Source organism: Neolamprologus multifasciatus, chromosome 9, assembly GCF_963576455.1.
Source record: "Neolamprologus multifasciatus chromosome 9, fNeoMul1.2, whole genome shotgun sequence".
Classification (NCBI taxonomy): domain Eukaryota; kingdom Metazoa; phylum Chordata; class Actinopteri; order Cichliformes; family Cichlidae; genus Neolamprologus; species Neolamprologus multifasciatus.
In genome coordinates, this window is record NC_140447.1 from 32,121,001 (window position 1) to 32,248,500 (window position 127,500).

Below are 127,500 nucleotides of genomic sequence, written 5' to 3' on the forward strand. Positions count from 1 at the left end.
AGGAAAGGAGAGCAGAGGTCGTTTCACATCGTCTTCAACGTGAACCTCGCAGACAGAGAAGAGGATGTGGGCGGGGCTACCTGGAGGCCTTCGATGGCCAGTTTGAGGATGTTGGGCGTGAGCTTGGAGGCCTGTTTGAAGGAGAAGTTGCTCCAGTCGATGATGAGGATGAAGCCGTTGATCTGGAGCTCCGGGTTTTCTATCAGGACCTCCAGAGAGAGCAGGATGGCCCGCAGGATGTCAGTGAAGGAGTTCCTGTCAGAGGGAGGTGTGGGCGTTAATCAGCAGCTGATCGATGGCTGCGGCGAGCGTGACGGCCTTTAACCACAGCTCCTGTTTTAGTCGGAGCAGTGACTCATGATTCGCCTCTTTGTGTTTTGGATCAATGCGGTGACGGCTGAGTGTGTGTGGGCGCGCACGTCCATCACGGCGAGTCTGGGCCTCGCTTTGAAGCCAAGATTTACAGTCACTGCTTTTATTTTGAAAACCAAAACAGTCTACCTGGAGAGAGAGGCTGCAAACATGAGCTTTTTTCATTGTGTTTGCACCTTCGAAACAAAACTTTGATCAGCTTCTGTCAGGTTTGACGGTCAGTGTGAAGCTGTGCAGACGAAGGATTTTCATTTAGATTCAGTTTCGGCGCCGGCGTGCTGAGCACGGTCAGATCTTTACCTCATCCTGCAGAGCCCTTCACGATGCACCGAAGGTCCAACATTCAACATCAGGTGATTTATACAAATCGATGTAATGAATATTTAATGCAGTGCTGCAACTCAACGGCGCTGTCCGTCACTTTGTACCTGACGGCTACTCGCTACCAAGTCACATGTCAACAGCACGGTGCTCTCTCATTGGTGGTTGCTTCAATTGCTCTCAAAAGCTTTTCTACAGGTCGCTGTTTTTCCAAATGTGTTTGAAATGCAAAACCCTGCAGGTTTAACCTCCTAAGACCTGAACTCTTCCACAGCAGCATTTTTAATTTCTCTTTGATATTTGGGCTGATTGGGGCCTGATGAATGTAAAAACAAACAATTACCAGATTTATTTATTTATTTACCTTATTTTTGTCTTTAACAAAAATCAGAGCCACGTGAGGATATTTGTTTAAAATTGAACAGTAGCAGTATAACGTCCTCGTAAGTGGATATCAGGCCCTTGTAGAGCAAAATTGAGTATTTTGGTCTAAATAACCCAAAATGTGACGTCCACATATGTGGACGAGGTCCTAGAAGGTTAATAAAAACAGATGACTAAAAAGTTTAACAGTAATTTGACAGAATCTAAAAACAGTGTATTTGCTTTATCGCGTGCTACCATAGTTTGTCTTCAATCCAACGAGCTTCTCCTTGATAGCTGCAGCGTCATTATCACGGTGCACAGACGGGATAGACGCTTGTTTTTGGCTTTCAGTGAAGAGTTTAAATCAGGGTGTTGAACTCCAGGCCTCGAGGGCCGGTGTCCTGCAGGTTTTAGATCTCACCGTGGGTCAACACACCTGAATCAAAGGATTAGTTCATTACCAGGTTTCTGGAGAACTTCAGGACATGTTGAGGAGTCATTTAGCCTTTAAATCAGCTGTGTTGGACACGTCTAAGACCTGCAGGGACACCGACCCTCGAGGCCTGGAGTTCGACACCTGTGGTTTAAATGAAGGTGTTCCAGCAACGTGGAGGCAGGTGGTTTCTCCTGTTAACCTGCAAGTAGGAGGATGTAACTTCCTGCTGAATTTAAGGAATTGTTGGACCAATAAACTGGGAGAAAACCAGCACAGGTTTCAGGAATGTTTTAAAAGGTGTTGATCTTTTTGAAAATGAACGAGACAAAATCCTCGAGTTTCACAGGAAACAAAAACCAGCCCAGGTCAGAGGGAAGCACTCAGGAATTAAACATCACATCCTGTGAAATGAATCACGACACTGTGACGATCAGGAATCACGTTAAACTCGTTATTGACACAGTTACTGTTTCAAATCAGCTCTGCTGTGACACACTGTTGTTCCAGCAATATGTGTGTGTGTGTGTGTGTGTGTGTGTGTGTGTGTGTGTGTGTGTGTGTGTTTCACCTGCTCTGGTCCCAGTTGGAAGCAAACAGGATGAGGATTTTCCGACCGTGCTGATCCGGAGTCTCCAGCACACCCGGGAATCCGTCCATCAGCGCTCGCTTAATGCCCGGGTCATCCACCTGACAACAAACAAGCGCACGTGTTAGAGCAGCCAAGCGTCGGTGTTTCACTTCAGCAACATTCCCATCACATCACAGACCAAAGCAGCCCCCACATGCTGGGAATCGGCTCCCTTATTCTTTGTTAAAGTTACGGAGTGAGGAGCAGCTGCTGCAGACTTGCAGGAATAAGACCAAGAACGCGTCTCTCTGCTCATCAGCGAGTGAATATTTCTGTGGACATGAGGAGTGACCGTCAGAGATGTGGGAAGGATGCAACACGGAATATGAACAGCACCAACGCATCCAAACCAAAGGACACAGATTCCCCAGGTCAGGGACACACAGCAGACACTCCTGAAACACACAGCTGATGGCTCGTTGTTGAAAACACAGAATCGGACCTTGAAGCTCTGGAACATGTCGAGGTTCTGCTGTCTGAACTGGAAGTACTGGGCCAGCAGCCTGAAGGTTTCCATCTGGTCGAACTTTCTGGCTCGGAGGAAGCGAAGGATGAAGTCGTCGTCCGTCCGCAGGAACCCGATGTCCGGCCTCGTCACGATCATGTCCCGAACCTTTAACGGACAGACAGGAAGTCAGACTGGTTTAATAAAACTCGTTACTCGTCAATAACAGGCAGCAGAGACACTGATCACATGACTTAAAGGACGTTTGTTTATGTCAGTGAATTATATTAATTTCATTCATTCTTTGACTTATTTTTGGTCACAAAGTTTCAAACTTCAGTCATAAATTTGACGTCCTCATAAAACGTCTTGACCTTAGAAACATTTACATTTCCTCTAATCTGATTCATCAGGTAAAATCAGGACAAAATTAGATGTTGAACTGTTTGAATCGTGGTGGGATAAAGTGAATCTCATCATGCGTTCAAGTTCACCATGTGCTGCAGCTTGTACAGTTTAAAGTAATGAACACAGTCCATTTCTCCCGTTTATCTAACATTTTCTTCCATTATAGACCAATGAACCGATGTCACACCTCCTCTTGCAACCTCAGCCGTGTGTTTTTCTTCTGTCCAAGTTTGAACACATTTTGATTTCTTTTCCGTACTTTCAGGGTTTTTGGAATTCAGATCCAAGAAGACCCTCCATATTTGGAGTTCCAAAGACCCTCTGATTGCCATATTTGGAGTTCCAAAGACCCTCTGATTGCCATATTTGGAGTTCCAAAGACCCTCTGATTGCCATATTTGGAGTTCCAAAGACCCTCTGATTGCCATATTTGGAGTTCCAAAGACTCTCTGATTGCCATATTTGGAGTTCCAAAGACCCTCTGATTGCCATATTTGGAGTTCCAAAGACCCTCTGATTGCCATATTTGGAGTTCCAAAGACCCTCTGATTGCCATATTTGGAGTTCCAAAGACCCTCTTAAATGACTCCCAGCAAACTGAGATCTTGTCTTTTTGTTCCCTTCTTGCTAAACGCTGTATTTGACTTCTTTGGAAATCTCCTCCATCTGCATCAAAATGCCTAAATGCTGTCCAGACGTTCTCAAGGGTGCAGAAGATCTCACTCACAGTGAAGGGTAGTTCTGCAAAATGTATCCACAAGTGGACACTCTCTGTGGAATATCTCAGATCTTTTCTCTAGTATTTAGAACGAGGGTGTCGAACTCCAGGCCTCGAGGGCCGGTGTCCTGCAGGTTTTAGATCTCACCCTGGGTCAACACACCTGAATCAAATGATTAGCTCATTACCAGGTTTCTGGAGAACTTCAGGACATGTTGAGGAGGTCTTTTGTCCATTTAAATCAGCTGTGTTGGATCAAGGACACACCTAAAACCTGCAGGACACCGGCCCTCGAGGCCTGGAGTTTGACACCTGTGATTTAGAACAATGCAGTTTACCTTTACCTTACCCTGCGACTAGATTGAAAAGAATGTGAAATTTACTCTTTTTTAGTAAAGAGTAAATTTAGTTTAGTGCAGCGAGAACAGAGAAACCTCGTGCATCTACTTGGAGCTGGTTGGGGAAAACTCTTCCCTAGCAACCAGTGGTTGCTGGGGGTCACCAGCTGGTCTCTACGCCTGTGTGACTGATGGAGGAGTGTGCTGGAAGTTTGCAGATACAGCATCGCCTGAGGTTCGTCTGACTCTGCAGACCTCAGCTGTGTGGTGCAGCCGTGTACCTGCTGGATGTCCTGGTGCAGAGTGTCCGGGTTCTCGTTCAGCTCCAGTCGAGCTTTCTCCGTCGTCTCCGAGCTCAGGCCGGCGTGCAGGTGAGACATCATGGCGTCTCCCTCTGGATCTACTCCCGATGCCCTAAATGGTTTGCCCACCCTCTGACAAGGTGCAGAGCACTTCCTTCAGTCCAGTTTTAAAGAGTAACACCTGCAGGATGTTCGTGTGCCCTTTGTATCAGTAACACAATCGTGTTTGCTGTGCGTTTGTGACGCGTGATGTCAGATTTCAGCTAAAGGACGAGGAACTCTTTGATCCTTTCCTGTGAGACAATCGTGTGTATGTTGCACAATCTGCAGCTTATAGAGGGACAATCATCACCGCTGTCTTCTTTTACATCGTCGGCTGAAAGCTGAAAGTCCTCAAAGTCCAGAAAGTCCTCTAACCTTTGGGCAGAAGAAGAAAACACCAGCTTTTGGATTTTGCTGCTGTTTCCGTCCTAATTCTCCTTCCTGTCGACATCCCGCCTCCTCCTGCTCTCCATCGTGGTTCTTTCAGGTTTCATCCGGTCATGTCGCTGAATCTCTGCTCTGTCATGGCGAAGCCACTTGCGACGAAAGGTCCTGCTGTTCTGCACTCGGTAAAGATGGACAGGTCAGTCGGGCCTCCTCAGCCTGGGAGAGGGGACAGATGGAGAGGACATGAAAGTCACTGAAGATCAGAGTTCTGCACACAACCGAGGGCTTGTTCCTCCACCACCTCCTACACACAGGCGGTGGAGGCTTCACTACGTCTAAACTAGAGCTCAAACGTAGTGAAAATGGTACCAAACACATGGACGCACAGAGCTACAAAGTCAGGCTGCATTTCTTCTGGTGGCCAGCAGATGGCGACTGCTGGGTGCAGAGAGACTTGCGGTGCTACAGAAGTCAATAAGAAAACACCCTTCACTGCCTCACTCTGTGAGATCACGGCTCAAGTTTCAGGTCTTACCGGATAAATGTGGGTTTACTGTGGGCTGCAGTGAGCTTACCCACAGATAAGTGTTTGACCAGCCCACACACCCCCACAGTTCGCTGCCGTAGGAGAGCTCCTTTTTTAAATTACACATCAAACATGAACTTCCTGTTTGTTCACTGCAGACGAGCCTTTAAAAAACTGAAATAATCAAGAGTTTTATATCAGAGAAATTCCAATGTCACCATTTTATTGGAAATATTTCAGCTTTCATTCATTATTTTATGGGCTCATTTGTCTGTACTGCAGAATTTATTATTATTATTATTATTATTATTATTATTATTATTATTGTTATTATCTGATAATTCTTTGTCTTGATGATTTTTTAATATTTTTACAAAATATGTTTCTGATTAATTTTTTACATTTTCTTGATTCTTTTGGCATATTTAGCTTCTATTTTGAATTTCATGCTTTATTATTATTATTATTACCTCAGACTCAGTTCCTTAAAGTGCAGTTTTTATTTATTTATTACAAGTTTTTATTTTTTTATTTTATTTTTTTCATTCTTATTTTTATTGTAGCGTCTTTATCTCGACATATTTTTAGATTTTTATTTTATTTCATGCAGTTTCTTTGTCTCCACATTTTTGTAAAAATTATTTTTATTATTATTTTTATTACAGTTTGGTTTTCTGTATTTTTTTTATCGTCTTAATTTTCTTCTTTTTCTCAATGTTTCCTATTTTGCGCCCTGTTTCCTTCTTTTCTTTATTTCTAATTTCACGGGGGGGTTGCTGCCTGCAGATGACCCGTAGACCCTCCACCCCCTCTCCACCCAGCTGTCTCCATCTGCCGCGGCATTAATCGCGTCAGGCGCGCAGTCTGTGGTCCTAACGTGAAGCCAGGAGCTGCCAGAGGCTACTGGAACATCTGGCACATCTGCAGCAGTTTCCTGATGTTTGAGGCTCGTGCTCAGGCTCAAAGTGACCCTCCGCGTGCTCGGGCTGCAGGTGGAAACCTGAAACATCCCAGAGGACGCGCTCACCCGCATTTTAAAGGGAATTACTCACAGAGCTTCCGGCAGAGCTGCTGCTGGTTCAATCCCGGCCGTCCTGACTGGCCCGACGGCCCTCCGGCGGTGGTGCTGATGCTGAGGACGGAGGAGGAGGAGGAGGCCATCGGACAAAAGAGATCTCCGTTAGAGCCCAACCGGAAACAAACCGACATGAAATCAAACGGCTCTGAGAGGATGGAGCGCGTGCTCGTGCATCATGAGGAGGAAGAGGAGGAGGAGGAGGAGGTGCGTTTCCACTTTGTGCTCCGACAGAAGACGTCAGGATGCTCCCACACTGTCATTCCTCACTCATGAACAGCACCGCTTCCGGTCAGCACTTTCAAAATAAAACTCACTGACCGTGAAGTGACGCGTTTCAAACCTGCGCTGATGACCTTCATCTGTGAACCCTCTAATCTGGCCCCGCCCCCTCACTCTCAACGTCAGAGTATTAGGTTAGGCCAGACTGGTCATTGTGTGCATCATGTGGACTGACTGAGTCCTCAGTGTCACATTTTAACACGCCAGTCTTTGGTGTTTGGCTCATCGCTGCAGCCTCTGGTGGACATCACAGGAACTGCAGTTTCTGCTATTTTCGGGTCCAGAGGAATTAGCTGAAGAGGACCCGTGCTTTGGGCAGTCAGCTTAGCTTAGCATGTTGTTTCTGATGACACCAGCTTCACGGCTTGAACCTTCTTTTCTCTGATTGTGGAGGAAAGGTGCTTCATTGAGCCGTTTGTTTTGTTTGCCAATTAGCTCAGCTGGTTAGCGCATCATGGGTTTAAGCCCCATACTGGCTTCAAATTCTTCAAAGGTGGAATTACTTACATGAGGGCTTCAGTGCTGCTCTAAACAACTATATTACAGCATCTGATATATCAAAATGAGTATTATTATTTGCAGGCAACACAAATATTTTTTGTTCTGGGGGAAACTAAAGCAGCTGCTGGATACAGTTACTTCAGAAATGTACAAAATTTTAATAAATGGTTTAACAGAGACAAAATATCGCTAAATCTAAGTAAAACTAAAATAGTCTTATTTGGGAATTCCCTTAGAAATGTACAAGTGCAGATTCATATAGATGGTGTGGAAATTGAAAGAGTTCTTAAGATTCTTGGTGTGATTGTAGATGATAAATTAAACTGGAAGTCTCATATAAATCATATACATAACAGAATTTCAAGAAGTGTCTCAATCTTGAGTAAAACACATTCTGGACCACAAATCACTCCACGTTATTGTCCCCTGATTGCACCGTATTTGCATTACTGTGCAGAGGTTTACTTGTTCGCTATCATCAATTTTTCTATTACAAAAAAGGGCCATAAGGATAATCCATAAAACTGGTCACAGAGATCATACAAATCCACTATTCTTAAAATCAACAACTCTAACATTCACAGATCTGGTTCATTTTCTCACTGCACACATTATATATAAAGCAATAAATGACCTGCTTCCTGACAATATTCTAAAACTGTTTTCTAAAAATTCTAAAATGTTGTTGTACTTTTTCAACATGTTCAAAATAAAGATTCAATCAATCAATCAAACAATTATCTTTCCTGCAACAAATAAAAACGATTATTTTATCCAATTTTCTGATTTATTTTCTTTTTATGCTTTTATTTTTAAGTCCCACTTGGACGGCTTCCGGTTTTGTTAATGTAAACACCGCGTGACTTTACACACCTGTGACAGCGAAGCGCGTTCGCGAGTCAACCTGGACAGATTGTAGGTCGTGCGCGCAGCCGCACAGGCTGAACGCGCATGCGGAACGCGCAGAGATGATGAAGCTTTCAAATACGTCATTTTTTATTTGATTTCACATCGAAAATTTCACCTTTCACACCACACACGTGCTAATATATAATGTTCAATATAAATATTAATAATCATTGTAACTGATTTAGCTGCTTGATTGTTAACATTTTTTTTTTATTATATTCTAAAAAGTTTCACCTTTAATCGTCTTTTTACTGATTTCTTTTTAATACGCGGTTCATTCAGGGGGGCACTGATGCGTTTCCAGCCCAGCTGAGAGAGGGAATCTGTCCAGGGTGTCCCGGGTCTGCTCCGGGCACACGTCTACCAGTTTACCCAGTTTGCCTGGGACAGGATTACTGGGTTGGATGTGATATCTGCAAGGTGATGGTAAACGGTGGTTAAATTTCTGGCGAGGCTAAATCATTTATTTGTCTTTTATTTTATTATCATATAATAAATGAAAGAATGAAAAAGAAAATAACATATTAAAAGTAGAATATATGGAGAAAATAATACATTAATGGAAAGAAGCTTGATTTGTGTTACTTTTTAAATAAATTGATGCTCATACGTATTTTTTCAGATTTTGTGACTTTTTGACCTCCAGGCGATTTTAAATCAATGGAATGGAAGAAACAACTAAATATTGACATTAAAGATGCAGAAATTTGGATTTCAGAAGATTTTAGTTCTGGAAACGTATTAATCTAAAAGTGGGAGGGCTTTTATTATGAAGGCGGGCAGTAGTCTTAGTTGAACAGTGACGTTCTTCCTGTCGTGCTAAGGGTCAACTGTTCTGTGAAGCTCCTCTGTGCGGTCTCTTCTGCCTTCTTACAGCCGTTGGTTTATTAAAAAAATCTTCTGTTTCCGGCTCGTAAATTATTTCTGTCGCGGTTCCGGAAGTGTCCAGCACAGTTTGGCTCAGGTGTCACAGCGCGTGAAGCTTTTTATTCACCTTACTTTCTGGAAGTTTCAAAGCTAACGTTAGCTCAGCAGCTAGCCATCATTCACCCTCCGCGGAGAGAATCGATCTATAATCATCATCGTCGTCATTATCATGGATCAATCAGGAGTCACAGCGCAGACACCGAAGGTAGGTCCCTCCTCTGCCCGGCTCTCCTGCCGCGGTTATCGGTTAGACTTCAGGGAGCGGCCGCGGCTGCTGTTAGCCGCTCCCAGTGCCACCATGGCGGCTGTTTCCTTTAAAGGCTCGGGTTGCAGATAACCCGGGCGGCACCGGGTGTTATTTTAGATAACAGCCTGTCAGCTGGTGGTTAAAGCAGGAGATGAGCTCACCGATGCTTCAGCTCAGACCACAGGCTGGCCGGTTTGACCCGGACTGGACCGGGCCGGGACAGCCTCTGTGATGACACACCTCCAGATTCCACCTGTTTATCCCGGAAACGTTTCATGAGCCAAAGGTTTAGCTTCACATTGAGTCCGGAGAGTTTCAGCTGTAACATCTCAGTTTTCCTTCGTCAGCTTCAACTATAACATAGTGACGTCACAAAGGGAGCTGTGGAGGCTGTCCTGTAATCAGAAACAAAGTGTTTGTTTTACTGTAAGTAAAACAGACTGAGAAACAGGAAGTGTAGTTATCTGTCTATAACATAATTACTGTGCTGTAGTCACTGCTCATGAGGGAGGGGAGGGGGGGTCTGAGTCAGTGAGGAAAACGGTGAAACTTCAGGAAATACAGTTAAAAGTCCAAAATTTCTGCCCTCCATATTTTCCAAAGTCCGGTGGACCAGAGTGGAGCCTCTGTCGGGCCATTTGTGGACTCCGGGCCTTATGTTTAACACTCCTGCCCCAGACTGTAAATAACAACCAGCTGTACTTCAGACATGTCTGAACATGTTCCTCTCTCGTTTCTGTGCCTGGTGACTCACCCACTGTCAGTGATGTCACGCCCCACCTGTAGCTCCTGACTCACCTGTTTACTGAGCAGCTTTATAATAACGCAGAGCAAACACGAGCGACTGAAGGCAGACTCACTGAAATAAGAAACATCTGTGAAAAATGAACATTTAAAAAACACTAAAATCTCGACTCAGTTTAGACTTCAGCTCATTGGGTAAAACAAGCTCTGACTAACTTCACCAGTTTTTGACTTTTATTAGCTGATAATCAAGAAAAAAGTTTTATGATGACAGATTTTTCTTATCTTCTGTTTTTCTTTCTGATAATTTGTCAGGAGAAAAATATATTTGCAGTTCTCAGAGACTCAGATCGTTTTTGTCATTAAGATATTTGGAGTTTGGGGGACGTCCGTAGAGTAAATCAGGACATTTTGGGGGATTTTTGGACTATTTTTTGACCAAATAATCAATAACAAAGATTCCAGAAAATAATATAGAAACTAAAATAATATATGTATATGATGCAAAAAAATCAAACCTCACATAAACATAAATAAAATAATAAAATGTATAAAACAAAGTTTGTAAAAACAATAAATATACATTTAAACATATGTGACATTAAATATAAACAGTGAATTAGTCTAAAACTGTTTGTTTGTTATTGTGAAAATCAAAGAATCATCGTAACCTCAGTAACATGATCCAAGTACTCTGATTACTCATGTGAGGAGGAGTAATCATGTGTCTACTTGTTGTCATTGTCAGAGCCCGTGGGGTTCGGCGGCCCCGGCGGCTCCAGCCTGCTCTCTCTCTGAGGTGATGAGTGAACAGCTGGCGAAGCAGCTGGACGAGGAGAACGCCGTCTTCCCGGCGCTCTCCGAGTAAGAGTTCCCGTTTAAGCTTCTAAAAGTTTCCGTCCTGTTAACGTCAAAAGTTCCTCTCGTCAGTAAATCCAAGAGCTTTAAAGGTTTCAGTAACGCGTCTGTCTGTCAGTCCTGCAGCCGAGCTGCTGCCCGACGACGCCAACGACACCGCCAGCGACCTGATGCTCGCCCAGATGCTGCAGATGCAGTTCGACCGCGAGTTCGACGACCAGCTGCGGCGCGAGGAGAAGAAGTTCAACGGGGACAGCAAAGGTGATTCGGAAAGCTTACGTGAAGTTCTGAAGGCGCCACGGTTGGCGTGTCTGTAAACGGCGGTTAATAAAGTTGAATTCAAAGTGTGACACGTTTCTGTTTTAGTGTCCATCTCCTTCGAGAACTACCGCATGGTCCATCCGTACGACGACAGCGACAGCTCCGAGGACGAGGTCGACTGGCAGGACACGAGACACGACCCCTACAGAGCCGGTAGGACGCCAGCAGGACGCCAGCAGGGGCGGGCAAAATAACAGAAACGGCGGCCTGACTCATCAGTCGCTGTGTGTGTGTGTGACGTTTCAGACAAACCTCAGACCACGCCGAGGAAAGGCTTCACGGGGAAGGGGAAGAACATCACCACCAAACATGACGAAGTCACCTGCGGCCGCAAGAACACGGCGCGCATGGACAACGTAAGATGGCCGAGCGCGCTTTGCTTAAGTATCTGATTTGTAGATTGTTTTCTATAAAACAAACACCTGAAAGAGAACAGACCGCCGTTTTCATTGCGTGCTCTTCTCCCTCGTCCAGTTCGCCCCGGAGGTCCACGTCGGTGACGGTCTGGGGATGGACCTGAAGCTGTCCAATCAGGTGTTCAACTCCCTGAAGCGGCACTGCTACAGCGAGCAGAGACGCAGCGCCAGGCTGCACGAGAAGAAGGAGCACTCCACCGCCGTACGTACGGAAACGCCCTCCGCCCGCTGCAGGATGCTGAAGGTGAAGCTCTCTGACTCCTCCTCCTCTCTCCTCAGGAGCAAGCCGTGGACCCTCGCACTCGCCTGCTGATGTACAAGATGGTGAACGCCGGCGTGCTGGAAAACATCAACGGCTGCATCAGCACCGGGAAGGAGTCTGTGGTCTTCCACGCCAACGGAGGGAGGTGAGCGCCAGGTCACAAATACTTTGAGACGGGAAACGCACACCTGCCCGTAGACGTGGTGATTTACTGTGTGTGTGTGTGTGTGCGTGTGTGTGTGTGTGTGTGTGTGTCTGTGTGTGTGTGTGTGTGTGTCTGTGTGCGTGTGTGTGTGTGTGTCTGTGTGTCTGTGTGCGTGTGTCTGTGTGTCTGTGTGCGTGTGTGTGTCTGTGTGTGCGTGTGCGTGTGTGTCTGTGTGTGCGTGTGTCTGTGTGTCTGTGTGCGTGTGCGTGTGTGTCTGTGTGTGCGTGTGCGTGTGCGTGTGTGTCTGTGTGTGTGTCTGTGTGTGCGTGTGCGTGTGTGTCTGTGTGTGCGTGTGCGTGTGTGTCTGTGTGTGTGTGTGCGTGTGTGTGTGTGCGTGTGTGTGTGTGTGTGTGTGTGCGTGTGTGTCTGTGTGTGTGTGTGTGTCTGTGTCTGTGTGTGTGTGTGTGTGTGTGTCTGTGTGTCTGTGTGTGTGTGTGTCTGTGTGTCTGTGTGTGTGTGTGCGTGTGTGTGTGTGTGTGTCTGTGTGTCTGTGTGTGTGTGTGTGTGTGTGTGTGTGTGTGTCTGTGTGTGTGTGTGCGTGTGTGTGTGTGTGTGTCTGTGTGTCTGTGTGTGTGTGTGTGTGTGTGTGTGTGTGTGTCTGTGTGTGTGTGTGTGTGTGTGTCTGTGTGTGTGTGTGTGTGTGTGTGTGTGTGTGTGTCTGTGTGTGTGTGTGTGTGTGTGTGTGTGTGTAGCCTGGAGGAGCAGCCCGTCCCTGACGAGGTGGTGCTGAAGGTGTTTAAAACGACGCTGAACGAGTTCAGGAACAGAGACCGCTACATCAAAGACGACTACCGCTTCAAGGACCGCTTCAGCAAACTGAACCCGCGCAAGATCATCCGTCTGTGGGCCGAGAAGGAGATGCACAACCTGGCCAGGTGGGTGGAGTCCACGGGGGGGCGGCGGGGGCCGCTCCGTGACCTAAACCCCGGCTGTGTGCTTTCAGGATGAAGAAGGCCGAGATCCCGTGTCCCGAGGTGGTCCTGCTGAAGAAACACATCCTGGTGATGTCGTTCATCGGCAAAGACCACGTCCCCGCCCCCAAACTGAAAGACGCCATGCTGAACTCAGAGGACCTGAAGAAGGCCTACTACCAAGTCCTCCACGTACGTACGCAAACAGGAAGTCGTCTCTGTCAGGATTCAATTCAGACGTCTGACAGCTTCTCGCCGTCTTCCCGTGCAGGTGATGCAGCAGCTGTATCAGGAGTGTAATCTGGTCCACGCCGACCTCAGCGAATACAACATGCTGTGGCACGAAGGGAAGGTACGGCGCCCCCACTCTCACCTGTGCTCCTCCCTCTTTGTCTCTCTGTGATGTCATCAGTCGCCCTCGCTCTCGTTGCAGGTGTGGCTGATCGACGTGAGTCAGTCCGTGGAGCCCACCCACCCCCACGGTCTGGAGTTCCTCTTCAGAGACTGCAGGAACGTTTCCACGGTAACCCGACTCCTCGCTGCTGGACGCAGGAAATTTAACCCGATTCACGATTTCACTCGTTTTTATCTGAGTTTGAACTCGTTTGTCGCTCCAGTTCTTCCAGAAGAGAGGCGTGAGCGAGGCCATGAGCACCTACGAGCTTTTCAACGCCGTGACCGGCCTGAACATCCCCGTGGGCGCCGAGGACGAGGCCGAGTTCATGGCAGAGGTAAGGGAGATGGTTTCAGGTTGACGACCTCCTGTTGTCAGGGTTGTATCACGCGGCGTCTCTCTCCACAGATCGTGGCGCTGGAGAAGAGGAACGAAGACCACATCCAGAAACGAGGCAAGAAAACCTTCCCGGTGACCTCGGAGGACGGCGACCCCCCTTTAGAGCCCGACGCCGATGACTAACGCCCGCACAGCTCGCAGATTCTTCATGATCCCGCCATGTTTTTAGACAAACAAATCCGAAAAAGAGATGAATGGAGGACGAGGACGACGCCTCGGCACCTCCAACCCACCACCCTACTCGCTGCTTCCTGTAAACGGGAAGAGTGAGGGGGCGGGGTTTAACGTTTAACCGCATTGGACGTTAAAGTCAGAGCGTCAGACGATCAGAGGCTCGGGTCTTCCCGCTAAGATTGTCCCACGCTGCTCGCGGTGTGTGTTTTTGTAAACGCTTCGTAGATTAAAACCCGACTTCAGGGGGAAACGCCGTCACTGAGGCGCTCGTATGATCACGCTGCAGGAAACAGGTTTACCCTCAAACTTTAGAAAAAAGTAGAAATCAGCTGAAATTTCACTCTTGTAAAATCAAATGAATAAATTTTTCTTCTAGTAAAAACATTAAAGCTCCCGTGTGTTCAGGAGTCATGGAGGGTCGAAGCAGGAAGTTAAAGCGTGAGAATGAAACGTTATGAACAGATGATTTCAGATCCATCATCATCCTGGTGAATGTTTAAAAAATAAAAGAAGTCAGATTTTAATGTTTACAGTAGAGGAGAGCAGGTGTGCTGCTGTCTAGCTTCAACAGTAATGTCGGGTTTTGAACAGGATGTTGGTCTCATGGTGCAACTTCAGAATAAAACACAAACATGGAAAATTCTTCTTGTTGGCTTTTATTTTGTAAGAACATAATCCTGATCTGTCACGCTGTCAGAGCTCAGGAGCTCCAGGGGAAGTAAACACTTACAGCACATGATCTGTCACATGACTTTGTGTGAGGGGGACTTCCTGCGTAAACTGATGGCCTTCAGAATAAAAGTTTTTTTTTTTGCCCTTTGACTTTGGAGGGATGCTAATAAATTAAGAACATCCACATTAACTGTGTCCTAAAGCAGGACTGGTCCTGTAGTGAACATTAAAAGTATGACGAAACATAAACGACCTGATCAGTTGATCACATCTCTCATAAACAGGAGTTCAATGGGAGCTTTCCTTTTTATCTGATTATGATTCCTGCTCAAACACAAGATCTTGTTTGGGAAATGGTCAAATATTCCTGCTGGTGTTCCATGTCAGCTGCATCCATCTTCACCCATCACTTCATTTACGGTAAAATGTGACAGTGGAGTTTATTTAAAACAAATATTTAATAATTGATTATTTTATTTAGAATGTTCACTGATGCAGAGAAAGAGGAGTGACACTGAGGCTGATGATTTGCTGTGGTCACTCTTACAGGGAGCAACTGAAAAAAGATGAAGGAGAATAAAAATATCTCCTAACATATAAAATGATACAGTAAAAATAATTAGCACCAGTATTGTTGACTGTGCAGTGACCTGCAAGAGGCAGTAGCTCAACTCCCGCACCAACGCCACTGCTGGAAGCCACCCCCGTTTTATATAGAGCCTCAGTTAATAGAGGATTCAGGGGGAAATGTAAAAGAAGAAGAAGAAAGAAAAAACATATAACAATAAAACTCCTGCTTTTATTGTGAAGGCCGAAGTGGAAGTCGTGTCTCTGGCCGGTTGCTTCGCTCTTCTTCCGCGATCAGAGCCCGGAGTCTGGAGGCAGAACCGAGCGGAAAACTGCGAAATAAAGCGGCGGCCCGGTGCGAAGGATGGCCGAGGAGCATTACCTGGAGCTGAGCGAGAACCCCGTGCAGTTCGAACATGCGTCGAGCGTCAACAACGTCTTCTTCGACGAGGCTAACAAGCAGGTGAGCTAACGGCTAACGGCTAGCAAAACTTCTGCCGCGAATTTAAATGAATAAGTTAAAAACTGGAACATTTACGGTAACATGTGACAGTGGAGTTTATTTAAAACAAATATTTAATAATTGATTATTTTATTTAGAATGTTAACTGGCTTAAATTAAACTATGAAAAATAAGAAGTAAACCAGAGGACACTCACTCACAGTCAGCTGTTGTTAAACTGGGATTAATCTGAACCACGATCAGCTGACGTGACATTCTCCGAAAACATGCTTTATTTTGTTTGGCTCGTCTTTACAGGTGTGGCCTCTTCTTCGGCATCTTTGAGGGATCTTATGTCAATAAAAGTTGCTCAGAGTCACACAGTGCTCTGACTTAAACCGCTCTGGTGTTTACGTGCGGAGTGATTTGGGTCTTAAACACACCTGTGTGCAGCTGTCCTACATCTCTGCTGTTTTCTTTCTCCAGGTGTTCGCAGTGCGTTCAGGTGGAGCCACCGGGGTGGTGGTTAAAGGTCCTGATGACAAGAGCAGCGTCGCCTTCAGGTTCGTGCGCTCAGCCAGGATTTAAAGATGAAGCACATCCGTGTTTTTATCTTTATTTGTACCTGTCGCCACATGAGGGTGAACCTTTACAGCTCTGGCTCTTGGTTATTCTTGGTGGTTGAAGCCGGGCCTGGAGATGCTGATGAAGGCGTAACACACCCGGGGCAGCTGGGTGTGCTTTGGGTGTTCTTCAACTCAAACCCACACAAACCCCCCGCCCCCTTTATGTGTGCAAGTTCCATTTAAAGTGGGTTCAGGTTCTCTCCCCAATGCCTGACGACACTCTGGATGTTGAATAATTTGTCCCAGATACTGAAACTCTCGGCTTCATGCTGCGGGTCTTTAAAGCCTTCAGGTCAGAGGTCAGAGTGACTCTGAGGGTTAACTGGAGAGGCCGAAACTGGAGCGATGCGTTCACTGGCAGTGTTTAGATCAGTAAAACGGGAATGCTTATGTAAACTGTGTGTTTGACTCGTCAGGATGGACGATAAAGGAGAAGTAAAATGCATCAAGTTTTCCATCGGTAACAAGATCCTGGCTGTGCAGAGAACCTCCAAGTCTGTGGTGAGTTCAGGGACACTCAGGTCTTATTAGGCACAGAGGAGCGGCGGGGCTGCTGTCTTATTTCGCCTCTAGTGGAGAATTTATGATACAAACCTTTTTATTTGTAAATGTTAAATTTACAGATTTTGTTCAGTTTTTATTGTAAATGTTTGTTATTTTTTCCTTCCGGACATGCAGGTCGTGCACGCTTGGTTAGGGATCGTTTCAAATGTGACGTTTCTGTTTTGAATGTTTCTGATCCGGACGCACGTTGTGTTTGTGTTCACAGGATTTCATCAACTTCATCCCCGACTACCCGCACACAGAGTTCAGTCAGGAGTGTAAGGTACGCTGCACTTCCTGCTGTTTGCACGCCGTCTGCTGACGGGTAAACTGGGCTCACGATGTTTGTGTCGCTCCGCAGACGAAGAACGCCAACATCTTAGGTTTCTGTTGGACCAACTGGAACGAGGTCGTCTTCATAACCGACCAGGGAATCGAGTTTTACCAGGTAACCCGAACAGCTCGCCCACAGAGTTTGGCTCTGCGTGGTCATGTGACACAAAACTTCATATAATGTCCTCTGATTGGAGCGTTCAAAGGAACAATTCAGTGAAACGTCTCATCTCCACATGTGTGCGTTCTACAAGGAGAAACAGGAAGTGACATCAGTTTGATGCCTGGCACTTTGGTTGTGTTTTTGTGTCTGCGCCTCAGGCTCACCTGAGTGTTACCTGTTTAGCTGTGATGTCATGACCTCCTGTGCTCAGGTGTTTCCAGACAAGCGCAGCCTGAAGCTGCTGAAGAGTCAGAGCATCAACGTGAACTGGTACCAGTACTGCCCCGAAACCGCCGTCATCCTGCTGTCCACCACCGTGCAGGGGAACGTCCTGCAGCCCTTCGCCTTCAGGGTGAGGCGGATACTCACGTCGCTATAGCAACACAAAGGTCGTCATTTTGATTTCAGTGTGTTGATTGGTCGGTTTAGAGCAGCAGCACATCCACGGCGGCTTCATTGAGCATCCTGAGTGGATCGTTTATAGAGTGGGCGTGGCTTCACCTGCAGTCGAGGTCAGCTGATGTGAATAAACGTTGTCTTGCTGTTCCAGAACGGCACCATGTCCAAGATGTCCAAGTTTGAGATCGAGCTGCCGGTTGTCCCCAAACCCGCCAAACTCAGCCTGTCGGAGAGAGACATCGCCATGGCAACCATGTAATTCCCAGGCTGGGTTTTCTTTTGTTTTTGCTCCACTTAAAAACAAACAATGACTTAACTGTGTGTGTGTTTGCAGCTACGGTCAGCTGTACGTGATGTACCTGAAGCATCACTCGAGGACGGCCAACAGTCCCAGTGCAGAGGTGGTGCTGTACCACCTGTCCAGGTAAACGCGCCGCGGCGTCCGCTGATTGGTGGACTTGAGCTTTAACGCGCGTCGATGATTTAAATTGAGGCGTTCCCTCTGTGTGGTTCAGGGAAGGTTCCTGTAAGAAGAGTCACGTGCTGAAGCTGAACACGACGGGCAAGTTCGCTCTGAACATCGTCGACAACCTGGTGGTGGTCCATCACCAGAGCTCGCAGGTTAGAGCGCCGTCCTTCCTCTGAGGCGTCGGTGGCGCCGACGATCTCAGGTGTTTTTATTAAACCGGCTTCATGCTCTGTGATTCAGACGTCGCTGATCTTCGACATCAAGCTGAAGGAGCCCGACTGCGCCCTGAACATCCACCAGCCCGTCCTGCCGGCCCGGTCCATCCACCCCTACAGGATCCCGCTGGCAGGTACGCACGAAACCTACCGACGAAGGCACGATGTGATCGAACGTTCAGCTTTAAACAGATGAAATGAATTAGTTGAACAGGAAATATGTGATTAACAGCAGAGGAGTTACAGGCACCTGTGAGAGGAACTCAGAATCGAACCTGCGTCTTTAAGTAGCTGAGAAACAGAACTGAAGCATCGAGAGCTTGGATCAGAAGCATGGAGCGTGAGGTTGGCTCTGACTCAGGACCTCTGCTGTTTATCGACGATGCTGTTAGTTAGTCATGAAGCTCTGCTGAGCTCTGCTGTGCTTCTTCTTCACGTCCTCTCGTCTTCCCTGCAGGGCCGGCGGCCGTTCCTTCGCAGCCTCCGGTGCCGTGTCAGCTCTGTATCCTTTCCTCACAGTAAACGTTTGATTCGCTGTCAGTCTCAGGCCTTTCTTTTCCTCAGCGTCACTCCAGACTCCTCCTCCTGGAGCGTCTTCCAGCCGGACATCATCATCAGCGCCAGCGAAGGTGAGCAAACGCAAGCGCACAATGGAGAAAGTACACTTAATAGCTACGTTCAGGGTGAATCCAGGGTTTAAGTTCACAGTGCAGGCGTCTCCTGCAGCAGAGCCGACCTGAAAACAGGTTTCATGATGGAAAATCCTGTTTCACAACATAAAACCTCTAAAATCCTGTTTTATCGGAGCCCAACATCAGAGACATTTCATCTTCTCGCAGTCAAACAATAATTCTGTGAAGTTAAACTGACTAAAAGCATCATCTCTGCTGTTCCAGGTTACCTGTGGTACCTGCAGGTGAAGCTGCCGCCCACGGTCAACCTGCTGCAGGACAAAGGCAAACTGATGGACTTCCTGTTACGGCGCAGAGAGTGCAAGATGGTCATCCTGTCGGTCTGCTCGCAGAGTGCGTATCTAACCGCCGCTCGTCTTTAGACTCTGATCAGAGATCAAAGCTGATGATAAGACGGCGCTCTGGTTAGGAGCTGCTCCTCTGGGTCGACGTTTCTGCTTTGATGCTCCGTTAAAAATGTCTTAAACATCAAATAAGCTGAGCCAGGACTGAGGGGATGTAAAACCAGTGAAACCAGTAACACCAGGCACAATCTGAGGCAACAGCTCGACCTGTAGTTCGCACATTCACGCTTTTATTTCCTCTGAACGGCGAGCTGTGCCACGAGTCCCACTCTTCTGTCTGTGTTGCAGTTCTGGAGGTCGGCGAGAAGGGAAGTCTTCCTGTTGTGGCGACCGTGTTCGACAAACTCAACCAGGTGTACAAAGATTACCTGGAGGCGGAGCAGAGCTACACTCAGGTGAGGCGCCCACGGAGCTTCCTGCTCCCTAAAGTCACCTGATCTGATTTCTAACAGGGTTTTTTTCCCCGTTTGCAGGCGATGGAGTCCGGACCGAGCCGAGGAAGCGCCGCCCAGAAGCGTCCGGTCAGAACTCAGGCCGTCATCGACCAGTCGGACATGTACACGCACGTCCTGTCCTCGTTTACGGAGAGGAAGGTACGCCGCACGGGCCCCTGTGAGTTTCCACCCAAACGTTTTCAAACCAGGCGATGTGATCAACTTCCTGCTCTGTGCGTCCCGCAGGGCGTGTCCCACAAGTTCGTCATCGCCGTGCTGATGGAGTACATCCGCTCTCTCAACCAGTTCCAGATCACCGTCCAGGTAACTGAGCAGCGCCGCGCGAGCAGGCGGGGTCGTGAGTCGTCCTGGTAACACCTGTGATGGTTTTTTCCAGCATTACCTGTACGAGCTGGTGATCAAGACGCTGGTGCAGCACAACCTGTTCTACATGCTGCACCAGTTCCTGCAGTACCACGTGCTCAGCGACTCCAAACCTCTGGTGAGTTCAAACCAGCAGCTCGTCCTGAAACGCGAGTCTGCACCTCGCTCGACGCCGCTCGCCGTGCTCGTTACGTCATCGTTTCAGTGTCTCACTGTCGAATTGTCCTCTCAGGCGTGTTTGCTGCTGTCTCTGGAGAGCACCTACCCGCCCGCACACCAGCTGTCCCTGGACATGCTGAAGGTACAAACAAAGAAGCTTCACGTGGTCATTTTATTGGTTCATCGCTGTAAACTTCCTGTTTGCGTTCACAGCGTCTGTCCACGGCCAATGACGAGATCATCGAGGTTCTGCTGTCGAAGCAGCAGGTTCTGGGCGCGCTCAGATTCATCCGCAGCGTTGGTGCGTTCATCATCACACACGCGAATGTGTTTAACGCAAACTCGCCCTGACGTGTTTCTCCCGGCGCAGGTGGCCACGACAACGCGTCTGCGCGGAAGTTCCTGGACGCGGCGCAGCAGACCGGAGACCAGATGCTGTTCTACACGGTGTTTAGGTCGTTCCAGCAGAGAAACCAGCGACTCAGGGGAAGCCCCGCCTTCAACCCAGGTGAGCACTGCGAGGAGCACGTGGCTCACTTCAAGCAGCTGTTTGGGGAGCAGGCGTTGATGAAGCCCTCCACCGTGTGAGCCCGGTCTCCTCAGCGAGGAGACGACCCGACGGGACGCAAATCATCGCAAATCATGCTAGCATCCTAGCATACCGCCCCAGGATTAAGAGAAGGTGGTGTTACTGCTGCTCCACCTTAAATGTGGATGTGTTAATTTATGATTGTTTTTGCTAAAATCATTGTGTCGTCTGAATGCTTCCTCCTCTGCGGCTCTAACACCTTCATGCGGTCGGGTTTACCTGCACAGGTGATCCTGACCTGTGAATGATTCCAGGTTAGTTTGTGTTCTCAGTGAAAGCAGCTCAGGTGAAACTCTATCACCTGTTGTGGGCGGGGCCAGAGCCTGCACCGCTGTGTGTTTGTGGGGTGAATGTGCGGTGTATATTCTGTAAGATAAAGATGAATTATTGTGTATGAACACGTTTTAATGTCATGAACTCCAACACGTCTGTGTGCAGCTAATAAAGCTTTAACTGAAAACCAGTCCTGTGTCAGTTAATGTTCTCATACACACCTCAGTTATCTAACGTTCAGCAGCTTTGGGTTCATGACTGCAGCCTGGAATCGAACCACCAACCCTCCAACCAGCAGAGCTGCTCTGCCTGAGCTACACCTGTCAGCACCAGGATCTCACAGCATCCCGGTTTCCATTTTGTTCTTGTACCAGAACATTTTTAACAAGTCTGATGGGCGATAATTTCAAATGTTTGGCTCGAACCATCGACGTGTATGAAGGAGAGTTTGGGTTTAGTCTGGACATCTCGTTAAAATTTGATGGCATTATGAACAAAGCACCATCGGACTGTAGCGTGCAGTAACCCAAACCTCAGCGTGACTGAAGCAGTGTGGCGTCATCGACAGACAGCTGAAAGCTAAAGAAAAGCTTTGAATGTCCTTTAAGGCTGGAGAGCTGCTCCTGAAAGAAAGCTGCCTCGGAGAGTTCAGACTGCTGACTTCTTGAGAAGTTTATTTACTCCGTGTTTGTCTCATGCTGTACCTTCATGTTTCAGGAAACGGCTCCTTCCATTTCCCAGGCAAAGAAATGTGGTCGAGACCTTCGCCTAAGGTGTGACTGCATGTGCAAGGAAGCTTTAAAGAAAAGTTTGTTTCATCAGGTTTGGTCGATGATTCTGTACATGCCAGATTCAGATGTTAAAGTTATTGATCTCTAATCATTCAGATTGACACTTCAGTGTAATCACCCAGATAAATCCATAGATTCATGGCAAAACGTGCTTCTACAGGGACTCTGAGAAGAGTACCAACTTTACCGTCCTCTGCTGTACTTTTACTCAACACAAGTATATTTTTGTCTATCAGACCAGCGGTCTCCAACCTTTTTTGCGCCACGGACCGGTTTATGCCCGACAATATTTTCACGGACCGGCCTTTAAGGTGTCGCGGATAAATACAACAAAATAAAACTAGTACCGGTACCGAAAAAAAGATTTATTCATAACACACGTGAAAAGACCCAGGAAAACCGAGTTAACGATGAAACCGATAAAAACCCTGAAAACTATACATTTTACACCTGAGCCTCAACTTTCGCGGCCCGGAACTGGTCCGAGGCCCGGAACCGAACCGGTCCGAGGCCCGGAACCGGTCCGAGGCCCGGGGGTTGGGGACCACTGTATCAGACGACAAATAAAACTTTAGGAGTCTGATAGAAACCCTCCTATCCCGCAAAAATACTTCTACAGCGTTAAAGAACACAATGTAATGTAAAAATGAACTGAATAAGATCAGATATTTTCTCCAATAACTTGACTGGAATTTCTTGTTTTTACATAACATTTGCCTCCCAAAACTGTCATTTAAACACACAAAAAAGAAAAAAAGACCACGCCGTGGACGGTCTTTGATTCACACACCTTTCCTTGATATATTCTTTATTGCTTTCTCTTATTGGGTTGAATACAGAACAGGTTTACATCTCTTGACTTTGTGAAACACTGTCATGTTTGAGAGGACAGACGAGGGAAACCACCACAGAGGAAAAGAAATCAACGTTTTTCAGACGATTGTGTCTTAATGCTTTCTGATTGAGGTCCAGCATTTGTGCGAGTGTGTTTAGAAATCTCCTCTCTGACGTTCCCTTTGACCTCTGACCGGGACGCAACGTTACACAGGAGGGCGAAACCGAACCAGAGGAGGACTTCAACCAAATATCTGTGTGTGGAAGGAGGGGAGGGGGTCTTTTAATCCAACCACACATTTGTTTTTGACGAGTTCACAGTCAAGTGCTAAATGTAGTGATTGACAGTTCTGAATCATTATTTAAAAAAAAAAAAAAAAAGAGAGACAACGTAATCAGGACAAGTTGCAACTCAGGAAATAAGAACATGAAGCATTTTGAATATGGATTCGTGAAAGACCCTGAGAGCGAGGTTATATATAATTTCATATATATATGTGTGTGTGTAGCACAAGAAGTGATGAGAAAAGAGAAATCATCCATAATTGAACAAATTAGATTAACATGCAAAAAAACCAAAATCCTAACCTAAAAGTCACCCTTTAACTGAACACAATGGATTTTCACAGTTTTATACGCATTTATATATCATAGAGAAAAAAATAACAAAAACTAACAACACAATAAAACCAATAGACCCAAACAATCTGTTCTCAACTCATATACAGGAGATCTACATAAAGCTTTTTGGATTCAGAGGGATTCTTATTGCTAGTCCGATTCGCACCCCGGCCCGCTGCACCTATGGTGAGCCGGTTAGTCCACGACACAAACCATCAGTTTCTCAAAACAGTTCTGCAGCATAAATGTGATATTCTTAATACATGGCTTCTTCTCAAGTCATTGTAGAAACTAAACACACACACACACACACAGACACACTCGCCTGGGCTCCAAATAAATACATTTAAAAACAGTCCACGTGCATTCGAATGGAAGTCCAGTATTCATATGGCCGTGCGCGCACACACACGTAATCCAGAGGGAGCACAGAGGGAGCTAACAAAACAGGAAACAGTTCAGAGAGAAAGGGAGGATTTCCTCCCGGCCACGAAACTTATTAACTCAACTGTGATTAGCATCATGGTTAACTTTACTCGCTTTGACTAGAGTGGGAAAGTTGCAAAAAAATAAATAAATAAAAAAGTAAATCTATGGAAATGCTGATACATTCTATTAAACTCTGAGGAAATGCTTCAATTATGGAAAATTTTAAGCCGATTTAAGCCGCTGACAAACCATTTAGACGACGCTATCTGGGTGTTAGCATTTTAGCTAACTTTTAGCTAGTTTCTTCCATAATCTGCTCCATAGTTTGTTTGTTTGTTTTTTACATTTATTAAACATGATTCAAATGCGTTAATCAATCGATGCTGACTAAGCTAAAAATAAATAAGCTAGTAAGCTAGCTAGCATGATGGATTATTGTTAGCCACTAGCTTACAAGCTTTAATAGGTTTTTTTCAATTTTGAGCAACAACATAACTGCTAAGGCACTAAAACAAGAGGAAAAGCCAAACATTTTCAAAAGCTTTTGATTATCTTCGTATTTTCCAAATCAAAATCATCTAAATGCAAATGTATAATTTTTAGTTTTCACAGCTTTAGATGAGATGTTAGCTGCTGAAAATAACGGAGGAATGAATGCTGTATTGGGACTCGCTCTGCTTTGAAATAAACTAATATTTAATTTTTATTCATTAACAGCTCAAAAAGGGAAATTTTACATTTTTATCGTACTTTAGCTTTCTACATTTCATTAAACGTTTGTGAGGCCCAAATGATTTGATGTATTGACAAAAATATAAACATTACAAAATGGAGGAAACTGACTCCCTTTCTCTCTTGATTGTGTTACGACAGTCCATGCTAATATTACTAATAGTATTAATAGTAGTAGTAGTTTTGGAAGTTGTTAGTGCCACTTAACGGCAGCTACAAGTCAGCTCAGTTGTGGTTGTTCAATATCTCGAGTAAATGGCTGACTGCTGCTGGCCTACAGTTCCGTTATGAGCCGCTGAGGTTTGATTTGCTTATGAGGTTGCTTGATATTAAAAAGAAAAAAAGAATATGTACAAGATTATTAAGTATTATCAATCTTTACATGAAAAAGAAAACATATACATGCTATCAGGATCAATAGCTGTCCTGTTATGGGTTCGTTTGGATAGGCTGGTCCAGGGGTGACGTTAGCCCTTTTATTTGTGTTTGTTTGTGCAGCGGGTAATACAGTTCAGGAACACAAAATAGTGTCGTGATTTCACCCCCACTCCAACCGACCCATCCGCCCATCCCTCTCACCCCTTCATTTAGCTCCTCTTTCAACGTACAGCTAAAGGGATCATTTTGAAAATGAACTGATTGTCTATAATGCCAAATTCTTAACCACAAATCCACCTTAGGGCTGGGCGATAAAACAGCAACAGTGGTTATCACAGTATAAACTCAATGAAAATTTAACAAAAGCTCAATAATGGTTTTGCGAATGCTGGAAGGGCAAAGATATCCTCAGTTAGAAAGGTAACTCTGCTTCAGTAGTTTGGAAATGACATTTGGCAATTTATAATCTGGAGAATGAACAGATCAGCTAACATCAGGCATTATTTTTTCTTCAAATAGCAGAAAGTAATTACAGTCCCAAACTAGTGTTGTTAGTAGACGCAGACCCTCACTTCCATACGACTTATCCAGCAGCAAACGTCAACATTTTCAAGCACCGGGCCTTTAAACTTCAAATAAATAATGCACTGATTTATATTATAGTAACTATGTATGGAAGCTTGTTTCCTTCAGGTAAAAATAATAATAGTAATACTAATAATGCAGAAGTAATCGCCAGGTAAAAGGTATGTCAAAATTTTAACAGTTCAGTTTAGATATTTCAAAAATTGAATAGTACTACTGAGTATCTTGATTTTTAAGGTTACTGCTCAGTAAAAGCAGAGAAATCAAGACATGAAATTTTGAGTTGGTAAGTTTAACTTTCAAGTTACTTTTCAGGATCTTGAAATTTCAAGATACATAACTTGAAACGTCGACCTACGGAAGACAAATACATTTTCCCCCCAAATTGCAGGAACAAGCTTTCACGATAACAACTATCACCTGATATTTATTTATTTGTTTTCTAAATTGTGCTCAGATTCTTAGCCTCATCGCCCAGCCCTAACCAACTCTCACTACATAGTTTCCAAAACACAAGCAAAGTACATGTCAAATAGAAACTGAACGTTTTTAGTTGTTCTCTTTGTATCAGCACAGATGAACACAAAAGAGGTACAAGTCCTCATGTACTTTCAGAAGAAAAGGTGGGGGTAAAATGGGACAGTGCTAAACAAGTCCAGGGCCAACTCAAGATACACGGATAATACTGTAAGAGGACTAGCTAGGCTGACACTTAGCTAGAAATCCTGCTAACTAGCTTAGTCATGTTTGGTTTTATCTAATCCGGTCAGTTAATATTAGTTAAGATATGTTTTTACCCAGTAGGTAGGTGATGTCCCAGGATCCAATTAGCAAAACCCAACCTTGTAATCAGAGCTAGCGAGAGCTAACTAACCAAACCAAAACGTTAACAGAGTAAACACAAGTCTGGTCAGGCTGGTTAATTCTAGCTAGCCTGTAGCATTAGCATCCGTTGCTAGCTTTGTTAGTCAGTTATTGCCATCTAATACTACCTTTTTACTATTTTTGATATCTTAGGGTTTTTATTATCTTGCCTGCTCTGGTCAGTTTTTCCAAACTAACGCTAACATTTTCTAATGTCTAATTGCTCCCGAAGAAAAGATGATGCCAATGTAGGTAAAATACAGCTAGCTAGCATCATACCGGTTTTTAACCGTGGTATTAACAAATTCCTTACCATTTCTATGTTCTACTAAATTAGCTTCTATTTGGGTTCTATTTGGGTTAGTGTGCATGCCGTGTTTGAAGCTACGCTAATGAGTTAGCCCTGGCTTGCTTTGATTTGGCCCACAGTAGAAACCTGGCCTGCAGAGCATTAGCCCAGCTTAGGAAGACATAGGATTTAAAGGGTTGCCTACAGAGCTGCTCGTCTGTTGCTTTAATGGTTGCAGTTAAAAAGCAGAAGTTGAGGTAAACTGAACCTAAGTCAGGTATTAGCGGCGTTACACATTAGCACGCTGGAGGCCCTGTAATAAACCCTATAAGAATACTAGGGGGTGACGATGAGAGACAGGTGGGAGTCGCGCACACTCACACTCACACCCACACACAAACACAAAACCTTTTGATTTGTTCAGTTACATATATAAAAAAAATCCACGAAAATGAATTCCCATCCCTACACCTAAATGTCACTGGTAATCGCACACATGCAGAAAAACAGAAAATACTCGAGCATCACGTGCCACATGTTTAACTCTCTGTACACACATGGAATCAACTGAGAATGATTATGAGTGAGAAATTATGAACACACACACAGGCCGACTCACAGGGTGGCTTCAGGGATCAATAGTGTGATGGGTTTAAAAAAACAAAACAGGAAGAAGAAACACGGAGAACACAAACACTATTTTCTGCCCTTTCAAGAGTTCCTCTTCACACAGAAATGCGACTTTGAGAAGTTCGTGAATGTTTTCTTGTGTTTTGCCGAGCCGGCCGAGAGTCGGAACAACGGCGAGGCGTTTTCCAGTTACAAAAACAAAACAGAAAAAAGCTACCTCGGTCACACGGTGGCAGGCGGCCGCCAGTTGACGGTGGTGGCCGCCGGTCATTGCTGGTGAATCTGGGCCGCTTCGGCAGCCGTGCAGCTGTCGCCTCGCTCTTCAGTTTTATCCAAAACATATCAAAAATATCGACTGGTCAAACCGGACAAGCGGTCGGTGAATTTCTAATTTAGGAAATCCAAAACGTTGTGAAAGCATATTGTTCAGACACGTGTGTCGCAACGTCCAGCTCTTAATTTAAATACCGAAGAAGAATGGCAGATGCCATGTCTCAGTCTCTGTCTGTCTCTTGGCGTCTCCAAAGTTGATCATTTCTCTAAGAAAAATCTAGAACAATAATAAATCGTAACTTTATTCTTTTTATTGCTGAAATATAGATTCCCCCGCACAAAAAAATCTTATGTAAATCATTGTCATCATAAAAAGCTATAAAAATTAGATCCATTCTCCGTAATAATGCAGATAAAGATATAGCAAAAACATCTTTTAGGACTAGTAGTAAGGCACTTCAAGAAAACGAGGATTTCGTCTCTCTATCAAAAAGGGTTTCAGGGCTGGTTTTTGCATCGTCATCAAAGGTGTAGCGTCTCTCCGACCGTATGGCACTGCGGTGTTGTGGTTAGGGGTTCGCCCTCACTCCACGCCCACCAGAGGAGGCTCTCCGTTGGGCAGGATGTGTTCCAGAGGGGGCTTGGCGTGGATCTCCAGCAGCCCCTGGATAAAGCCCTGGGTGGGGGTGGCTGCTGCCGCTTCCCCTGGCGGGCAGTTGGTGGAGGAGTGAGAGGGGTCTTTGGAGGCGTTTGGGTCAGATGTCAATTCGGCGCTAGTAGTTGTCTTTGTGTCAGTAGCTTGGTGGCTGGGAGTCGAGTCGACGGCGGTCGCGGGATCCGAGTCCCCGCCGGACTCTGTTGGTTTCGAAGGGCTCTGTTCCTCCCCCTCGTCTTTCACGTCCTCCTCCTCCAGCTCCTTCATCCCGGCTGCGGCGCTCCCGCACTCACTCTCGTTCTCTGAGGGCGGGCAGGTGGAGGTCGGGGTCGGGGTGCAGGAGTCACCGTCCTCGCTGCCGGCGTCGTCGTTGGCGCCAGAGGAGCCGTCAGCACCGCGGGGTTTCAGATGGATCCTTTGGTGCCGGACCAGGCTGTGCTTCAGGGTGAAGGTCCGCTCACAGGTCTGACACTGATAAGGACGCTCACCTGGAGGCAGGACGAGCGAGGAGTCAGAGCGAGGAAGACAACACAGGTAACAACAACAAAAACAGTCTGTATAACCACAAAAAGACCACAACATTCACAGCCACAGGTGACCTGTGTGACCTCAGGTGTGTGACCTCAGGTGTGTGACCTCAGGTGTGTCGTACCTGTGTGTGACCTCGGGTGTGTCGTACCTGTGTGTGACCTCGGGTGTGTGTGACCTCAGGTGTGTGACCTCAGTTGTGTGACCTCAGGTGTGTCGTACCTGTGTGTGACCTCAGGTGTGTGACCTCAGGTGCGTCGTACCTGTGTGTGACCTCAGGTGTGTGACCTCAGGTGTGTGACCTTAGGTGTGTGGTACCTGTGTGTGACCTCAGGTGTGTGGTACCTGTGTGTGACCTCAGGTGTGTGGTACCTGTGTGTGACCTCAGGTGTGTGACCTCAGGTGTGTCGTACCTGTGTGTGACCTCAGGTGTGTCGTACCTGTGTGTGACCTCAGGTGTGTCGTACCTGTGTGTGACCTCAGGTGTGTGGTACCTGTGTGTGACCTCATGTGTGTGACCTCAGGTGTGTGACCTCATGTGTGTGACCTCAGGTGTGTCGTACCTGTGTGTGACCTCAGGTGTGTCGTACCTGTGTGTGACCTCAGGTGTGTGACCTCAGGTGTATGACCTCAGGTGTGTCGCACCTGTGTGTGACCTCAGGTGTGTGACCTCAGGTGTGTGACCTCAGGTGTGTGACCTCATGTGTGTGACCTCAGGTGTGTCGTACCTGTGTGTGACCTCAGGTGTGTGACCTCAGGTGTGTGACCTCAGGTGTGTGACCTCAGGTGTGTGGTACCTGTGCGTGACCTCAGGTGTGTGGTACCTGTGCGTGACCTCAGGTGTGTCGTACCTGTGTGTGACCTCAGGTGTGTCGCACCTGTGTGTGACCTCAGGTGTGTGACCTCAGGTGTGTGACCTCAGGTGTGTGGTACCTGTGTGTGACCTCAGGTGTGTCGTACCTGTGTGTGACCTCAGGTGTGTCGTACCTGTGTGTGACCTCATGTGCCGGGTCAGGTCCTGCAGAGACCAGAACCTCTTGGAGCACACGTTGCAGATCTTCTTCCTCTTGTCCACGCGTCCTCCGGATGACTCGCCGCCCTCCACGCTCTTTGGTTCTGATGCCTCTTCGTCGCTCCTCTCCTCTTTCTCCTTCTCCTCTTCCTCCGACTCGCCACTGTCACCTCCTTCACTGTCGCCTCCCTTTGCTCCTTCCTCTGTCTCCATCTCTGCCTCCTTCTCCTCATCGCCAGGTTTGCTCTCCGGCGCCGCCTCTTCCTCCTCCTCCTTTGCCGGAGTGGCTTCCTCTGCTGTTGGCGGAGGTGGAGTCGGTGTGTCCTCCGAGAGGTGCGCCCTCTCGTGGCGAGCGAGCGTGGTGGCGTAGCGGAAACTCTTCTTACACACTCGGCAGACATGTTTGTAGTCCGGCTGCTGTTTTGCAGCGAGGCTGTAGGACGAGGAAGACGAGGAGGAAGCGGGCGTGTCTTTCTCCTCTTCTGGGCTCTCAGGCGCTGCTTGGGGAGTGGAGGTAGTGGGTCCACATGAAGATGAAGATGAAGAGGAGGAGGAGCAGGAGGGCTGAGAGGACTGCTCCTCCTGGGCGGAGCCTGAAGATGACGTGTTGAGTTTGAAGTCGATGAGCTTCTTGCCAAAGTTCAGGTCCAGACTCTTGTTGCTGTGGCAGTCGTCATCGTCGGTGCTCTCCACCTGGAGGAGGGTTTTAACATTATGACATCATCACATGACATGTTTGAGGCGTCTTTTTTTTTTATTGACCTTTTTTGAAAAGAACAGCTGCTGAAGGTGCTGCGGCGCCCCCTGGTGGATGGTTGAAGGTTTGAACGACCACAAAAACAAAATTAAATATTTAGCGTCAATCTTACATCCTGTGATCCGATTGTGTGTAATCTGCAGTTTACGTATATTTTACTCCATAATTTTGTTTTATAGAGAAATACTGTTTGTATCTCAGTGCTGGGCTTTTTAACCCTTTAAGACCTACCATAGAACCAAGTCCGCCAGAGCTTATATTATATGTTTACATGCTGTGGAGCCATTTTTGGGAGCATTTCAAGTTGATATACATCAATACAACCATTATAGCCCAGATTTTAATAATATGTCTGCATTAAGTTCATAGTAATTACATAAATTGCAAAAAAGTGCAATAAACTACAAAAAAGAGGCTTATCCCTCAAAACTGTAAATACAAAAAAGTTGCACAAAATAGTTTCCCACCACAGGAAATTTATTTTGAGTGTCTTCATAGTTTTATTTTTGAAATACACCAATTTTTATACACTGCAGGAAAAACGAAAATATTATAATGCAAATTTGCAAAAAAGCAGCATATGCATCAAAATAAACTATTTCCAGCAGTGCAATATGAGTCCTAAGCATCCCAGAAACCACACAGAAAGTCATAAAGTCAAAGATAACTTTTAAAAACACCAGTATAGGCTCATGAGGCCTTGATGGTAAAAAACTACATTTCCGCGAAATGATGTCACTTCCGGTTTCGGGCAGGTCATGGCGGACATGCGATAGTTCGCGCTGATGGACGTAGGAAGTGTTACAAACAGCTGATCGGATCGGCAAAGCGTGTTTCTGGAATATTATGTTTTTGTTCCTGCAAGTGCTTTTTATGCAGTTTTTGCAAAACTATATGTGGAAGGAAACTGTGACCGAGGACAAGCTGATGGCATAAGATGTAAGTACAACTCCTCCGGTTTCATATGCAAAAAAAATTCTTGCGCTAGCTCACGTGGTTGCAGAGCTACCGGGATTTAAAAGTAGTTGCGCAAAACAGAGCGTGCCCGCTCCGACCAGTTTTAAAGGGTTAAAGATCTGTTCCCACAGTTACCTTGCTGCTGTTTGGAGGCTGTTTGCCCTGTGCTGCTCGGCTCTCCGGCGCCCCCTGCTGGTCCGGCTGCTGTGTGGTTTCCGTCTCCTGCTGCTCGGCAGGTCCAGGAGTCGGGCTGAAACCTGCAGCACAAAAACAGCTTTAGGCGATGATTTAAAGCCCAACATCTTCGGGGCAGGGACACCTGCAGCGAGCCGACTCAGGTCAGCTCTGCAGTTTGACTCTACAGTGAAGCTCTGCTTTACTTCAGCTCCACTTCCTGCCACATGAAACCAAATCGTTCCTTCACGACTCGTTATTAAAATGTTACCTTGGCTTGGTTTGTGGGTGGGGCTTTCATGTGTGCCTTCACAGTGGGCGGTGCTATCGGCGGTGGGGGCGGGGCCTGAGTCTGTAGATGAAGCGGTATTGCTGAGGTTTTGTGCTTCTGGCGCCATCTGCTCCGTCTCTGATTGGCTCTCTGTGGGAGACAGTGAACAATCAGCGCTCTGAACTGAGACGCGTCTGCGGATGTAACGGCGATAAAAACTGGTCGTTCTCTGACCGGCGCTCTCGTGCGAGCCTTCGTCGCCGCCTTTCTTCACGAGGGCGCCGTTGCGTCGCAGCGTCCTGTGGGTCACGCCGTGCTTCCTCAGCAGGTGGCGCTCGCAGTTGGATTTGGTGGAGAAGAAGGCGTCGCAGCGCGGACACGGGAATGGCTTCTGACCTGGGTGAAGACCAAACGATAACCAGGTTTCCATGGAGACAGGCACTGCGGCGACTGTTACGGTGTGTGTGTCGTGGTCATTACCGGTGTGCGTCAGCATGTGTCTCTGCAGCGAGCTCGCCCACGGGAACACTCGGGGGCAGAAGGGGCAGGTCAGCTTCTGCACGGAGTTGGAGTAAGCGTTCTTCTTTCCTTTGGGCTGATTCGCCGGCTTCGCCTCCTCCTTAGCTCCGCCCTCCTTCTCCTCCCCTCCTGTTGCTTTGTCACCATCTGCTCACAGAAAGAGTTTGAGTTCAATAAAGGGAAAAGTTAACTGTAACTTCCAGAAGTTTCCTGGACAGCTTCCTGCCCCCACCTCTCTTTCCTGCCAGCTCAGCAGCTCCCGTCTGCAGGTAGTTGCTGAACTTGTTGGCGTCTGTGTTGGCGAGCATCTTCTCCACGCTGGCAAACTCGCCGCTCGACTCCAGGTCGATGCCGCTGACCGCCTTCTCCTTCAGGCCGAGGCCGGCCTTCTTCCTGGGCCTCCTCCTGTTGGAGAGAAGGTGGAGTCAGCGGGAGAACATAGCAGCAATGTGAATCAAGTTATTTGAAATGGCGCCCACAAACCTGGAGGGTCCGTCGGAGGCGTCGTCGCTCTGTCCCTCCAGGCCGGCCGAGGCCGCGGGGGCGTCTGTGGCGGGATCGGCCTGAGAGGAAGCGACGCCGGCAGCGTCGCGCTTCAGCAGGTCTGGGGCGGCGGACACAGAGCTGATGATCTGAGCGATGGAGGCCAGCGGCGGCAGCTCTTTGAGGGTGCCGGAGGGCGAGGAGGCGGCGGGTTTGGGGAGCAGTGGTTTGAGGCGCTGGGCTCGCGCCGTGTTGGGGAGGGAGGCGGGGGAGGAAGTGGAGCCCGGGGGCAGCTGATAGCAGCCGAGCTGTGGGTGGGGGTGAAGCGGGGCGGGGCCGCTCGCCATCTTCTCGTCCTTGGACAAAGCCTGCTGCTGCTGCTCGCCGATGCTGCTGCCGCTCTGCTCCGTCTTTATCTCCCTCAGCTCGCCGCTGCTCGCCGCCTCCCTTCGCTGTCTCTTGCTGGGGATGGACAGGTCGATGGGCTGGTCCAGGTCGGCGCAGTCGAAAGGGGGGGCGACGCTCTCCAGTTTGACCCCAGGTGACCCCGTCTGGCTGCCGGCGCCAGCGCCGCGGCCCTTGGCGGAGAAGTCGAGCGGCTGGTCCAGTTCTGCAGGATACGTGACGTTCGCCACTTCCTCCACCTTCACGACCGGGACGGGAGGCTGGCTGACGCCGTTCAGCGCCAACGGTGCGGCGCGGGCAGTGGCGAGGGCGGTGGCGGGCAGCAGGGTGGCGATGTGCTCCTCGATCTCGCGCTCTTGCACCTCAGGGTGCTGCTTCAGCAGGTGGTGGATGCAGTTGCGTTTGGCCAGGAAGGCGGCGCCGCAGCGCCGGCACTCGAACGGTTTCCTCTGGCAGCCGTTGTGCGTGCGCAGGTGGATCTGCAGCGCCCGGTACGTTTTCAGGTCCTCGCCGCAGAACCGGCACACGGTCTCGGCTCCGGCGCAGCCCGTCTCCGCGTCCTGGGTGGAGGTGGTGCCTGCGGTGGTGATGGCGGCCGTGATGTTCGCCGTGGTCGTCGAGGTGACGTACTTGATGTTTTTCTCGATGTCCTTCCTCGAGGTCTTGGCGTGCTTCTTCCTGAGGTGGCGCTCGCAGTTGGCCTTGACAGTGAACGGGTAATGGCAGACGCGGCAGACGTAGGGGCGCTCGCCGCTGTGCGTGCGCAGGTGACGGATGAGCGTGGCTTTATCCGGAGCTACATAGTCGCAGATGTTGCACTGATGGGGCAGGATGCCGAGGTGGAAGCGCATGTGCGCCTGCAGCACGCCGGAGAAAGCGAACACCTGGTCGCAGAAGCGGCACGGGAACGAGCCCGAGCTGTTGCCGCCTTTGCTTCCTGGCTTTCTCCCGCTAAGTCCCACCTCCTCGTGTACAGCTGTAGTAGCAGCAGGCGGCGAGTCAGACAGGGGGGCGTGGGCCTCGTTCATGCACTCCGCGTCCATCTGCCCGCCGTTCCCGGCTGAGGATGAGGACGAGGAGGGCGTTTTGAAGAGCGAAGGTGTGGGAGGAGGCAGGCTGGGGCTGATGCAGCCCAGTGAGGCCTGCTGGGAGCTTTGCAGCGGCGGAGGCGTCGTCGTTGTGAGGCTGGAGCGAGGGCTGATGGGAGGTTTGGGTTTCAGTGGCGGCATCGCCTTCTGACCCTGAACTTGACCTGCAGGAGGAGAAACAGTCGGTGAGCGTTGGCAGTTAGAAACCTGAGTAACAAAGCGGCTCCAGCAGCACCCACCGTTAGCGCCGCTGAATCCTGGAGCTTTGGCCAGAGGTGGGAGTCCGATCTGATTCGGTGTGGTAGTCGCCACTTTCAGGATCTGCTGGATATCTGCCAGCTCCATAATCCCAGTACCGCCTGCCTCTCCGGGTTTGACGCCCGACGAAGCGGCGCTGGCTGCAGTTGCGGTCCCGTCGGGTTGCAGGAGGAAGCCGGTGGGGAAGGGCTGCAGGGACAGCAGGCTGAAGGCGTCTCGCTGGGAGAGGCCCTGCAAGGCCGAGCCCGGGGCCTCCAGCAGGGGGATGCTGAGGGCCGTCAGACCGCTCACGCCGAGCCCCAGAGTCAATCCCAGACCTCCGGACAGGAAGCCTGACGCCGGCTCCTGGGGGAGGCTGGAGGACGGAGGCTCCACGTGTATCACCTTGATGCTGTCCAGGTGGGCCTGATGGATCTCGTCATCAGTGGGACCAGCGTTCACCTGAGGAAACATGAGGACATGTTGGGTTAACATTCGTGAAGTTTACGCTCAAGTTCAACCAGGAAGTCGTGGCTCTGCTGGGTGTTCGGCTGCTTTTCTGTTTACATGTCTACGCTGACATCATCACTCTCGTCCAATCCTCTTCGCCCATCAGCCTCTGCTTGGCGTGGTTTAAATCTCTGCTCTCTGTTATTCCACCGCCAGCATTTAGCCTCCTGTTCTAAACCCCATCACATCCTGATCTGTCTGCATTTTATTCTGAAAGTTCTTTATATGCATATTTCAGTTTGTGCTTTTAATTTGAAAGGTCGGCTTGTGTGCCATACTTCCAAACATACCTTAGAAACGTGCTGAAGACCGAGCCCTTCCAGGAAGTTGGCCTGCTCTGCAGGCAGGGCTTCTTTGTCTGCGTCCTGCTGGTCGTTCTCCACCTCGTTCTCTGCAGAACCTTCTCCTTCCTCCTTCGCCTTCTCTGCGGTATCCTCCGAGCTGGCGGCGGCGCGTTTGTCGGGGTGAGACTTGGTTTTATGGAGGTCCAGGGCTGAGCGAAGGGGGAACGCCTTGTCGCAGGACTCACAGACGAACCGGTGGAACTTACTGATGCATCGTCTGAGATTCGTCTCGCACCAGACCTGGACGGGAAGAAAAACGGCGTTAAAACTCGACATTTTCCTCCAGGAAGCGATCCACGGGAACACGGTGACGGGTGAACACCTGTGCAATGTGAGGAAACTTCTTGCAGGAGAAGTCAATGAAGGCCAAGTCATTGAAGCCGGTGGGGATAGAGGGGTTGCTCTGGATGAAAGGGCGGCCGCTGGGGTCCTGGGGGAGGAGCTTATGAACCCCCGCATTGTGACGCAGCAAACCGCGGTGGGTTCGGAAAGAAAGGCAGCAGAGATCACACCTGCAAACACAAACAGAAGGAAATGCTGCCTGAATGTGAGGCGATAATTCAAGACAGGCTTGAATCAGAAAAAGGACAAAAAGTCACTGAAAAACAAGAAAAGTTCACACATGTCAACAGGAGTCTGGTTTCTTCTCTGTGAACAATCAGATTATCTGACTGACGGGAAACATCCTGTTAGTCATTCGCTCTGAGGGTTTAAATTGTTTGTTTGTTTTTGTCCTTTTGGAAGATGGAGAGCAAAAGTCCTCGATGCCCAAAAAAAGGAAAAATGTTTTTATTGTCCTTCATTTTTGTATTTTGAAAAACCTCTGAACTCCCGCCACCAGGAGGCGACATTTCTCCTTTTTGTTTGTGGGGACCAGGGCTGACAAAGAGGAGGTGATGACATCATTTCGTCCCTTCCTGACTCCTGTTTTTCCAGTTTGGAGGTGCTCGCTCAAGTTTGTGTGAAACTCGCTCATGAACCTCGTGGTGAAGTTTGTGTGAAACTTTGAAACCAGCAGAGAGGGTTTGATCTTTGAGCCGATTCGTCCGGCAGCTTTTCACCGAGCTCCTCGAACCTCATGAGGACAGAAACAGCTCAATACGTGGAAACACACTGCTGGTTATTCACACACACGTGCAGAAAGACAAGTGTGTGTGTGTCTGTGTGTCTGTGTGCGTGTGATAACCCGGTGTTGGTCCGGCTCTCGTTAAGCGCTGAGAGGACAGCTGCCCAGTGTCTGCTGCAGTCACACACTCTTATCACATCCTCTGTGTGTGTGTGTGTGTGTGTGTGTGTAATCCCCTCAGTTACGCTGTCAGAGGATGGTGGGGGTCGGGGGTGGGGGTCTGCACCATATGTGGAGCAGCACTTGTTGAACTCCATCAGTCAGACCTGCACCTCCGCCCTCCTCCATCCTCTGCAACAATCGGCCCACTGATCAAATATTGATCGCTGTGCTGCTGATCGTCATCGTTTTTAGTTTTAAGCAAAACATTCGACTCCAGAGTTTCTGACCCTTCAAAGTAATCACGCAAAAAGTTTTTAGGTCTTTATTTATGTTTTTATTAGATGAAAACATGCATGATGGCGCTGAGGTGACGGTGTTAAACAAGTACGAATCATGTTTACGAACTACAGACCGCGTCTCGCTTCGTGTTGTGAGAAACGTTTGATCATTTTTTAGAAACTTTATCGATTGATCGAACAAAGAGACCAAAACAGGAAGCTGCAGCAACTGTGCGACCCCGCGGTTCCTCCTGCGTCTGCGCTCGTGCCTCTACAAGCTCACTTTCATCTGATTGGTCAGCTTGAGGAAGCCTGCTGTGGGGCAGCTCCCACTGCTCGCGTGCTGTGTGATGAGGCTGAGAGCGGCCTGAGCGTTCGACCTCACAGCAGCGACTCCCAAATCGAGGGTCGCAGACCCCCAAGTGGGCGGCGGCGCTACTGCAGGTACAAGCTAATGTTAAACTAATGCAGCCGAACCGTGTTATTACTCAGTTACTATTAGTAATAATAGTTACTATTAGTAATAATAGTTACTATTATTACTAATAGTTACTATTATTATTACTCATAGTTACTATTATTACTAATAGTTACTATTATTATTACTAATATGATGCAAGAGGCCACGCCTTTGTCACAGAGACAGGAAATCACCGACCTGCAGCCAGACGGTGATGTGACGGCTGCTCGTTGTCTCGGACGTTTCCTCACGAACGCATCACCTGCTGGCGGCTTCCACACCTAAACTCCGCCTTTTTGTCTTCGTCTGGTTTTAATGTGACGAACATCCACCCATCATCCTGTCGGTGAGGTAAATTACCCTCCATCCTCCTCCATCCCTGCAGGGTACTCGATCCTCTTACCGGCTGATTAGGGAGGATTTACAGCTAAATATTCTCCTTCCTCCATAACAAGCTCAGCGCCGCCCGCTCGCCTCCTTCTCTCCTTCTCTCCTCATCACACACATTGTTTCCTTACAGCTCTCCATCCTTCCTTTAACCTTTATTTCCTTTATTCTTCTTTTTCTTCTCTTCATGTCCTGCTTTTATATTTCTTTGTATCCTTCCTTCTCTTTTCCTTGTCTCCTTTCCTATCTATCTGTCCATCCTTACATCCTGTTCTTTCTTCCTTCTTTTCTTTTATTTCACTCCTTTTTTGAACTTTATTAATATTTTATAGTTTTCCCCATTTCCTACTTCAGTTCTGCCTTTTCCCATATTTCCTCATCAGCTTTCCTTCCTTCCTTCACTGCGTCCTTCCTTGTCTTTTAGTGCCACTTTTGGATGTTTCTCCTTTTTTACTTTTCATCCTTTTTTCATCTCTTTCTTGTTTCCTCGTGTCCTTCACCTTATTTCTTTACATTGATTCCTGATTTCCTCTTTCTTCTTTTCATGTTAAACTTTGTCCCTGTTGTGTTGCCATAGTGACAGATGTTGGTACATCCTCCTTTTTCACTTCTCTCTCTCTCCCCAGTGTTTCTCTGCCTCCCTCGTCCCCTCTCCCAGCCGACCATCGTCCAGATTCACGAACACACTCTTTAATGTAGACTCTTAATTTGAAAGGTCGGATCAGTACAGAGTGTCTGAGAGTAAAGTTAAAAAGTAACCAAGTAAATGTACTCAATGAAAGGAAGTGAGGACAGGACAAAAGGGGAGGAATCAAGGAGAGAAGCCAGAAAGAGGAGACAAGAAAAGGAAGTGGGAAGGAGAGGAAACGAGCAGAGGAAAGATGGAGAGGAAAGAGGGAGGGGTTAAGGCGGTACCTGAGGGCGGTGTCAGGGTGGGTGTCCATGTGCGCGTCCAGATCCAGTCTGGAGCTGCAGGTTTTGAAGCAGATGGGACAGGGCAGAAGCTCCTCCTCCGAGCCGCGGCCCGCCACCGTCTCGTCCGCCGTCGCGTCCTCCGCCACCTCGACACACAACAACTCGTTATATTAACCGAACAAACCCCGCCCCCTCCTGACAGCCGACGCTCGCGTTGGTGTTTTTACCTTCTTGTTGGGCGGCTCCTCTCCGCTCTCCTCCTCGAGGCCCTGCCTCCTCTTCACGGACGGACGGCGGCGTTTGGTGGGAGAGGGGGGGCTGACGGGGAGCAGGCCGCTGGCCGGGTCCTTCTCGTGAATCTTCATGTGTCTGAAACAAGAAACGAAGGTAGGCGGCGTTTACATGTCATCGAAAAACCCAAAAGACCTGCGGAGTCAGCGTTAACTTAACGAGGAACGCCGGGAATTCTGGGAAGGCCTGACGAGGACTGATACCAGTCAGTGGTCTGGGAGTGTGTAGGGATACAGTATGGATACAGGAGGGGGCGGAGCTACAGCAGCCAGCAAGACAGTGCGTGAAAGTGTGCGTGCGTTTGTAAAGGTCACAACAGCGGTGAAGAGGTAAGGAGGAGAGGAAAGGAAATGTGGGCAGGAAAGGAAGTAAGGACAGATGAGAGGAAATAAGGAAAAGAAAATAAAGCAGAAAAAACTTTAGGAAGGAAAGGAAAGGAGGTGACATCAGGAGGAGAGGAGGAGGTGCTGTGAGGTAACGAGTGTTCAGAGGAGGACACACGGGCAGGTGTGGGCCTGAGGATCTATAAATAGGTGTCAGGCAGCGAGCTGGACGCCCATAAGAGGTCCTCACACTCAGTCAGCAGATCTGAGAGCAGCTGACAGGAAGCTGCTCATTAACCTATCAGAGGAGAGGAGAGAGGAGGCGGCCAACCAGAGAGCAAAGTCTGCTCAAACCGCACTGTGGCCCTGCAGCCGGCCAATCAGAGCGCAGGAAACCTGCCCAGTCAGCTGACACACAATCCTTATCACCCAGTGTGTGTGTGTGTGTGTGTGTGTGTGTGTCTGTGTGTGTGTTGCAAACAGCTGCTGAAGTCCACATATCAACACACACACCAGAAACAGAACAAGGAGACAAGGAGAGGAAAGAAGGACAAGGAGAGGAGCAAACAAGGAAGGGAACAAGAGGTGATAACAAGTAATCAAGGAGAAAAGCTAGGAAACAGAAAAGGAGACAAGGAGAGGAAAGAAGGACAAGGAGAGGAGCAAACAAGGAAGGGAACAAGAGGTGATAACAAGTAATCAAGGAGAAAAGCTAGGAAACAGAAAAGGAGATAAGGAAATGAAACAAGGAAACAAAAGAGCAAAAACAAGATAGAAAACAGAAACAGAGGAAACCTGAAAACGAGGAAGGAGGAAACAGGAAAGTCGATAGGAAGAGAGCAAACTCCGCCTCCTCAGGTCGTCTCCTACAAACTGCAGTGACACAGCGTCAGAGACAAAATGGACTCTGTTTCCTCCTCGCTGCTCGTTTGAAGCAGGACAATCTTTGAGAGGATGCTCTGCTCCTCCTCCTCCTCCTCCGCTCACAGTTTGCATTGTAAATCAGCGCCTCATCGCCGCGCTGCTCTTTGTGCTCGCTTTCCCGGGCTCGGAGACTCGACAAACCGGCCCGTCGAGTTTCCGTAAAGGTGGATTTTGTGAGTCATAGAAAATCCCGCGTGCCTGAAGGCAGCACGTGTTTTTGTCTTCTGTGAGACTTCAGGAAACATCGAGTCTGAGTGGTGATGGAGAAGCTGATTCCTCTCATCGCATTCAAAACAAAAACACTCAACACAAGTCTGCACGTAAACACAACTACAGCTTCACGCTACAACAACGCTCTTTCATCCAACCGCTGCCTGCCTGCACACACACGCTCCTCCGTCTGCGCTCAGGCGCTTTAAAGCAGCAGAAATGTCTTTAAAGCTCAAAAATAACGCGAGCACAGGCAGAGCCAGTAAAACATGATGACACAGAGAAAAACAGCTGCGACATCCAGCAGATCTGAGCGTCTGTCGGCCTACAGTCATTCCTTCCTGCCCACAGCTCCTCATACCATCGCTGAGAGCGAGGACGCAGACAGACCGACATCTGTCAGGCTCAGAGCAACAGGCTGAACAACAATCCTGCAGTGACACCGCAGAGCCTCGGCTAACGGCTTCAGCGCAGAGCTCCAGTTACTCTTTAAAGTCCAAACAACGCGGCTCACAGGGAACAAAAGTTGATTCTTTTCAAAGTAAAGTCTGTAAAAACTTTAAAAAAACTTACTAGGCTGCTTTTCAAAATAAAATGCAGTAACAGTGTTCCCATGTAAAACATATCTAGTTATTGTTATTACAAATTATTATTACAAATCAAAAAGCTAATACATGTTCAACGGAGCGTGCCATCGCTGACTTCTCTCTCTTGTAAAGTTTCAAAATAAAAGCCCAATCAGGTAAAAAAAAAATAGCCTCAGCTAGAGGCTAGCTAAAAATAAATCAACAAATATAAGCCTGAAGAACCGGAAGGAGGCTTTGGAAAATGTGGGAATGATGATTATTATTAAAAAATAAAAAAATACTCCATTTCAAAATAAAATGCACATCGACCTTATAAATATTAGCATCTGCACTTTTACACTTCCTCTTGTAACGTCTGGTTTGGTGTTTGTCGTGATGCAGACTCTGGCTAATGAACACACACACACACACACACACACACACGCAGGCTACAGTTAGGTTGTTGGGCCTGATGGTGAAGGCTGGACATCACTGATAAATAAATGACTGGGCGTAGCTCTGTGTGTGTGTGTGTGTTTATATTGGGGTTGGGTTGTTAAAAGTCATCTTCCAACTTCCTGTGTAGCCCCCGCCCCCTCTCCCACACACACACAGTGTGGTGGTGTTCTCCCGTGACGGTTGGCTGGTGATCATGTTAAACTCCAACTTCCTCCCCGAGAGTTTGTATAGTGTGTGTCTGTGTGTGTCTGTGTGTGTGTGTGTGTGTGTTAAGCAGTGACACTGACATAGATAAACTTAAATGTGGGCATATATGAGGTCGATGTAATCCAGATGTTTGCCTCTGTAACTCTGACACTTCAAGGAGTTGAATGAGGTGCTCGTCTCCGATTGGCTGGCAGGTAGCAGGACGTGTGTGCGTGCGCTCTGATCACCTGTGCATGTTGCCGTTGGTGGTGAAGGTCTGGCCGCAGATGTTGCATTTGTAGGGCCGCTCGCCGCTGTGGACCAGCATGTGTCTGTCGAGCGACGAGGCCGAGCTCAGGCATTTCCCGCAGATGCTGCAGGAGTGATCCGTCGCTCCGGCGTCGGCGTTGTGCTGCGGGACGTAAGGCACGCTCAGAGTTACCTCATTTTTATGAGCGGACGTGTATATGTTTGACAGTATGGACGCATCCCTTCAAAATAAGAGTCTCATCACACAATAGTGGTACCCCAGTAAAAACCAAAAGTCCCAAAGAATAAAATAATAATAAAACGCACACGTAGACACTGTGTGACCATTTATTTATACATCAGCTGCTGTTTTGCATCTGCTGAACTCACCTTCAAAATAAGAGCCTCCTGGCTATATTTTCTCATGTCACTAGACATGTGTTGGATTTAAGTAAAATCCTGCAGTAAGTTGGTAACAGACTGTTGGCAGGATATTGGCGAGGCCATCAAAGATCTTAAACATGCTATCCTTTCAAAATAAAATACACATCTAGGAATACATGGGAAGCAGACGTACTTTATTCTGAAAAGTTATTATTTGGATTTTACTTATTTGGGCTTAGACACACCAGCCTGACTTTAAGGAAAACAACGCTTTGTAATATGTTAAATTTTCAAAATAAAAGCCCCAAAAGTTACCAAGGCTGTTTGAAAAGCATGATGAGTAAAATAATGTTTTGGAATATGTTCAAAACAGAGGCTGCCCTTTCAAAATAAAATTCTAAATCGAGCATGTTTCTTGCATCTGTTTCATCTCTTATTAACTGGTCATCAGGCCGCAGCAGCTTTGACACACACAGAAGGTTTCTCCTGAACATCTACAGTCACAGTGGGTGTGTTTACAGGTGTGTTTACCTGTCTAATGTGCATGGTCAGCTGGTGCTGGGTTTGACAGCTCTTGTCACACAGTGGACAAATATAAGATGAGCTGTCGTCTTTGGTGTCCTGAAGGAAAGGAAAACAGAGATCAAAGGTCATCCAATCATGAAGCTACAAACTGTCACATGACCCGCGCAGCACTCACACCTGACTGGTTTCTTCTTCTTCTGTTATATTTAAAACATGCTACCACAAAAACCAGGCTGAAATCACCACAGTCAAAACATTACAGCGCGCGGGTCACATGACGGCGGCGGCTGGACCAGGCTTCACCCCGTGGAGCATGTTTGTGGCTTGACAGCTGTGTCCAGATGTGGGCTGAAGTGGCCCCAGTTTGACCCGATGACCTAATGTCAGCCGATGCCTCGCATCCAGCTGCAACAGCAACCGAGCTGCGGAGCTGTACACACACAAATCTGTCTTTGTATCATCGTGGGGACCCGTGCTAATATAATGATTTAGGGGGACTCATGTTATCGTGATTCATTCACAGACAGACGACCCTGAAACACGTCTAAAAGGCCTCGATGACCTCTTTGAAGGTGCATCAAATCGTGACCCGAGGCAGACGGCTAAATGTCCTCACAGTCAGGCCTCGTCTGCTCATCATTCTGGGAGGAAACGTTGAGAAAACAATCTCTACAAATTACTGCGCACACACACACACACACACCCTCCACTCAGAGGCAGCGCTTTCCTTTTCCTGTTCAACCACAGGAAGTTCTGACGCGGCGTGGAATGCCAGCGAGCGTGATGGGAGAAACAAACCACAGTGACGAGGCAGAAACACATGAAAAGGAGGGAAGAGGAGAAGCTGCGCGTCCTGCTGTGGACGGCAAAGGTGGAGGCCGGGCCGAAGCGGCGCGGTCGAGGTGTCGCGTACCTGGTTGCGTCGTGCGTTGCGACCGGGAGGGGCTCGCATGGCTGCCGTGAGGGACTTGCTCGGTGAAGGGCTTCAAACGGAGAAGAAGACAAAACATTTCACACATAAATAAAAAGTTTAAAGACTCGACAGTGTTTGGTTTGTTTTAAAACGAGTGTTTTCTGCAGAGTCCCAGAGGACAGAATCTATTTAATAAGTAAGCGGCTTCATCCTGATGGGAGGTGTGGCTGTCGTCATGTTTCCTGCTGTGCTTCTTTAATCCCGCCTGTATGTGAGTAATTACACTTACACCTGAAATGACCTCCTGTTGTTCTGTGAGCTGTCATTTAAATCCTGTTCATTTCTTTAGATTTTGAAAGCAGCCGAGCCGTCTATCAGCACTTCCTGTTTGTGATGAATCTCTCTGGATTGCAGCTACGTTTGGCCAGATCTTAATCAATGGCGTTAACCTGCAGACGTGTCATCCTCCACCCACAGATCGTAGCTCTGTGGACACCGTTCGACTCACACTTGCAGAAATTAATTCAAGTTTGAAGCTAAATATCGACTTCAGCTCATCATCTAAAACTTTTTAAAGTTTTAATAAAGTTTGAAGACTCGCTGTAATCACCTGGGGGAGGGGCCGGCGGAGGAGGAGGCTGAAGGGGCTCCACTCCCACCGTCTCCGCCGTTAATGGTCCCTGTTGCTGACATCACTGCTGACATCATGGCATTAATGGAGGAGAGGTCTTCTCCTCCGCCGCCTCCCGCGGTTCCTCCGCCTTTGTCTCCGTTCTGTAGTTTCGCTGCTCCGCTCGCCGCCTCCTTCGCTCCTTCCGTCACGCCGTTGATCGCTCCTGCAGAGCAGCATCGCTGACTGTTATCACTCTGTTAGCTAAAACCATGAAATGTTCACCGGGGGTTCGGCGCGCACCTTTGAGGTTTTTGTGCGTTTTCTCCTCCTCCTCAGTCAGCTCAGTGTTGGCTCCTCCCCCTTCCTGCCGCTCCTCTGTGGAGTTCTCCATGACTGCTGCAATAGACAAACACACTATTAGAGAGTAACCATCCTCTAACCCGTCCCACCATTTAAAGATGTGTGCGTTTAAAGCTGTGATGCTTTAGCGAGCGCGTGCACAGGAAACAAAGGCTCGGCCGATTGTTACAAACTCCTGTCAGGGGGGACATGAGGATTTTTGAGTGGTGTGACGGCTGACTGAGATCAGAATAGCACGGGAGCTGAGCAGTGCTGACTTTCCCCGGACACATGCAGCTGGAGTTTCTGGTTTCACTGAAGAAAACCGTTCAAAGCCTGCGAGTGCTGCAGACGTGCAGCTTCAGCAGGAAGAAAACAAAGTTTGCAAACCTGAGAAAGATTTTTTAAAAAGAAGCAGTTTGATGAACGAATTTCAGTTTGTCTGCATGTTTTAAACACTGTTTCTGATTTACTCTGACACTTAAAGAGAGACAGCAGAGGAAGACCATGAGCAAACAACAGCAGCTCTGGCCGAGCGCCCATTGGACCAGAGGGGGCCAAACGTTGGGTTTGCAGCCCCCACACCTGTTTCTACCAGCTCAGAGCGACATGTGAGGGAGAGATGGAGGAGGAGGAGGAGGAGAGAAGGGGCACTTCTGCTTTTTGCAGAGAGGAGAAGACGAAAGCTAATTACAGTTTCCTGTCTGCCCTCAGAGGAAGAAGCGCTCCAGAGCCGGCCACTTCCTCCTGCAGCTCAGAGAGAGGCTGCGTGTGTGTGTGTGTGTGTGTGTGTGTGTGTGTGTGTGTGTGTGTGTGTGTGTGTGTTGGACATTCCTAGTTCAAAGAAAGAAGGAAGTGAAAGAAGCAGCGAGTCCTAAAAGTGATGAAGGAGCCAATGGACGCCTCCCATCAGCCCGACACTAGTTGGCGCGTCGCAGAGTGGCGCCGCTTCAGCGTTACCCTCCCGCGGTGGCCATGTTTGTGGCCAGCAGTTGAGTCACGCTGACATCACATCCTCGTCAGCGGTGCTCTTCCTGATTTCGGCACAGCGAGTTGCACCACAGCATTAAACCGTTATTGTCGTGTACCTGCAGGGCAGCGCCGTTATTTCCACAAACATTCACGGGCTTTAAACGCAGCGGCTTCGCCACATTTTATAAAAAACTGAAGAGTGGGAACAAATGAAAACAAATACTCTGATGTCTAAAGATCTTAAATTTAACATCTTTATGTGATCGTAGCATCAACACAGGTCTGACGACGTGAGCGCGACGACTTTACTGCACAGATTTCACGTCAGTTACAGCGAATGAAACCAAAGAAGAAGAAAAGGAGAAGAAAAGAGAAAGGACGAGTGGAACGCGGCGAGAGAGCGCTGACAGCTGGCAGCGAGCGCGCCGTGTTTCCACTGACCTCTGAGTGTATCACCGCTCCTGCGTGACACGCTGTTACATGGCCACGGCAGGTGCACGCGCGCACACGCAATTGGACGCTGTGATTGGCTGCCAGAGTGCTCGGGCAGCACTTTTTACAGCCCGCAGAAACGAACGGCAACAGATGGCTGTGAGAGGAGAGGGCAGAGGAGGCTGGGAAAAAAAGGATGGAGAAAGAGAACCCTCCCAAAATCAACCGTCCTAACCCGGCTGCTCAGGACGCCGCGAACTGAGAGACGGCGCCAACACGTGCACGTGTCAACGCAACTGCAGAGTCTGCGCCAAAGTTTTAAACATCTATGACGATGTTTAAACCAGTTTAGAAGGAACGGTCCCTGAACGCAGCACGAAGTCTGAGCACTGTGTGTGTGTGTGTGTGTGTGTGTGTGTGTGAGATAGCTGATGTTACTACATCTGTTCCCAGCCATCATTCTCACACACTCTAACACTCCCTCCTGACTCACTCTGTCACACACACACACACACACAGTATTACAGACTTGCACACACACACACACACACACACACACTCACACACACACACAGCTCTGACATCCTGACATTCTTGCACATCCATGCAAAAGCAGAAAAAGGTCACCGTGTTGGAGCCACTGAGCATGAATCTGTACGAGTGTGTGGGTGTGTACTCGTACATCTGCCATTGTAAGGACCGTCACCCTCTTTCGACCTTAGGAGGACGCTGTGGCAGTGGCGCACTTTCAACTCTTAACTTTAAAAGGTGCAGTCACATGACACCTACGCAGTACACCCCTGATAGGGTACAGCCCTTTCAGTTCATTTCTGTGCTTTTCAAATTTGTTGTGAAAGCAAGAATGTCATAAAGTTTTTACCAATGGAGTGATATTAATTTCTGTCCCTATTTTAAGTATTTAACCAGCAGAATTAGTTAAGTTTAACGTCATGAACCTCCTGCTGTGCACCAACTGTGTGAAGATGTAACCCAGTGACAGACGGTAATTAAAGAGAGAGGGTGGACACAGCACAGGATGGATGTGTGGGGTAAATGAGGATTAAGAGCATCCTCTCTGTCCTTTTTCTTTATTCACTTTGAAAACTAGGAAGCCGAAACATGCAAGCTTTTATAATTTTACTACAGATAAGTCTGCATGAACTTTATGTTTTAACCTTCTGATATAATCCCGTTTTTACCTTGTGCTAATAGCTAATGTTGGCTAGCATGCCTTAGAGCAGGGGTGGGCCGGTGTCCTGCAGGTTTTAGATGTGTCCTCGAACCAACACAGCTGATTTAAATGGCTAAATTAGCTCCTCAACATGTCCTGAAGTTCTCCAGAGGCCTGGTAACGAACTCATCATGTGATTCAGGTGTGTTGACCCAAGGTGAGATCTAAAACCTGCAGGACACCGGCCCTCGAGGACTGGAGTTCGACACCCCTGCCTTAGAGGCTCTGGCACTAAAGTTAGCATCTAGCATGATAAGAGGCTAGTTCACCAGCTTCTTTCTTTTATGATAAATACCTGTCACAAGTTTATGAAGTCCAAGTTATAGATAATCTCCCTCTCTCACACTAGCTATGTTTTATAGCATTAGCCTAGCATTAGCCTAGCATTGGCCTAGCACTAGCCTAGCATTAGCCTAGCATTAGCCTAGCAGCTGCCATTATTAATCTCAGACAGTAATCACCACCAACATGTAAATTCATTTTACTTTTTGTAGTTTGTATATGCTTAACAGTGCTGGTGAGTTAGCTGCTGGTGTGAACAGCCTCGTCTGTGTTCGTTTTCATAAATTCACGAGGTGAATCAAAACGGCCCAGCTGTAAACGGCTTTATGGTTACGTTAGCAAACATTAGAAACCTTATCTAGCATCAATTAATGGCTAAAGGCCAGAGGAAAACTTGTATAGAAAGCAGACTGGGCCATGGTCAGCTCTCTCCTCTTCCTCCTTTTTCTAACCTTTTCCATTTGTATTTATACCACTGTGTTTTTGCATCTGCGAGTTGGTGTCAGCTAACAGTCTGTGTTTAGCAGGAGAGATGTGAGCAGAGGGATGGAGGGATGCATGGGCAGATAGAGAAGTGAGAGAGGGGGAGGCCAGGAACCAGTCACCATATGTTGGCTATTTATTACACCTCCCTAAACTGTCACTCTCCCTCCATCTATTCATCCATCACCCTCTCGGCCTCATTCAGAACAGCACTGTGACACTGTTCATCTAAACAGGAGCGACTTCGCTTATTTCTAGCAACACGTTCTTATTCTGGAACTGCAGTGTTGTGTATTTGCACGATTAACAGTTAAAAATAAATAACTTGTGCTGTGCCTTTTATAGCAAGTAAGATCCACAAAGCTTGAATTAGCCCCAAGTGGACATTAGAGGAACTGCAGCCATTGATGCATCTGCGTTTGCTTCATTTTCAGCGCACATTAGCGCTGGATGCTTGGCAGCGTCAGCGCTGATTATCTAAGAATATCAACGCTGTGATGAAATACGGCGCTGGCTGCAGCGTCGAGCAGTCAGGGCTGCCTCTGTAACGCTGTAAACGTCTAAACTCACAACCTGATGATCTAATCCATAATCTACTGGTTCCCGACAGGAAACCCTGGGATGATTTCCAACCTTGTGACAGTGATGGAGAGAAGTGCTATTCATGGGAATTCACCAAACTCGCAAGAGAAACTGAAAGAAAGTCAGAGCCTCTTTATCTCTTTCTGTTTCTGCGCTGGTCAACCACAACAGGAAGTTCACACTCACGGGAGTCACAAGAGAGCGTTTTGCTGCTTCCCCATGTGCGCTCGCAAAGAGAGAGATTGATGGGCATGACCCCCCTCCCCCCGCCTCTCCTCCCGAGCCTCCATCTAACACTCAGCTGCCATCACCCATCCTCCACCGCTCCGCCGATCCCGACGTTCCTGTTTCCTCGCTGCAGAACTCTGCCCAAACTTGTTAACGCACACTTGTGAAACTAAAAGCTGAATATCCCAAGGCAGAGACGACTTTCTCTGAGCTGCACGGACAAAAGCATGTCGTGTGTTGCCTTCTTTCTGAAAACATGACCAACTTTCAGCGCAGATGTAGACAGATGTTTATTTGATCCGAGCACAGCCACACGTCATCAGAAAAACACTGATTTCAAAATATTGTGTTCACAGAATTTCCAGAAAATTGGCAAAAAAGTTCTAAATTGGACATCAGCGCCTTCATGCTGCTTTCTGCTAACATCAACATCTAAGAGCATCAAAATAAACAGGCGCCAGTTTTTAATGTCAAGGCAGCGACTTTCCCACCTCAAGAAGCACAAAAGCCGTTTTTGTTGAAGAGAGAAAAAACACCAACTGTTGACTTGAACCCAAAAGCACAGAGGTCTTATTCTTTACGCCCAGGCACCACATGCAGCTCCACTCCCTTTTGTAATCGCCACACAGCGAACGGCTGTATCACGGGAGGATTTCAAAGGAATCGTGGAAGCAGGGGCGTATATAAGAGGTTTTGGATGGGGTGGCACACTCCCCGATTTCTAAGGGGGGACCCAGAGCTGAGTTTGAGACCGAAGCAGAGTGACGTCTGGTGAAGATGATTTTAAACCTGCGCTGTAACAAAATAGCTGCCACACTGAAACGTGACTGAACACTAATATTTACGTCTTTAAATCCAATTATCGTTTATCGTTCTGACGAGTTTGTAGCTGTAACAAACACAGCACAGTGCACGTTACACTTTTATAGTTGGACCTGCAGTGATGTGAGAAGAAAAAGGTGGCGTGGACCCCCTGGCCCACCCATATATACGCCCATGCTTGCACTGACATGGCAGCGCAAATCGGGGGTGGCACCAGAGATGGCCAATCAGATATCAGTAGAGGGGGTGCCCTCCCAGGACACCATGTTTATATTTAAAAACAGGTCAAACATCCCTAAACACTGACAGCACGTCCACAGCCTTTCAGAGACGTCCTCCATCCGTCTCCACCTCCTCCACCTCCTCCACCTCCTCCTCCATCGGCCTTTTACAAACTGTTTCTAACTCCTCTTCCTCTGCTCATCTCCCCTCTGCCTGCTCGCTGCCCTCCAGCTCGGTTACACATTGACTGCTTCCTCTGTGTGTGTGTGTGTGTGTGTGCGTGCGTGTGCGTGTGTGTGTGTGTGTGTGTGTGTGTGTGTGGAGTTTAGACCCGGCGTGATAAAGTGTTGAGATAGCATCGACGGTGTGTCGGCTCCACTGTACAGCATACCGCAGCCGGCAGGCAGAGCGGGGGAGGGGAGCGTCTCAGCCAACCACCGAGCACGCTCACAGTGGAAAATGTCTGCAGCTCTCAGCCAATCAGGAAGCAGATTCCTCAACACATCCATCCTCCCGTGTGTGTGTGTGTGCGCTGCCCCATCTTTTCCCCTCCTACCAAACACTTCACACTCTGTTTCACTATGAAGATCTTTAACAAATTAAAAAAATAAAATAAAATAAAATAAATAAAATAAAATTTATTTTAAATTAAAATAAAGTTTCTAATGTAATATTTAGTGTTTTATTTTGTCTCATTATTATCGTCACGCTTCAAACTCTTTGAAAGCTGTCAAAGAGTTAATTTAAAAAAGAATAACTGTAATATTACGGTAATTAAACATTAAATGTTTCTTAAGTACTAATAATACTTTCATAGTTATTGAAAAATAAATGTTTTTGTGTATTAATACAACATCATTAATTAAATAAAAACACATTTTTATTAAAACTCCTGCTATAAATTTTAAAAGTGATTTTTTTTTAAATGTGTAAACTTTTACAGTTTCTATGTTGTGTTTTTGTTCCCTTTTAGACTTGAAGTAAACTAATGTCCTTCATACATGGTTTAAAAGAACAAAACAACAGAGATGTAACTGAAATGCTTAATTATATATATATTTATTTAACATAATAGTTTTTAAAGTGAATCGCTTTCATTTCCATGTTTTTATTCTTTTCTGATTGATGCTTCAATTAAAACTTTCTCAGCTTCACAACAACAACAACAACAACCAGGTGACGACCCCGTATGAGCAGCACTGTGTGACAGTGGGGAGGAAAAACGCCCTTTTCACAGGAAGAAACCTGCAGCAGAATCAGGCTCAGGGAGGGCGGGGCCATCTGCCCAAACACCAATCACACTGCAGGTATCTTATTATGTAATTTCAACTCCGTTTGTTTCCTTTAATGTTTATTTATTGAGTTTTATTTGTGGTTCTAATGTGTGTTTGTAAAGTCTGGTTATCATCACTGTCACAAACATTAACGGAGCTTCAGGAGCTTCAGGAGCTTCAGGAGCTCGTAGATAAAGTGGTGAAACCAGGCGGGACGCAGAGAGAAGACTGAAGAGGCGTTTATGAAAACGTCCAACCTTCCGTCTCCTCGGAAAGCCGGAAAACTCGCTGAAACACTTCCAGGAGCAAACACATCTGGAATCAGGTCAAAGCGTTGACAGGGACAGAGACGGCCAAACGCCATGCAAGCTGAAGCAGAAGCCACTGAAACAAAGATGGCAGACTGTGCCGCGAGAAACAGGAAGAAACGTTCATTCCCAGAGCTACCAAAGAGGCGGAGCCTGGAAGCGTTTACAGGTGAGCGTTTAACTTCAGGTGGATGAAAGATGGCGAAACAATGAGGAGGAGGAGGAGGAGGAAGGAGGGGAAGGAGGTGAAGGTGGCGGTGGGATGAAGATGAGAAAGGAGGGAGGAGCATATTTACCCGTCTTTTTCGTAAAGCAACGCTCGCTCGAATCTGTCTCGGGGCGGGAGGGGGCGGGGTTTGTTGTGTGTGTGTCTGCAACCACTGCTCACACTGCAGGGAGGAGAGCACAGAGAGACCGTCAGTAACACAAACACACGTTTACACACAAATACAGAAACAACAACAAACTTGTGAAAAACAAACATCAAGTTTGGATGCACCAACGTGAACATCTGGACTCGATGTGTTCCAGAATAACACAAATATTCCCCTTTTCAGGAAACACCACAGCAGACGCGAGTGCAGCTAACCTGCTCACTTCTGTTATCATTGCATTATTTTCTGTTTAAAGTAAAACTACGTGTGCAGCAGCTCACAAGCTGCAGTTTGTAGAAACACTGGTTTTATTTGACATTATCCACTCCCACAGTGGGCGTCACACAGAGCTGTGTCATTGCTGTAATTAGCATTTTCATTTATCAGGTTTTTACTGTTTAACGTTTTACCGTAAATACTGGAATACAGCAGTGCTCACTAGGGGTGAGGAAAAAATGGATACTGTGTAGCATGGTGATATTTTGTTTGCTAATAATGTATCGATACAGGGACAGCAGAAATCGATATTTTGTTACAAAAAAGGGTTTTTGTAATCTGACTTCAGAGCATGTTGATCCTTTTTCTGAGCAACAATCCTGACATTCCTTCACTGTCCAAATGTGTGTTTACTTATTTTAATTTAAGACATGTTTTATTTTAATTAAGTTTAAAACTTTTTTATTTACCTTTATGTACAGAATTTGAATATCGCAAAATATTTTTAAAAAATTGCAATAATATCGTATCGTGAGTTGTATGGTGATTCCCACCTCTAGTGCTCACTTAGCATGCTCACATTTATTAGGCTTTTGTACTGAGCGTACACGGCTCCTGTTGCCGTGACGATAATCACAGATTTTACTACAATAGAAACAGAAACTACATCTATTCCCTCGATCATTTACTGCTGCGGTTTACATCGTGGAATATACACTCTGGCCGAGCTCGACAGCGCCCCCTGTGGAAGAAGAAACAGCCCCCTGATTTCACCCAAACAATTTAAACAATGAAAATGGATCCGCCCACAGCGAGCGTTTCCACGGACACGCGCCCTGTTTTACTGTTTCCAGACTGTAAACGCTCGCGTCCACATAAACAAAGTAAACGATGCAGAAACAACACACAGAGCTTCAGGGACGCAGAGGTGAGCTCAGAGTCTGACTTCACCGACACACACACGCGCACACACATGCACACACACACACCTTCAGGTCCAGCATTACAAATAAAGCGAGTACAGAGGTCAGTGTGCTGCATTATGTGCTGATACAATCACGGCTGATAACACAAAACACAAACTGAACTGTGGAGGCGCCATCAAGGCCCAGAGTGGCCCGGTGCATTATGGGTAACAGAAAGATACCTGCTATCTGCTGATATCTGCCCGCAGCAGTGACGTTTGTCAGGACATTTTATTTCTTATTTACAGCTTCAGAAATAAAAAAGTGCAGAAGAAGAAACCCAGAGGCTTAACTGAGCTGCCCAAAGACGCTAATCTGTCAGACAGGGCGAAGCGAGGTTACGGTGAGGGAGGGCGAGACGAAAAGAAGACAAAAGATATGCTGGAAAGGAGGAAAGATGGAGGGATAAGAGGGATGCAACAGGCTGCACAGCTCAGGGACGTATTTACGGATGGAGGGATGATGGAGGGGGCAGGAGACAGAGAGAGAGATTAAGAGCTTAACAGGGTTGGTAAGACCAATTAGGAGGCAGCTGAGACTGAAGGTGAGGAGGATGAGGGAGGATAGAAAACGTCTGCACCCGCATCACCGCCTGAGAGAAGTCTGCGTTTACAGGAAGGCGAGGATGCAGATAAATACATGTAGAACTAAATATCAGTACAAGATGTCCAAAAATATCTGTTAATGTTAAAGCATCAGTGCTGTGAGCCAAGAATCACTTAGAAACCACAAAAAAATGAACAACTGAGATATTCTGAGTCTGGATTTATTCAGTTTTAGAAAAATAAGTCTGTAACTGATGACTTCCTGAGCCAGCAACGAGCCAAGAAACCAAGGAAAAGTGAAAAATGTGATTATTCACAGGCTTTGAAAAATAAAGCCAAATTCACCTTTAGCACATCCTGCATCCTGCAGAAGTCTATAGCAAGCACGTTCATCTCCCGTTAATCAGAGAGAGCTGCATGTGTCCGACCCTGGACCCATTTTTGTGTGCGTGTCTATTTTTCTTCCACAACAGACAAAGGATTAAAGAAAACCAGCATTTCTCTAGCTGTTCACTTTAAAATCAAGCTATCGTGAGTTTCACAAACAGGTTTTCTATCTGCTGCTGAGGGCCTGTCGTCAGTGTTAATGGGCTGAGTATTGTTGCAGATAAAGGAGGTGTAAGCTGATACAGGGAGGTGCCACGGCTCCCACCTAAACTAGGATTTATCACCGTGTTCCCCCACCACCACACAAAGCCCCCGCTAAGCCAGCAGCTAATGAGCTAGCCCCACTAACTCACTTTAGCTTTGTTCTGCTGCAGACACAGCCTGCTGCATTGTTTCTAGCTTTGCAGCACTAAACGGCTCCGCGCGGCTTAAAACTGGAAACCAGAGCTGCCAGCACTGCTAATACCAGCAGGGTCAAAACTTTAGGTTAATGAATATAAAGCACATAACGACTATGAAACGATACACAGGCCCTGATGTGAGCGAGATGCTAGCATCAAGGCAGAAGCTAATCTTCCAAGACAGCTGTTTCAAACTTTGAAACTTTGTATCCTTTTAAAACAAAACACAAGCTCCCGATGATTCATTAACACCCACATTAACTGCACATGCTAGCATCATGCTACATGCTAACAGTAGACAGTTTTCATCATTGAACTTATCTAAACAGACATGGGCATATATACGGGGGGGGGGGGGGGGTCAGGGGGGTCCACGTCACCTTTGTCTTTTCGAGACATCACTGCAGGTCCAACTATAAAACTATAAGTATCGAAACCTAAGTTAAAGAGATCTTAAATTACACACGATTTAACTTTAACCCGTGCTAGCCAAAGTTTCTGTTTTTATCTTGTTAGCATAAGTAAGATTAATAAACTAAAGGTTAATGTGGTTTTATAGACAAAGTCAAAGTGAAATCTTTGTTTTAATGATTACTAATAATAACAATAATTTAAAAAATATCTTTGAAATAAAATACATGATATAAATAAACGACATGCTACTGTGCTAACATGTTAAAGTACAACAGATGATGCAGTTAAGATAAGATAAGATAAGATAAAACTTTATTAATCCCTCGGGTTTCTCTGGAAAATTTAAATATTTTAAACAAAGGCGATATAACGAATTAACAACATTAATGATAGTAATTTTTTAAAAAGCCAAACAGGCACAGGACTACAGAGTAGCATTAGCATCTCGTACTCAGTGTCAGAGATACTGTGTCAGTGCAAGCATGGGCGTATATACGGGTGGGTCAGGGGGGTCCACGTCACCTTTGTCTTTTCGAGACATCACTGCAGGTCCAACTATAAAACTGTAAGTATCGAAACCTAAGTTAAAGAGATCTTAAATTATACACGATTTAACTTTAACCCATGCTAGCCAAAGTTTCTGTTTTTATCTTGTTAGCATCATAAGTAAGATTAATAAACTAAAGGTTAATGTGGTTTTATAGACAAAGTCGAAGTGAAATCTTTGTTTTAATGATTACTAATAATAACAATAATTTAAAAAATATCTTTGAAATAAAATACATGATATAAATAAACTACATGCTACTGTGCTAACATGTTAAAGTGCAACAGATGATGCAGTTATGTTAAACAAAGGCGATATAATGAATTAACAACATTAATGATAGTATTTTTTTTAAAAAGCCAAACAGGCACAGGACTACAAAGTAGCATTAGCATCTCGTACTCACATGAACCTCATGCTAGCATGTTTACATTTGCTTTTTACCTTTACGTAAAAATGAGTCATTAGCGTAAACTGACACGTAGCTTTTACATCACGCTAACAGAGGAAATATGATCTTTTCATAATATATAAATACAGTGCACCACAATAGCATTTTTTTATGTTAGCATTAACAGCTAGCATGTAAACTGGAGATTTCGCCATGTTGATGACGCCGATTCTTTTAATGAAGTCTAAATATAAATTGTGAAATTAGCTTCATTTTCAGGTTAGCATTAAGCCTTTGCACTGCTTGGATTTTGATTTGTCAACAGTCATCCATCCATCTTTTATGTTTTAGCAGAACATAACCAATCCAGGGTCTGCAAACAGCATCATGTGATTTTCATAAAAGTAACAAACTGCCTCCAATTACTCAGCAAGTCTGCATTGAAAATCAAGTTAAAGCTGATCAATCAGAGCTTAAAGTGGCCCATCAGGCCACGGCACCGGCGTGTTCTGGTTAGAGCGCGTCACAGAGTAACTGGGTTGACTGGGAACAGAATGTGAGCCGTGACAAACACCCGAGGAGGAGCTCGGTGATGATGCTTTTAACTGTGTGCGAGCAGCCAGCGGCAGAGCGGGGCCCTGTAATACACTCTGATGGTAAAAATAACTCGCCGAGCGGGACGAGGAATGCGTGCGCTGAAGAATGCCGCTCTGCTGACGGGTGACAGGCATGGACAAGTGCAGAGGGAGGAGGAGAGGAGGAGAAACACCTGAGAGGCAGAAACCTGTGCGAGTTATAGAGAAAAGGAGGATTAGATAAGAGTGAGAGTTAGACGAGTGAGTTTGTGCACGTTTGGGAAAATTAAGCAGAATTTGCTGTTGGCACTTCCTGTTTTCCATGCGCTGTTTCAACGAGCGAAAAACTGAATAAATGTGACGCTAACGTAGAAACGTGACTCTTCTTCTCTGCTCCTGGTCCCCGTAAACCTTTCTGACCTCATGTGTCTGCTCAGATTTATCACCTGGAGTTTGTTTTGTGTCATTTTTTGTTTTATGTCTCAGTTGTGTCGTTTTCAGCCTTTAACGTATCCGTTTGGCGTCCTGTGTCACGTCTTTGCTGTTGGTGTTTGAACGTCGGCGGTTCGCTCGTGTTTACTCTGCTGGGAACACGTTCGGTCTGCTGCTGTTTGCTTTGGGACGATGTCCTCGGGTGCCACTCGGGCCTCTGAACGAAGAAACGGGGCGTTTCGTTGAACTATTTCACAACCTGCGCTCGCATGGCGGGGATGGAGCGGGTCGAGAGAGATGGAGAGAGAGAGAGAGGATCCACAGGGTGTGGAGGAGAAAACAGGAAGTGAGAAAAGAAGAAGGAGAACCCGAGAAAGAAGCGAACGCCTGAGACGGAGAATCCAGTCAGACCAGACGAGCCGCTGCTCATCCCGCACGGACGCTGTAAACTTTGCTGCGCCCTGATTGGCCGGTGGCCCGCCACCCTCCGCGTAACCTGACGACGGATAGGCTCCCGCTGCCGCCTCAACCTCCACCCTCCTCTCTCCCTCCCTGCATCCTTATCTCCTCGGATGAGTCAGTGCACGCGGTTACTGGTTAACTGAGCTTCAACATGTCTGACTGAGTGTGATGGAAGCCGCGCTCAGACCCGTCATGACGCTGCAGTATTACTTCCTGTATCCGAGCGAGAGAAGGCATCAGCTGACTGCTGATGAGGAGCACGGGAGAGTTTGGAGGCACACGGAGCATCTTTCTCAGCCGGCTGTGATTGTGCGCGAGGAGACGGGCAGGAAATGCGCCGCCGCCGGCCTCCCACACAAATACCAACACAATAAAACTGGTTTCAAACGCTCGTCTTCTTTCCCTCCTCACGGCTGATTGTTGTAGGTTTACGGCCCAGAACTTCAGCCTCTTAGTTTCTTCATTTGCATCTTAACTTTTTGTGTATTCGCTGCGGTTTGTAGCGTTTTGCATCGTATGGTTTTTATTTCCAACATTTTGTGATTTTGTTGCCCTCTCTTGTATGTTTTAAATCCTTCTGCATGTTTATCGTCCCCGTCGTCACGTTAGCATTTTGCTTTCATTGTTTTTGTCACATTTTTATGGTTTTGATCTCTTTTTCCATGTTTTGTTTTTTTGGTCCGATTGTAGTCCTTTAGACTGATGATTAAACTACAAACACCAGACTGCCACTGATGCTTCATCCTGTTTAACCTGAACACAAAGACTGTCCTCCATCTTTCTTCTGTAATTACAGACATGATGTGTGTGTGTGTGTGGGGGGGGGGGGGGGGGGGGTTGCGTGTTGAGCAGCTGTCCCTCTCACACACACACACACACACACACACACACACACACAAACACAAACACAAACACAAACAGGTGTGGGAGACAGCCAGCGGCCTCTGCTGTGAGCTCCATTCATTCACACTGACAGATGCTAACCTGGTCGAGCTACGTGTTAGCAGATGCTAACCTGCCAGCTCTGCACTTTCAGCCAAACGTTTGCGCCGTGAGCGTCTTCAGCGCGGCGAGCAGATGTTAGCGCGTCATGCCGACACACAGCTCAGTGTCCAGTTTATTAGGCACAGCGGCGTCTGGTTCAGGTGTAGCTTCTCTGCCTGTGATTGGACGCTTTGTTCAGGTGATTTGAAACATTTATTTTGTGCATTTTTGTTGTTTTGTATGAAAACTTTTCCACCTAGTTTTGTGTCGTTTTGTTCATTTGTGGTGTTTTTGTTGCTTTGCTTCACTTGTTTGACAAAATTCTCCATCTTTTTTTGGCTGCACCCTGGAGTTTCCTGGAGTTTCCTGGAGTTTCCTGGAGTTTCCTGGGGCCCGTCTGCTCTTTATTTTCCGTCCTTTTGCGTCTCCTGGTTGTTGCCGAGCGTCTCGGTCCGATCTATTTAACAGGCTGGAGAACACGAGTCCTTCAGCTGAACTTTGCTCCCGGCTCTCAGTCTTAATGTTCAGCCAAACTAATCCAACCCGTCCTGACACACATTAACGCGTCCTTCCTCGCACCCTCTAAACTTTAACTCCACTTTATTCTCCCTCTGAGCCGCCGAGCGTCTCCTCTCAACCTCTCCTCTCCCATCTTTCCATCACTTCAGTCTCTCCGTCCTCCAACATCCAGCAGTTGTCTCTCTGCTCAACAAGCAACACATTCATTGCACACACGCACGCACAGCAGCTGGCGTGCACACACACACACACGCCGCCTGCTCACACAACTGGGAGTGTTACGTCTGTGTGTGAACAACACAAAAATGCACCCACACACACACAGCCCACATATTTGCAGGCTGACAGACACTGGTGTGTGTCGGAGTGAAGGAGTGGGAGGAGGCGCACACGCACACACACACACACACACACACACACACACACACACACACACAGCTGGCCACATCCATAACAGCAGAGGCTCGTCTCTGTGGTTCTCTCGCTGCGTTGGTTTACGGATGCCCGTTCAGATGCTGTGAGCAGGTTTCAGCCTGACAACAAAATCACGGCCCTCAAATCTTTCTCTAACTGGACCGAATACTCTGATTACTCTGACTGTCCTGACCCGTTTCACACCTCTTCGTGGCCGGTTACTCTTTGTCGTTCCCGCTGTCCTTCTCTGAGCTCGCCGCCTCGGCGCACGTATCGTTACATTGTGATGTGAATCCTCTGCAGACGACTCCTCGCCGTCCCAAAACAAAACTTCGGTTGTCCTGCGGCTGCTTCACGGTGTCTGTGCGGTCATGTTCGAGCTCTCTGCACGCTTACCGGGCGTCACGTCTTCATCTGAAAATCAGTTTTTCTCTTCTTTGGTCTCGTTTCAGTCGTTTGACATCCATCTTTGTCACTTATGGTTCACTGATGATGTTTTTAGGCCGTTTTTTGGCCTTCAGGTCATTTCAGTTTTTGCAACAGTGTCTCAGTGTCCACCGCGTCCTGTGGTCTCTGAGCACGGCTGTTGCTGCTGTCTCTGACGGGACGCTGCCTGGAGTCTGTTTATCCGTCCTAATTGAAATGTGTCCACACCCACTCAGGATAAAGGGGATTTTGAGGGGCCTGTTCGCTCCTGACAGGCCGTCCTGTCCTGGAAGGAGCCTGAGACGTGTTTACAGAGGTGAAGGTGGAGTGAATGGCAGGAGTGGCGTCGTTCACAGAAAGAAAAGAGAACAATGGGAGCAGACAGACGGGAAGGAAGACGCTCTGCTGCACGCAGACGGGTGAAAACGCCGTTTCTTTGTTTTCTGTGACTTTAACACGAGTAACAAACGCGTTCGGGTCGCTGTCCCGGTTTTCCGATTCTGACCAGCTGCACACCTGGGATCTAAACGTTACCTGGAGTTTGTTTCCTGCAGGCGGACGGGGATGAGGAGGAGCCTCGGCGGCGCTCAGGTGTCTGCGGATGCTGGAAGGATGTGACCTGACAGAGTCGCCCCTCCTCCTCCTCCTCATCCCCCCCTGTGTGCAAACCCTCACAGCTCTTTCATCACCTCAAATACAGGACGAGCCTCTGCTCAGTAAGTTCAGAGCTCAGACTGGCTTTAGCTTGTTTGAGCATGCAGCGAGGCCTCAAGGCGACACACACACCAGCCTGTGTGTGTGTGTGTGTGTGTGTGTGTGTGTGTGTGTGTTCACGTCAAATCATCCGAGCAACTGCAGCTTTTATTCTGTGTTAGAAACAGAACGGACGAGTCGATCGAGCTCAGAGTTTCACAATAAAAGCATTTTCACACTCATCCTCAGCTCCACTCACAAACTGCTCAGTGGACACGTTCACGATTCCTGATCTGGAGAAGATTCATTTTATGTCTTTAAGACTTTCTGCACGTTCAGGTTTTTCTTCTTGGTGAGGAAACGGTGAGCATCCAGCTCCGAGAGAGAGGAATGAAGGAAGAGATGAAGGCGGCGAAGCAAAGGAATGAGGAAGAGAAGCCGCAGGGGGAGGAGAAGAGCGAGGAGGGGGGGGGGGGGTAGGCCAAAAAATGTGACGAGCTAAAGATGAAGAGGAAGAGACAGGATGAAGAAAATATAAAAAGAACACAAAGAAGTCAGAGGTGAAGAATGAGGAGAAGCAGCGACGGATGCAAAAAGAAAAGAAGAAGAAAGTTGTTGATTAAACCAGAAAAAAGGAGACAAAGGAGAAACCTGAGGTGATGAGAGAGCAGGAGAGAGGAGAGAGGAGAGGAAACAAGGATGAGAAACAGCCGAACGACAAAGAAGAAAAAACTTCAATGTGTGTGTGTGTGTGTGTGTGTGTGTGTGTGTGTGTGTGTGTGTGTGTGTGCAGGGCGTGGTGCTGATGAAGACCAGGTTTCAGCTGCGTGAAAAGACTCAGAGGCCTTTTGTGTGTCTGCCTGAGGGGCAACACACACACACACACACATGCACACACACACACACAAAGCTGTGTGTGTGTGTGTGTGTGTGTGTGTGTGTGTGTGTGTGTGTGTGTGTGTGTGTGTGTGTGTGTGTGTGTGTGTGTGTGTCACCAGCACTTTCCCATGGGAGGGTTTATTGTTATTCTGCTCTGAAAGCTGAATGGAGTCGGGTGGGCACACCTACTGCCACAACCCCCGAGTCACACCTGAGAGCACACACACACACACACACACACACACACGTTGGTGGTGATGAAGTAATTTGGAGGACAGGGTCTGTGTGTGTGTGTGTGTGTCATCAGTAACTGTAAATATTGTCACTTCAAAATAAAAGCACAAAAAAAGGAGAAACAAGATGAAGAATAGCAGCGGAGGCAGGGCTCGCAAAATCGCTAGCCCGACGTCTAGCTAGCGATAGCCCCGTCGATAGCCCCGTCGATAGCCCCGTCGATAGCCCCGTCGATAGCCCCGTCGATAGCCCCGTCGATAGCCCGACGGGCTGAGATAGATCTTGGTCGCCTGACCGGAGATATCGCTAGCCCCGAGACGTCGGGCTAGCGATTTTGCGAGCCCTGGGAGGAGGAGGAGTGATCTGGATGAAGTCACGTGACCCCGAGCCTCAGCAGGCGTCTCTCCTGTATTTTAAAGTAAAACTGATGGAAACGACGACTCGGTGATGAAAACTGCTCCTTGTTTTTCTAACAACAGAAACCTGAAAAACCGCCTGTGAGAGCCAGCTGGGACAGGCTCCGCCCCCTGTGGCTGTGGATGGATGATCTGTTTTTCAACATTCAGTTCATTTATTTTAAATGTGTAACTGCCCCAAAAACTGGTAACCATGGAAACATAGCAAAACTCGCAGGCTCACTCATCACTCAGTCTGTCTTTTATGTACAGTCTGTAGTGATGACATCATCAGGTTTCAGTAACATTTAAATGAAATGAAATCATGCGCTGGTTCAACCGAACTTTATCATCTGTGACGGCAGCAGAGCTCAGGGAAGGATGCAAGGAGAGGAAACAAGACAAAGTGGAGGAGGAGGCAAGGAGCTATCCAACCCTCCTCCTCGATCGCACGTGCAGGTAAACGTGGACGTCACCTGTCCAGAAAAGAAAAAAGTCTGGGGGAATGCTGCAGTTGCCACGGCAACGAGGTGTGTCCTGTGTTTGCAGAACAAACAGCGGTACCTGTTCACAGCAGGGCGGAGCCTGTGTGTGTGAGTCAGATTACAGCTAACAGTCAGATTACCGGGATTATGGAGGACGGCTGTGAAGGCTCCATTCACCTGAACAACAACAACAACAACACACACGCACACAGCGACTGTGTAAACTTCACCTGACAACATCTGCAGGAGGAGCCGAGCACAACTGACCTGAGGATGCAAGGGGACGGAAAAGGATCAAACTAAGGAAACAAGGAGAGAAAGGCAGAAAGGGGGAGGGGTCAAAGGTAGAAGAGGATGCAAGAAACAGGAAAGAAAAAGGAAAGAGGGTAGGAAATGAGGAAACAAAGGAACCAAGGAGAAGAAGCCAGAAACAAAGTAAGGAAACCAAGAGAGGAAACAAGGTGAGGGTGCATGAAAAAAGGAGACAAACACAGAGAGAAGAACACAAGGAGACGTGGACAAGGATGTAAGGAGGCCAGAAAGAAAACGAGGAGACAAAACTGAGCCACAGAGGAAACACAGAAGGGCCCAAAAAGGACAAAATGAAACTATGAGGGGCAACAGAAAGGGGACAGGAACAAGGAGATAAGGAGGCAAACTAAGGAGAGAAAGGCCAATAAAAAGAAGAAGAATCAAGGAAATAAACAAGGAGAGAAAAGGAGGAGACAAACAAGGAGGGGAGACGGGGATGCAACAAGGAAACAGGGTATGATAACTGTACTAGGCAGCAAGGACAGGAAATAAGGAGGAATAGAAGTAAAGGAAGAAGAGTGTAAACAAAGGATGGACGTCTTTCCTTAGCTCCTTACTTGAATACGAGCCACCACCCTGAACCCTTGAGGTCCTCACTCGGTCTAAATCTAACACCGGCCCCCACAGCGCCAGCTAAACGAGCATTTCTCACACACACACACACACACACACACACACACACACTTTCCTGAAGTGACCGGGGTAGTGATTGCGGTTAAAACTAAATCTACCTTTGTTGATTTAACCGCCACGGTTATTTGCATGCTCGCGCTCTTCCTCCCCCCCCTCCTCCCCCTCCTCCCCCCTCCTCCTCCCTCTCAATCCTCAGCAGCAGCCAGCTGACAAAACTGTTTAGTCAGCAAGAAAAGGTGAGCGGGGGGGCGAGCGAGCAGCAGACAGAGCACAGAGAGAGAGGGGGAAGACTCTGCAGGCTGCATCAGTTAACTCTTTCCTCCGTGAGACGGCGAGCTCAGAGATCATCGTCGCTCGCACCGACAACACGCTCAAACATTAAACTCGCTGCTCTGACTTTAACTCTTACAGCATCAACTCTGCCTCCACTGCCAGACTCCACTCAGAAAACGCTCGTTTTTAGAGACGCGGGACACTTAGAGACCTTTAAAGCTGCAAATCATCACCACGACAGCTTCACACAACAAATAACAGCTCTGCTGAATGTTCACCACTGTAAGGACTCAGTCACACAAAGGTATAAAAACAATGCTCACGTTTGACAGCATTAACACACAAAGTTTCCAGCACAAAACTCCATTTAGAAAACGCTCGTTTTTAGATGTGTGAGGTATTTTAGGACCCTGCAGGTCACCTTTATCTTCACAACTTTACACCAACGAAGAAGTTACAGGATTAAAGTTTACTGTGGAGGGAACCTTTTCTTCCTTCAACATAAAACTGAAACACGTCATCTTCAGCAACGAGACTTTTTTACACCCAAAGAAATGTCAAACAATTTCCTCAAACTGTGACAACAGACGCTTGCTTTCCACTGCATCACATGACTTCCTGTATAGAAAATGACTTTGATTTTCAGCCTTTACATTCACCAGTTTCAGTTTCATGATATTTGTGAAGGCTTTCCCTTTTTACTGCTCCTGTTACCTGACGTTTAAATATAAAACAGGACGGCATCAACACGCAGCCTGGCCTCCAACACAAGACTGTCCGCTTTAAATACTTCCAATGGCTTTCTCTGAGTTTTATTTTGAAGAGGAGCAAGTCCTTCCTGTTTTCTCAGATTGTTTCATCGAGCTCGTGTTTGTGAAGAAAAATGTGTTTGGATGCTCTTCTGAATGCGCTGCAGGGTGGAGCTGATGGATGGATGGAGGAGGGGTGGAGGACAGACCTGTTGTATGGGATGCCAGTGTGTGTGTGTGTGTGTGTGTGTGTGTGTGTGGGTGTGGTGAGAGCGTCTTGCTGATAAGCAGCTTGTGAAGCTAACTACCACTGCAGCGCGTGTGTGACGGCTGATACACACACACACACACACACACACCTTCACCCCGTTCACAGCAAATAAAGCCGTATTTACTGCGAGGACAAAGTCCGAGCGCCTCGACTGTGAAAGAATGTCACGGCGGACGGAGGGAGGAGGGCGAGGAGGACGTTTAGAGGAGGGTGGGGGCCGAGCAGATGAAAGGCGCGAGGTGGAGGAGGAGGTGGAGGAGGAGGATGCTCGGAGCAGCTTATCTCCACTTTTATGATTTTATGCCTCAAAGACTGACGGGCCGCTCGCGGTTTGAAGTACCAAAGTTTCTGCGCGCACACGTGAAGCACGCGGAGACAGGCGAGCGCTGTCTGAGGACACGCCGTCCTCACATCCATGAACGTAAACATCCATGAAGCTGCTCAGTAAGGAAGAAACGTGCCAATTATAACTGAAGAACCTGAATAATTACAACATCCATGAGTCGAGCGCTAACAGGAGCGGCTAACAGCTAATTCAGCTGTCTTTAATAGGGAACAGTTAGCTAAACAGCATTTATACGTTTACAAGCAGGTTTATACATCTGAGTTTAACAAGCAGAACCATAAGATATTGATATTTAATTAAAAACTACAAAAAGCCCCAAATGTTCATATTTACAGAGCCAAACATGCAAAACTAGCCTGATAAAAATAACAGTTTAAGGATGTCTTCAAACAGGAGCTGCTGACGTGTAATCTGGATACTTTTAATGGCAGAAAACTGCTTGAATTAGCAGAAATACAGAGTGAATGCTCAGGACATCAACATGCCTCGCACCACGCCAGGCTAACTGGGTTTTTAGCTGTTAGCCAGACAAAAAAGAAAACAGCGACGCTCATGGCAAAAGCATTTATACAATCTCTACACATCTGTGACTTTTACACTAATTACCAGCGAAGATCAGGAGTGCATCTGATCATTATTGTCAATAATTAACTTGGTTCATAGAAAAAAATAAATCCTAATTCCCTTTAATACCAAAAACAGCAGCAGAGAAGCTGCAACCTAAAAACAACGTTTTCTGAATGGAGTTTTGTATTAGAGCAAGATGACGCGAGCTAAATAAAAGTTTTTAGATGCTAACCCACAGCAAACATCCCTCGAAGAGGAAGAGGAGAAAGACGAGAAGAGAGGGGGTTAACAGGAAGTGAAGCAGCCTCTCATCAGGAGAGCAGAGGAGGAGATGGAGGAAGTGGAGAAACAATAGCTCCCCTCTTTCTGTGTGTGCGAGTCGGTCCATGTGAAGCCTTTATTATCAGAGAGGCGGCGTTACGTAACGACAGAGATGTTGTTCATCTTCTGCTGAGCTTCCAGGAAACTTTCACCAACTCACAAAAACACACAGACGATAGTCGAGGAGGGAAAAGTCATTCAGCACGAGCAGAGAGGATGCTGCTGCAGGGAAAACTGCGTCACGCTGCACATTCGGACTCCTTTCATGACAAATATTCACACGTCTGCTCACAGAAAGAAAACGGCTTCAGTGGGAGAGTTAAAAACCTGCACAGGTGACTACAAACAACAGTCTGAGGGGGGTTAGGAACACCAAACAAGCAGAGTTACGCAAACTCTGCAACAACTCATCAGGTCAAGGTCGAGTCAGAGAGAAACACAGCGGCTGAAACAAACACCAGTTTCTGCTGATTTCCACGTTTATATCCTCGAGTCTGCTCCTCTGCTGATGCCCAGCAGGAAGTCCGGCTCTCCTAAAAACGTAACTAAAGTTTACGACAACAAACTAACGCGTCTTAGATCAGGAGAGGAAGTCCTTCAAGACAAGAAAATGATGCTTTCTGCTCCTTTGTCCTGTTAAAACCTTCAAACATTCACAGATTTCTTTTACTACTTTTTAACCTCGTTATGTAGGAAATTAATCAATACTTGAAACGTTCCCTCTGACTTTTCACTCATAAACACGCTGAGTAAACTCTCAGAGCAGGAACGTTGTGTACTTGATCACAAATGATGGTTTACTGTAAATGTCTCTAAATGAGCCAAACAGACTTGACTTAAACACTGATGTGAACAACAATCAGACTTCTTCATGTGAAGCATCAGACAGCAGAGCAGCTAAACACGGACCACTGTAATATTGACTCAGGCTAACTTTAGCGCGTTCGCCGCTATATAAAGACGGCGGTCTGTGTGAGTCTGTGCGAGTGGGAGACACACCTTCAGAGGCTGTTTGAGGGTTCAGACGAGATGTCGTGACTTTATCTTACAATCAGATTCATGTTTAAAAACACATTAAAACAGGGGTCCTGGGTTAGAGAGGTGTTGACTGCACGTCCCCACAAAGACAGGTGTACAAGTATATGTGTGTGTGTGTAGGGTAGCTGCAGCTCACCTAAATTTAAACCCAGCAGTGTGTGTGTGAGATACAATCCCACATACACACACTCTGATGGGAGGAGGCCATCAAATGACACACTAAACTCTGTGTGTGTGTGTCCTACTTTAGTGCTATTCATCCCACATCTCGAATGACACCCATCCTCTCCTCGTCTCAGTGTTCAGGCCTCACAGAGCAGCTCATCGGTTTGTCGTCTACAGACGATGACGCTTATTCATCAGCTGTGATGATTTTTTACATGAAGTCTTGTTTTAGAGGCAGAAGGGTCCCTGCTGTGTGGTTTCTTTTACCTTTGTCTCGGTAAAATGTGTCAAACTCCAAAGAAAGAACGTTCAAGTCACCGTTCTTTATGGCTTCTTCATGAAACTCTGCATTATTGTGGAAAAACCAAACAGAGACCAGGGTGTGTGAATGACTCCTCTGGCAGGTTCACGTTAAACAGGCTGAAAGCAGCCGGGTAAGCAGGTGTAACACACACATGACACGAGGTGGATTTATTATTTATGTGTAATAGTTAAGTGTAGATAAAAAGTGGCCTGGGTGGAAATCAGACAGTGGAGCCTTCAGACCCAAGCATGTGTCAGAGGCGTGAAGCTCAGGTCGACTCACCAACACTAGCAGCTTTCCCTCTAAAGCAGCCAGTTTCAACAAAAGCTCGGCATATTGAACTGGTCCTGCGCCGCTTTCCCAGGAATCAAACCTCCAAAAACTAACGAGCGCAGGCCCGCTGGGGCGGGGGAGGGGTGTCAATTTAATCTGCTGCTATTAATGCATCAAAGATCTCCATCACCTCCTTATGGAGTCTGGGTGACGTGCAGAGCTCGACGTAACGGCAAAACAAAACCACTCCAGACAACTAGAACTGCACCGTAAAAATACTGCAGTTCCTCTAATGGCCACTAGAGGCAGACTGCAAGAGTGGGTCAGTCAGTGAGACTGTAGCCACGTAGCCACTAGGGGTGGGGAAAAATCGATACTGTGTAGCATGGTGATATTTTGTTTGCTAATAATGTATGGATACAGGGACAGCAGAAATCGATATTTTGTTACAAAAAAGGTTTTTGTGCTCTGACTTCAGAGCATGTTGATCCTTTTTCTGAGCAAGAATCCTGACATTCCTTCACTGTCCAAATGTGTTTAAAACTTTAAAACTTTTTAAAGTTTAAAACTTTTTTATTTAATGTAAAATTATATTTTGTTTTAATTGACTTTCAAATTCTTCAGTTGCTGAAGGGGCTGCATAGTTTTCATAAACTGCATAGTTCAGAATAGCTATAATTGTACCAGATGGTTGATTCAGTTAAGTTGGACTAGACTGTAATACAAACCGTTCAGTTTGTCAACAATCAAACTGAAATGAGAGAAAGACTGAGTGTGAGACTTTGATATTAGAGAAAATGAATATTGATAAAGTTTACCTTTATGTACAGAATCTGAATATTGCAAAATATTTTAAAAATTGCAATAATATTGTATCGTGGGATGTATGGTGATTCCCACCTCTAATGTCACGTCAGTTCTCGTGAAGGATTTGGTTTGTGTTCATATGTGTTTATATTCACGTGAACATCATTAAAGTTGTTTTCTGTGTCATCATCAGCTGCCCACAGACCCTCGGGTGGACTCGGTGTAATCGTTCTCGTCTGGGTTAAGAGAGGAAATCAAATAAAACGTGCGGCGACTCATCAGCTCTGTGAAACGCTGTGAACAACAAACTGCTGAAAAGCAGGTTTTTGTTCCTTTTTCATTCGAAAGGAGAAAACAAAAGAACACATTAACACTTTCAAAAAGCCTCGCCTCTTCCTCCACCTTCCTCCCTGAACCCTCCGTGTGGTCTTCCCCGTCTGCTGGCTCAGCCAAGCTTACAACTTTGAACTCATAAAGACAGGAAGTGTGAACCTATCAAAATAAAAGGATTTTAACAGTGAAGCCGGTCACTTTAGTGGGCGTTTCAGGTTTGGGTGAAGGGGGAGGGGGAGGTGAGCCATTTGGTCCACCCAGAGGTGTAAGAGTCTGCCTCCCCCACCCTCCCCTCCACACCTCTCTGTCTGCATCCAAACCGTCACAAACCTCCCCCACTCCGATGTCACCCCGATGAAGACTCAGAGAGCCCACAGGAAGCTCAGAGTTGTCCCTGCGACTGACCACACTTCCTGTTTAATGTGGACAAACTGAGCATCTTTGGAGGTGGGATCAGAAACTTTAGCAGGATCAGTTTGACGCACAGGAACGAGTCATTTCACTGTCATCTGCTGCAGTTTGTCACAGGTTCATCAAAGTGAAGCGACAGCTGAGCGTTTGAGGCTTTTCTGAGTCTGGACTTCGTCTGGTCCTGAGAAGCTTTACTGGATGAATCTCTGACAAAACTGATCCAACGTCTTCATCAGTTTAAATAACCAAGAAAAAGTCTGCAGATCCACTTTTCCTGAGTATTCTCTGGACCAATGATCGATCAGCTACGAGCTGGAAACGCTCCTCTGTGGCATCGATCATCAGCAGCTGATTGATACTGAAGGAGTGTAAAGCTGCAGTTTCGAGGTGATGAAACCTGATATCCTCTACTTTTCCTTCACAGGGACTAACCGCATCAGTCAGCTGATCAACGAATCAATCGGTCGGTCGAGCCGTCGGAGCGGCTCGCCGACGAGTCGAAGGGAACAAAGGAAACGAGCCGTGAAGCAAACGTTACCGGCTGATTGGTTCAAGCAGCGATGATGCGACTCACTGATGACTCACTGTTAAACTAATCAAAGAGACCGTAAAGGTGTAGAACAGGAGCAGATAGCAGGTCCAGTTTCAGAGTGAACTTTGACCCCAAACTCACTGCCTCACCTCCTCCTCCTCCTGCTGCTGCGGGTCAGGAAACATAATCTTATCTAAAAAAGGCGAGTCCATAAATAGAGGCGGAGACACCGAGGAGAGGCAAAGAAAAGAGGTGTAGTAACATCCTCCCCCTCCTCCCCCTGCTGCGTGTGGAGGTGCTGCATTCACTCATCTAGCAGCTGCGCTCTGATTGGCTGAGACGCAGCATCAACAAGTTGGAAACATTGTGACAAATCCACGAGACAGAAACACAGGAAATCAATCTGTGTGTGTGTGTCTGTGTGTGTGTGTGTCTGTGTGTGTGTGAGGATAGTGTGGTGATAATGGCGTCTCAGAGGGAGGACGACAGCTATTAATTAGCTGCTTCACTTTTGTCCCTGTGAGCACAAAAGTCCCTCTGAAACTCCCCATTAACTCTCTCTCACACACAGACACACACAGACACACACAGACACACACAGACACACACACACACACACACACACACACACACTCTCTTATGAAGGCAGCACAGAGGACGTTTGAAAACTTTCTTTCATGTAAAACTTCATCAGTTCTTTAAATGTCAAACATGTAATAAACACTGTGTAACTTTTATTTCTAAAAGTTAAATAAAAACATTTTTATTCACTAAAATAAATAAATAATAGTATTTTGTAGTGAACAACATTATTGTGTTTGAGTTTAACAGCATAATCAGGATAAACAAACATTTATTATTAAAAATAAACAGATTAAAGCTTTTTATCTCTAATGAGAAACTGAATAAAAGTCGTTTGCTCGCGTTCACACTGAGCTGTGACTGAGCTGCTCAATAACAGATCCTGACGAGGGATCAGAAACGATGCTGCTCGTCTGTCAGACATCAGAGAGGAGGTGAAGCTGTGAGCAGGGAGGTGGAGAGGAGTCAGTCGGTTGGCTTCACTCCTCCTTCATGCTGCATCATGTCTTTACATGAACACAGGCTGAGTGTGTGTGTAGCAATAACCACTCACAATACCGTCACACACCAACACAAGACACTCTTTGTGTGTGTGTGTGTGTGTGTGTGTGTTACATCATCGACTACATCATCGGTCGTCAGCATTTTAAACGTTTGCCACAGAAGAAGAAGAGGAGGATGAGGAGTGTGCAGCCTCAGGGTGGATTTATTATCGCTGTGATACAGACGTGTGAGACTGTTGTGTAGATAATAAACACCAAGATTTGTAACTTTTTTTTACTGTTTTTGTTGCGAGGAAACAAAGAACGAGCAGCCGCCGCCGGGCTGTGATAAACCTCAGCTGATTGGACGCTCTGCACCAATAACAGGATCAAACAAACGTCTGCTCGTTCTGCCACATGATTAAAGCTACACTCAGGCTGCAGACACTTTTTTCACTCTCAGAGCTGATGATGTCACAGAGAGAGGATGTCCCTAATATGGTCGTCTCAGACGCCCGAGTAAAAGCCAAAGAAACCGAGCTGTTAACCCAGGACAGTGTGACATCATCGGTGTCTGTTCAACGCTGGTTGGCCTGGAGCACCAGACCGGCGAGCCTTCAGGGTAACAGGCTGAGGCGGGACAGACCAGCCAATCACGTCAGGATGCGAGTGCGTGTCTGTTTCTACAGGTGACACGGCGACCATCGTGAACCTGGTGGAAATACGTAAACTCTGAGCACAGCTCGCAGTAACACGACCGAGCAGATGACGCGCTTTTAGATTTCCCCGCTCAGAGTTTGTAAAGCGCTGAACTCTCAGCCGAACATCAGCAGCACAAAAACAGATGATGGATCCATCGGGCAGCTGCAGGAATCAGACCCACAGAGGAAAGTTTTCAGCAGCTCCCGCTTTCATGTTGGATCGACCCTCCCCGCCTCCCTCCCAGCGTTACATCTCCATCTGAAAAACGCCGCCGCCTCTGCCGCTGCTCCGTGAAGCTGGGAGGCAACATTTCCCCCTCAGCAAGAAGAGCCAGTCGGTGAGAGGAACAGAGCGAGATCAGCGCCTGTCGCCGAGGGCCCAGCTCGGCCTCAGTGTTGAATTTCGTAATGGAATGCTAACTGCTCATCCGGATCCTTCCTCCTCCTCACAGCAGAGGAGGAGAGGAGGACCAAACGCAGCGGGAATATTCGGCGCTTGGTTGCAGGAAAGCTTCCACTCGTTACACATGATCTACCACAAAGCTGCCGTCAGCTCAGCACCGACGATCCACCATAAAAGATAAACTAGGTCAAAGTCTGTTTGAACTCATGCGTCTATTACAGATCCAAACAGCCTCTGCTGACACCTACAAATGCTTTATACACATGTGTAAGTGTGCAAGGAGCCAACAGATGCACTAAAGTGACCCCACAGGGGCAAAGGCCGCCATAAAACACAATCAATGTACAACACACGTCTGAGTCGCACAAATATGACTCTTCCTGCAGTGCGGGGCTGACAGGTGAAGAAGCTTTAAATAAAGCTACAGTGAGAAACTGCAGAAAATAAGATCCAAATGTCCTCAAAGTCACATTAAATCCACTCTTTAGCAGATCAAACACAGTTTAAGAGCATTTCAGGAACATCACAGCGTTTAAAACTCCACAAACACTCTGTGGAAGTGTGAGCATGTAGGGAACAAATGCTTTTCTATAGATTTAATTTAACTTTCTGCAAAGAATTTGGAAAACAAACAAACCGATTGTGGGTAAAAGTGTTACAAAATCACCATAATTTCCTTTTAGAGAGCTACCAGAGCGCTAAAGATTGTAATTATAGAAGTAAAGTCACAATCATCTTGCCAAAACTCAGTAATAGTTACCGCTTGACAAATATGGAAACAGAGCATCGCTAACTGCCATTGAACCAAGCCAAAGTCACTAATGAAACCCATAAATCCACTTTAAAGTGTGTCTGTGTAAGCTGAGCTGAGCTGCAGCAGCAAACAGACGTTACAGGAGTGCGTTAAACAGCCAAATGTTTGAAGAAAAGTGACAAAATGAAGCAGTAATACACGCGGAAAGATCGCTAACATTAGCCAAACAAGCTACCGGTCAATCCAGACTACATGAAAGGAGGGGGGGGGTAAAAGTTAGCCTGAAAGTCCTCCAGGAAGTGATAAAGTCAAAGACTCACTGTTCCTCAATTTAAGATGGATTTGTTTAAAAAATAAAATAAAAACTGCCCCAAAACGAGAAAGACTATGGAAGAAAAAACTAGCTAAACTTACAGCAAACCCCACAGGAACACCCATAAACCCACTTTAAGTGAATCATGGTCTTAATTAGCGATGATGGGATTATGTTAAAGCCAAAACATATAACAAAAGTCAATAAATAGGTCCAAGTAAAGTGGGACACCACCCAAATTCCCCTGAGGATGCTGAACTAAAGAAGGACGTATTTCTTATTAATCTCTCACAAGTTACGACACATTGCCAAAAAGTCTGTACTGTTTAAGTAATTAAGAGTAAAAGCACGTTTTGTATTCTTACGAAACTTTGTAAAAAGCACTGAAAGTTAGCCATCTCAGCCAAACTGCACCCACAGCAGTCATAGGCTGAGCTAAACACTAGAAGATACACAAACGCCAACAAAATGAGCTCAAATCAACTTTTTCTTCTATAACTTAACAGTTTACACCCAACACTGAACCATAAAATGGGTCCATTTCATTCAGTGTAACTGGAGAAAACGTTAAACAGAAGGAAAATTAAAAGGATTTATTCTCCAGAAACTAAAGTACCAAAAACAAACCCACTCACATGAATATAAACCCACTTTAAAGTGACTTTATTCAACTTTTAATGAACTGTGGACACAAATAACTACTGTTGGACTGTGCTCCAAAACATACAAGCCAAAACTAAAGATTTAAAGGGAGTAAAAGTTACCACAGAGTCGCTGTACTTAATGTAATTAGAGTAAAAGTCCATTTATTGTGTATAAAAGTGTGTTTGATGGCCTGTGTGCTTTAAACAATGACAGACTCCTCTTACAGTGAGGTTAAAGTTCCTCAGCAGGGAGGTGCAGAGGTAGAGAGACACTGGGCCAACATGGAGAGAGAGAGAAAATCCCTAGCAACCATTATCTAACCAATCCAGCCTGAGACCGAGAAAAACGCCATCGGTCCATCTCCTCTCCCTCCTCGAACTCCGCGGCCATCAATCATTGACCGGACACCGATAACAGCGCCTCTTTGACACAGTAAACCGCGTTATGGGAGTTATTTAACAGCCCGGCCAGCATCCTCCGTCGTGTACCAACGCGGAAAAAAGAAAAAAAACACGACGACGAGGCTAACGGCTAACAGCGCCGCGAAAAAGTTCTCCGAGTCGACGGTTTGGGGCTGGGGGCGGTTGAAACGAGGGGGGGCGCCCGGTGGTTACCGTTTAAAATGGAAGTTAGAACCGAGGACGATGTCGAAAGACAGAAAAGACGGAGCTCGAGGACGGGGGAGGAGGAGGAGGAGAAGGTGGATGCAACAGGCGTCACGTCGATGCTGCTGCTGCGCGTAACCACAGACGGTGGAAAAGTGTCGGGAACGCGGCGAAAAGTCGCCCAACTGCCGCAAAAACTGGCGCAGGTGGAGCGGGGCGGCGGGTTCGGCCGCCTCGCCGCCGTGTTGGGCCGGTTCGTGAATGAACGGGGGTCCTTTTCTGCCTAAATATGTCTGGGCAAGGTCATCGCGCTGGCGTCGCGCTCGCTGCCATTAGCGGAAGTCGAGCCACCAAAATAAAAGCTAGATTTTCTTTTATTGAGCCTACAGATTTAAACCCACATCCACACGTTTGCGGATGTGTGTACATTATACTAAATAAAGGAGGCTTTTGTGACTTGTTTCGCACATAGTTAAACATAAAAGCAATGTGTGATGTGATTTTCACAATAAAATGAACAACTTTACCATTAAACCTGCTTTAGATGTATTTGCACAAGCACGTAAAGAGCACGTAGAGCCACACGGCACGGTGAGAAAAGCATCATTTACAAAGAGAAGCATCAGCAAACTCAATCACAGTTCAAACTATTAGCGTCAAAGATGAAGTCTGAATCACTTTCAGGTCAGAGCGCTTTCTAACACCACACGCGAGGCGACCCTTACGGTCCTCCGTGTGCAACAGGTTGTTTTACTTTGAAGAAGTCTCTTTGAGGAAGTACTCCGTCGGTTGCCGTTCGCTTGAGCGCTTAGTTTTACACATGGCCACTAGCCCCGAGGCTTCGACCAAAGTGCATCCGAGATATGGATGCTCGACTCCGGCTGCGAGCTGCAGACTTTGACCTCCCCCCACCTCCTAACACCCTCCCCGCGGGGCAAAAACCGCCGAATAACTGCCCTAAACGTGCATATAGGCGATAAAGTTGCACCAAAAGTCGAAAAACAACAAGTTGCTGAATGAGGAAGAGACACACACACGGCTGAATTCCACCGCTTGGATGCGCATCAAACTAGGAAGCAGCCCAGAGAGGAGAGAAAAGTAGTAACGCCACCCTTACCGTCTCCACATCTCCGCTCAAACTTCACCCCTGGCAGCACAAACAGGCGCAAAGTTCTCCCCGAGAGGCGCAAACAGCGCGGGGAGCCTGCGCAGACACTCGCACAGCACCAAAACTCAGCGATGGAGACGAAAAGGACACTTACGCTTCACTTTGTTGGGGTTGGGCTGCTTGCGCCGAGACATCGTGGCGAGGATGATGGTGGTGGTGGTGATGGATGGGGGGGGGCTGATGATGATGATGGTAGATGAACGGCGGTGATCGGGGATGATGAAGGTGATGAAAAAAAAAGAAAGGGTGCGAGAGGCTGCAAAGTTGCTCCGCAGAGGAGAGAACTCAAAATGGCGTATTCCGAATGGATGAGCAAACTTGGACAAACTTTACTCCGGCTTCTCCTCCTCCTCCTTTTCTCCCCTCCCCTCCCCTCCTCCACCTCCTCCTCCTCCCGTGCTGCTGCTGCTTGTCTTCCTCTCTTCCCTCCCGAGGAGGAAAGAAAAAAGTCGACTCGCGGAGAGGAAAATGTCGCTCTGGAGATGTTTTATACTTTAAACTCCTTTAACTCCCAGCTCCCTCCTCCTCTTCCTCCCTCTCTCGGTCTCTCTCTCTGTAGCTCTCGCGCACACTCTCTCGCTAAACCTGATAAGTAAAGCTCATCACGTGTTGTCTCCAGTTTCCAAGGGGACGTGGCCACCAAGCATCTCAGTCAGTACGCACAGACACACGGACAGCCGTTACTGGATTACTTATTCCAGCCGTGATGGAGCAGGAAGCGATCCCACCTGAGAGCTCCGAAACCACAAATATAAACTTCAAAAGTCCGCAGAGGCCTCGCGGCGCGCAATTTAACTCGCGTGCGCCGCAGATTTCTGCTTTAATGCGCAAAAATATTCACTTTTAGGCAACTTTCGTTCCCAAAGTATTGACATTTCCACGCAGCGTGTCCTCTCACAGTCACAAAGTGCCCTCGTTTCCTGCCTCGCTTCAGATTCTCTCAAAGAAACCCGCTTTCACGCCGCTCCTTTATCGTTTACGCGGAGTTTCGGGGGCTAAAAAGATAAGAAACCATCCACTTAAACCCACACACGCTACACGCGCAGCTGCTTCATCTATCGCGAGAGCTCTGCACGCGATTTCAAAGAGGGAGGATGCATAGGGTCAGCCAGAAGCTGGGGAGGTGGCTGTGGAAGACTGCGCTACCGTTTCCAGGGAGGTGAAGTAGTCACTTTGTTTTCGGGGATGACGCGAAGAAAAGCGCGTGAGGGAGAAACTCAAAAGTTCACATAAAGACGTTAAAGTCGCACTAAATCACGTGCAGGTACCTCTGTGCTCCATCCAGGGCAGTCATGTGACCCGCGATAGTGGGTGATTAGCTCAAATAATCCCATGTTTTATTTCACCATTGGGTAAAGTTCGACATGTACATGTTTTAGTTTGGACAAGTTTGGACAAACTTGGACAGGATTATGTGAAATTACAAACTAAAACATTTTCACTTCACATTAAAGTTCATTTCACAGAACTCCAATCTACTGAGTCGGACTGATTATGAGTTCAATGCTTCTTTGTTTCTATTTTTTAACGATTTTAAACTTAAATCTGATTTCTCTGTGGATGCTGTGTGTCAACTTTCCATGAAAATCTAAAGGATGTGACGTTTATGTGAGCCCACTACATCCTCACACACGGATAACCTGGAGCGAAATATTGGAAGTAAAATCCTTCAGAAAGTCTTAAAATGAAGCCAACTAGCCACAAGGTGAATCATGAACACAAAAAATTAGATTTGGATCAAAAAAGAGTAACAAAAAGAGGCAAAGTTACAAGTCTGTGTACATGATTACTTTTACAGCTGAAGGAACTACTCCCCCCACAATGCAGTGCAACTCTCACGTTCACCTTGGCACTTTTAATCCTCTTTATTATTTGTTGTGTATGTTGTTTGTAGGCTAGTTACCAGTATTGAGGTGACATATTACTTTTTAAAAGTAGTGCATAATGTTACTTAATGACTTCCTGGAGAAAGTAACCCTTTGCACTACTCGTTACTTTGGTGTGACTCTGTAACATGGCCTGAAATGCATTGCTACAGTTACCAGTATAAACCTGAGGCTCGCTCACACAGACCGCTGTCCTAATGAGGACACACATAAGACGTGTAAGTGTCAACACAACACTCACAACATAAAGAAAGAAGAAGATGTAAACCAGCCCAAAGATACTTTAAAGCCATCACCATGGTGATTTAAGAAAATGAGGAGACTTGAATGTAGTACAGTTACATGTTACATTACTGTTACTGAAGAAATGTCATGTAACTTCAGTAATGTGTCATATTAGCTGTGTCCCAAAACGTAGGCTGCATCCTTCGGAGGCCGCATTGGAAGGCCGATTACGTCACAGCCAGGCGACGAAGGCTGTCCCAATTCGTCGACTCCTTCAATGTCCTTCATTTCCCCGAATTCGAAGGATGGGTCGGGTGTGTCCTTCGTGGCCCACCATATCCCAGAATTCATAGCGCGGCCCAGCCAATTCTGGTTTCCAACAATGGCGGCAGATGCTTAGTTTTAGTATTACTCAGGCGAGGCGAGAAAGTAGCTTGTAAACTTCAAATATCTGCTCAGTTTATCAAGATTTCGCATATTTGCAAAAGTGCTCCGATGTTTTTTGGAGACGTCTGTTACCCACCGGCTCGATAGCAAGCCGAGGGGTTCAATGGTCACTCGAGCCGGCGAGAGCAGCGGACTCCCGGCTTCATCGTTTTCAGACCCCCGCTCTTTCACTACTCAGGTTAAACATGATATATAAGTCACTCGGATAACTTAAAAATGTTATTGTTTGGCTTTTTCGGTGTTTTATTTGTTCCGGAGTAAATCGGTTTGGCTGAGATCAAAGTTATTAGATTAAATAAAACTTTATGAATCCATTGGGTGGGTTCCTCCGGGGCTTTCACACAGCTGAATAAACGTCAAACAGAAAACTGATTAAACAGAAGTGTGAGACGGTCAAGAATTTATGGCAGGTCCTGTTATAATTTAGATCGCAAGGAGCAGACGGCCGAGTTTATTAAACTCTACTGAGACAGCGGTGACGCAAATCTGAAGGCTAGACCGTCACATTTCACAGCCGTTTACTTCCAGCCTTCTCGGTCTTCGAAGGACCCGGCCCACGTAGACCGCGAAGGCCGGGTCCTCTGAAGGATGTGTCCCCTACGTTTGGGGACACAGCTAGTGATAGCGCTGCTAGCTATCATTATAGCACGGTGCTTTATTCTTGGCTGTAATCATTGCCTGGGCTGCTTCTAAAGTTTCACGGTCACAAAGCAAACAGAAGTTCAGGGGTTTAAAAGTTTCCATGGCAAGAGTGATTTAGGATTATGGGTAGAGTACTTGTTTTTCACAGTAAAACATGTTTTATTCAAATAAGCTCAATTTCATACAGATGTGAAGTTCAGAGTGTCGTAGCTCATCTTGAATCTACTTTGCATAGTTACAACTTCATGGCTCATAATCAAAATCCCTGTAGAGAATATCATAGTAGCACTCTTTAATCCTAGAAGCTTACTGTTTCGCGAGGACTCAAACTTAACTTAACTTAAGCCTGCTAGCTGCTACATGGGTTAGCAAGCTGGGTTAGCGGTGTAACAGATATGCTAACATTAGCCAGAATAAAGCTAGTTTTATACAAATGCTCAAAAAGGGCCAAAGTTTCTTATTACTGCTAGCTAACACTAGCTTGTCTGCTAACATGGACCAATAACAAGCTATGCAGCACAGCAAAACTATACACCTGAAACCAAATTATTTAATTTTGTGTTTACTTTGACTATTACGATAGTTCTGTTATATGCGTTCTACCTTATGAGCTACATGCCATTCTACTTATTAAGGATTTTTGTAGTCTTTAGCTTTAAATCTAACCATGTAAACAAACATATTTTTTGAAGATGGAATAAATAAAACTTATCTTATGCCAACATATCTTACCTTAATTAATCCAAACTACTGGGGCTGATGCGGCTAGTGGGTTAGCTTGAGCTTTTCAAGCTAATGGACCATTAGTGAGAGATTTATGTAACCTAACTTAACAAATGTAGCTAACGAACCATAGCTTCTTTGCTTCCTAATAAAAGTAATGCACATGAATGGAAATGTTATTTGCGGGCATCTGTGTTAGCGTGATATAAACATGCACTTTATGGCTAAAGCTAGCTAACAAAGCTAGCTAGCATTAGCTAATGACTCACAGTCCATTATTTTTCCAAATATGCTCATTCCGGCTCCAAGAAAACAACATACCAACTAGAGCCATTGTAAAATATAAAAATAGTTATAGTGTCACCCACTGACTTCATAAAGTCCCATTTTGAAGGCTTGAGCCATCTTGGTAGGAAAATTCCAGATGTGATGAGGAAGATTAGGTTAATGACTTATGATTGACAATTCATCAGCCAATGAGCTTGCAGTTTTGTGGAAAAAGACAATCATCCATTTTAAAACATGGTATGATTTAGATTTATGAAACAGGCTTAGTGATTTATTCAATATAACACAAAGTGAGTGGCTCAGCAAAAAAACAGTGTATTTCCATAAACTTGTAAAGGACTGGAAATCTTCTTGAAACGACAGCTATGGCCGTCTGGAGGCTCTCTGACAGAATGCAGGTTTTTAGGCACTTCCACATTGGTTATGTCCATGATTTACACCGTCTATGGCACCGTCACAAACTCGGAGGCTTCAAAACGTAGCCTCCAAAATCAGTGGTTGACGTTACGTTGGATACATACAGTGTGTGGAGCATCGCGCTTCAGGCCAAGCTAAAGGTCATAAAACACGAGCGATCTCCGACACTCAGAGTCGAACCATCACAGAGCCTGAACTTTACGAGGCTGAAACTCTCCACTACAGAAACTTGCTCCGCATTTTCAAGGCGGCACTGACCTTTGTGCAAATCACTCCACTGTTAAGGACCTCAGAAAACAATGTACCTCCTCTGGAGTATGTTGGGTGGGGCTGATGGATTAAAGCAGTGGCCCTTAAGCTGTTGTGACATGATGGCACTGGAGGTGGGGCAGCGGGACAATAAGTGTAATGAGTATCATTTTCTAAGGAAAACAAACAAGAGTTTACCTGTGCTATGGGGCTAGCTCTTATTTTGCTAACATCCAGCTTGTCCCATTTTTTTTATTTACAGTAATTAATAGACCGAACACTAAGAATGGATCCAAGAACCTTCTTTTGTTTTAAAAGAAAACCACATAAATGCTGCGTTAGAATAAAGGTCATCAGAGAAAAGTAGAAATTGAAAAGCTTTTTGATATTTCTGGTTTTGCTGGTAGGCTGGGCTCATTTAGTTTCCCTCTCAGGACGTCAGGGGCAGTTTTAGAGCCTCCTCTCAAACATCAACACCAACAGGTTTAAGTTAGAATCTCCTGAAAGATGCTGACTCATCACCTGAACCAGATTCCCAGAGGAAACGAGCATGGCTTTTCCTTTCAGCAGGAGTTATTCTCCTCACTGCACAGAGCTGCCCACCCTTCCCCCTTCTGGGCTCTAGGTCCACTCGCTCATCCACAGGAGAGTCCACACAGGAAAAAGTCCTCGAACTTCTTTTTGAACTCGCATTTTCACATGAATCATTTATTCCTGATAAAGTGATTCACCCAGAAACGAGAGCAGGGAAACACCCAAAGTCTCGTCTGTCATCATCATCGGTAGCAGGCTGAACTAGTCCGACACCGTCAGAGAGGCTCTTCCTGCTCGGCTGCAGGGGAGAAAAAGGAGGAGGGGTGTGATGGGAGGAGAGATGGCTGTGTGCTCCTCTCTCCTGCAGGGGATGATGGGAGGAGGAGGAGGAGGGGTCTGTCTGTATCTAGAGATGGAGGGCTGGCAGGAATGCAGCGAGAGAGCGAGCAAGGAGTCGAGCTGCTCGCACTAAATTTAACAATGACGGTTTAAATTTAGTCCGAGTTCGGTCCACTGCTGCTGTTTTCTATTTATCACACACAGAGAGAGCACAGCCTCATCTCTGCACACGATTATCAACAAGTGCTAGTTTGTTCAGAGGGAACGCGCAGGAAGTGCATCAGCTTTTACTCGTGTGAAGAGGAAACACGAGGAAATTGACACGTTTTCATCCGTCACTGAGACAGAGGAATGGCAGCTGTATGGTTTTTAATGCAATCAGCTGTTTAGATCTTAAAGGTGGAAGAAATGTCTGACTGTAGTGAGACACACATGCACGTGTCTGCAAACTGCTCAGCGAGTGGTCGCCAAACTTGAAAAAGTGCAACAGCTTGGTTTTCTGCTGCAACCAAGACTTTCAAAGCAAACTGAGCTCTCTTACTGCGAGTGTCCTTCACACACTCACGGCATGGGGGCAACTCGGGATTCAGTATTTCGCCTAAGGATACGTCAGGGGATCGAACTACTGACCCTCCTGAGCAGGAGCTGCCACCGGTACATGCACCACCGTCTGTGCCTCATGTAATCCTGCATGTGGTTCTGTTGTAATGTGACTGACGGTGCTCGAGTGCGATGAGTCTGATAGAGAAGCAGAAAGAGGTCAGCGCTGTGTCGACAGCTGAAACATGCACAGGAGCAGCAGGAGCCTCCGCTTCATTTCATTAAGGGCTAACAGCACTCGCATCACTTCACAGGACACCTTCACTCACATTACTCCCTGAAGACAAATGACAAGTTTACCTTATCAGAGAGGAAGTCGAGTCCATGTGATGTGACTGTGTGTTAGGGCTGGACGATATGACCCAAAATTCATATCTCGATATTTTTTACCTGGACGGCGATATAAGATATATATCTCGATATTTTTTTTAAAGCCATAAAGTAAGAACAAAAAGAGAGTTCTTAGTCAAAGCTGTGTCCCAGATGTCACACAGGCACTTTTATTAACATAGAGCATAGATGTACATAAAATTTACTCAAAAAATTATTAAATAATAATGCTCCATAAATAAAAGAAAACAATGTTGTTTTTGTGCGTAACAAAAAGCTCACAATTGTGCAGTCAAAATGTAAACTAAAAGACGCTGAGCACAGTAACAAAGACAGATTTCACAGCTGCTCTGTTCCCAACTTCTACTGTGTGACTTACAGCATTGAGTTTGAAATCCTCTTCGTAACCACGTCTCTTAACAGGTGCCATTTATGGTCCTTATACACAGTAGGGTAATGTTACGTTGAAGCACAGTATGTATCACTCCGCGAGGCTCCTCGGTAGCCGTAATGTTCTGACAATCCATCAAGCGGTGCAGCAGCGTAGCTTACCAAAGTCGTACTAAAACATTTTTTGACAGATTGCTGAGCGCCGTGTACCACATAAAATCGGTTCGCGGCCATCAAGCACAACCAGAATTCATACATAAGGCGCGCTGTAAACTTTTGAGAAAATGAAAGGATTTTAGGCTGTGCAGCGCCTCTGGGCTGCATGGCGTTAGCGTGGTTAGCTCGTTAGCGTGGTTAGCTAGCTAACACGTTGACGGCGTCCAGCCCCACGCACGGGGCGATGCGCAGTAACTCGTTAACGGAGATTTGCCGTGTCCATCTTGTCGCTGCAGGTGAAGCGATAGGGGAGGAGGGGGAGTTGTGTTCAGTGAAGGAGGGGCGAGGCAGAGTAACGTTGCGTAAAGACAACAGTGGACGAAAGAGAGGCAAACTTGCGGCTCCACAAGTATAGTTATAACGTAACATAGACTATATCGATATAAAGGATATTGTCACATCTTATATCTCGTATAAAAATATATCGATATTTTTTAAAAACTCGATATATCGCCCAGCTCTACTGTGTGTACAGCTGTATGTCCCCCCCCCCCACACACACACAGACACACGCACACAGAGCCTTGAAAGCAGATAATGACATTACATCACTAATCCAATCACTGCTTTTCACCTCAACTGGGCACTTTTCAATTCAAATTAATCTGCTGACATACACAAACCCATTCCTCTCATGCACACACACACACACACACACACATTAAACTATGCACAGATTTCCATAATAAACTTTATCATTTTGGTTTAAAATGAGCTTCCCACATACCTTCAACCCTCTGAGTGTTTAGCCCTGGGCCTGATTATCAAAGAGAGAGATTGTTAGCAGGATAATAATTACACCTGGGGCCATTTTACCAGATTTACTGGAAGACAAACTGGTTGTTTCATAATTGTATTTACATTTAGTTTAAAGTGTGATCGCAGGAACACAGAAGTTTTTATTATCAGTAGATGAACAAAAACAGATACAGCAGACTAAGTTAATGTAAGCAACAACTAGCTAGCTTAGTTAGCAGGGTGCGATCATCGGGATGCAACTTTGTCAAGTGAAAAAACAGCTGGGTGAGCCTCAGAGTCACCTTGTTTTTATTTGTCAGTCAGTCAATGTCTCCTTTCTACTGTTTTTAGTATTGTTGATTAAACGTTTGCTAGCTAACATGCTAAAGTCAAATACCAAGTGAGTAGGGTTGCCAACTCCCTGAGAAATAAATAAGGGACACCTCGTGGCCAGGGCCGGGCGACCCAGTTGTCTTCACCCTTCCCAGTGTGGTGAATTTTTTAGCTCTTTTTTTGTGTGTGAAATTATTTTTTTTAACCATTTGACTTGAATTTGATTTAAGTAGATGCGTATTCTTTGTGATATCAACACATGGGAAACAAAAATCATTTAGCCATTTATTTTTAGCTCAAAATGACAACATTAACACAATAAAACAGGTCTCTTTCTTAAACAGAAGCCTGTCATGCTTAACTTTTGATAATAAAAGTAAATCTTTCTTTAAAAGAACTCTGTCCTGCTTAACTTAAAATTATATAAATTAATAGAAAACAATAGAAAGAAAAATATTCTTGTAACAGTGCACATTTAGTGCATTTAGTGCAATTGGCTTCAGCAGAGGCATTATTTCAGCTTTTGCTCCCGTTTGTAAACCCACTTGTTCCCATGATTACGCGTCATAACTCATCATCATTATTCATCTATGTATTACTTTTATGTATTACTCATCTATTTGTTGTAATCATCTATCCTTGCAGTTGTTTATTACACAAAATAAATTATATTATCACACTTCTGGCCACATAGCGCTGATATTCACTGCACATGCCCATTTTAACCTTAACCAGAGGGTTTAAAAACAAACAAACCAGTGTTTACCATATCTGGTTCTGCCGTGGCCTGGTAGACAAAAATTGGTTAAGGGTTCCCCGAGCTTTCACGCCCCTCATGTTCTTCATGTGCCCACCATTAGAAGCACGCCTATGGAAAAAGTGCGCCGGTGTCGTGCCAAACTAGGTATCCCCGACAGAATTTGTTTCCCCTGCGTCGGGAGCACACGCTGGACTGTCCAAATCACGGACAAACAGTATCCCACATTGTTGATTTTTAGTTTACAAACACTTCTTATAATGACTAACTACTCCTGACATTTTTGAGATGTTAGCTCTTTATACAACGAAGTTATAGTGGGATACAAATAATATCAGGCTGATCCTGCCACAATTTGTTCCCCCCGTGTAAATCACGGACAAACAGTATCCCACATTGCTGATTTTTCGTTCACAAACACTTCTTATTATGACGCATTACTCCTGAAACTTTGGAGGATTTAGCTCTTTATATAGTAAAGTTACAGGAGAATAAAAATAGTTATCAGCCAAAATGTTAATGGTTTATTAAAATAATCCCACCTGACACCCGTGAGCAATAAATATATAATTTTCTGTTGTAACCCTCAAACTGAATGGTAATGTAACTTCACAAAATGAAAACATCAGTACTTCTTGCGTGCTCCCAGCACAGGGGAAACAAATTCTGTCGGGGATACCTACTTTGGCACAACACCGGCACACAGTGCAGTGCGCTTTATAGGTGTTATCGTGCACTTTTCCAGCCAGGTGTTTTCCTTTTCCCATTCTTCCCTGCACTTTTGCAGCCTTTTTTCTTTCTCTGAGAGGAACAAACATTGCTGGTCTAATGCCTGGCTCACACTGTGCGATTTTTGGCCCATTTTGAGCCGATTTTTGAGTCGTGCGACCAATTTGGTGATCGGCCCGATTTTGGCCTTCATCGTGCATCGTGTAGTATACGTGGGGTAACGAGAAGCGATTAACACCTCACGACCAGCTCCCGATCATCAATCGCTCGTGAGGGTGTCACCGCAGCCGCTCACACTGCTCACGCGCAAACACGTAAACGTCGGTGAAAAAGACGGAGCAGCACGGCTGTGCAGCGTGTGATCTGGACTCAAGCGATGGAGGCACAACTTGTAGAACTTTGGAAAGCTCATCCGAGCCTTTTCGATGTGGCATCACCAAATTATCACGACCACAACAACCGTGAAAATAGTTGGATTTACATTGCTGCTCAATCACAGCTGCCTGATCATGTTTGTCATTAGTAATTTAGCAAAGTTGATGGTGGTGTGTGTCTGTGTGAGTGAAAGACAAAGAGGGAGAGCGAGCGACAGATTTTCTGTTATAACCTTCATTTTATGGAGGCACAGTGTGACTCAGGTCGCATCAGAGCATCGGGCGGTATAGTGTGAGACCTGCATCGTGACCTACGAACTTATAACCCATGCGAGCCAATCGTGCAGTTTGAAAATCGCAGTGTTTGCCCAGCTTCAGGTGTACTGTCGTCTGAGACTTGCACCGCAGTGTCGGCGTTTGTTTCCCTGTTGGCCATGCTTTTTGTTGTGGTCATCTGTTGTCTTCCGGTATTTTCTCCGCAAGCGACCTTTCCTCAACCAATGAGATGAGCGGTAATCTGAATTGTCATACTCGTATGACTTATTGTCATAAGTGTGCTGTCAGCTCATTGGTCACAAAGCAGGGGCGGGGCTGGGAATTATGTTTTCAAACAAAGCGTTAATTACATTAAAACTTATAGACTACTTTTGATTCTCACTGTATTACGGGACAAAGTGCGTCCCTTATTAGCTCAATACGGGACGTGTACTTTTGTTTCTAAATACGGGACGATTCCGTTTTTTAAGGGACGGTTGGCAACCCTACAAGTGAGCATGCTAACTGCTACAGCTGGGGCAGTTTATCTTGTAAAGGAAGCTAACATGGGCTAGCTAACATGGGCTAGCTGTTAAATGATTTAATTTTGTGTTTGAGAGTTGTATCTCTGCACATGTTAAAGATACAGCACATTAAGCTAGCCTGGTTAGATAGATGCAGCCATTATTCATGTGATAGTTACGAGATAGTTTAGTGGGGTTTTTTTTTAGCACAAGCAGATACTGAACCAGATGAGACCGGACCCACCCAAAGGAGCCACACTTTGATTACGCTAGCAAAAACAAAGCTAATTTGGCTACATTTAACATTAATATTAGACATTTATCAAACTGTATTAACAGAAGAACCTGAACCGCAGACTGCCTCTGTTGTCATGAATTTAGTGCTGATTAACAGATGTTTGTAAGCTAACATGTTAAAGTGGGATACTGAACAGGGGAACCATTGCTTCCCTTCAGTGGGAGACCAACATTATCTTGTAGTTGTCATTTTAACTTTAAGCACACTGTCTGTTGAATAAAAACGGTATGTGAAGAACCACCAGTGAAAACATTTTGGGCCAAAAATTGATTGTAAAGAGCTTTTGTTCCCCTGGAAGTTAAACTTTAACCGCATAGCTGCTGATGAACCCGGTCAGGATCCTACGGTCACTGTCTTCATCTCTGCTTTAATTTGCATCATGTTTGTCCCGATTTGCTGCCAACTTTATATAAATATTAAAGCTTCTGAATGAGTTAAATTTCCCCTCAGGTTTCATCAAATAAGAGAAACATTGAATCACTTTTGTTCTTTAACTGTTTTTCGTGGGATGAAAGTAAAAGAAGAACAAAGTTTAACTCTGCTTCTGCATCCCAGCCTGAAACGCAGGGACGCAGACGAGGACTGTGATGTTATTTATTGGACTGTAACCATGGAGCTGTTGCCAAGGAACGAACCATCGCCAACAAAAGGCTGGATTCATCCATTCATCCAGCGGAGCGCGAGAGGAGGAGGAGGAGAGGCATCCCTGCTCGACCGAGCAGCCGGAGAGAGGAGATCTGAGCTGCACAGCCACTGCGAGCTGACACAGTTGTTGTTGATGAAACTTTACACACTCCTCTTCCTCCTCCTCCTCCTCTTTCTTCATTGGAGCGTTGTCCGGACAGGCAGGCAGTCACATGAAGCCAACACCTGTTGGCAGTGTGGGGGGATGACAAGCACATGCTGCTCCGTCTCACACTGTTTCCCAACTGGCTGCGCAACAAACACATGTCGCACACGCTCACTTCGCAGCAGAGAAACGACTGCAGACGCAAAGAAACTCTAACAACATAAAGCTCAGACATGTGGTCTGCAGTCGGAGAGGGAGAGAGGGAGGAGGTGTGGAGGGGAGAAAGCAGGGAGAGAGGAGGGAGGAGGGGGTGAAAAACCGGTTTCCAATAGTGACGGATGATTTGTAGGTAACAGTTGTTTGCCCTGCAGCTCGAGGCCTGCCCTGCTCTGCCGCAGAGAGTCTACCGCGTGCATCTCCGGCAGGCTGACAAACTCATTTCTCTTAAAAGCATCACATCACCTGTGGAAGCTCAGCAGCCACCCACACAAACACAAAACACACCCAAATATACTTTATAAATATGGAAATACATATAAATATTCACCCATTGATTCTGCTTTTGTCCTCTGCAGGATGCCGGCACCTACAGTTTGTTTACATGTGAAACAAGCGGCTCAATAGCCCAATCTACAGTCTGTGTCATGCAAATGTAGCTATTAGCACCTTAAAAGCTGCAAACCCAGGATTACAAGCTGCTGTTGCTCTATAACTCTTAACTCACCACTGTGGCCTGTTTGGGCCTCTGTGCAATCACTCTATGAAAGCCTGAGAGGCTGATTTCACCATGATGATTGTTTAATCCTGAAGTGATCACATTTGGATCTAAGCTAGCAACAGTATGTAAAACAAGAATGTGGCTACCAGTGTTCCCTCTAATGTTTCACGTGTCTGAGCGAACACACAAACTCCCTGAGCGGACACTTGGACCACTGTGAGCAACAGCAGACGTGTGCATCCAAGTTACATGTTTATTAAAATAATCAAATTACAGCATTTATGTTAGACTACTTTTAATTAACTGCTTTAGCCCACTTACAATGAAAATCTTTAAAACAATCTTGTTCATGACCTGTGTAGCATGTTAATACTATTGGAAGTAAAAATAACTTGAACTCCAATTTTGAAAACACAACTTCCTTTTTTTTTTCTTTTTTAAAAAAAATAAAACTCTGACTTGTATTATGACTTTTTTTTTCAGCTCTTTACCTAAAAATGCAGCCAAGGCGTTTTTTAAATAAACATTTCAAACTATTTACAGAACAATCAGCTGTTCTGCATCAAATCTGATGCCACACAAATTATTTGTGTCACTCCAAAAAATAATTTGTGTCCACTATGAGATGAAGGAGAACAACAGCCTGATACCTGCAGGCCTGACAGCAGCAGATGTGTCACTGCTGTAACACCTGTAACATTCAGCAGTCGCCTCATTGTTCTGACACACACAACAACACTATTGACTACACTACACACTAACTACACAAGATATGTGCTAAACGTTGCAAATCTCTCACATCTCGTCACCGTAGTCACTCCTAAAACTTCTTCCCGTTACTTAACAACTAAATGCCATGTTTTGATTGATTGACATGGTACACTTTCGACCAATGGGAAAGGGTGGGGAGTGTTTTGGCTTTGTCTCTGCTCACAGACGGAGAGCGCTTTCGTGCGTTTTCCTTATAAAACGACGTTTTTACCGTTTCTTCCCGCAGTAAATATAAACAACAACAGTATTTAGGAAGAAAACCAAACATTTTATATATTTTTATCATAACTCTGGTTTTACGTGGCCGATCAACACAATTTAAAAACTGGTATAAAGTCCACACTTTTCCCGTCAGTTGTTCCGTCTGTCCTGCTCACATCTCCAATGGTTGTACACGTTGTCATTAACGTGGCTTCACTCCTCATCAGCTGCCTTGCTAGCTAAAACACCGGTGTCGGCACATATTTACTTTATTTCAATTCAGGTTAGAATTTTTTTTGCGTGCGCAACGCAGATTTTCCCTGTGCAGAGACCGTGCCAACAGTGCGCAATTGCGCACGTGCGCAGCTTAGAGGGAACTTTGGTGGCTACTGTTAGCTCAACAAATCCATTTTAAACTTCAAGTTTAGCAATTAGCCATCACTGTTTTGTACTTTACAGTTAGAGAAGCAAGAGCACCACAGCTAATGACAACTAGCTTGGTTAGCAACATAGATAGGTGCTAAGAAGTGCTGGGAAACAGATTAATTACACCAAAACTGGGATGGACAAAGCCAACCATCCCAGAGAATTACTTAGTGGACCAACACTGGAAGCACTTTTAATGTTAAACTTACTAGACCATGAAAGGAAAGTTAAAGTCTGTACTAACTGTTGCTGTGAATGGGGAAACTAGCTGTAAACACCAACTGACTGCTCAACCACCATTTTGTGTTAGCATTAGCCTGGCATTTTCAGCAATGTCAGCATGGACGTTTGAAACCTGGACAACACCTCATGCTAAGTTAGTTAGCATGAGGTGATAGTTTGCAGTGATAGATTAGAGATTAGATTAGATGAAACTTGGGTTCCTCTGGGAAATTCAGTTTAGCATAAGGTGATAGCTTGCAGTGATAGTTAGCACGAGGTGATTACTTAGTTAGCATAAATGACTATTAAAGGGTGTAAATATGATCATTTCTGCATTAAATGTAGACATTTAAACAGGAGAGTCTATACAGATTGATTCGCTTTTGAAGCCTTGCGTGGGCACAAGAGGGACTGTAATACTTGGTTCTTCTGTATTAATAATACTTTCTTCAGTCTCCTTTAACCTCTCATTTTAGATAAAATCATTCATTGTACGACAGTGTAAAAACTTTTTATCCATGTTTCCTCCTGCAGGCCTGCACACTAGACTAGAGAGATTAGATAAAACTTTATTAATCCCTCGGGTGGGTTCCTCCGGGAAATTCGGTAAAAGAGAGAAGAACACTAGAGAGAAGCTAAAGGGTTAAATTTCAAAGTCAGCTTTGGCTTCAGGTTGGGAAATGTAACTGTGACAGTGTCAAGTCCTCTGAAGTATAGACGAACCAACGTGTGTGTTTGTGTGTCAGCCTGATCTGGACCAACCAGTTTTGTGATGCTGATACTTTAGATACAGTTACTATGACGACTGCTCACCTGTTGCTGTCAGAGTTGGGGGTAGGGTGTGTCACGACCTGTGTTTACATGACTTAAAAGTACAATGACCTACATTCATCACTAGCACTGAAGTTAAAACAAACAAACAAACAAACAAACATTTTCAGGAGTAATGTGTGATGTGTAAAGATTTTCAGGTCCTCCACAAACACCAGAACTCACTTGTGTTTATATCACTACATGAGATACAGCATATCGCATGTCGTCATGTTAGATTAAAAAAACATCTCGGATCAATAATCAGAGGACACACGCATTCATTTGTAGCTCTCTAAACTTAAATGATGTCTTGAACTTAACTAGTGATGAAAACACACACACACACACGTCATGGTTCATCTTGATTGGTGATTTCTGTTATGTGGCCGCAGAGTGAAACTCTAAATACACACAGTCATGTCTATATGACATTAGAACATTAACTTAGCAAGCAAGCTAAAATCTACTGTTTAGCTGTTTGGTGTCAAGCAATTTGTAACTAGGCTAACATTAGGTAATGTTTGTCACAAGAAGGTTACATTTGTTTCACAAAGCCCATCTGTTTAGCCAGCTAGCTGTTATGCTAGATGCCAAGTAATGTTTCACCAACTAAAGTTGCCTTTAGCTAAAATTAGCCAAAGGTAAAGGTTCGTTTTATGAACTGCACCAAGCAGAACGAAATTAAACGAGTAACAGTTTCATGCAGCATAGCTAATTTACCTGGTTAACTGTATTTTGGCTGCTACTTTTATTGCTATTCAAAATGCTAGTTGGCTAGCATAATTTCCTCACCAGCTGTGGCGATTTTAAGGATGCTAACTTTAATTTAATGTCCAAATATATTGATTTATCCATTAGTATTTAAGGTAATGATACAAAACTAATTGTATTGAAGTGTTTTCAGACACACTGCCACTAATCGCCTGATGTTAACGCATCATGGTGTCAAAGTAGGATCACCTGATAACCTCCACACAGGCCTAAAGACTGGTGTGAAACAATCAGACTCCTGCTGGCTGCACTGGGAAAAATGAGTATTCCTCGAGTGGCTGACTTGACTGGAATTGCCAGACCTTTCTACAAACACTGTCCCGTCACCCTCTGACAGTAAGGGAAGTGAAAGTTATGCCTGAGCACTGCATCCAAAATGATTACAATTTTAATTTGAAGGCAAACTTCCTTTATTTTCCCTTTGTTTCACACGTTTTCCACTTGTAATACTGCTCAGCTAAAAGTTAGCGAGTATTTGCAGACAAACGTGAACAACTACAGGCAACTTTGTTAATCTGGTACCAACCAAAGCTTTTCTGCACACTTCAGGGACACGTTTCTTTTCTTTAGCAACTGATGGCTGTCTCAGAAGTTTGGAAAGAAACGTGTCTGGATTTCTTTACTTTTCTTGAAGACGTTTCACCTCTCATCCGAGAAGCTTCTCTTTAGTTTTAAGAGCGATTGGTGGAGAGTCCCACATTTTTAAACTCTACTGGGAGTGTCCCTACGAGGGTCGTGAGCCCCGTATTGATCCTTTGCCTAATCACACCAGCGAAGGTGCCTATATCATCCCCAGTATGGCAGATGTGTGCATGATGTCACCTTGATAACTCACGTTTACTCTCATTTACTGGCTCCAGCTAGCTGTAAGACCCACAGAGGTTAGGAAAGAAGCACATAACTGTTGCGACAATACCTGGTGGTTTATACCACATGTAATCCTCTTTTTTGACACGTGGCATAACCAAAATGCATAAACTAGATTTAAGTTTTTATTTAGTGTGACCCAAAACGAGTTAGTGACTCCACACACTGAGCAGGAAACCGTTCACAGAGGTGAAGATGTGGGCTTCTTCCAGGTCAGAAGTGCTTCTATAAGCACAGCTTTCGCCATCTGGTGGCAAATGCAGGTTTAAGCACTCCTGCACAGGCCACAGGGATGATTTACACTGTCAGTATTTTGCTGACACTTCATGTGAGCTGTGTTATCATCATGCTGATATGCAGCGTGTACACTGCTCTCTGAGCTGTTACACACATGACATACAGAAACATCACAGGGACGGTCTGTATGTCTAATGAGGCTGATGTGAGCTGGCACAGCAGTGGACGTCTTCATTAGCAGCGGGTTTCTGGAAGTTCAGCAGAAGTTCTTTATAAACCCGTGCAGATCAATAACACGCCATCGACCCACTTCTCATTTTGTCAGTATGACTAAGCTCAAAGCAGCTGCTAGAAAACGTCCTTATAACAACAACACGGATGCAAGGATGAAGAAATATTGCTTCCTTTTTTCTTACAGAAAGAGGCCACTGAATGATGCAGGTGAACGGCATGTGCTGGGGGGGCCAAACGAAGAGCCAACAGCTCCTTCTAGTGGTGTGTCTGCTGTACTACACACCTGTAGTTACATAACAAACAAGAGCAGCAGCTATAACGAGGCCGTGTTTGTCCAAAGGGCGATTTCCTGTCTGTGTTAAGAGTTTAATGTTTATCTGGAGACATGACCTGACAGATCTGATGGTTTCTCAGAGGCCATAAAGAAAGTCTGTAAAGAAATGGGATTATATTTTCACAGCACAGATATGACAATGATTAAGTGTGAGAGGGCACACACGTGAGTCATGAAACCAGAAAAAGCTGCTAAAGTTAAACGAGCGGTTGCTTTCCTGTGGTCTCATTTCAGTTTATTTCCAGTGAACAAAGATCTTAATGGACAACTTGAATGGGTTTGAATGTGCTTTTATTGTTAGTATTCAGCATCCGCATTGTTAAAAGGCATTCAAAGCAAAGAGTCAAATCCCTGGTTTTCAATCAGGAGGGTAAAAAACAGACAGATTGGAGGTTACAGAGTTTCCTGTATCAGAGTGCAGCTCAGTTTGTCAAAGTTTGGGAGAAATTCATCACCTGAAAACGATCATTTTAGTGGTGACTGGACACTGCAGTGAGTTTGGTTTTTCATTTGTGTCGTTAATGATAAAGCTCAAAACCTTATTCTTCCTTTAAATATTATTGAAGCTTTAAACTTGTTTTGTTTGTTCAAAAAGTTTATAACAAGACAGAAAATCATTTGTGAACAATCGGCGACGAATTTTACAAACTCTGGGATTTTTCTGATGAAGTTTAAATGTCCACTGACACAAACTTCAAACACATTATGAAGGTGATGAAATGAGGTCCAAACATCTCGTTTAACCATGAAGCTCATATTTAACTCCTGGTTTTATGTAATAAATCTCTTTTAATGGATATTTTCTGAATCTAAAATATGTCTTTTACGTTTTATTGATTTGTAAAATCTGTTCTCAAATATGCCAAATAAACTGAAAACTACGATTCTTATTTGTTACGTTATTTTCATAAAGTGTGGTTTATTCTAGCCGTCCAGAGGAGGCGGAGTTATAGATGGTAAGAAATAAAGCTGCTTCAATATCAGAGAAGAGAAGTGGAAAAACCTCCAAATCTGTGGAATTAAAAAAAGTTACATTTGTACTTCAAAACTGATTTGTAAATGCGATCATTAAAGCGGTAACTTGTGCTCATTCTTGGCTCCACCCACTCAGAAGTGGTGCTGATTGGTGGAAATGGTGATTACTTTGCAGGGTAAGGGATGTCGACCTCAACAAATCCAGACACCTGAGTAAAGACAAACAGCTCGTCATGAAAACAGTCGTTACAAACTTTCACATATGATATCAAACACCACGAGGCAGAAATATAATCAAAACCTAACAAAATGCTAAATAATATGAGTTAACTATGATTCTAAGATTGAGTTTGTGCATTGTTTTACTTTGAGCGGCTGTTTATAAGTTTGTAGTTTTACTGTAGCAGTTTGAATCCTGCTTATAATTATAGTTTGTTGATAATATTTTAAATAAAAAACAAATAAACTGCGTTCAGATGCCTAATAAGATTAATTGCTAAGTAAATAATGAAAGAATTATGGTAAATAAAATCCCCGTGGCATGGTTTAACTAACATCTGTCGTCTCAAGTGCTGATCCGACCAATCAGCACGCAGTAGCAGAGTGCTTGTGTTTGATGTCGAACCAAAATAAAACACTGCGTCTCGGCGCCCTCTGGAGGCTCCGAGAGGATATTCAGAGGACACCAACCTGTAACTACACTTAACAATTTCAAGGAAGTAAGACGGCGTGTGGAGGAAACTGGAGCCGTTCTGGTTTTAATGGTCAGGTTGTGCTGGTTACCTGACGGACTTCCTGGCAGTCCATCAACGCCGTGATCCGACGCAGTCCAGGCAGCCAAGGGATGAATGTCTCCTGCCAGGTGATGGTAGCCTGAGGAGGGATCTCTCTGAAAAAAAGAGTAAAGTGTTCAACACAGAACATCCCGACGTCAGTCCACAGCGTCCGAGGCGTGTTTACCTGTAGTATTTAGACTTTGGACTTATGAGCCCCGCTCCCTCGAGGGATAGATTGACGCCACGCAGAGGAAAGCTGAAAATGTTGGTGAACTCCACTTTGACACCCATCTCCTGGTTCAGCAGAGGCTCCCCGTTCAACTAGAGGAAGAGTCCAAAGTTACAGTCACTGTACAAAGTCCAGCACAGTCTGTCACAGAAAAACAAAAGTGGACCCCTTCTGCTAATTTCCAGATCCACATTTTCATTCCTGGACTAGAGCAGCTGTACATGCATCACAGTTCAAAATAATGCTTCTTTGTCTTATCACGGGCCTGCAGCCCTTCACTACATCCTCTGAAAAATGCAGTTTTAGCTCCTCCCCCTTTTAAAGCCAACTTTCTGGTCGCTTTGTTGGAGATATTTAACAACTCATCGTTCTAAATAATTGACTGATGAAAAAAACCTCGCCATGTATTAGGCCTATTTCTTCACATCACCTCCTTTGTGCGCCTTACCGTCACTTTGAGGTCCGGGGTCTGCAGCTCCAGCACCTTTAAGTCAAGCACATGCAGGTTACCAGACTGTCCGCTCACAATGAAGCGCAGGCAGGTCTGAGAGCTCAGCTGGGCCTGGTACTCTGAAGCTGGGATTCTAAACGGCACACTATAACCTGTAAAACAGAGAGACATGCTAAAACGTTCATCACCAAATCTTCAGACTTTACAACAACAAGATTGTGGTGGAGCTCACTCTGGTAGGGCAGCACAGTCACATCGAAGGGGATGTCTTTGAAGTGACTGACCACAACTCCAGTGTAGAAGGTGATGTCACAGCCCAGGAGAGCCGTCACGTTTCTGAGGACTTTACCCTTGTTCTTGAAGGTCGCTACCAGCTGCACATCCTGACCTATAACACACTGCAGATGAAGAGGGAGCCAAGTGAGCTACATGCGTTCTGGGTCTCCTCAGGATTTCTATGCTTTTAAATGCCTCAATTTTAAACAAGAGCAGTGACACAGTGGCACTGTCATTGTACTTAAATGGTCTGCACAGTAAACAGATGTGTAACGGAGCAATTTTGGGATGTATCAGATGTGCTGCAACCGTGTGATGTACCACCTTTCCAGCACCTTGCATGAATAGTTAGAGGCTCTGAGGGCAAACAGGGTCCCACCCAATATTAGCAGGGTGTTCCTAATAAAGTGAACTGTGCTCTACAAGTGCACAATTTGAATGTGAAGGTAGCAGACAGGTGTGTTACCGGCTCCACGACGATGGTGACGGACAGGTCATCCTCAGGCACATCACTGTGATCCCTCTCACAGCCGAACCCCTCCGCCCGGGCCATGGTCGCCTCATCTTCTGCACTTCCTGTGATAAAAAAGCACAAACATCAAAGCTGATTCAGTTCAAAGTTTATTTATAATTGTGTTTGCTTGTTGGGTTTGATGCCCTGTGATCGTTACCTTCGGGGAACTTGTAGGTGTTTGTGATGTTGGTCTGTTGTTGTGAGCCCACAGCTTTGGTTAAAATCTTCTCTCCAATGTACGTCTTGTCCACTCTGAAGGGAGACAGATTCCCGTACTTATCTCTCTTCAGATAGACCACGTCACTGTTCACCTGGAGGAAACGATTTCAAGATATTGTGAAACTCTGTGCCGATAAGATATCGTCCCATTGGTTTTTATGCTTCGCTAACCTCAGCGAACACAAAGCCGCAGTCAAACGGGTAACACACGCGACCCTCCTTAATGGCAATGACCGGTGCTGGACCACAGCGGAAAAAGCCTACGAACAAGCACAGACCTGTTAACTCTCTGTTCAACTGTTGTTTCTTAATCTGCGCGCTCATCTGTTTGTCTCACCGTCACTGGTCTCCTGAGGCGTGGAGTCAACCACCTGCCATCCTTGCAGCCCGGGCGGCAAATCAGGACGCTTAATCATCACCTCGTTCCAGCAGTGGTAGTTCCTGCAGAGAGAGGCAGTGTAGCTAGTGCACTCCCAACGCTGGTTGAGTTCAAACACATGGGAGGGTTTCATGAGAAAGGGTGTCTAGCACTGAAGCCTTTCCCAAACCAAGCTCACAGGAACATTGTAATTATGATACGATACCAGATGGAGTCCCTGGTGTTGCGTCTGTCTGGGCTGCCATCAGCATTGAAGAGGATGTCAGTCTTCAGGTTGCCCGTGTTGTCATGAGCTGAATTGTAGTTGGTGATGACCCTTGCTGGGATGCCAAGGCATCTGAGGACTGACAGGATGTGAAATATATAAAAGCTGTTTATTCAGGTTTTTGTTCCTGCAGAATTTCAATCAGTGTCTTGAATGGGCCACAGCCCAATTGGATCTGTGGTGCAGAATAATAAAATGGTTGCATAATCAATATTTCAGTACAAGTAAACTCTAAAATGTAGTGAGCCAAACACTTATGATAATAAATCATCATCAGTATGTGTAATTACACATGCATGACCGTTCACTTAGTTTGAGTCTTTCTATGAAGGTGTTATGTGGTCACTGTAGTCATGTTGGGTGTCTTTGAGAGTTTTTGTTGCTGTTGTCATTGTTTTAGATCTTTTTGATAGTTGGATAAACAGCAGGGTTATTAAATATGAATGTGAAAAAGTTGCCAACCAACATTTCTGATTCCTCACAACTTCAAGTACAGGAGAGATACAGGTGAAATTTCAGGGAGGAATCATAGCAAGAGGAGCCTTCTGTCAATATTTAGGTTTAAAGAAAACCTTCCAAATAACTTTTCTGAGATAGGTAAACAGCTGCCCATCTCATATGATGAAAACATTTAAAAGGTAGAGCGTGTAAAAATTTTCACTGCTGCATATCGGTACGCCGAGTTTGGTTTTCTTACTCCTCACAAAAGCAGTGTGTAATCCAAGCAACGGTTGCTGCTATAGGACAAACATGTTTTAGTCAGCCAAGAGCAATCAAAACCATCACAATTAGACTGTTCCCCAGAGTGTTTCTACTATTGTTTGAACTGGAGCTGCCCTGGAGTTTTTTCCAATCTGTGGAAGGCTGTAGGTCCAGTGTTAACCTTACTGAATCTCACTGACTGATGTCAATAATAGTGAAATGTTGTTGTTAAGCGCCACCATTTTTGGCACTGTTAGCCTCTGTTAGCAGCTGTTAGCCTCTGTTAGCTCCTGTTAGCCTCTGTTAGCTCCTGTTAGTCAAAAGTTAATTAAACTTCGTTTGAAGTGGATGCAATTTTGTTGGACTCCAATACTTAGTGAATAAACTATCATAAAAACTGTTAATGTTATCAAACTGTTTATCGAAGGAAAGTGTGATTGTTAGGATGCTTGAGCCTACCGCTAGCTAGCATAATTTTAGCTTATAGCTAGCTGTAGTTGTTTAGCCGGCACTTGTCAGCTATCCGGAGACGGGAGGGTCACATGTTCAATTTGCTGACAATAAGTAATTGTGATAATATCAGGAATAAATGAGCATGTTTATGTATGTTTTTGTTTTTAGAGCCCTGACTTCAGTCAAAGAAATGAATGAAATTTTATTGCGATGTCGGTGGCGTTGTTCTCGTCATTTGCATTTTTGCTTCTTTGATAAACGGGACTCTCAGATGATGTGAACAACTTCACCTCTCCTCTGCGTTTGGCACACTATATATGTAAAGTCAGAAGGGAGATGTTCTCCTCGGCTCCTCTATTTAAATATGATGGAGTAACTTGTTCCTATGTATCTTTAAAATATTGCTTATCAGTTCATAAGAATGCATATTTAGCTTCCTCTAAGAATCATTTTCTTATTAAATTACATTAAAAAATTACTGAGTGTTCCTCTAATGTTTATTGTATTGAAAAATCGCTTTCTTGGAGCAATTGTAAAATTGATTTGCTTGCATTTTTTAATAGTATTTAAATGTGTTTTTCAGCCCTGAAATGTAACGTTTGAAAGCTCCTGAACCTATGAAGTTATGAAGCTTATAAAATTACTGGAAAAATAAGTAAAAAGTACCCAATATGTTCCTAACCCTATGTAGTTTGAGGGCCTGTAAGTTTGAAAGTACTCACAGAATGAAGGTAACATTTTATGCTAAAGTTACTGCAGTTAAAAGTCAGCTGATTCTGAGGAGGTGAGGTGGGATGAAGTAAACAGAGCACATGCTTACAGGTGTTGAAGACTCCAGCGTACACCCAGCACTGAGCGAAACAGACCGGGACTCCGGTGTTGGCGTACTGCAGCAGGATTTTGGTGCTGCCAGTCCAAGACGTCGGGGGTTTGCCCATGGAATAGTCATTGCTCCAGTTCCCAACCATCACACCGTTGTCATCCTGAGAGTTCATCTGCAAGAGCGGGCAGGTCAAAGGTCAGCAAAAAATAACCGACTTCTCTTTTTTAAGGAATTCAACCTCTCATCTCTGGTGTGGTACCCCACAAGGTCCTGCTGTCGCACCTTTCATTGAGCGGTTGTACCCTACAGCAGCTGCTCTTGTACAATAAAAACGTTCACCAGTGACTTCTTTATGTTCTGTTGATGTTGGGCCAAAACAAAAGGCAACTGACCTGATTTGAAAGGTAACAATATGCTTGTTTAGCATGTTAACCTGCCTAAACCCATTTGTTCTTCTTGACCTTGTGCAATTTAAGAGCTTAATGTACTGTATGAGACTGGAGCAGGGGACCCAGAGAAAACCCACCAGGCAAGGGGAAAACAAAACCCTGTTGAAACCCAGAACCTGCTTGCATCAAGGCAACGACAAAGTCTTAAAATCAAGACATTAGATTGAATATTTCACCCATTTCTTTTAGTGTTTGGTCAAACATTGACTGTCCTGAAAGTGCACCTTAAATCTAGAAGATAGGGTGAAACTGCATTTTGATCTTTGAAAAAGTGCAAATAGTTAACTTGAGGTCATTTCCCCATTGCTATGACTATGGTGACACAGTTAATCAGTGCTCAGGCTCTGTATTCTCACCATGGCAGATCCCACCCTGACCAGCTTGACCACGTTGCCCCGGTCGTAGATTGGCATCTGAGACGCATCCAGAACGAAGATACAGGCGTCCAAAATGCCGCGCTCAAACTGCAAAGAGTGCATTTTAATTAATTATAAGCCGATAAATTAATCAATAAATGACTTTATTGTTTTTATGTGATCAAGTATTTGTACTTACCTGCCCAAATGTCCATGGGCGCTCTACCACAGCGCTAGATGAACCCAGGTAGAGCACCCCTTCATCATTGAGGACGTACTCCTGTCTTTCTGCTTCATTAGGAAGAAACACGTGATCGTCTGCAAACAGAAACGCTTTGCTGTAAGAACATTTGCCTACAAAGGCATCGTGATGTCCATTTGTAAATGTCAGTCAAACACAGAGACCTAGAGTTCATTATCATCTACATCTACAGAAAAATACAACGGTGTGTCATCTGCATAACTATGGTAACAAATGCTGTGCTGTCCTATAAGGTTTCTAAGCAGCAGCATAAGAAGAAATGTAAAGGATCAAGACGCCTGCCTTGTGGAACTCCACAGAAACCTCACTGATCTCCACAGATGATCAACAACCCACTGTTCCTGCTGGTGAATGTAGATTTTATGATGTGTCGTACTGAAGGCCTCATTCAGTCTCTAAAATGTTCTATAACCAGACTGTAACTTACCACTGTTTCCATCATTCTTTAAGAAACCACTACACTTGTACAAATATTACGGGAGGTTGGATATTTGTCTGTAATCAGTATATTTGTGGTTTAACTAAGGGCCTTTTAAAGCAGAGGGAAAGTTTCTCAAGTAATGGATCAGTGATCATCGTGACAGGCTTGACGATAAATTATAAACGTAAACACGGTCATCAGTGCGAACAGTGGGATCTGAGATATGCTTTTGCCTGATGAGGGGAATCGATTGGTTGAAAAAGAGGTATATTCCACACCTTTAATATTATAAAGGGTCACTTTTGTGTAACTATGAGATGTATGAAAAATTATGCAATGGATTTAGATTTATTGAATTATCTTTATCTTTGGCAGACTGAGGTGCAGTTGAAGCTGCACTGATTCTCATCATGATTGTACTTTTACTCTACCAGCAGGGGGCAGTAAGCGCAGAGGAAACGATACCTGGACACCAGGCGTTGAAGAGCAGGTACAGGTCAGTGGTGGGGTCCCTCTTGGTGCGCTGCATGCCCCTGCCAGTGGAGATGGCCACGTACACTTGAAACTTCCCCACAATGGCGGCGGCATCTGGTGTGATGCCGAACATCACAGATGCACCCTGAGATTGCAGAATCCGGCCTGACCACGAACTGCTGCCACGGTTACCGAAGGTCACCATTACCAGGGAGCCCTTATTGGGCGAAGGATCGGAGCCTGATGGAAGAGTTATTTTTTAACTCTTTATTTATCCAAGAGAGGCGTGGCATAATTTCTCATTGTAATAAGAAAAATGGGATGTTTTTACGTTACAAAAACACATTTTTATGTTGGTTATTTCTACCTTACATCAATAAAAATAAACACATAAAAACACATAAAATCCTGGTCAGACAGGTTACATTTTTATATTTTAAAGACTTCAGTTTGTGTATTTGAGGCCAGATGTGTGTGAACATCTGTCAGCTCTGCAGTTGTGTGTTTAACATGGAGTGTTTCCTAATGGCCGGGCCGTGGGGAGAGCTGTGCACTAATTAAGCAGCCAAACGAATGTGAAGCTGCTTAATGAACTGACGGCCGTCTGATTGCTCAGTGGGCGACTGTTAACGAGCGTCTCTTCATCAGCTAATTGGTTAATGAGGGAGCACCCCCCCCCCCACACACACATGTGTCAGTTTAGAGAAAAATGTTAATTAGCAACACTCAGACCAGGCAGAGGAACAAAATGAGAAAAAATGACCTGAGATACTAAAAACTGTGTGTGAACAAAACACTCGATTGGACTGATCTGCAGGTGTTTAACAAGTTACTGATCGCTGTTAGTGCTCAGGTAGGTCGAGCAGGTGGGGAGGAAACCTCAAACAGTTCACTGTTCACTAAACTGGAAAAAGACGGATAAGCTGCCATCATACAATTTAAGACAAACTATAATCCCAACGATACCAAAACCAAAGCCCCACTCGTCTTTGAGGATTCTCTGAAATATGGCCGTTTCATTTATGGGCTGATATTGGGAGGAGGGGGCTCACAACAAGCGTACGAATCATGCCAGCGTAAAAAGACACCAAATGTTTAAAAATTAAGGGAATTTTAAACTGTGTCAGTAGCCTCTCGGAACATTTGTTGCAACATTTGTTTCAATTTCTTTATTTTACTTTATTTAAAATACCAAAGATAACAGAGTTTGATGTTAAATAGTATTTTTGCACCAACGAGGTGACTTCCAATGAAAACACTGCACATCTCAGCGTGGTGTCCTTAAAAAGATCTGAGAGCACTGGACAGATGAAGCTCTACGGCACATGAAGAGTATCGAAGCCCAGAGTTCAAACTCACCAATCGTAAACTCGATGTGGAAGTCGTCCTCCGGAGCCAGCGGGCGGTTGAAGGTCACCTGCATGACGAACTCCTGACCACGGCGCACCACCAGGTTCTGCATGTAGTAGTCGGTGGTGTAGTGCTTCGGCTTGTTGGCGTCCTGACACATGTTGATTTTCAGCGCCTCCAGCAACACTGAGGGGGCGGGGACAAAGCAGAGGACTCTGGTCATCGACTGGCAGCCATGACAGGTGAAATATAGCAGCTCCTCGCTTCAGAGTGTTGCAGAGTGCTCAACAACAAGACAACGCAGGAGGTGCTAACGTAAAACAACAGGGCTGGAAATGAGCAGGTGCGCTGTAAACGGTCCCCAGAGACAGGTGACGCAAGCAGGCCTCACCTCCACCAGGTGCAAACGCTCTGGGCGTGACCTCAGATTCAGCAACGCCTTCAAAAGGCTCAAATTCTGGAACGCCATCTGAATATGACAGGTTGGAGGTCGGCAGCTGGAGGAGAAACTTGTCAAAAGTCAGGCAATAACGTTTTTGGTTAAATTCAAAATGAACTGTTAATTTTGTTGTGAGGCTACCGGCTTGGCGTAGCGCCCCTTCTGGGATTCAGCGGTTGGACCAGTCATGGTTGTCAAAGGTCAAAGGTTACACTGGGGTGATTGGTCAAAGAAAAAGAAAAAGTCTTAAGAAAAAGTTTAAAGCATCGTATTTTTTAATATATTCTTATGTATCTTTCTGTTATTTAAAAAGAAAGACGACAATTGTTTACAATGTAAATAGAAAAACTAATAATAACAATATAAGAATGATTTCCAATGTAAAATATGAATAATTATTATTTACACTGTAAATAAATAAAGAGCAGCAGGAGCAGGTACAAGCTCTGCTCGAGCTTCAGACACTCACCGCTCTGATGAAGAGGAGGTCTGATGAAGAGGAGCTCGTCCTGCTGCGTCTCTGATCAGATGGTGATCGAGTCGACTTCAGCATCACTTTATATCCACACACACTTCCTCTTTTCACACACACTGGGTTTCCCGTCACTTCTGAGGACTCGCACTGAACAGCTCATGACCCAGTAGGTGACCTTGACCCACCCGATCATGTGGTAGCACCCACAGTGGGCGGAGGTCACGCTGACCTCTGGCTCCATTCAAAACTTCCATTAGAAATTCTCAGATTTTAGTTGCAGCACAAACTGAATTAACCATCTTAACCCAACAGAAACAAAACTAACGTGGTTGAATCCTGTGGTTAAAGTATATGAAATCAATAAAGTCGATTCTAGTTAAATTTTTTCTTTGTTTTCTGGTCGACTCTTCACGGCGTTGCTTCACCTCGTGGAGGTTTGCAGCATTTGTGCTGCTGCGCTCGGACCTTCGTGCTGCTGACTGCTCCGAGCTTCAGCTGTGGGACACACGGCAGGTCCACAGACGAGCTGGTGTCGAGATCATCCTCCCTCCAGCGTGCTGAAGCTGTGTGAGGTGTTCGTGCCGAGTTTGGTCTCATTTGAAGGACGTTGTTCTTATTCCGTTCAGATGCAGCTTTGCGAACCTAAGCTGCCATGTTCTTGTTAGAGAGAAGAAGCTTCTAATTGTGCTGTCATGAACTTTAACCTTTAACATGCTGACTGGGACCAGTCAGGGCTTCTCTGAGCGTTCCACAGTCGGATGTTCACTCCTGGGAAGACTGACGCCGTCTTTAATGTTTTCCAATTAAAAAATCTTTCTCAGATTAGGACGACAGACCTGAAAGCTCCACACATGCACACTGTGAAAACATCTGCTTTTACTGAGATGCTCACACTGATGAACATTCGAACACCAGGACGTGGGTGATCCTTCATTCCTGTTGAAGCAGTGAGGATGTTTGATGAGGATGGTTTTCACAGGCTGCAGCGTTTGTTAAATAATAAACACACGGTGCAATAATCAGAGGCTGCTGCAGTGACCATAGTACAGGTACAGTAATGTCAGGACTTGGGTTCTAGAGGTTCTTCAGTCATCTGCACTTTCACGTCGGGCCCTGGGCTACAGTCTGGGCTAGCATGCTAAGGCAAAGCTAGCCTGAACCTCAAACGCAGTGACGAGCAGTGTTGGTCAAGTTACTTGAAAAAAGTAATCAGTAACTAATTACCGATTACTTTCCCCCGAAAAGTAATCCCATTACTTTACTGATTACTTATTTTCAAAAGTAATTAGTTACTTAGTTACTTTTTAAAAACACGATTTACAACCTGAATAGGTGATAAAGTGATAGATCTTTCAGCCCAATTCTACTTTTTCTGCATAATCATCATACAAAATGTAATGAAATGGAAAAGTCTCTTTTTAAAACTTGTTTTATTAGTTTTAATCTTTTAACTTTATGCATCAAGCAAAAATTTAATTATCTGCAACATTCTCTGACTGGAAGAAATTTGTTTAATATTTAAACCTATTTTCTGCACATTCCAGCACATAAAATAAAAATATTTTGTGTGTTTACGCTCAGTCTTTCAAATAGATGCAAGTAAAACACAGCAGAAAATAAATAAAGTCAAAGACTAGCGGTCCTGTTGCTCTATTTTCACCTGTAAAGCAGGAGTGGGGTAGGTGGAGGTTTACCCTGGTGCAGGTGTGCAGCGGTCAGTGGAAGAATCCGCGAGTTTCTCTGTGAGTAACGCGTTGACCACCTGATCACCAGAGATGGGCAGTAATGCGTTACATCTCTGGTGACGAGCAGCCTCCATGTCTGAAGTAGACTCGCTTTAAAGTCTCTTTGTGCAGGTTTTCATCTTTTCTCTGTGTTGTTGTACAAACACTAACACAAAGATCGTGTGTGTCCTCTTAGCATGGGGATGCATGGCAACGTGAGGGACTGCGGCCTCAGGTTTGTACTGTTAACTGTTAATTATGTGACAAAAGTAATGTGACGAGTTACTGTCTGCAGGCAGTGACCCTCAACATAATGTAACACACTGCACCACGAGGACAGAGGTTGGTGACTTTTGTTGGTCACTGTGTGGCTCAGACGTGAACTTTGAGTTTTGTCTTTATTTCTTGCTGTTTTAAATGTTTGTTTTAAAAAATCCGCCTGTTTTAAAATGCAGTTTGTTGTGCAACAGTCAGTGTGATGTGAAGACTGCTGACCAGCCCATCAGCTGGTTTCAGCACCTTTACCAACAAACTTTGCTCTGCACTCATGTTGCAGCCGTTTATGCTCTAATGTTAAAAACAACAGAAAGTCATGCAGCTTCCATAAATCTGTTTCCTCTGCACAAACTTCCTCTGACTCTGATCAGGTCGCCCTGACATGACACGCTGCTCCTGATTGGTCTAATCAGCCACTTCCTGCTTGGTGCCTGACACTAGAATAAGCAGAAAATGACCCAAAGCAGATTCAGATAAGAACAAAGGCATGAGAGAGCTCAGATATGATTAACTCTGAGTTTAAACCTGTCAGATTCAGTTCGATGTCTGCAGATGTTCATGAACACAGAAGCTCAGATTTTGTGGAGGCCGATGAAACATCATCAGGAGAATCTTTATGTTATGATACAGGATGAAACCTCACAGCAGGCTGCTGTCGCTGCACCCCACAGTCAATTCAGTGTTATTTACACAGCACCAAGTAACAACAACATATCGTACAGTAGATCGTACACACAGAGAAAAACCCAACAATCACATATATCGTCCTCACTCCACCAGCTCTAGTGTGAACGCTCAAAGCGGCCGCATGTGCAAAAGAAGACGTCACACACAACGCGCTCTGTTTAGACCCAGAGCAACAGTATTGTTTGACTGATGGCCCTTAATATAAAGACTTCAGACTTTACGTTTCCCAATTTTTGCTTTAAGTTATTTTGTTATTTACATAATAATGTAAATAACCTAATAATGATCCTTATTGCTGTTTTAGAGGAGCGCTGCTTCAAAGGATAGCTGCAGATTTCTGTCAGAATCTGCAGATTATACAGAACAAATAAAATGTTCACGTTTCTCCAACGTTGTCTTCCCAACAGTTTCACTGACATCTACACTGGACGGACAGGAAGCGTTCGCGATGTCTTCTCCGGCGCTGATAATTGGCGTCTGTCTTGTGTCGGTGACGTAAAAGACGGATTTAATGCGACATGACCATCAAACAGCAGCTTTCTGAAACATCGGATATGTATCGGATTCAGCACCACATATGAAAGTGACCCAGATTGGATTTGAAAATATCGGATTTGCTCCGTTCACACTGTCACACCATGATCGGATAGATGGTCGCAGAGGGTCAGAAAAATCTGATTTGATGCGCTTTCACCTGCAGTGTGAACGTAGCTTTAGATTCACAAAGTTGCTGAGCAGAGATTTTGGTTTGGTCCACACTGATGTGACAGCATCACTAAGAACATGATCTTCAGTAATCTGGACATGATGTGCTGTTTATATGGACCAGAATGAATTTACGTTTAAGACGTAAACATAACATCAATCTGAGAAAAAAAGCTTTAAAAACAAAGTCCAGTTGTGATATTTGAGGGTCAGCAGAACTTGTAATGTTGTAAATATTATGAGGTAACAGGTGCAGAAATGTTTGGCACAAAGGTGTGAAACAGGATGAAACAGAAATAAATAAATATTCTTTGACAAAAAGATCAAGAATATTAAAAACTGGACATCAAAGAATCAAATACAAACAAAAGTGCATTTGATTGTTGTCATGTAGCTTGTAGCTCACAGACTTTGGTTCAGGGCCCACCAGATAAACCTGAAGTATTTTATTTATTACTGTACAGATATAATCGTTTTATGTGATGTGTAATCAGTCACCAGATGAAATGATGACACATGGTTTTCAACTGGAGGCCCGTTCGTCTCCCAGAGGACAGTCACCGTCTCTCACCTCCGTCTGAGTCATCACGACGAGCTCAGGGTTTTATTGTCTGTCAGCAGATCTGAAATCTGAGGGAAAAAGAGACAAACAGAAGGACAAACGGGGAGAAAGCAGAACAAAGGCAGATAACAACAAGGACACAAGACGACAACGAACTGTCAAGAAGATAAATACTGTTCAGAGGAGCTGTTGGAGGTCAACTGGTGTCTGAAAGAGAGGAAGGAGGAGGGAAAGAGGAAGTGAGAGCAGGAGGTCACTCAGCTCCTCTGACACGTCGACGACATTATCAATAAAGTCAACAGATACAAGCTGAAAGTCACCAGTCAGCAGATTCACCACAGAAACTCCCACTGATAGATGTGTGTGTGTGTGTGTGTGTGTGTGTGTGTGTGTGTGTGTGTGTGTGTGTGTGTGTGAGAAAACAAACAGACAAAAGTCAAATTTAAAAAAGGTTGTAAAAGTTACAGGACTTGGTAAATGATTATTATACAAATTTGAATATTATAAAAAGAACCAACCAATCAAACAAACACAAAACTAATAAACTAACAAAGAAACAAACAAAGAAACAAAGTTACAACCGATCAAGTTTTTGAGATTAACAATCAGATTTGTCGTTTTTAATATTCCATCATTTTCATGAGTGACTTCAACATTTTAACTTTAGAGGAGTAAAAATCAGAAACAGGATCTCAGGATGACCGAGAAACCCGTTAACGAGCAGCAGGGGTCAAAGGTCACATCACAGCTGTAAGCAAACATGCAGACAAAAGAAGAAGAACTCGCAGCACTTCATAACAAACAGTGTGAAAAACTTTCATCAGTTTATGGCTGCTGACATCAGGCAGAAAAAAGGACATTTATGAAACAAAAAGAATAAAATTATTACATAAAAATATTGAAACATTACAGGAAATAAGCTCTAAAAATATGAGACAGTAAAATAAAAAAGGTAACAGTAGCTGTGGACGAGCGACGCAGTGAGAGATACGTCGCCTGAAAGCCAAAAACACAACTATGAAACAAAAGCAGGAAGCATCACTGATCTGCTGTTTCATGTTTTACTGAGTCAGAGACGAGTCGTCAGCGTCTCACTTTGTGTGTCGCTGTCTGAACAAGCTGCTCTTCACATGCAGACGTGATAAACGACACAGGCGTCAGAGTAATACATACATGTTTTATAATCATTTCAAATAAAAGAAGTTATTTTAAATATTTATATTTAAAATAAATTAAAGTACAAATACTTCAATATTTTAAATATTGAAGTATTTGTACACATATCAAATAAACTTGTTACAGAAGAGTCCAGGAAAAGGAAGTGAGATTTAAAAAAAAGAAAGACTGTGCAGCAGGATAAAAATATGAAAAGTTAAAACATGACAAATAAAAACAGAAACATGTGAGATAAAGTAAGAAATGTGAAACAAAAGGAAAAAACATCAAATATAAAATATACATAAAGAAATGTGAGCTCGTTACTTTGAACTGGAGCCGTTTCACTTAAAGAGCACAAAGGTTGCTGGTTCAAGTCCAGCCCGAGACAAACCTCCTCTGTGGGCTCACATCACGAAGCACCCAATGACAAAGCTGAATAAATATTTGAGCCCACCTGAAAGCATCGTTTTATTGGAGCTCTGACCTGCAGTTATGTGTTTCTACCAGCAGATGGCGCAGCGCACTGAGAAAACAAAGGCAGAGGGGATGATGAAGATGATGCTACAGCCTTTTCTTACAGGGCCAGGTTCACCTGCTGAGCACACGCAGAGAGCAGAACACCTGAAACACATCTCATCATGCTTACCTGTGGAGGTAAGGCCCCGCCCCCTGCTGGTTCAGAGAGAAGAAGAAGAATCAACACTACGTGTTAGTTCTGGGAGGTATGATGCGGTTCCCTGTGGTCACCAGCAGGGGGCGCTGATGACTCTTACAGAGTCAGAAGTGGGGCAGGAGGTGAGGAAGCAGAGTCCAGCTCTGTGCCGGCTGCTGATTGGACGACAGCATTTGAAGGTCAAAGTCAAAGTCAAGGAACAAGGTCACACACACACACACACACACACACACACACACACACACAGACACACACACACACAAATTTGACATCCCTCAAAGGAGATCACATTGATTTAAAAAATTGATGTGTGTGTGTGTGTGTGTGTGTGTGTGTGTGTGTGTGTGTGTGTGTGTGTGTGTGTGTGTGTGTGTGTGCGCTGCAGAGCCTCGGGGAAACATCTGTGCAGCAGCGAGGTTGGTTTCACATTCAGCTGACGTCAGCAGGAGGAGGAGATGTGACCCCCACCATGTGTGTTTCATTCACACACACACACACACACACACACACACACACACCTACACACACACACGCTGATTTCCATCAGTTTCATTCCTGGACTCTCACAGAGCAGCTTTGCATGATTCGCAGCTCAGAATAATCCTTCTTTATCTAGTCCAGCCGGTCAGTTCATCCTCAGCCTGAAACAGGCTGTTTACAGCTTCCTTGTAGACATGAGACAGCGATCGTCAGAGTTTCTGGAGGACCAGTGATCAGGTCTGTCATGAGCTGAAGACCCAGTGAAAAAGCTCTCGGATGAAGGTGAAACGTCTTCAAGTAACTTAAAGAAGTCCAGACGCTTTTCTTTGCAAGCTCCTTTGACTACGATGACCTGGATGACTGAGAACCTTCACAGACAAAAAAGCTTTAAGCAGAAAAACAATGATCATGAAAATGACTCTAAAGAGGAAGGAATAGCCACAAGTGACCAAACAGATCCAACAGAAACCAAAACAAGCAGAAAGTGTTGCCAAACAACAAAGACCAACAAACACGAGACTCACAGCTTAAACTGTCACAAAGAGACACAAACTGAGCAAGAAGAGGATAAAAAGACTGAAATAAGTGCAGGAAATGACCAACAAGAGACACAAAGAACACAAAATGACACAAAAACAGAGCCTAAAACAACACAAAGAAACTTACAAAAAAACAAGAACATGGCAAAAACACCAAAAACAGCCAGAAATGCAGTAAAAAGATGCAAAAGATCAGGAAGAGAAGCAAAACTGCTCGTCTGCAACCGCTCAGTGTCACACGGATGTGGGCGGAGCCAGTCGGCAGGTACGGTGACGGCACAGACGATCACGTGACAGACGTGTGGATTCGTGAAAAGGTTTCATGAGCCGTGTGCGTTTCCAGGAAAGGTCAAAGGTCAGCACAGGTGTGGACGCATGTCCTGCAGTCACATTTCAGGCATGCTCAGAGCGGTCACATGTGATGAGGGAGCGTGGTCACCTGAGCTTCCTGAGACCGCCCCCGAGGGCTCCACGCTCAGGACGCCGGCCTCTGTTCGGGCCTTTTGGCGGCTGTTTCGTGATCGTTCGTCTTTTGATCCTCGATTATGTTTTTATTTTTTTGGTTATTTGTGATTTTTCTTGCAGTTGTTTGTTAATTTCTGGCAGTTTTTGGTCCTTTTATGTCCGTCAGTTTTTATTTTGTGGCTGTTTTTTAAAATTATTTGTGTCTTTGTGATGCTGGTTTCTGCGTGTGGTGATGTTCTGTTTGTTGTTATTTTGTGTCTGTTGGTATTGTTTTGTGTCTTTGTGATCATTTGTGTGTTTTTGGTCGTTGTGAATTTCTTTTGGTCAGATATTACGTTTGTAAAGATGCCCCGCCCCCTCCGTAAATATGACCGGCCCACCCAACATCAGTGATCAAGAGTAATGTTATGATGTATGATGCTGTGTTATTCTCATCGTCTGCAACATCAAAGTGACGGCAGAATGAATGAATGTGTGAATCAGTGTGAGCGACTTCAGCTGCTTTTGGCCTCTTTGACGCTCACACTTTGACCTGGACTGTAAATTCTTGTCTGAGGCCTTTAAATATATGTTTAATAATAATAAAATAATATAAATATTAAATAAAATAAAAGTTAATTAATAATTAAATAATAATTAATGGAAGAATTCACATTATTTTCATAACAAATTAAATAATTCTCAGTGCAATACCGGAAATGACCACCAGGAGGAAACTGAACAGAAACACACCTATGAAGATTCGGCCTCAGGCGTGTGAGGGGAGGAGCTTAACTTCAAACACAAAAGGTCCAACTAAAGAAATAAAAATAAATCCAGTTTATTAATAGGAGAAGGGGGCGTGTCCAGCCAATCAGAGCGCATGTCCCATAATAACCCAAACACAGCAGGGGAACTATTTTCCTATAAAGGCCGGTGTAGTATTTTATTTTTTTTATTTTTTTAATATTATGATTTTTAAATGCAGCATTTTTGTGCTAAAGAAATAAACTGGACCTGTTTCGATATTTAAATGTTTTCATGTGTTTATGTGAATTAATGCTGAAGCTCTGCTCAGGTTTAAATCCAGTGCGCATGACAGTGAAAGGCCTTTGGGAAGCTGTACAATTTATTTTTATTTTTATTATGAAATATTAAAAATGGTTTATTTAGCTCTTGTTCATCTCGGTGGATAAAGAGCGCGGGAATAATTTTCGCTTTATTGGGAGGAAAAAGGCCTTTCAGACGTTTCAGATTTCCTCTTTCAAACGTCTCAAAGGGATAAAAAAAATCAGGGAATCATAAAGAAGGATAAATAATATTAATGAGGGAGGAGAGGAGGAGGAGAGGAGGAGGAGAGGAGGAGGGGCTTTCTCTCTCTCTTTTCTTTTTTCTCTCCGGACGCGTAAAAACGAGCAGGAAGCGCCGCGCGCACAGAGGACGGAGAGCCGCGCGGAGGGAGCAGCTTCACACTAAAAGAGCAGAAGAAGAAGAGAAAAGAGGAGGAGAAGAAGAAGCGGGGGAGCAGGCGGAGGACTCTGCTGGATGTAGCCGTTTGCGGCTGTTTTGCGGGGAATGTGCGGCCCCTCCGCAGCTGCTCTCCAACTTTGCGAGTCTCTGCTCTCATGCCGAGAGGCGGACGCAGAGGATGGGAGTTACCTGGTCCTCCAGATGCCTCGCGCTCTTCCTGGCTCTGCACATAGGTGAGCGCAGAAAGTCACGCTTTGCGGGTTTTTCTCTGTAATTGCACCAAATTCCAGGATGAAAGCTGCGCTTTTAAACGTGTTTGCAGATGATGAGGAGCTTGTTTCACATTTGTTATCATGAAAGAATTTTTCTTCTTCTTTTGTGACCTTTAAAGAGTCTCTGTCGCCGCTTTTCACTCACTTCTCATTTTTATTTCATCGCCTGCAGAAATAAAAGAAAAACGGGAGTTTCGCGTGAAATGTTCCGCTTCTTTGAGTTGTTCTGAGTCTGCGCAGAGCCGAGGCCGTCCGTGGGGCAGATGGAGTGTTTTTTCTGAATCGTGTCGGTGCTGCTGTCCGGACTTTTCTTGTCCTAATGAAGCCGCGGAGACGTGTGAGCGGCGGTGGGCTCCACTTCACAGTCGGCGCGTGCGCGTGTGCGTGCATGTGTGCGCTAACAAGGGGAATGCCCCCCTCCCTCCTCCCCCTCCCCTCCTCGGTGTCCCACGCTGGACGCGTTTTTATTTGATTTGAATCATTTTTAATTCAAAATGTGAGAAAAATAAAAACACGTTTTGTTTTATTTTTCACGGCCCTTCGTGATTTTTAGTCTCGAGTGTTGAAGCTTCACAAAGGAGAAAAAGGCCTGAAAAAAAATCACAGAAATGTCGGAGCGGATCCGCAGTGCGCGTGAAACCCGGAGGATGAGACGGCACGAGCCCGCGTTTAACCCCTGCAGCTGCAAAAATAAAAAAATAAAAAAATAAATTAAAATGAATAAAATATAATTTTATACAATAAAATAAAATGAGCCGATACATTTTTGCAGGCAGCCGGGCTCGTGCACGCAGGAACTGCGCGTTTGATTTCAGCTTTCACGTAAAAATAAATCAGGTGTTTCCGCGGGATCCGTCTAATAACTGGAAGGAAGGAAATTAAAAATTTCCACGAGCAGAAACGCGGAGATGATTTCTGTTTTTCTGCTGTTGCATAACGACGCTGTGGAGGATGGCTCAGTGTGCGTGTGTGTGTGTGTGTGTGTGTGCGCGTGCAGAGGGATGCTGAATTATTCAGGACGCAGAGTCCTCGGTGCTGATGTTAGTCAGAGCTCCGAGCAGGAGGTGAAGGTTTCAGAAGAGGAATCAAAAGAAAATCCACGCGCGCTTTCACGTCCTTCACGCACAGCGGTGAACCGAGCGAGGCCAAAATGCGTGGAATGATTCCACGCAGGTGATTTTTCCCTGCGGGGAAACGTCTCCTCCTGCTTCTTCTTTCACTCACAGAGAATCTGATCTTCGTCCCGTTTTCATGTTTCCGTGAATCTTTCGGCGTCTCCGAAATGCTGCAGTCTGATTGGTCCGAGGTTTGGCGCGCCGCTGCAGCACAATCCTCAAAATCATTTGAACAATAAATTTATGACATGCACGTCAAAAACACGGCTCATGTTCACGTGTTTGGCTGTTTTTGAAACTCACACGTGGGCATCAAATTCAGAGTAAAGATCAGAATCGAAACTGTGGAGATTTTGTGGATTTTTAGGGTTAAAATTTCCGTTTTTGGCGCATTTTTACGCACGAAAATGGCCTCGTGTGTAAAGGAGGTGGGTGTGTCCGCCGCGTGAAGCTACAGCACGCTGCTTTTGGCATGACACACTGCAGGCAACAGTGTGTGTGTGTGTGTGTGTGTGTGTGGACGCGGGGTGAATGAGTGCACGCGTGCTTGATGGGAGGCGTGAACGAAAAAGAGGGAAATTAATTAATGTGCACGACAGCGGGATCCATCAAACAGGAGGAATAAAAAGTAGATAATTATAATAAAATAAAATAATAAAATGCAATAATAAATAAAAATAATAAATAAATAAAGATCATGTGTGCGGGGGCGCGCATTCTTTTTTTAAACGGATCAGAAATAAAAGCATCTTTGGAGACGAGAAAACAGAACACGCGACAAAAACGAGTCAAAGCGACTGAAATGTGTAAGAAAGAAAACGGAGAAAAATCTAAAAATATATAAATATAAAGAATAAAACAAACGCACACAGCGGGTTTTTTAAGGCGCAAACCAGAAATAAAAACGCAACTTTTGCGTAAGAAAAATGCTGCAAAAAGCCCCAAATTTACCTCCAAACTGTCGCAAAGCTCCGTTTGGATTTCTTTGATTCTTTATTAAAAATAAATTCCCGATAAAAACGTTAAAAAACTCAAATTTGAGCTTTTGTGAAGCCGAGACCGGAGAGGGCGCGTTTTTATTTTTTACACACTTAGTTGTTGCAGCCGTATCATGCAGCCTATTAGAGATGATGTAATGCTCCAACATACAGCGGGAGAGACAATGGAGAGAGTGAGGGGGGAGGAGGGGGGAGGAGGAGGTGCGCGTTCATTCATTTATTCATTCAGATTAAATTTCGGAGCAACAGGAAGCAGAAACGTGAAACCGGCAGCGACAAAATCACGTTAAGTTCAAAATGTTTCCTGAAAGTCGCTGAAGATTAACACGAGGATGAATTTAAAAGTGCGCGCGGAGAATAAAAACAGATTCAGATTTTATTCAAATTAAAGATTCAAAACAGAAAAAACAGGAAGTCGATCGAAAGTCCAAAAATCAGCTTCAAGCTGCAGAAAAACAAAAACCAGAATCAGGATCATCAAAGAAATGCTGTCACGTGCTGACAGGAAGTGGGACAGAGGAAGGAATGGGGTTCTTTTAACGGTGCCTCACGCGCATCCTCACGCGCATCCTCACGCGCTCGTGTTTCTTTTAACCTGAACACGGATCTTATTGAATCTGCGACCTCCAATAAAGAAAATTCAGCTTTAAAAAAATAAAAAATGATATTTTTGTTTTATTGTTAAAAACAAAAACATTTTTTCCTTCATCTGACAAACAGCTGATCGGCTCCTTTTTCTACTGATCACGTGGTCTGTGTGCCTCTGCTGGTCATATAAACCAGTAATGATTTAATGCTGTTCGCTCATTAAACACAACTACACAATGTTTCTGTGTAATGTTACATTTATATAAGAAAATGTGTCCGAGGAGGATAAATTAATAACATTTCGTATTATTTTAAATGAAAATCTGATTTTATGGAGATTTCTGTGACATTTTCATTTAATTTAAACAAATAAAAAGAAATGAAGAGATATTATGGGGACTCACGGGAATATTAAATACATAAACATGTTATAATATTAAAAATATAAAAACCTTAAAATAAATCCCCCTAAAGCTGATTACAAGTCAAAAATTCAAAAAGATTCAGAAATAAATCCCAGATAAAAAAAAAGGAATCAATAAAAATTCCAGATGAACAGAGACGAGATGAATCGCACTGAACACAAATATGTTTGCTGAATTAATCTGTTGGATTAAAAAAGGATCATCTTAATATTTTTGGGTTATTTTAAAACACAAAATGTTGTTTAATGAATGAATAAAACAAATTAATTAATTTTTATTCTGAAAACATTTAAAACCTTTTAAATAAAAATGATTTTTAAATATGTCAGTACGTTACAATAACAGTAATTTAAAAAAGGTTCATCATTAATCTGTGTCAGTGTCATCGGATTATATTTATACATCGATTAAAATAAAAGACATAATAAAATCGCAGGTTCACTATCAGCTGATGTGAGACGTTCAAACGCAGCTCGTTAAACGCAGCTCTGTGCAGATTTAATGGATCAGAAGTACGAAGACGCAGAAACATGGAAACAATCACGAGTTTCATTTTTCAGAGGCACATGTGGTTTCTGTCCTAGCACGCCACAGGATTTATCTTTTCAGACTAATGGAACGAAAACGTTTGATCTTATGATCTTATCACTCGCTATGCCAATGATGTGACGAGCTAAAACCCAAGCTCTCTAATTATAGAGAGATCTGAGGTCAGGCTGTAGTTAGTGTAGCTTAGCATGAAGCCTCAGCGAGCCTGGCTTTGACCAAACTCCAGAAATGCATCTTCCAGTTCGCAGCTCCAAATCTTCTCTCTGGTTGCACAAAGTAACATTTTGTTCTCAGGCAGCATCGAGAGAAATGTGCTCGCTGTCTGGCTTTTATTCAGATTACAGAAAGTTCACAAAAGGAGGAAGTGCAGTTTGTGTTTGTGACCACAAGGAGGCGTCAGGAACACAAATGTTGTTATTTAAACAGAAACCGACAAACACTTTGGTATTTAGACCAAAAACCTTTAAATGATGGTTTTATTTTGAAAAACCGCCTGTTTAACCACATGTTTATCCACCATTCATGCTTTAAACTTTCACTCAACATTCATGTCCCAGTGTGTATATATACATATATATATATATATATATGTATATATACACACAAATGAAAGGGTTTTAATTATGCAATAACATAAATACAGACTGCTGGTACATTTTGTCCGTGTTGGTAACAGGAAACAAGCTTTTATCTCCAGGTTTTGGTCTCCACCGTCTCCTCAGGGAACACATCTGCCTCTGAAAGCTGCATTATTGAAGCACTATTGTGCTAACAGGAAGGGAACAGAGGGCTTTTAAAGGCTTTTACTCTGAAAATAATGATAGAAAACTGCTGAGAGAGAGCGCAGAGTGAACCAGGCCACTAAAAAGGTCTTTCCTGTTGTTGATCCTCCATAAAGAGGATCCTGTAGTGACCCGAGCTCATGTGTGGAAACGGGTAAATCCTACATGGGTGATCAGTCTCCCCCCTCGTCCTCTAACAGCCGCGTCTCGTCCGACACGTCACGCCGTGTTAGCCCACGGTTTGATGGAGTGGAACCGGACAGCAGCACCCAAACCGATCAATCAGCCCGATCCCCTGCTTAACGAACCACACGCACGCAGTCACAGAGGTCGTGTAAAGGGGTGTGTGTGACTGCGCGGGTGTAGGAGGCGTGTCACGTTTGGCAGCTTCATAGAGGCGTTTCCCTGTCATGTATGTTAGTTTGCACTGATGTGTTTCTAATGAGCAGAAGGAATAAAACCAACACAAACTGGAGCTGCGTGATCGTAACGCTGAGCTCAGACTCTCTAAGACCCAAGCTTTAAATCTGTTAGCGCTCCCTGATAAACCTGCGAGAGCGTTTGTAGATTCCACTTCTGTAAAATAATATTTTAAATTTTGCTCTTTTATTCTCAGATTTCACTCTCAGCTGATCTGATCACTCGTGCGGCCATGTTTTCATCTGTTTGTCTTCTATGATCTCGTCTTTAAAAACACGTTACTCTTTGACAAACATGCTGAAAACCAACGATGTTCGTCTGAAACGATGTTCGTCTGAAATGATGTTCGTCTGAAACGACGTTCGTCTGAAACAATGTTCGTCTAAAACGATGTTCGTCTAAAACAATGTTCGTCTGAAACGACGTTCGTCTAAAACGACGTTCGTCTGAAACGACGTTCGTCTGAAACGACGTTCGTCTCCCTCTGTTTGCTGATGACTCCGTGTTTTATACGTCATTTGATTTCTGCTCAGTCGGCTGCAGAACAAAGCTGAGACTGTTAACATCTGGTTAACATCTGGACTCGTTCCTTTGATGAAAGGTTCTATGTGAATGTTTTTGCACTAAAATAATAGTTTCTGGTGCACAGAGTTGCACATATAGACTGAAATGTGCAAATCAAAGATGCCAACAGAAAAGTCTTTCAGGTGTTTTTGTCCACCACAGACGACATCATGAGCAGGTCTCAAACTAACCGTGAACCAAATGAAATTACAAATGTGGAGTTTCAAAGTTGAATAAAGGTTTAAATTGGGACAAAAAAGACATTTAAGGTTTAAAACAAGATGCAACAGATCTACAACCTTTGTGCTGTAAACAGTTTGCTTTGATGTAAACGTCTGCGTTGTTTCTCACCACTCTTCATCCTCCTCTTCCTCCCCTGCAGTCTCCGTGTTGCAGACGGTGCTGGTCAGCGCTGGTCAATGTGACTCGGTGTTCAAGGGTTTCTCAGACTGCCTCATCCAGCTGGGAGACAACATGGCCAACTATCCCCAGGACCTGGACGACAGCCAGAACCTGCACAAGATCTGCACGTACGTTTACCACAAACACACACAAACACACCGTCACATCAGCGGGGGCGGGGCTTATAGCTTATTGAAGCAGTTTTCTTACAACTGTTGAAGGTATTTGTTTTTCCTCTGGATCTTTGTTCCAATAAACTAGTTTGTTTAATTAAATATATCCAAATATGTCATTTAAAGTCCAATAATGCGTAATCACATAGTAACAATAATTATAGTGCTAAGCTAGGCTACTAAAGGACGTCATCCACGTCTAACAAACCTCTCTGGTCCAGATTATTTAACCCCGTTAATCGATAAAGTGTCTATAAACAGTAATGAGTCCATAAGAGGTCGTTTCTGCATCAGACTTGTAGAGAAAACAGGAAGTGCTGTTTGAGCGATCCTCACTGCAGTTATTGATTTTATAGTTTCCGTCCTTTTCAAAACTACGTGACAGTAATGAGTCAGAGGACAGAGATCTGCTCTCATGTGCCGACAAACTGGAGCTTAGCTGCAGTGGTTTGGTTTTACGGGGCCGTGTGAACTGGTCTCTGACGCTGAGCCCCATCTGTGACGAGTCTGATCTCACAGAGACCAGTAAGAGTGATTTAACCCTGAGGGGGAAACGGGTGTAGTCAGTGGGGGGGTGCGCATATGTGCAGCCCAGATGACCCCCACCATCTTCCCTTTAATCCACCATCCATCCCACCACCCAAACCGGGTGGGCACCAGATGGCACGCTGCAGCAAGGAGCCCCCACCCTCCCCGCACACACATGACTTTTTAATTCAGTGACAGCTCCATCACAGCGGTGTTGAGGCGTGGCAGGAGGCGCGTTAATACGCCTCCACACACACACACACACACACACACACACACACACACACACACAGGCGTTAATTGCTCAGAGATGTAGCATCGACACGGCTCAGTTCAAGAGGTCAACGTCAATAATAGCAGATTGGAAGATTGGATTAGATATGCTGTGTGTGTGTGTGTGTGTGTGTGTGTGTGTGTGTGTGTGTGTGTGTGTGTGTGCTGAAGCACGCGTCGCCACATTAACTTGGAGGGGGATGGAAAATAAACTGACGGGACAGGCGAGAGAGAAGGACAAAGAAATAAAGAAGAAAACAAGCAGAGAGGAAGAGGAGGAGAAATCAGGCCGAGTGAGCAGAGGAGGGAAAAACACGAGTATTAATATTTTATCAAACCAAGAGAGCGAAGAGGGGAAGACGAGCAGAGGAGGGGCTGTAGTAAAGCAAGGAAACAGCTGACGAGTCATTACCTGCGACGCCTTCCTCACATTTTATTCTGTGAAGCTTTAATGCAGGACTTCAGTCCCACAGTGGGGCCGTCAGCTGCATCACAACATGTGATCATTAATTCTTATGATTTAAAAACAGTTTCTAAACTTACATGATAAGGTTTCAGGATGAGATGCAAATCTTCCCATATGGAAAAGAAATAGTAAAAACATATATGATTTACTCATGAAAGTGGCCACTTTCTCATTACTTTCATATATTTTGTTAGTAAGTATCCAAAACATACAAGTTTCATTATATAATTTTTCAAGGGATCTTATATCTGTTTTCACTCTTGTATGCTTTTCATACAAGTTTCACACAGACAGATACAAACTTTATAAGATTTATAAATATCTTTTCCATATGGGTTTATAATCTTAAAAAGATTTCTTTGGACTGAATCCAGAAACAAACATTCGTACTGAAGAGTCTTTTTACTCTGATCAACATTTTCATGAAATACTTAAAAAAACTGAACTAACGAACAACCAACAATAAAAACGACTTTTTACCATTTTTGATGGTGAACGTGTCTCACGTCTCATCCATGTTTACTGCATCATTCTCAGTATTACAGCATCGTTGCTACAGGTGGACGAGGAGGCGCCCAGTCCAACAGCCTCACGTGTAGCTGAGCGTTCCTATAAACACGATGTTTTATACAAACATTCACATGAATTAATATCAGATAAAAGTGGAACACGTGTTTGTACAGCAGGAGCAGAAAACCTACAAACTAAAGCAGGACTTTAACACTTTAAGTAAACGTGTAGTTCCTGAATTTGAATTCAGTTGCAGGAGGCGTGAACAGCTGACTCTGTAAGGACGCGGCGTGCAGGCAGTTTCCACCCACGCCGCTGTGGCCACGCCTCTTTCAAACATAATTATGGATTCGTGGAGAATAAAAATATGCGGCTGCAGATTTGGGAACATTAAAATAAAAAATAAATTGTGACCAGTTGGAAGAAACAAAGCTTTCGTTGCATGTGGAGTAAAAACATTAGAATCAGTAAAGTGCTGATGGCGTAGCAGCTTCTATTGTAGGCGTGCTCCTGTGCGGTAGCTGCTACAGGCAGCCAGTGTTTTGCCTTCAATATTGAAGTGTTTTCTGGGTAATGATGGCGACGGCGGCGCTGTAATGGGCGCAGGCTGCAGCTCTCGAGCTTCAGCTTTGTTTTACTGGAATATAAAAACTAGATGAAGTTCACCGGCTGGATCTTCATAAGCTTTTTCCTCTCTGTGTTCAGTGCTGCCAGATTCTGGGATGGTTCCCACTCTTGGCTCTGCTCCTCGCTGTAACTGATGCAGTCAGTTTAAAAACCAGCCTCCCACTGCAGTCAAAAGCTTGTGGCGTTAATGCTTGCTGTGTTTTCTCCTGCCAGTTACTGGGATAACTTCCACTCCTGTGCCACGACGGCGCTGGCGGACTGCCAGGAGGGGGCGACGGACCTCTGGGATAAACTGAAAAAGGAGTCCCGAAACCTGAATTTCCGCGGGAGTTTGTTTGAACTCTGTGGCGGCGGCAACGGAGCCCCCAGATCTGCCAACGCCAGGGGCCTCGCCTTGGTCCTAACCACACTGCCCACCATACTGACTTGGCTGGCGTTTTAACAGAAATGAGGAAAAACATGGAAACGCAAAGCGAGAAGAAGTAAAAAAAGAAAAAAAAAGGAAAAATCCGACTGAAAAAAGAAAATAGGAAAAGAGCGATAGCTGCTCTTCCAAAATACTTCAAAGTTTGAATTCATCACAAGAAAATACTCCCCGAATGGATTTCTACTGCTAGGTCACCGCACGGTGGCTCAGGTCGCCTTCCTGGGACATCTGCAGGCCGCCGTCCTCCCGGAGCGTTCATCCAATCACACGCAGACGCGACCCAGAGGCCGAAAACATGAAATATTCAACGCGCCTTTGAAATGATGACAATGATGAAAATGTGATGGATTCCCGTCCGCTTACAACCGTGGAATTACACCGTATTAAAGTCAACCATGAATTATTGATGTTTAGTAGGCGCGGCCTAGACAGCGCGGTGTGACTGCAGGGCGCTGACACTGTATCAGGCTATATATTAGAGCCCCCATATAGCCCATGGTACATATTCATGTGTAACGCGAGGCCACAAAATCAATAAGACGAGCCGAGGCCTCGAGCCGATTCAGACCTGACGCCTCATTTTCACCACGGACAGATTCTCCTTTTTCTTTGTCTTTTTTTATTACGCCAAGTAGACTCTGTGGTATATTTGATGGACTGAATGCTTCGTGTAATATTTGTACTCGTATTGGCTGTTTGTTGTTTTCAGGCCACGGTCACACCAGCGCTAAATGCAGCCGTAATAACTGGCAGCAAAGACAGCTTACCAAAATTACACATTTTACAGGCAGAAAAACTGCAATGACCTTTGACCCCTACAGCATGGCTCTCAATCAACAGTATTCTTACATTCATAGTGTTGTACTTGGTTGTGGAGCTGGCCGGGTTGCTGCCATGCCACGTTTCTGGTGTGACCGTAGGCTTGTTTTTCTTGACCAAACTCTGAGGTGCAGAGATGTGGTGGAGTATCAAGCCTGCTTGTCCTTAAAGAACAGTTTATACTGTTGTTAACGTGCATGATATCAGTTCAGAGACTCTCAAAACATTTCAGGAAATGGGCACAAAAACATTAAATGTTTTATAAGACGTCAGGTTCAAGTTAGTTTTTGCTTCTGTTGGAAGGACACTTGTACTATCTCGATGTTTCATTTCTGTATTATTAGAATTGTTCATTTTGTTACTGCTTTTTGTTGGTAATATAAACTCAACACTTCCTGTAAGAGTTTCAAATTAAAAGCCCTTAAGAAACGATCACAACAAAGAACAACAAAAAGTGAAAATGGCACAGTTACATTTAAGCAACAGCTGATGACAGGTGACTATATATTGTGAATAATAAGGACATACAGCTGACTTTTAACCAAGTATTGCATTATTAATGTTATGAACAGCATTAATTTTAAACTCTTTTATTTAAAAGTGCATAAAGCACTCAAAAAGCTTAAATTCAAAGTAATAAGCCCTCCTGGGCACCAGCACATAGTGCCAGGTAGTTACTATGCAACATACTAGATGTTTTAATTTTAGCTTTTTAAAAAAGAAATAAAAGATTAATTGCAATTATTTAAGCATTTGTTTATTTATATGCTGGAATTTTATTGTGCAACCACTTAAAATCTGTCCATGGTCAGAAAACAATAGTCAAGAAGCAAGCTAATGTTAGCCAGCTAGCTGTAACTTGGCACCTCAGTTTAAAGTTTTCGTAACGTAAACGTATAAAATAATGAACACATGATAAGCTAACAAACTTTGTAATCCAGATCAACCCTACGAGTTTTGATGTGACCGCTAGAGTACTTTACTATGTTGGTTAGCTAACAAGCCAGCATTAGCTAACATTAGCCAGCGGTAAGCTAGCTTGAAGGGACTATTTGGATTCCCACAACTAAAGAAATTTCCTAAACTGAATCTAACTCATTGTTTTGGCCCCACTAGATTAAACTGTCTTTATTCTCGCTAATGTTTGCTAACTTGTTTGTAATCATGTAAAGGTACTTTACCGCAGCTAACAGTTAGTAGAATTACATGATTTAGGATATGCCCAGTTAAACTAAGTAATTATATTATAACAGCAGAAATGTACGTCATATGTAAGAGACATGCATAGCTTATGTCTTACATTTGTTTTGCCCAGGTTGTATTTGGAGACAGACTTTATTTATTTATATCAACTGTGCTTCCTGCGATGATCAGAGAGCTACCGTTTAATTAAAAACTACAAAATTCGGTTTGAGAATATAAGCTAGCTGTAACCATATTGTGTCCACACCTCCAACTCTAGCATGACTCATTGAAGCAGGCTATGCCCAAAGTGAATCAACGTGTAATAACTTAGCAGTATGGCAGTAGTTCAGCTAACATTTAAAGAGATTAGAGTAGCTAGCAGGTTGGAGGCTAAAGCATATAGCATTTGTGTTAGCAAGTAAATTGGATTGCCATGGGTTAGTAACTAAAACATATTACATCAGGTTAGCTAACAGTTTGTATTTGCAGCTAAACCAAACACTGTTTAGCTTTAGCTTCTCCTTCATGAATTACCCTTCAGGTAGAACATTTCCTCACAGAGATGATGATGAATGTCTTAAATCACTGTAGCCAAAACCTTTCTGGTTTATAGCTCGAGAAAGTTGTTAAGACGTGCTCATTTCCTGAAATCCCACGAGACCAAGGACTCCGACTGATGGAAACTTGTTTTGGATGTGAAAGTAGCAACACATTGAAATTAACTTTAGTTCCTGTTGGTGGGTGACATCCGCCATCTTTCATATCAGCACAACCACGTGTTAGAAATGAATGACTTTGAGAGCTAAACGGTTACTGCGAGGAGAAGCTGAGAGCAATACGAAGACGCGACTTCATGGCCAGTGTAGCTGAAAAAAAAAAGAAATCACGAAAAAATGATGATTAAAAAAATCAAACCGTGGCTGAAGAGTGATATGACTGTTGCCATTAAGCACATCCCCCCTTTTCATTCCAGTGATCCATACTAGACGACCTTAGCGGTGATATATTTTAGGTCTGTATGTTAGATTAAAAGCAGAGTCCCAACAGTATAGTAGCATCATGAACTACATAAATACAGTAAATGAATTTGAGGGAGTTTATTTCTTTGCCGAGGCACCGACAATGTTTCCACTGCCTTCTGATGAAAAGATGTGTACTTCTGTTTGTTTGTTTGTTGGTTTGTCTCTTTGTTTGTTTATGGGGATGTTGCAAAAAGAGTTTAAAAAAAAATCTTACGAAAATCATCTAAGAAGAGAAAATGTATATGAAAAAGGATTTTAAGAAAATAAAAACTCTATTATAGATAATCTATCCCAGACTTTACAGATTATAGGCCTACTGAGATATTAAAAGATGAATAAATAAATAAAAGATTGCTAAAATGATGAAGAGTATTAAATAAACGACAACTGTTTTGAAAAATGATTGTGTGCTGTGGTTTTAATCTGGTTTGCTGAGTTTGAGATGATGGAGCTGGGTTCGGAGTGTTTTCATTATTAATGAAGGAGAGTCCCTGAGCTGCCACATGTCTCAGCTCTCAGTTTATATTGACTGAGACAAAGAGGTTCAGGAGGAAGAGGAAGGGGGAGGAGGAAGAAGGTTGACTGCGTATACCGCTGACGACGTCATTTGGATAATTCATGCTGCCAAAACCCTCAAACCGACCTGGATTTGATTTTATATGGACCGTTAAGTCTTTAAAATATCTGATGAACATCACAGGATGAAATAAATCTGGTTTTCATGCGTCAGAAAATTAAGGAAATCTTCTCATTAATTACCTTTTGTTTAACTGTTTTTTTTAAGCAGCATTTAGCATAAGACCTTCAGATCTTCTGATGCTTTAATGACAGAACTCTAAAATATTCTTGTTGATGAACAACATCAGCAACCTTTTTCCATCTGGGAAATATCAATAATTGCCTGGTGGATGGACTGAATTTATTTACTGATTGGAAGCAGTTGCAGTGACCAACTGGTCATCCAAAAGTTGAGCAATAAACGTAACCAATAGGCGACCATGTTCGATTGAAAGGCGATTGCACAGGCCGTCTGGTGGGAGGCAACCTGTCTCCAAACAATCAGTGAACTCTGACTGCTGGCAGTGACTTTTAGATAAACAATTGCCGACTAATTTCCAAACAGATTGCCAACATGTTGCAATCAGTCTGAGTCTGAGCTGATGAGCTCCTGACGTGTTTTCACGTGGTTGTATTCTGGTTATATTTCTGTATAAAAGCCAGGATTGTTGCCACATGTGTAAGTTAGCAATTAAATTGTCGCAGACATGATCCACATCTTTGAAGAAACCATTTCAAAGACAGAATCGCAGGTTCATCACATACAGGTGCAGTAATGTAGGTCATGTCTCCCCACCACAGGATTTGGACCCTTTCAGCAGCAGTTTTGGGCCAATTCTGGTAATGGTAAATGGCCTGCATTTGTATAGCGCTTTTCTGGTCCTTAAGGACCCCTAAGCGCTTTACACTATTCTGCCTAATTTTACCAGCTGCTACATGAAGCCATTTAAACAAAAACTGTGGTTTGTTGTTCAAAGGAAAGGAGACATGAGCTCCATTTAAAATGTAAAAATAGAAATATTAACGTTTTTGAATGTACGTATGAATATGGGATATTATACATGAAAATGTTCTTGTTTATGAGTCAAATTCAACAATAGAATGAACTTTCTTCAGATGTCTGTTACTTTACTCCGAGCATAGTAAAGAATATTAAAAACTACAATAATAATAAGCTTCAAATTTACAGATTTTTATCTTGGAGGCAAAACTACACAAAAAGGTTTTTCTTAGATTTGAACCAAGTAAGACTCTGACATTTGCAAAATGGTGTAAAAAGGTAAAAAATGAAATAAAAATAATTAGGTTTAAATGAACAGATGGACAAATGTGAACGATGAATCTTAGTTTTATAGGAACCAAAGTTCTTCTAATATCCAGCAGAAGCTCCGATTGATCACCCAGCACACGACACCAAACCAGACTCAGTATCAGAATAAGCTGTTTGACAAGTTCTTCAGGCTGCAACCACAAATGCATCACTCATTACCAAACTGACCACAGCAGAGGGGTCGGTAGGGTCATTGGCTGGAACGAGGGTCGCGGGAGCCCGCCACAGCTGCCATAGGCCGAGTGGTGGAGCACACCTGGGCAGGTATTTTGCACGGCGACGGCGCTACCGCTGCACCGCCGCACCGCCCAGTCTGGAAACACATTTCAGGTTTTCCAGCCACTTCACTGACCCAGCGTCCGCTCATGAACACTAAAAACCAGAAATGCCAACATCACAAACTGAGAATCAGGATGAAAACCAAACATGTGGACTAACAGAGGCTGTTGGGGCAAAACGGCCGATACACTGATGTCAGGACGTGTCGGGACCTGCAGTCATGATGCTTTTTACTTGTTGCAGGTTATTTTCCTGCAGGTTTCCTGTGTGTCTGTAATGAATGTGGGTGCTCGTGTCAGACGTGAGGACGTTTTCCTGTCAGCTGCACCACAGCTGTTCAAATTCTTTAAGCTTTAATGAAGCTGCAGTACGCGTGCTGCGGGCTGCTGCGGGATGCGCATGCGCGCCGTGTTTCTGCATTAATATGGATGTGATGGAAGCGAGGACCGGGCACATCCTCACAGAACATGAGGAAAGGTCCTCCACTTCCACTCAGCGATGTTTAACTCCTCCTCACGGAGAAGCTCCAAACACCTGCAGACCTGCTCAGGAGATGTTTCATCAGGATTTCATGTTAAATCCAATATTTTCCTTCTTCTATAAGAAAACAATAAAAGGAGTCCAATATGAAAAAACAGGATCAGTTTCAAAGGCTCCAAATATTCAAGTCCTCTCACGTTAATTTAAATATCTAAAAAAGACAAATGTGTTCATCTGCAGATGTTACAACACAAAGAGAAGCTCACCTGAACCTGAAACCAGACGATCAGCGAAACGAGAAAAAAACCCTGGAAATAAAACCCTGAGCTGCAGTAACTGCCTGAAGAAAACAAGAGCAGGCGCGATTTGAGGCGAGCTGCTCATTAAACATGTATGGAGGGAAGCCTGCAGGATGGAGGGAGTCCCGCGGGATCCGCAGGCTTCTAATAGTCTGACCCGTTTTTTTCAGCCTTTTCTGAAAGAACAGGAGCGCACACCGACTCGGCCTCCTTTGTGTTCGCAGCACAAGTGTGATATAACATGATAGAAGACAGGCTGGACTCACACGTCAGGTAGTCTGCTTCAGAGGGGGGGGGGGGGGGGGGGCACAAAAGGAAACAAAATAACC

General features: G+C 45.0%; 6 protein-coding genes and 1 long non-coding RNA gene across 12 annotated transcripts in view; 3 read left to right on the forward strand and 4 right to left on the reverse strand.

Moving 5' to 3' along the window:
* Positions 1 to 6,770, reverse strand: part of LOC146511929 (clavesin-1-like) — an 11,005-nt gene extending 4,235 nt beyond the window's left edge. The window contains exons 1-5 of the mRNA XM_085171808.1: positions 6,342 to 6,770; positions 4,314 to 4,979; positions 2,566 to 2,736; positions 2,064 to 2,182; positions 81 to 255 (exon numbers count right to left, since the gene is read on the reverse strand). Of these exons, the coding sequence (XP_085027934.1) occupies positions 81 to 255; positions 2,064 to 2,182; positions 2,566 to 2,736; positions 4,314 to 4,415 (567 nt within the window). The 5' untranslated portion in view covers positions 4,416 to 4,979; positions 6,342 to 6,770. The remainder of the gene's footprint in view (positions 1 to 80; positions 256 to 2,063; positions 2,183 to 2,565; positions 2,737 to 4,313; positions 4,980 to 6,341) is intronic.
* Positions 6,771 to 8,848: 2,078 nt separating this feature from the next.
* riok3 (RIO kinase 3 (yeast)) lies at positions 8,849 to 14,554 on the forward strand. The gene is made up of 13 exons (XM_085171757.1): positions 8,849 to 9,188; positions 10,723 to 10,838; positions 10,951 to 11,093; positions 11,199 to 11,306; positions 11,400 to 11,509; positions 11,628 to 11,771; positions 11,849 to 11,976; positions 12,729 to 12,911; positions 12,980 to 13,139; positions 13,219 to 13,299; positions 13,381 to 13,470; positions 13,565 to 13,678; positions 13,750 to 14,554. The coding sequence occupies exons 1-13, from the start codon at positions 9,153 to 9,155 to the stop codon at positions 13,861 to 13,863; spliced, it is 1,527 nt and encodes a 508-aa protein (XP_085027883.1). The 5' UTR covers positions 8,849 to 9,152; the 3' UTR covers positions 13,864 to 14,554.
* An 829-nt stretch (positions 14,555 to 15,383) lies between these two features.
* On the forward strand, positions 15,384 to 24,972 carry rmc1 (regulator of MON1-CCZ1). The gene is made up of 20 exons (XM_085171716.1): positions 15,384 to 15,616; positions 16,082 to 16,158; positions 16,638 to 16,722; positions 16,991 to 17,047; positions 17,126 to 17,212; positions 17,472 to 17,612; positions 17,811 to 17,914; positions 17,994 to 18,083; positions 18,175 to 18,280; positions 18,369 to 18,477; positions 18,801 to 18,845; positions 18,919 to 18,972; positions 19,240 to 19,368; positions 19,668 to 19,774; positions 19,853 to 19,972; positions 20,060 to 20,137; positions 20,211 to 20,315; positions 20,430 to 20,498; positions 20,570 to 20,657; positions 20,727 to 24,972. Exons 1-20 carry the CDS (start codon positions 15,518 to 15,520, stop codon positions 20,942 to 20,944), a joined length of 1,968 nt encoding a protein of 655 aa, XP_085027842.1. The 5' UTR covers positions 15,384 to 15,517; the 3' UTR covers positions 20,945 to 24,972.
* A 1,580-nt stretch (positions 24,973 to 26,552) lies between these two features.
* Positions 26,553 to 76,801, reverse strand: rreb1a (ras responsive element binding protein 1a). 4 transcript variants are annotated; one of them, XM_085171644.1, is made up of 20 exons: positions 75,491 to 76,800; positions 51,967 to 52,059; positions 44,796 to 44,888; positions 44,493 to 44,718; positions 43,883 to 43,952; positions 42,976 to 43,065; positions 42,060 to 42,223; positions 39,080 to 39,221; positions 38,853 to 38,998; positions 35,907 to 36,096; positions 35,531 to 35,824; positions 34,733 to 35,192; positions 33,001 to 34,657; positions 32,750 to 32,922; positions 32,479 to 32,664; positions 32,233 to 32,394; positions 31,999 to 32,148; positions 31,689 to 31,810; positions 29,815 to 30,532; positions 26,553 to 28,787 (listed from the first exon to the last, which is right to left on the reverse strand). In XM_085171644.1, the coding sequence occupies exons 3-20, from the start codon at positions 44,884 to 44,886 to the stop codon at positions 28,228 to 28,230; spliced, it is 5,601 nt and encodes a 1,866-aa protein (XP_085027770.1). In that variant the 5' UTR covers positions 44,887 to 44,888; positions 51,967 to 52,059; positions 75,491 to 76,800; the 3' UTR covers positions 26,553 to 28,227. The 4 variants fall into 4 exon arrangements, with proteins under 4 accessions (XP_085027770.1, XP_085027769.1, XP_085027768.1 ...); XM_085171643.1 differs by having other exon boundaries at positions 44,796 to 44,891; XM_085171642.1 differs by lacking the exon at positions 51,967 to 52,059 and having other exon boundaries at positions 75,491 to 76,801.
* Positions 52,706 to 68,197, reverse strand: LOC146511933 (uncharacterized). The gene is made up of 2 exons (XR_014875953.1): positions 63,772 to 68,197; positions 52,706 to 63,736 (listed from the first exon to the last, which is right to left on the reverse strand). It is a non-coding gene; the product is annotated as an uncharacterized LOC146511933 (long non-coding RNA).
* Positions 76,802 to 93,348: 16,547 nt separating the features above from the next.
* On the reverse strand, positions 93,349 to 104,336 carry LOC146511934 (coagulation factor XIII A chain-like). Of its 2 annotated transcripts, XM_085171708.1 has the most exons (18): positions 103,357 to 104,336; positions 103,029 to 103,100; positions 102,840 to 102,945; positions 102,458 to 102,634; positions 101,090 to 101,338; positions 100,141 to 100,259; positions 99,942 to 100,049; positions 99,134 to 99,308; positions 97,099 to 97,237; positions 96,852 to 96,955; positions 96,686 to 96,774; positions 96,453 to 96,606; positions 96,248 to 96,357; positions 95,738 to 95,903; positions 95,503 to 95,657; positions 95,010 to 95,146; positions 94,833 to 94,938; positions 93,349 to 94,258 (listed from the first exon to the last, which is right to left on the reverse strand). In XM_085171708.1, the coding sequence occupies exons 2-18, from the start codon at positions 103,074 to 103,076 to the stop codon at positions 94,214 to 94,216; spliced, it is 2,187 nt and encodes a 728-aa protein (XP_085027834.1). In that variant the 5' UTR covers positions 103,077 to 103,100; positions 103,357 to 104,336; the 3' UTR covers positions 93,349 to 94,213. The 2 variants fall into 2 exon arrangements, with proteins under 2 accessions (XP_085027834.1, XP_085027835.1); XM_085171709.1 differs by lacking the exon at positions 103,357 to 104,336 and having other exon boundaries at positions 103,029 to 103,342.
* Positions 104,337 to 112,025: 7,689 nt separating this feature from the next.
* On the forward strand, positions 112,026 to 124,625 carry nrn1a (neuritin 1a). Of its 2 annotated transcripts, XR_014875939.1 has the most exons (4): positions 112,026 to 112,313; positions 118,176 to 118,323; positions 120,986 to 123,640; positions 123,673 to 124,625. XR_014875939.1 is itself a non-coding variant. In XM_085171818.1 (3 exons), the coding sequence occupies exons 1-3, from the start codon at positions 112,259 to 112,261 to the stop codon at positions 121,212 to 121,214; spliced, it is 432 nt and encodes a 143-aa protein (XP_085027944.1). In that variant the 5' UTR covers positions 112,026 to 112,258; the 3' UTR covers positions 121,215 to 124,625. The 2 variants fall into 2 exon arrangements, 1 of the variants encoding a protein (XP_085027944.1); XM_085171818.1 differs by having other exon boundaries at positions 120,986 to 124,625.
* The last annotated feature ends 2,875 nt before the right edge of the window (positions 124,626 to 127,500 follow it).

Excerpts from the sequence above, each read along its gene's own strand:
- riok3 (XM_085171757.1), top strand. The coding sequence starts at position 9,153 with ATGGATCAATCAGGAGTCACAGCGCAGACACCGAAG. Across the intron at positions 10,839-10,950 it reads GTCTTCCCGGCGCTCTCCGA|TCCTGCAGCCGAGCTGCTGC; the intron begins GTAAGAGTTCCC and ends TCTGTCTGTCAG. Across the intron at positions 11,977-12,728 it reads TTCCACGCCAACGGAGGGAG|CCTGGAGGAGCAGCCCGTCC; the intron begins GTGAGCGCCAGG and ends GTGTGTGTGTAG.
- rmc1 (XM_085171716.1), top strand. The coding sequence starts at position 15,518 with ATGGCCGAGGAGCATTACCTGGAGCTGAGCGAGAACCCCGTGCAGTTC. Across the intron at positions 17,048-17,125 it reads AGTTCAGTCAGGAGTGTAAG|ACGAAGAACGCCAACATCTT; the intron begins GTACGCTGCACT and ends GTCGCTCCGCAG. Across the intron at positions 18,281-18,368 it reads TCCATCACCAGAGCTCGCAG|ACGTCGCTGATCTTCGACAT; the intron begins GTTAGAGCGCCG and ends TCTGTGATTCAG.
- rreb1a (XM_085171641.1), bottom strand. The coding sequence starts at position 75,530 with ATGTCTCGGCGCAAGCAGCCCAACCCCAACAAAGTGAAGC. Across the intron at positions 43,953-44,492 it reads TCCGCCGGCCCCTCCCCCAG|CCCTTCACCGAGCAAGTCCC; the intron begins GTGATTACAGCG and ends CTCCGTTTGAAG. Across the intron at positions 43,066-43,882 it reads GCAACGCACGACGCAACCAG|GACACCAAAGACGACAGCTC; the intron begins GTACGCGACACC and ends CCTTTCCTTCAG.
- LOC146511934 (XM_085171708.1), bottom strand. The coding sequence starts at position 103,076 with ATGACTGGTCCAACCGCTGAATCCCAGAAGGGGCGCTACGCCAAGCCG. Across the intron at positions 97,238-99,133 it reads CGCTGGAGTCTTCAACACCT|TCCTCAGATGCCTTGGCATC; the intron begins GTAAGCATGTGC and ends ACATCCTGTCAG. Across the intron at positions 94,939-95,009 it reads CCAAAGTCTAAATACTACAG|AGAGATCCCTCCTCAGGCTA; the intron begins GTAAACACGCCT and ends TCTTTTTTTCAG.
- nrn1a (XM_085171818.1), top strand. The coding sequence starts at position 112,259 with ATGGGAGTTACCTGGTCCTCCAGATGCCTCGCGCTCTTCCTGGCTCTG. Across the intron at positions 112,314-118,175 it reads CTTCCTGGCTCTGCACATAG|TCTCCGTGTTGCAGACGGTG; the intron begins GTGAGCGCAGAA and ends CCTCCCCTGCAG. Across the intron at positions 118,324-120,985 it reads AACCTGCACAAGATCTGCAC|TTACTGGGATAACTTCCACT; the intron begins GTACGTTTACCA and ends TTCTCCTGCCAG.